Here is a 144,179-nt window from a genome sequence, read left to right as displayed (position 1 = left end):
GGTGTTTCTGCAGGTGTGGAGACAGAGGAGCAACATTTAGAGAACATATCCATGAGGCTGAGATTAAATTAATGCTAATGGGACTCTGATGAGCCTCCTGAGAGGGTGAAATGTTTGGTCCATGTGGACAGAAGCTGAGCAGCACAGCCTGGAGAGGGATTGTCATCATGCTACCACATTTTGGACTGGCACCCTCCAGGCACTGGGTGGTGGAGATTAGTTACTGGGGTGGTTTTCCCCTGGTAGAATGATCACAGAATCCTAGAATGGTTTGGGTTGGAAGGGAACTTAAAGACCATCTCATTCTACCCCCTGTCATAGGCAGGGACACCTTCCACTAGCTCCAACCTGGCCTTGGACACTCCCAGGGATGGGGCAGCCACAGCTTCTCTGGGCAACCTGTGCCAGGGCCTCCCCACCCTCACAGCCAGGAATTCCTTCCCAATATCTAATCTAAACCTGCTCTCTGTCATCTTAAAGCCGTTTCCCTTGTCCTGTCACTCCAGGCCCTTGTCAAAATTCCCTCTCCAGCTCTCTTGTAGCTCCATAACATGATGTTGGAGACCATCATTTCAACTTTGTTGCTCAGCAGTATGAGACAGACACATCCTCTGTGGTCAGGGTCTGATGAAAGCAGCAAAAAAACAAGCCCCAAAATACCCCAACCAGCACCACCATGGAAAAACAAGCCCATTTAGGATACTTTCCTTTCCCTAAGTACTGAGGTGGCTAGATACACAGATCATGACTGTGTCCATATGGGGCAGAGTGTGCAGGACACAAGTTTCTTTATGCCCTTCTCTCTCTCATGTGCTTTTGCCTACCTTGGCAAAATCAGGGTTGAGATGTAGGTTGTCATGGCTAAGTAAGTGTAAAAGTAAGTTTACAGGCTCCCTCTGTAAAAAATCTGAGGAACAAGCACTGTATGAACAGAATTTGCCCATTTGTTTCTTTTTTTTTTTAAAAGCCAACCCCATCTACCCTTTGGATCACTCACGGTGCAGCTTCAATCTGGTTTTCATCGAGTATTTTCAATGTCTGCTCTCGGTGCACATTTGAAAACAATTTGCTCTTTTTTCTCACTGTATCATTTAACTCCAACGTGGATGGAGGAGCTCCCAGTCCTCTGGCAGAAACAAAGCCTGGGGTCAAGGGTAGGTCTGCCTTAATGGGGAGCACAGACTGTAATCCCCGGTGACAAATGCATCTGAAAAGCAATTCCAGTGCGTTTGCAAGGACTGTGAGGGGGGTTTGCCTTGAGGAGGACAGGAGATGCACATGCACTGACAGGCACTGGCACAGCCTGACTAGAAAACGGGGTTAAACTGGGGGTTAGCACAGAGGGATGTGGATCAGGGAACACAAAAATGCTGCATTTCACAGAATAGGATGAGTTAGAAGGACCCACAAGGATCATGGAGTCCAATCCTTACCCCTGCACAGGCCCATCCCCAGAGGATCATCCAAACCCTCCTGGAGCTTTGGCAGCCTTGGGGCTGTGCCCACTGCCCTGGGGAGCCTGGTCAGTGCCCAACCACCCTCTGGGGGAAGAACCTTTTCCTGAGATCCAAAAATCCAGAGATTTCATTTCCATTTCATTCCCTGCAACCAAACTGGGATGAGGAATCACGACTCCGAACGGCCTCACCCCCAACAGCAACATCTCCTGGTTCTGATCCTCAGCCTCCCCCCGACAGCACAGGAGCTTCACAGGCAGGGAAAACTATCCCTGGGATCAGCACCATGTCCAACAAAGTCTCCCTTGCTCTCAGTGTGTCACACCAAGGGATTATTGAGCCCTTGGATGGGCACTGACCGTGCCATGGCCACATCCCTGACGCAGTTCCCTCGCCTCCAGCTGGAGCTGCTGGGAGTTGCCATCAATTCCAGTGACTGATGCTGATGCACACAAGAGAATTGGAGGGGAAGAGCATCCCTGCAATAATTCAATCTGCATAAAACTCCTTTCCTGGAAGGGCACTGTCCTCACTCCTAGTTAATTGTGACGTCTTCAGCAATTTCTCCATTGATTTGAAAAAGAGTATCATATATTTGGGGTTCTCAATCAATTGTTCTCCTTTCAGCACATTTAACTGCTGCAGAGTTTGCTCCAGCTATTTTGTTGTTCACAGAGAAAGGGTCCTTGAAAAACACCTCAGCCTCCAATTTATTTCCAGTCATTAAAGCAAAATCTTTCCAATGGACAATATGATTTATAAAGTGGGAGAGAGACTTTTCTGCGCTGCCTTATGAATTCTAAGCCTTCAATATTTGTTACAGCTCTTCATTCATTTCGTCTGAAAAGACAGAAAAAAAGCTCACCATGGAATAAAGAGGAAAATGGTACTCAGATTTCAAACAATAAGTACATCAAATTAAAAAATCATTTATTTCAATGCCTCTCCTGCTGCTTTGTCCCAACAGCACCCAGTTGTTGAGCCAGGCTTTGCAGCCCCTGCACAGATATTCTGGCTCTGTGAGGCACAAACTGGAAGTGAGGCAACTCTGAAAGAGCCAGGAGGAACCCACAGACTCTGAAGTGGGACTTGGACAGCAAACTTCATGTTTTAATTCACAGAATCACAGAATGGGTTGGGTTGGAAGGGACTTTAAAGCCAATCCAGTCCCACCCCATGCCATGGGCAGGGACACCTTCCACTAGCCCAGGTTGCTCCAAGCCCCATCCAACCTGACTTTGGACACTCCCAGGGATCCAGAGGCAGCCACAGCTTCTCTGGGCAACCTGTGCCAGGGCCTCCCCACCCTCACAGCCAAGAATTCCTTCCCAGTATCCCATCTAACCTTGCCCTGTGTCCTGTCCCTCCAGGCCCTCTCCCTCTTTCTAGTAGCCCTTTCAGGCACTGGAAGGCCACAATTAGCTCACCCTGAAACCTTCTCCTCTCCAGGTTGAACAATCCCAGCTCTCCCAGCCTTTCCTCCCAGCAGAGCTGCTCCAGCCCTCTGATCATCTTGGTGCCACCTCTGGACTCACTCCAACAGCTCCATGTCCTTCCTGTGCTGGGCACAGTCTCTTCATGACCCCTCTCAGATGAATTCAGCTGCTCTGAAGGACAGAAAATCTTTATCCACTTGGATAAACAAAATAAAGGAGCGAGTCCCACCCACATCCAAAGAGCTCCATCCCTCTGACAGCACAGCACCCATCAGCCCACGGATTTTAATGATGGATCCCAACCACCTAATTACACTGACAGTTCAACCCTCAGCCAGTCTGTCCTTCCCCAGGAGTATCTGCTGCTGGGAGGGATGATCCCAAGGCATGCACACATGGGAACAGCCCCAAGCCACCCTGTTCCAGAGCCTCGGAGCACAGGGAGAAACTTCAAAGGAGCCAAGATAAAAAGATGTTACCACTTGTCACTGTGTCACCGGTGGTTTCCCTACTGGAGGGGGCAAAATAATATAGAAAAGAAGGAAAATGAAAGGATGGAAAGGAACATTCAGCAAAAATACTGTGTAATCTCATAAATACAAGCTCTTTATTCAGTATCAACACCTTGGCTCTGGAGCCAAGGCGTTCAAACCTCTCCAAAAAGCTAAACTACCTCCACCTTCTGTGGGAAAGGGAGCAGAGCTGCACAGCATCCTTGGGTGTGCTCAAATTCATCTCTTTACAGACCCAACATCCCAATACTGCTTATCCCCAATCCAGAGGGTTCTTTGCCTCTCTCCTATTTCTCCTCTTTCATTTTTACTGGATAATTCTTATTCATCCTTTTCCATCCCTCCACAGTCATGACTTTTTCTAGTGTTCTCTATCTCAGCTCTTTTAATCTAATCTTTCCTGGGACTGCTGGCTCAGAATGATGGCTCTCCTTTCAGACCTCATTTATCATGTTACCACATGGCAGTTTTACTTGATTACTGGTAAGGATTCAAATTTTCTCTTTATTGTTATAAAAATCTATTATGAACCTCCTGCATTGTGCAAAGAAAAATAATTATGAAAAGTACCCACTCTCTTTAATACTAATAATTTGTCATCCACTGAGAATTTTTTTTCTAGGTATAATAGTAGTCTAACTCATTAGCTTTGCACTAAATACAGCAATTTTGCTGTCTCCAAGCCAAATATTTCTAATATTAATGATACAGCTTAGATAAAGTGATTTCAGAAGTTGTACATACAGCCTTTTCTATGTGCTTATGCAATGATAATTAATTACCTCGAAGATTTAACTCCAATCTTTCACTTCCAATTATACTTTAATATTTCTGATGATCACTCTGTAAGAGTTCTGCCTGAATTCCATAATCTAGTTTGACATTAAGCCACTCTTGACTGGCAGGGAGGAGAGAGGGGAGCACAGGCACCTCTCTGCAGACTGAAGCAGCAAGTTGGGATGTGGAAATGGGTTAAGAGCCTTCCCAGGGGGTGCCTGGAGAAAAATATGGGTTCTGTTTGTCCAACAGCTGCACTTCAGGGGATGACACAGAAGGAAAAAGTGATACAGCTGCACAGAAGCCCAGAAAAGTTGTTTCCTGCTGACCGCAAGGGCTGAGTGGGATGAGAACCATTCCCAGGCAGGGAATTGCCCTCTGGAGCGTCCCCACCCTGCACATCTCATCCTCTGAGCTGCACCAGCTCTTCTCCAATCTCTTACCTTCCTTTGCCAGGCAATGTTGGAGGTCTCTTGTTCTCCTGCATGTGTGAACTGGTCTTGTTTTAGTTCTTCCTCCCTCGCCAGCTCCCTGGAGTGTGGAGCTGGGAAAGCACCAGGAAAGCTCTGTCTGCTCTGTCCCTCCTCAGAGAGGCTGGGGACAAACTCGACAGCAGCAACACACCTTCCCCATCCTAATAAACTGCAGGGGTTTAGGATATTGCCTTCACAGTGTAACACATTAAACCCCATCCCTGGAAGTGTCCAAGGCCAGGTTGGATGAGGCTTGGAGCAACCTGGGCTAGTGGAAGGTGTCCCTGCCCATGGCAGGGGGTGGGACTGGAGGAGCTTTAATGTCCCTTCTAACCCAAACCATTCTGGGATTAGCAAGAAAACAAAAAAGACTTGGTGCTCATGGTCTGATTGAAACACAGCTGGAACAGGACATTCCCCTTTCTCCTCACTAAAAACTTGTCAGGAACCTCTGCAGCTCTTCCTCCTTTACCAAAGTGGTGTGAGCCCCCCTAGCAAAGAGGAGAGCAGGGTCTGGAGCTGCTTGTTGACATGAAGATGATGTTTAGGACACAAGCAGAAGTCACTGGACATGGTCATCCTCACCTCAGGCAGGAAAAACTGCTTTTACTTCTTTGTAAAATCTTCATGGCCACGAGCATCACAGATAACAATAAAAAAGTCTTCATAATCTTTGACAACTCTTTGTGCTTACCAAAAAAAAAAAAAAAATAAAATTTTAAAAAATTGTGTTAATATATAATTCTTAAATTTCCTGAAATGGTCTCAGAGCTTAGAAACACACCCCCACAAAATTAAAACCTTCCAGAGCAAATCAGCACAGACTAGAACTCCAAGCAGTGTCTGTCTCCAGGAGCTCTCCCACATGTATTCCCAATTGTTGAACAAAACCAGGACAATTGCACAATAGTCAGAACTTATTCTAGGCTTTACTCAGTGCTCAACAGGGCTGTGTGTATTTAAAGCACTGTGGATCCTTGTTAAAAGTTCTTGACAAAATAAGCCCATTTTGCATGTGAAGTAAAATTTAAAAAGCACTAATAGATGCAGATGAGGAGCACTAATCTTAGCCTTCAGCCTCAGCATCCCTGGAAGTCTTTCCCTCCTGCCTGAGCAGCACATGTTCGGAATAGATCCGATTTTTCCATCTTTTATTTGCACAGGTAGGGACAGTTTATTCAAGCCAATTATCTCAGCGTGATTCATCATCACGATGCTCCAAAATAAAAGCAATCACGTTAGATTGGTCCTCATTAAAAAGGTATTTTTACGTTTGGAGGGGAAAAAAATAAATTACCTGTTGAAGTGGGAACTTTTCTCCAAACGACATCAGGACACTTGGTGAACTGGTGGGAAACATTTTTTCCTCTCCCTGAAGCCCCTGCTCTATGTTTTCCTTTGGTTAAATATTAGTGAAAAATCAAGTGAAAGGCTTTGGTTCACCCACAAAGCCAATATAAAAGTTTATTGAGCTGTTTTAATCAATAAAAGCAAGCCTATTTTGCAGGCTCACAGAGCAGTGCTCACACACAGCCCTGCCAGGGAGGGAACTAAAGGAACTTCAGGGCTTCAGGGACCCATAAACCACTCCAGGGAAGGAAAAGGGAAAAGCTCTCAATCCATGAGATTTTTCCCAGAGCCTCCTTCAGTCATGCACTGCTAATTAAGTATTGTCTAATTGATACTTCCAGCTTCTCTGGGAAACTTGTCCCAGTGTTTCACCATCCTCTGAGTAAAGATTCCTTCCTAACATCTGATCTAAACCTGTCACCTCTCAGTTTAAAACCACTGTCCCTTGTCCTGTCACTATATAATAGCCCTTCTCCCCCCTTTTTTAGAGTCCTGAAAATTCAAATTTTGCACAAATAATCTCAAGATTTCACTGATTTCTACCAACATTCCATCACACTGTATAGAAATAATGATAAAGACAAAATAACCACAAAAGTCAACAACTTCTAGAGTTTATGGTCATTGCAATTCACCTCGTTTTTGCCCTTAGTGATGGGAGAGGGATTATATAAAATACAATATTTCAGGTGGGAGGGATCTACAACGATCTAATTCAGCTGCCTGTGCAGTTCAGGGTTGACCAAAAGTTAAAGTGTGTTGAGGGCATTGTCCAATTGACAGGTTTGGGGTATCCATCACTTCTCTGGGAATCCTGTTCCAGGGTTTATCCACCCTGTCAGAAAAGAAACACTTCTAATGTCCAGCCTAAACCTCCCAGCACAGCTCTGAACCATTCCTATACCTCCTACCCCTGGATCCCAGGGGAATAGATGACCTTAGGGGTATTTATACATATATAAATCCATACTCACCACGGGGAGTCCCTGTGGCTGCAGACACCTCTGCATCCTGCACTAAACAGACTTTGCAAGTGCAAAAGTCACAGAGAGGGCCAGAAACCTGAAGGTTGCAGTCAGAACAAGAAAATTCCTTCCTCCAATTTTCCCTTTGATTTCCAGTGAAAGCAATTTGTGGAGGCAGTGGGCAGAAGGAAATGCAGAGAGCACAAACTGAAACGGGAGCCGTGACTCCAGAGCAGCTCTTTGCAGCAGCTCCTCTAACATTTCCTGAGTGGCAAACACACTTATAGCCCAGACAGTGTGCTTCAAACAGGAATTGATGTTCTGGTTACAATGAAATGAGACTGTCTCCAAACCCAGCTCGAGCTGAGTCATCTTTAAATGCCTGCAATGGTCAGATATCTGACTTTTTTTAGGTGTCGCTCCACCTTTGATCTTGGCAGAACAGCAAACTCATTCTTCTTCCCACAACTGATTCGCTCTATTTGTTCCTTCTTTAAAAGTTCTGTTTCCTAAGAGAGTTGAAATTACTTTGAAAACAGGATAAAAACCAAAAGTTTGCAGGCTCCTGGATGCACACAAAGGGTGCTCCTCTGGAGTGCACTCTGATGCAGCACAGGGAGCACCCCTGGCACAGAGCCCTCTGTCCAAACTGCTGCTGCTGCTGCATCACACAAACACACTTTTCCTGCTAAACAAAAGAGTGTTTCAGCAGTGAGTTAATTAACAAAGCACTTCAGTCGTTCCTCATGGCATTCACCCAGTCTGGATCCTGGGTTTGTGTTTCTTTGCTCTTTTTTTTGACTGCACTGGGGGCAGAAAAAGGAATCAGGACATTTTCCCATGGCAGCTTGTGGCCCTCTGCCTGTGTCGACTCAGAGCTGGAAACATCATGGAGAATATCATAGAATCCTACAAGGTTTTGGGTTGGAAGGGACCTTAAAGATCATCAGATTCCAACCCCCTGCCATGAGCAGGGACACCTTCCCCTAGCCCAGGTTGCTCCAACCTTGGGCACTCCCAGGGATGGGGCAGCCACAGCTTCTCTGGGCAACCTGTGCCAGGGCCTCCCCACCCTCCCAGCCAAGAATTCCTTCCCAACATCTAATCTATCCCCACCCTCTGTGAGTTTGATGTCATTCCCCCTTGTCCTGTCCCTTCATCCCTTGTTCCCAGTCCCTCTCCAGCTCTCCTGGAGCCCCTTTAGGCCCTGCAAGGGGCTCTCAACTCTCCCTGGAGCCTTCTCTCCTCCAGGTGAAAATTCCCAGCTCTCCCAGCCTGGCTCCAGAGCAGAGTTGCTGAGCTGAGCTCAGGTCTGGAAGCCTCAGGGCCACAGGGGTTTAATCAGCACCCTCACACCCCACCTCTGAAGGTTTCTTTCTCCCACCACAACCCCACATTACCAGAAGAATCACCAGTATCTGAAAAAGGAGCAAATCCGGACCAAAACCATTGTTTAAAATTACAGGTTCATAATTAAAATACCCCACCTTTTTCTCCATGAGGATGCCCTAGGATTGCATATGAAAATCCAGTTATAATGTCCCTGTTTGCTATTTATATTATTTATACAGCCTCAAATTAAAAAAATAGACTAAATCCAAGGGAAACCAATGCCACAGGTAAGCTCTTTAAGTAGCAACTGAGGCAGAACTCTCTGGAGGGACAGGAGTCATTGGATTTTCTTACTTGGAAGTGTCAGGGGTGGGAAAAATAAGAAAATCCCTCAAAAGGTTCAGTTTTTTACTCTTGGACAAGGTCTAACTCAGAGACGTTTCTTGCTATAGGAGCTCAGGGTAAGCTGAACTGGATTTAACATCCTCCTCTGGAAAAGAACATCACATATGTCCCGAAAAACAAAGAATTTTTCCCTCTAAAGAGCCATGAAGGATTTCTCATGAAGATCCTGCTGCAGTCTGGGTGAGCCCTGACCTTCACTGTACAGGACCCCAAGCCAGCAGAAGCATCATCCCGTGGTTGGACTCTCTGGATTTCTCCTTCACCTCCCCCAGGCTGAGCAAGAGAAGAAAGAGCTTAAAAATTCATGTTCTTGCTTCCCCTCTCCCCCCTCTCCTTCCCTTGTTTGTTCTTTAGAGCTGGAGAGAAAACAAAACTGCTTCATTATTTACTGCCACCTTCAATTTTTGATAGCAGGCAAAGTCAGACACACACATTAAAGGGTCCCAGATTCCATGATCCAACAGGAAAGTTAACAGCAGGAACATCACAGTGTGTTGGATTCCCATGCAAACACATGGACACACTCGGGTTGCTGAGATGAATCCTCTGCCAGAGCAAAGGCTCAGCTTGTCACATGAATTATTGAGGCAGTAGCTGCAAATTAACACAAATTACACACTGGTATCAGAAGGAAAACTTCCATTTTTTCCCCTCCTCTCAAAGCTCCTGGAACAAAAGTGGGAAAAGCTTTGGAAATTGCACCTCCCGAGAAGGAAACGGCAGCACGAGCTCTTGCAAGCAGCGAGTTAAAAGACAGCTGAGGGAGCAAAACAAACTTCAAGGCTAAAATTAGCGAGTGGTTTTATCCAGGAGGGCTGATTCCTGCTGGGTTTTAGGGATCATGCTGTGCCCAGCTCAGGCACAGCTCCCCGCTCTCCTGGAAGTACAAAGGCAGCACTTTTTACAACAGAACTGCAGTTCTTGATGAGTGATGCCAATCCATCCCCACCCCCAGCTTTATCCGTGCTCACATTCCCTGTGGGGCCATCCCAGAACGTGGAGGAGTCGGAGCTGAGCTCCCAGAAAACAGGGATGTTTCCCAGACCCCACCTGGGAACGCGGGGCTGGATCTGCAGCTGAGCCACCACTGGTCCCTGTCTCTGCTTTTCTCTGAGCTCAGGAGGCTCATCCTGCCCGACTCCCACTTTCAAAAGAAGCACTGGAAATTTGTTAGTCAAGATTAAAGATGACACCAGTTTATTATGACTATTTTTCCTCTCCTGGAAGGCACAATTCCCCAAAGGTGCTCCTACTAACAGGCAAGAACCATCTGCTTCCCAAAGCACAAGTCGCTGCTAAATCAGGTTTACAAATAGAAGGTGCTTAGTAACAATTCCCTGTCATGAATTAAAATATAAATGCAATTTTGCCTGTCACCTGTGGCAAGCAGGGAACTTGTAGATACTTTTCCCTGGCAAGCAGGGAATTAGAGATATTTTTCCCATTAATGAATTCCCCCAGTTTTGGTAGAACAATCTCATCTCGTTGCTCCCTTTAGAGTCTCGTGAGAGAGAGTTTTCCATTCCAGCCTGAGAAATAATCTCTGATTTTTCGTTTATTCCCTCCAATGAAAGCTCATGTCTTTCTCACACCCCATCACAACCAATTTGCTCCACATCCCACTGGCCAGATGATTTTTTTTTTCCCCAGTTCCACTGGCACAAAACCCATGACCCCCTGAAGAAGTGGAAGGTTTTGCTCCCATCAGGGTGTTGTGGTTCATCCTTTCATCCACAGAAATTCCCTCCTCCAGGACATCTTTTCCAAGTCCATAGATCTCAAAGTTTGATGTGATTGACACAGACACCTCAGCCCTGGAATTGGAGTGATCACCATTTCTGCCACTGTATCTCCAGGGCTTCCATCATCTCACAGAGCTCTGGATGTTGGGAGTTGCAGGACTGCAAACAAAGAAAATAAAATATAAAATAAAAAAAAAGGAAAGGAATCTGAGCATCTCTAGGCACAGAGACTGTGTCTTATTGTGTTGAAAACACTTCAAGATCACTTTGAAATATTTAAGATTTTGGTAAAACCTCAAAAATAAGTTTCCTCTGTCCTTGTTTTCTTTGCAAAAAACCCACCAACTTTGCCTGGAAAATCAAGTTACAGCCTCAACAGCTCAAACCTTGCCGCTTTAACCCTACTTTCCACAACTGGGTTTTTCCCAATTGTTTTTCCTTGTCCCTGTGGATAATCAAGGATCACCAGAAATTATTAGATTTAGAAAGCAACATTTCTGCTGAAAACTTGAATAAAACAACCTCACCTCTGTGACAAAACCTGACAATGTCAGTTCTATTATAAAAAAGAAATATATACAGTGGAAGGTGTCCATGGCAGGGAGTTGGAACTGGATGATCTTTAAGGTCCTTTCCAACTCAAACCCTTCTGGGGTTCATGGTTTTCAAAAGGAAATCTTCTCACTCATAATGGTAAAGGATCTTGTGCAAAACTTGACCCAAAACCCTCACATTTTTTTTCCCCCTCTCATTTCTCAGTCTTTCCATGACTAGGAAGACACATTCCATCTTTTGTCACCTGTATATCCAACTCAAGAGCACCTCATTTAGAAGGGTCCTCATCTCCATGTTCTCACCCCTCCAGGTTGTCTCTTGCTTTCTCCAGTAGCACAACCTCAATTTAAAATCTTTAAAAAAATTAGGAGTTCCTTAAAATTCCCCTCACAGGTCTCTTAACTTCTTCTTTTTGCTTTTACAGTCATTTTAAATACAACAAGGGGACGCTTTTAAATCAATTTTTGTGGGATGAGACAGACCCAATGCCAAAAATCTTATTTACATATTATTTTATGGTCTTTTTTGCATTTTATTTTTAGTTTTCCTTGGATATAAATACAGCTTTTGTACCTTCTATTTAAGAATAAAATAGTTATATTTATATATTAAATAGAAAACCACCAACTTAATATTAATCAATTGAATTTAAAGCCTTTAATAAGGAAGGAAATCACTTCCTTCACGACTTTAGTGTAGCAAGGACTGGATAAACTTCTCCCAGTTTTTCAGTGGCTGCAAATATGGTCCTGCAATGGTTATTGCATTTATTGATTAGTTATTTATGGCTTCTTTATAGCAGAACTTAGTGAAAAGCACCAGTGCCTGGTAGACCATCTCTGCTCCAATAATGACAAATCACAGCAATTAGTCAGCCTGGAGCCCAGGAAAGCTTCCCAAGGTCATTAGTTTGCTTCAGGCAGTACCTGACCTCTGCTTTTCCACCCCCTGTTTCAGGAGAATTCCATTTAAAATCCTCATAATTGCCTGGACGTGCAGGATCTCATTTGAAATCAATTCAGTCGCTTTCCCCTTCCGTGTTTCTAATATTGTTTCTAAAGTATCACGACAATTTAAAGTAATTATGTTTTAATTAACGCTGATTTTCAGTGGAAGTCATGCACAGCCACTTAACAGTTTCCACATTAGTACCCAAATAAGTTCCCTGTGATTATCTGGGGACTCAAAAGCAGAAGTAATGAGACATTGGTATGATCTTTGTTGGGTTCTTCACAAAAAGATCTTTACTGGGCTCTGTGAGCAGCACTTGTCAGGGCCACAGAAAAAAGTACAGCAAAAGCCCCAAACATGCAAAGCAGAATTCACCTCAAAAGGCTGCTTTAAAATTTACTTTATCATTTTGAGTAGGAAATAACAGCACTTCATAGGATTTTAAGTTTGGGGGGGATTTGTGCACAGCAGGACATGAGCTTGAATTAGGACACAGAGTTCAAAAGGAGGAACGTACATTTTCCCAGAAAAGCTTTTTATTTGGGATACAATGCCACAAAACCCCATAGTTCAGTGGCAGAGGGACATTGCCAACCTACCCACACAGTTCTGTTGACATCCTGAATTATGGAAGTGCTTTTGTACCCAAAAGGAAGAACAGTCATGTTGCTGCTGCACCAAAACTGCCTGTGAGCAGGAAGTCCTACAGAAACAAAGCAGAGCTCTAGAGAGTGGGTTTTTAAGGGACATGGCATTATTCCTAGAGGGAATATCAGTGGCAACAGCATGCCAGTGTTTGGTAAGTGTTTGGCACAAAGAGACAGCATATGGTATTTAATGCAAGGAAATTAAAGAGCCCTATGCTAGTCAGCTGGAGACACATCCTGCTGCAGTAATCCTAAACCCTGAATCCTAGCCTAAATCCAGCCTGAATCCTAGCCTAAATCCAGCCTGAATCCTAGCCTAAATCATATCCTAAAATCCTCTCCCCCTCCAGATTTGCACCTGTATGAAACTGGTGGAACACCAGTGCGTGGTTCAAGCAATCTGCCTTGTTACATCTCATCCAGGCTTTCCAGGTGCTTATAAATGATGGATTCCAGATCAAATTTATACTGAAGTGCTTCAGTAATTCAGAGGTTCTCCATTTCTATTTCCCATTTCTGTTCCTGACCTCTGGAATCTCAGACTGGCCACCTGCACTTGTGGTCAACTGTCCATTTTTATTCTGTAATTTCAAGTCTCTCTCTTTCCACTAAAACACTTTATCCTGAAATTTTGAGGCCCTGCATTTCCTTCCTCTTGCTATTCCAACTCCACCTTGCTAAAAGCTCCCATGCAGCACAAATAACCCAAACTAAGTTTCCTGTGCAATGACATTATAATCACTGAATTTTCAGTTTCACCATGTTTATCAGATTTGGCTCCTTTTCCAGGATGAAACCCAAAAAAATCTCTGTGTTCCCATCGGCTGCTCAGTGGACTGTTCAGGGAGATAATTTTGTTTCACCTCTAGAAACACTTGAAGTGATTCTGAGTGTTCCTGCAGTCGCTGCCAGTGAAGTGAACCCCCCAAAAATCAATTCTAACACAAATTTCCAGCATCTCTATTGACCAACATTTTCTCTTTCCTTGCCCTATAAACATCTAACCCATTTCTATTACAACATTCCTTTTAACTCATCCTTGACAGAACAAGCTAAGTCACATATTCCAATTTGTAGAGAAGTTGCCTTTAATTACCCTGAATTAGAGACACATTTTGTTACTTTCCCATATTTCATCACGTGGGTTTTCCTATTGAAATGAAGGATTTATTTCCATGCTTCAGCATTGCTTCAAAAAGATGTTATAAAGTAGAGGCTCAGGATCGGTGACAAAATGTTTCAGCTATTTTCATGTTAAACATCATCTCTATGGAAACACCACAGTTAAATTTAATATGAATTATCATTGATTTTTCTAGCAATGCAGACCAGCTTTAGAGTCCAAGTTTAAAGGGAAAAAATTAAGATTTTAGGTGTCTGAACTGCCTTACTGGGTATTTTAACCATAACCAAGTTTTCCTTTGTGCACGGAAGTTGCTCTCAGTTCATCGAGGTGTGCAGCAGGATGGAGGAAACCCATTGAAACACCCTTAAAATTAAAATATCTGCTTGGAGTTGAAAAACTTCTTATTTCTGGCCCTTAATTTTACAGATTAATTCACATTTCAAGACTTTGAAAGCTCCTGTAGAGCTCAGGGTGGGCAGGTGAACCAGCAGCTCTGGCCCATCCTGAGAGAACTTCTATTTTTTCATTGTTATCAATGTCTTCCCTCCCTTGATTTAATCCATGAGCAGATTCTGCAGTGACAGTGTCAGAATTAACAGTAAATCAAATCAGCACTAGAACTGTGCTGAAGATTAGAGAGATCTCCCAGTTTTTTGCTGCCAAGATAAAAAATCCCAACGGTGACAGCAAAGGTGCTGCAAAGGCACCCTATCAGCAAGGGGAGTCCTGGGGAAGGGAATTAGCAAGACTTAAAAATTAAAAAAAAATATATAGAAAATGACTGAAGATTAGAAAGAGGAAAAAAAATAAATCTTGGTCTGCTAAGTTTTACATGTATTAATTATTCTGAAAATATAGGAGTAGGAGGTTGCAGGACAGGAAAGATGATTTCAGAGAACGAAACAACAGAACTAAATGATTCAATAAAAAAAAAATATAGATAACTTTTATACTGCCATGATGGTTGTTATTAGTTTATGAGCATTTCAAGAAAGCAGTGGCTCTACATAACGTTATCATATCACTGTATGGACCATCAGACTTTATACCCCGAGACAAAGAAAAAAAATTCAATATAGAAGAAGTTTTAACGTGATTTTTCCGTGCTAAGGAACAGTAAGTTCTCCAGAAACTCCCTTTCTATGGCAATAAATCATCTTAGTGGAAAAAACCTGAGAATCCCCATTGTCTACCTGAAAAAACTTTCTACTCTGTTACTCCTTGCCACTCAATAAATAACATTTCTATCGAGGATCAGCAATCTTGACAGAAACAGAGAAGCGCATTTTAAATCATCATTTAAACCGTAAAAACTGATTCCAAAACCTGCAGCTCTGCAGAACAACCTCGCCACGTGCTGAGCAAACCTGGAGCAGGGAGGGGAAAGCGGGGGATTTGTTTAATTTTGGAGCTATTTTAGGGTCAGGTTTTGTTTTTCCCGGTGTTTCGGCAGCGTTTCCTCGGGATCCGAGGCCTTTGATAGAAACCATCCATCAAGTTAATTACTGCAAGTACCTTGTTCTCAGGAGTTGGGAGGACCCCCAGGTGAGGGTGACACGGCCACAGTGGGAGCCTGAAGGAGCCCAGCAGGGCCTGTGACAAAGCTTCACCTTCAGTGGGGACTGGAGGGCACAGCACGTTCCCTCCCCTAAATCTGGAATTACTTACGTTTGCTGCTCTCACAAGATAAAAAAACAAACCCCACCACCAAACAGGTGGAAAAACACCACAGCTCACCCACAAATCTTGTACTTACAGGAACAGCAAATATTTTATGTAGTTTAGGGTTTTTGGCTTATGATAAAAAAAAGTAGATCTCCCTCCCTGCAGGAGGACTGCTCGCTGGAGGTGTTATTTTTAAGGGCTCTGTTACTATTCACCTCAGAAGACACCTACACACCCAGCTAATGCAAGAAGCCTGGTGACATAAGATTATAACATTAGCATACAAGGCTTCTCATGTATAATTTATATTTCTGTGGGTTTAGCTGCTTTTTTTTTTCTCCCCCCTCTCCTTGGATGCTCGGTGTTCAATTCCAGCTAATCCTTTCATCTTTTCCGATCTAGATTGTGAAGGTCAACCCAAATGCAATATTCCTTGTAGGACCCCAACCAAGGTCAGCCTTTGAATTTGATGAGCAAACTTTCCCTCAGGAGGATGAAGTAGGAGGTAGCAATCAGTTCACCTCCCTAATTACTGAGCCTTCCACACCGAAATGCCCACGTTGACAAAGAAAATAACACTTGTACTCTGTTTTTTACAGGCTCAAGGACAAAGCTGAGGTCCCACATGATGGGACCTTCCCTTAAATTGCACCCTGGATGACTTGAAACAGGGGCTGTATAAGCAATAAAATTACTCATCTTGCCTTTATTTGATTGCTTTTTTCCCCCAGAAAGGTGGATTGATGCACTTAGGGGCACAAATGGCAGCAGGACTTTGGGTATAAATTCAATATTAAAGATTTTGATGATTTCTTTAGAGAGAAGAACGTCCTCCCTGCTCAAGTTCTCTCGCTCAAAACAGACAAAGTTTGAGAGGTGAAGGATCAAAGTACTTAACATTTGAAAATCCCTCCAACTGCTTCCTTAAATTCACAGCCAGTGGCTACAGATGGACACAAAGGGGGTGGGAAGGAAGAAGCCCCTTCAGTTGGCTCATGTCCATCAACCCCAGCAGTGCCCAGACTGTGCAGCCAGGAGGTGAATGTGACATCCCATTTGTCCTACATCCACATTTATCATGGAATCTCACAATGGGTTGGGTTGGAAAGGACCTTAATGACCATCAAATTCCAACCCCCTGCCATGAACAGGGACACCTTCCACCAGCCCAGGTTGCTCCAAGCCCTGTCCAACTTGGCCTTGGACACTCCCAGGGATGGGGCAGCCACAGCTTCTCTGGGCAACCTGTGCCAGGGCCTCCCCACCCTCACAACCAACAATTCCTTCCCAATATCCCACCTATCCCTGCCCTCTGGCAGTGGGAAGCCATTCCCTGTGTTCTGTCCCTCCATCCCTTGTCCCAAATCCCTCTCCAGCTCTCCTGGAGCCCCTTTAGGCTGTGGAAGGGGTTCTCAGGTCCCTTGGCCTGCACCATTCTGTACTTCCATTTAAAGGATTTTCCAGCTACAATTTCTACGTGAGAACAGAAGGGTTTCCAGATGTTCCAAGTGCCCTCTCATCCTGGAGAGCAGTTCCTCAGCCATCCCCTGCACACTTGGCTTTGTCATGCCAACCATACCCTCTGATATCAAGGTTCTCCAAGCAGGGTTTACAAAGTACTGTCTGAAAATAAAAACCAGCACTGCTCAGAACTAGATTTCTTTTTCCTCTTAAAATACAACTTAAAGGAACAAGATTCAGCTATTTAGCATGGCCAGATCTGGGAGAGGCCTCAAAAGCCACATTTTCAGGCTTACTAGAGTTTAAGTCCCTTAAAAACTTCAGAATAGGAAAGTTTTTGCCAAGTTCTTTGCACAAAACATTTCAGATTTATAAATGAGAACAGAGAGAGTTTAGAGAAACCTTTGTCATTTCCAGTAAAGCTTTTTTTTTTGCAATTTTAGTTTATTTTTAACTTCTGTACAGGATAAATAATTTGTAAATGTCCCAACAACGTCCATAAAACAAAAGGGAAAAGAGTTTTTTTGTTTTATTTCTTTTTTTTTTTTTTAAAAAAAAGCAGGTGTTCTCAAGGGAGCATTTGTATAAACTGTTGTCAGACATGGTGGTGTAGGAGGACAGGAGGAACATTTCTATTTGGAAATACTCTTTGCATATCAGCAATGAATAAAACATAGGCCTTTGTGTGCACATTATATCATGGAGCATGACTAATCTTGGAATACTTTCTGGCTTTTTCTAAATTCCAAAAAAGAAAATATGAGGGGATTAGCTCAAGTTGCCATTAATAAAAGATCAACTGTCACCTTAAGACTCAGCTAAACAGAAATAAAACAACACAGAAGCTTCTGAAAACTATTCCTGTTGGTTGCCCAGCCCCTGCCAGGAATAATAACTTCTGGAAACTTGGTGGCTTTCTACTGGACTTTTTTTTATATATATATATTATCATTTACCATTGTCTTTGTTGGTAGTCTAAGAAAAAAGATAGTCAGTCTTTCTTGATCACTTTTTTCCAATTCCTTGAATAATAATACTACTGAGATAAAAGGATCTTCTGGATAAGGATCACTTTGAAAGGACAGAGCTCTAGATCTTTCTTTTCTGACTGGAAAGTAGGACAGGCTACAGTTTAAAGCCAAGTTGGATGGAGATTTGGGCAACCTGGGCTAGTGGAATGTGTCCCTGCCCATGGCAGGGGGTGGAACTGGATGAGCTTTAAGGTCCCTTCCAACCCAAACCATTCTGTGATTCCACAAGTCACAGACACAGCTCTGCCCTATCATCTCTAAAAGCTGAATATTTCACTGAAATTAGTTTGCAAAAGATGTGAGAAGGGACAGAAATTTGGTGAGCAGCTCACGTGCCCACCACAAGCCCTCCTGGTCCTCGGGGTCCAGGGCATGACAGCAACAGGCTCCAGGAGCAGCAGCGAGTCCTGGCACCCAGCACTGTGAGCAACAAATAAAAACAGGGAGCTCTGTGCTCTCCCTGGGAAACCACAGGCAGGTACCAGTGCAAATATTGCAGTTTAGTTGCCAAGCAACCTCCTTATCCTCCCAAATTCATGTTCAAGCAGCCACAGAATCGCTTGTTCGAAGGAACCGGAAAACAAAAACAAGTTGTGGCTGCATCAGCCTGGTTTGCTCAGCAAAGTGCAGGAGAAGCAAAAATCCAACCCCCAGCCAAGGCTTCTCTCAATGGAAACAAGTGGAAATCACAATATTAACTTCAAGATGCCAAATATGCATTTTCCTCCTCGCACAAACAAGTAAATGGAGCTCTGTTGGGATTAGTGTTCTCCAAAACACACCTTGGAAAGGGGACCTGCTCCCACTCAGCACTCAGGACGAGCCACCTCCTCTCCAGAGGACCAGGACACCTGGATGAGCTTCAAAATACTCTTTTACTTGAAACTGTGGGGCAGAAACTGTGGGAAATATTGGCTATAACGATCAAAACCAATTGACCTGCCCTGGCAAACAGTTAAATATCTTCAGAGGGGTTTGTAATCATAGAGTGACTTGGGCGGGAAGGACCTTGAAGATCATCTCAATCCACCTCCTACCATGGGCAGGGACACCTTCCACTAGCCCAGGTTGCTCCAAACTGGCCTTGGACACTTCCAGGGATCCAGGAGCAGCCACAGCTTCTCTGGGCAACCTGTGCCAGGGCCTCCCCACCCTCACAGCCAGGAATTCCTTCCCAATATCCCATCTAACCCTACTCCCTGTCACTTTGAAGCCATTCCTCCTTATCCTCTCACTCCATCCCTTCTAAACACTCTCTCTCCAGCTTTCCTGCCAGCCCCTTCAGGTCCTGCAAGGCCCCACTCTGGTCACCCCAAAGCTTCTCTGCTCCAGCCTCAACAATCCCAACAGTCAAACACCACACAGCCCAAAAACATCTTTGTGAGGAGGGGTCATTTTATTCTTTCATTACTCTAAGAAGTGAATAGAAGCAAATGGCATCAGTCCAAATCCAACCTGATGGGAAATCAAGAACTGGGGGTTTAATCCACTTGCTCACATTCCTTCATCCACCTGCCTGAGACCTGAACTGAACTGCCAGCCAAGGATTTTAGGCAGCTAATTGCACATTTCTCCTCTTTTCCCCACTGTTCTCTAGCATGTTTTCCACAAACACAAATCAACTTGGTGTGTCCATATACCTGTGCACAAATACACACATCTCCATGGGAATGTAGAGATGACAGAGTCAAGATTAACTGCTCGTAATACGTTCAAAATTCCAACATTTCATTTGAACATTGTGGACATTTTGGGATGGAAAGCTTTATGAGGAAAAAAAATTACATCTTTTCAGCCTGAATCAAGCCAAATGTTTAGCATTACCCAGTGTATTTAAATTTCAGTCAAGACAGATTTGGAAGAAAACTATTCAGAAAATAATTTGGAATTTCCTACTTCAGAAGAAACTAATTAAGAGGTTATTTTTAAAACTAATTAATGAAGTGGTAATAAATATTTTATTTCTTCATTTCTGGTTACTATATGAGGGTTAAAAAGGATCCAATAAAACTTTTAATAGTCTTCTCTTACCTGCAGTTGCCATGTTCTGCCATGTCCTTCCTTGAAGCCTTTGTCAGGAGTTTCCTCCTCCTCTTGTCCCCTCAAAATCTCCTTTGGGACAGCGAGAGCTGCAGTGGGTCAGTGTGGGAATCCTCTCCTCAAACACCATCCTGGAGACACAGTAAATAAAAACTGAGAAGAAAACCCCACACAACCAACCAAACCCATAAATAAAAAGGCAATTTTCTTACTAGGAAGACTTTTAACAAAATCAAATTACAGATTTCAAACAACACAGGAAGCACAAGAGCTTCAGAGAGTGGGTAAATAAATTATTGTATAATATTTCTGAAATGCTCTGATTGAAGGGCTTGATTTTTTCTTCTTTTTTCCCTCTTCACTTTTTAAGGACAGAATCTTTTAAACTCTAATCAGTCTCTGTCACTGGGCTGGTCCATAGTACTGTGTCTTTCACTAATCTTATTTTGCTGTCTCCCTCTTTTGCCTCGCTTTCGAAATGTTCTCTTCAATCCAGGATAATAAAGATCTGCCTCCTGAAGGTCTTTTGCCTCTTGTTTTTCAAGCAGATACTTTTTGAGCAAAGTTCTGGCACGGAGAAAGAATTGTGTGAGAGCGAGTTTGGGATGAAATGGCATCCAGAGAGCAGGAGACTGAGGGGACAGTTGGATGTGCCACATTCCTCCCCCCAGAGCCTCCCTGCCTGGGGAACTGCAGGAACAGGAGAAAATCATCATTCCAACCCACGAAATGCAAGCTGAGGGGAGTTAAATATTTACTGGGAAAGATCAAGAGACCTTGAGTTTCCCTGAGAAAATCCAGCCTGTGGGCTCAAGTTTGAGGAGCTGAACCTAAAATTAGCAACAAGTGCCCAAGTGCAGAGCAAAGGGTGGGGATGCTCTGACCCTCAGCAGGGCCCTGCCAGCTGAGGCCAGGCTGGCACATGTGCCCAAAGCCCTGGTCATTCACAATCTAGCTCAAAACCCATAAAAACATCTTCTGTGAGGCCTTCTTTGGATTTTTTTTTTTTTTGGAGGTGGTGGAAATCTTTGCAAGGCAAGAACAGAGCCCCAGGCTTTAGCTGGGGATTCAACAGGTCCTGAAGGATGATAATCAACAAAATCATACAGTTCACAAGAAATAAGGGTTTGAGATGGATCTATGGATAAAATAGTCCATGAGAAGACATGGAAAACTCCTGCATAAGTCCTTCTATTTTATATATACATGTATATTTATGTATATCATAGAATCAGGGAAAGGTTTGGGTTGGAAGGGACCTTAAAGATCCTTTAATTCCAACCCCCCTGCCATGGGCAGGACATTTATATAAGTCAAGAGTTATAGATAAGATATATTTATTTTATATATCTGAATTTTCTCATGGTTTCTGTTCTTAAATCCTTCCCATTGCAGAGTTCTTAAGAAATCAAGTCACACCAGTACAAACTTCTTCCTCTCCAGTTTCTCCTCTAAAGACAAATAATCAATAACATCACACTGATTTTAACTCAATACACTTTTAGACATGCAATCCATTCATGATAAGCATTTTACCTACTTAGTTTTACCAAAATGTTTCACTTATTTTAATTTGACACCTTTTTTCTACAAAAAAAAAAAAAAAAAAAAGGAGTCACAGATGTTATTGTCAAGTCCCATGAACTCAGAGCCTGAGAGGTGACAATCATTTCTATAAGTCCCTGTTTCTTTCCTTATATCATTTTTTAATATATTTTTTTTTATATTGTAACATTCAAAATACTTTTCCTGGCTAAAAAATTAAAGTCTAATCTTACAAACATTTAATACTAAATGTTTGTGTATGGGGAGGTTTCTCATAAGCTCATGTCTTTTGGGGGGTTCTCTGAGGTTTTGGGGGGAGTTGTTCGGGGTTTTTTCCCCAGATATGAGGTACCTGAACAGAGGTGAGAAGATCACAGGCTCCAAGGAGGCTCTAAAATTGGAAATTAGAAATAGTGATAACCCTCCAGCCCCACAGCACTGCCATAACTCAGACTCCCTGGATTATTCCTGCAAAGACATTATTCAGACTAATTAAATAATCCAGATAATATCTCAGGATGGGGAGATTATTAGTTTAAAAATTGCTCCAGGTGAGAAAACCACCTTCTCTGCCCCACAAACCGCCCTCAGCTCTGGCTGGGGGGGACAAAACACAGGGAATTGCTGCACATAACTCAGTTTGAGCCCATTATCACACTGTAACACTTCTCACAAGGTGCCTGTGTGTGTTCTCATTACATATTTACTCGTTATTCCCTGTAATAAAACAAGCAATTTTAAAAATGGCCCCATCAGCAGCGAGATGGAAGGAGAGCTCATTTACAGTAGGGCCATGTTCCTCTCAAGCACAATTGCCATTAGTGATCTATTATATTATTAATAAAAATCATTTTAGCCGCAGCACTCTGATGTTTAGCTCCAACATAAATATTATCAGCACTAAAATGATTGTTATGAGCCAGGAATGTTACAAACCAAGATAATTCCATCAAACAGCAGAGCCTGTCGTTAATGTGCACTGACAGGGTCTACCTCACACCAGGCTTTCAAATGCTCATTTTCCAAGGCAACTTCCACTTAGGGAAAGCTGGAAAACACAATTCATCATTTCTGCAATAAATGTAGAGGGGGGAAAATTATTTTTACGCTGCAGTAATGCATTATACAGAATATGGAGAGGAAAGGGACACCAGGATATCAGAGGGATGGAGCAGCTCTGCTGTGAGGAAAAGGTTGAGGGAGTTGGGATTGTTCAGCCTGGGAAAGAGAAAGGTAAATTTTGATTTAATTCAAGCTGGAAAGATTTATCGTTTTCCTCATAAAGTTTTCCATCCCAAAATGTCCACAATGTCCAAATGAAATGTTGGAATTTTGAACTTATTACTAGCAGTTAATCTTGACTCTCTCATCTCTACATTCCCATGGAGATGTGTGTATTTGTGCACAGATATATGGACAGACAAAGTTTATTTGTGTTTGTGGAAAACATGCTAGAGAACAGTGGAGAAAACAGAAGAAATGTGCAATTAGCTGCTTAAAACCCTTGGCTGGAAGTTCAGTTCAGGTCTCATGCAGGTGGATGAAGGAATGTGAGCAAGTGGATTAAACCCCCAGTTCTTGATTTCCCATCAGGTTGGATTTGGACTGATGCCATTTGCTTCTATTCACTTCCTAGAGTAATGAAAGAATAAAATGACCCCTCCTCACAAAGATGTTTTTGGGGTGTGTGGTGTTTGAGTGTTGGGATTGTTCAGGGTGGAGCAGAGAAGCTTTGGGGTGACCTGAGTGGGGCCTTGCAGGACCTGAAGGGGCTGGCAGGAAAGCTGGAGAGAGTGTTTAGAAGGGATGGAGTGACAGGATAAGGAGGAATGGTTTCAAACTGACAGAGAGTAGAGTTAGATGGGATATTGGGAAGGGATTCCTGGCTGTGAGGGTGGGGAGGCCCTGGCACAGGTTGCCCAGAGAAGCTGTGGCTGCCCCATCCCTGGGAGTGTCCAAGGCCAGGGAAACAGCAATGCAGGAAAAAAAAACAAACAACCAAACAACCTTTATATCTTCCATTAACACTTTGGGTTCATTTTCTTGCACCAAAACCCATGGACAAAGTACAACTTATTGCACATTCTTAACATTCTTATTCTAATTAAATAAAGTTTCCTTTTCCTCATGGGGGTTTATTACAAAAGCATCTAAGTGCCATCCAGTACCTAAAGATGATCTAGGAGGTGACTGGAGAGGGACTTTGGACAAGGTCTGGATTGCCAGGACAAGGGGGAATGGTTTCCCACTGCCACAGGGCAGGGTTCGGTGGGATATTGGGAAGGAATTCCTGGCTGGGAGGGTGGGGAGGTCCTGGCACAGTTTGCCCAGAGAAGCTGTGGCTGCTCCTGGATCCCTGGAAGTGTCCAAGGCCAGGTTGGAGCAACCTGGGCTAGTGGAAGGTGCCCCTGCCAATGGCAGAGGGTGGAACTGGGCGGGCTTTAAGTTCCCTCCCAACCCGACCCATTCCATGAAAGAATCACAAGTAGTTCTTCTTCCTTAATGTTTGAACAGCAGTTTTTCCATGGGGAAAAAAATATAGATGTTGCTATTTCTGTATCTGGGTGTTATCCTCCCAACTAACCCTCGTGTGACAGCAACAGGAACAAACATATGGGGAATATATTTGGCATTAACCTGCCTGTCCTTTATGGCAGAAGGTCACCACCACCATATGCTGGGAGCCAAACAGAAAACAGCGAGGATTTCAAACTCACAAACTTCTCCACAACGTTTAAAACCATATGGCACAATTATATTCCTTACCAGTTATTTACTCCAAGTGTCTCCAGCCTGACAATCAGCCTTGGAAAACACCGAGCAAAGCATATGTTGGATCACAGAGGAGCTGGACCACAACTGACATTTGCTTTGCAGAGATGTGACACATTATCATTATTATTGTCATCATTATTTCCAGTTTTTATCCACATTTCAAGGCGACTACGAAAAAGAAACCAGAGCAACAACACAAATCAGGAAAATAAAGTCCCCTTGGTAACTTAATGGGATGCCAGAATAACAAAGGATATCTTGTTATTTATTTGTTCAGATTCGGGACTTTAAAAAAAAAAAAAAGAGAGGTTGGGATGCAACCTTTTCATGGCAGCAATAAGGTTTTGAGGAAATAAATTAATCTTTACCCAATTCTATGTTAAAAACAAACAAACAATAAAACCTCATAAAAGCAAGTGATCTAAAAATCAATGGAAATTTGGTGCAGGGTTGAAAAATCTGCTTCTTTTTTTCACGTATTAATAAGGTCAGTTAACATATATTTCAGATTTGCTGATATTTTCAGGGGCATCCAAGCAACAACAATAATTCTGCTTTTGTTTTCACAAATTGCATCTCTCTGTGGCACCAATTTTATAAGTGAAGTGTGCACACACAGTAGTTGTTCAAATCCTGGGATAGGGATGCCAAAACACACCAGTTATTCAAATACTGGGATAAGGATTAAAAAAGCTCAAAATGAGAGGTAAAATAAAAAGAAGCAAACAATGACTCCAACTTATCAAAGCACTGAAGTTTTATAAGTCATCTTTCAAAAGTAAAGAACAGATCAAATAAATTCTTTAAGCAAATCTCCTTTAAACTGGGCTAAAATACCTCGGTCTACCGAAGCAATTTGGAGTCTTTTAGGTGCAGATCCACTCTGGGACAGGATTTTAGACAGAGAAGGAAAAGCAATACATGGAAATTCTCCAGGAGAACAAACAAACCTGCTCACTTCGCTGTCTGGATCCTTCATTCCTCATGGTCTAATCAAATGTTGATCTTGACATCACCTGGGAAAATTGAACTTAACCAAGCCCTAAACCAATTGAAATGTCAATTCCTTGGATTTAGCAGAGGGAGCAGAGCTGACAAATCCGAGACATGGCAGCCACTGCACCCCAGAGGCACAGAGAAACCACAGACATGACTTTACAGCTGTGCTTAGGAGCAAATACGAGGTTCAGGCCTCTGATGTTTGGTTTTGGAAGCATCCAAAGGAACCTGGGGGCACCAGCACCACCAGTGCCTCCCAGCTGGGCCAAGCAGGAAAATCCTGAGGGACACAAGAGACCACACCACCTGAGGTGGCTCATTAGCACTTAAAGCTCAGTCTTAGAAGACAATTCCAAAGGAAAATCTATTAAAAAAAAACCACAGCAAAGTGATTGGTGTGAGAAATTAAGCAAATTAACCCACAGATAGGAAAAGCCAGAAGGGATCATGCAATTATCATGAGGTTTTCAGCTCCTAAAGGATTGGGAAGGGGAGCAAACACTCCCCAGAGCAGCTCCTGCAGCAGCAGGTGGTTAACCCTGCTCCTGATTCCTGAAAAAGTGTCAAAGTTCATTCCAGAAGTTACTCTACACCTGTACTCAGATCCTGTTAAAACCCTACAGCAAATAAAATCATATAATTATTTGAATACACCAACTTGACTGAAGCAGTTCACAGCTTTATCATTCACACAGACTGTGCAGGAAGCAGGTGATCACCTTGGAATAAAGGTGATAAAAGAAATAACAAAATTCAAACAAGATAAATCCATCCCCAACCAACATTTAAAAATACCAATAGCAGCAATTTTAGCCACTCCCTGACCTAAATCATTTCAATGAAAGTTCACGGTGTGAAAAGAAAATGAGGTTTCACAGTCCCCCTGCTATTTGTAGTCTGTGTATACTCACTGAATGAAACCTGTAGCTGTGTTAAGAGGTCCTCTTTCAGGGATGTAAAGAATGTTTATTCATAGGAAAAAGAAAGGTGGATGGAGCCAGGAGGTACAGACTGGCATTTTTGGGAGCTGGACCAAAAGCGAGAGAGAGTTATAGAAGTTATCTGTGAGACAGAACTGCCACCTTGTGATTGAACACGGCAATTCAGGGGGGCTGGGGCACAAAACACTTGGATTAGAACTGTCTCCCCCACCCAAGGCATCTTCAACCTCTGGAGAAGAGATTTTGAGGCCAATCAGTGATTTTTTTTTCATAGATTTTCATGAGAAGGTGGCCCAGAGTCCCAGACCAAACTGAGAAACCCAGAAACATTCCTGGTCCTTAAGATTCCTGTGTTCAATCAACTCCTGAATGAGGAGAATGTGTTCTACTTCACTATTTCATTAATCACCAATTAACCATTAATTATCAACAGCACATTAAAAAATAACTAATGAAACAAAGAAAATATACCTTGAGAATATTCTTCTTAAACAATTTCTGTGATTATCCCCAAATATCCCATGATTATGTGTGGGAAGGAATAGTCCTTCCACTTACAAATAAGAGCATAGAGAGGATGTTGATGTGGTCAAATACAGAATTTAAAGAAGATTATACTCCCTATCACACATTGTGAAAAAATTCATTAAAAGTTTAGCAAAGTTCCACCTCTGTATTGGAAATTTCCTTTTGGACGTGCAGGCCATCAAAGCACAAACAGGCATTAAATTATTGTGAATGAAATCCTGAAGAATTTCTCACATAAACAATGTTTCTGCTACAGATTTAAGTGAGAACATGCTCAGTACATCTGGATTTCCCCTTTTTTCATAGACATATCAAGTCCACTGGTCCTCTTGTCCAAATCCAAGTATCTGGATGTGATTAATCAATACAAAAAGAGCCACAATATGGCAAGAGAAGGTAATTAGGATAAACAATAAAAAAGACAGGACAAAACAAAAACTATTAAAATTAGGTTCCTGTTTTTGAATGCAATTTCTCTGACACAAGAAACATTCAAGCATTAAGATTTTCATAATGAGATAATACTTTAAATTTACTCTTGTGTTAAGAGTACACTTAGTATAAGATTAAAATGGCAAAGAAGAAGGATAAAATAGTAAAAAGAAGAAGTAGAAAAAACTGCTATTAAAAATATAAGACAATTTTACTCCAGATGAACAAGATAAAAACCTTGAAGTCATCCTGCTCCTTGTTTCCAAGTTAGTGGTAACTCGTGTGGATGCTCCTCACTGGCAGCTTTTAAATAGGAAGATATTTAAGGTTATTTCTATCAAATAAGACATTGCTAATTTGATCCATCTGCTCTGCTGAATCCAAATTACATACCTGCACAAGCCCATGAAGATTCAAAGTAATGCAATTAGCATTTTAGGATTACATAGTCATTTTAGACTATATAAAGTCTCCCATCACCATGGCATTCGGATTTATCCTTTCATGTTCTTAGAATAGACACAATCCCCTCGTATGTGCATCAAAAAGTAACTTCTGCCCTTTGTCCACAAACCAGTTTTAAGTTTTCTGCCTGTAAATATATAATTATTTGTTTATTTTTATCTCAGGAAAAAGGAGTGCATTAAAATATTTATAAAGTTGCACATGTGGTTGTGTGTGTCTCACTGGCACTTGAATTTTTTAGTTATTTTAATTATTGTCTTATCCAAGGGTTAAAACAAACAAACAAACAAACAAACACAAGAAAAAAACCACACACACAAAAAAAAAAAAACCAAAACAAACAAATCCCAGCAGAATTAGAATTGCTTTTGAGGACTTTTATATATAATGAAGAAACAGGAATTACATGATTTGAGCCCTGCTTGGATCTCTGGAAGGACTATTCAGTGGCACATGGAATAAATCTTCCCTTTGTGTGGACAGCAATGGGATTCCATTAAAAAAATATTATCATTACAGACCAAAAAATCCACCAGTAGCATTTCCTTTTTACTTGGAAATTTAGGGACGACTCCAAACCCTGGTGTTCTGTGTAGGAGTCCTCAATAATTTCTTGAACAACCCAAACCCCTGTAAACAAAAAGAAAGGAATTCAATGGATTATTATAATTATTATCAGGGCTAGGAGCCTGGATCCCTGATAAAGGTCTGAGCATGAAATCCTGCTGCCAGTGAGAACTCCCCACACAGTTATTCTGTTCAAGGAAATGAGCAATAAGATTCCAAAATCTTCAGCTTTTAACTCCTATTGGGGCAAGATTTTTGCTGCTGATTTTCCCCATTTATGTTTCCTGTGCTGTCTGACCCTTCCCAACCTTCCCCCTTTCCCATCATCCAACTCCTTTCCCTCTGATTTAAGCTCAGCAGGCTCCCAAGTTTTCTGCTCTCCACATTTTGGAATTTGAACACGTTAAAATCACTGAGTGTTTGGGTTGGGAGGAACCTTAAAGATCATCTCCTTCCATCCCCTGCCAGGGGCAGGGACACCTCCCACTAGACCAGGTTGCTCCAACTTCTATCCAACCCACCCTTGGACACTTCCAGGGATGGAAAACACGTTGTTTTAATTCAAAGGCATCCTGAAAAACAAAAAGTGCAGAAGTTGTGCAAAGAATTTTAAGTAGTAAACACAATATACAGTTAACCAGGGTAGAGGAAAAAAAAACCATATTAATCCTCACCTTATCACACTCACCCACAATTATTGTCCTGAATCCCTGGACTAAAACAGAACAAGCTTCCATGCAGATATTCTGCTGCTAGGAATGATTCCCACCAGCAACACTCATAGATGCTATTCAAGCTACACAATTTGGGGTCAAAAAATTGCTGAGGATGAAGCCTCCGTGCAAGTTAACCCAAAGATCACAGGGATACAACTGGAAAAGAGAATTCCAAAGAGCAAGAGAGTTTTATTTGCTGATAAGACTGGAGCACGTGGATATAAAACTCTGCAGTTCTGGTCGCCTCTGTAGTGCAAAACCTGCATAATAAAAAGAGAGGTTTTTTTGGCAGAAGATGAGAAGAACCTTTCCCCATCCTGCAGAAATTTAATAAGCAAAACATTTCCCAAAATAGCCTCCTGTGAGTTTTGTCTGGTCTGTATTTCGTGACTGCAGTTGCAGCTCTGTGAGGTTCAACTGAGCACAGGTTCCATTTTTAACAGGAAAGTCCCAGCAAGCTTGACAAATACAGCCAATTTTTATTTTTACACCTGCTAAAGTTGAGGCTGTTTTATAACCACGTGTTTAAAAGGTACAAATGAGCAGTCCACGAGGAATGAGCTTTTAATTCAGCCTAGATCAATGTGATCCAGACAGCACCAGCACTACAGCTGCTATCAAGCTGGGCTTAAGAATAGATCAGTAACTCTTCTCAACCATCAGTATTTATTTGCAAAGCTTGCTGGAGTGTAAAATGGATAAAGCTGAAGCTCCCATAAAACTTGTGAGTTGAAGAAAGGAAGAATCAGAAAAATAATTGACTATAAATATGCCATATGGATTTGTCTCCTTTTTGGAGAGGTTTTTATGGGGTTGGTTGAGCTTGCCACATATAAAATTGAGAAATATTCCCTTTACACTTATTTCAAGGGGGGGAAAAAAAATAAAAATAAACCCAAAAATTGTTCAAGAAGTAAATAGAACCAATACCCAAAAGCCATAACAGAGGTATTGCTTAATAACCTACATGGATTTTAGATCTTTCCACATAACTTTGCCAGGCAGACAATCCCCAGCCTGGCAACAGTGCTGAGGTTTCAGGCTGCATCTCTTCAACCCCTTCAGAGCAAATTTTGGGGGCAGCTGGAGGTAAAAGTGGGTTTGAGGCCCAGTTTTGCAGTTTTAGGACTCATTGTCCCTCAGTGTTAATGATCCATCCTCGCCCTCAGCTCTCATCTGCTGCAGTGCAAAGGGAATTTAAACCCTTAATCCCCAAAAAACCTCGTTTTTAATTAGATATAACCCTGCTGATTCCAGTAATATGGGTTTGATTTAAACCTGGAAAATCCTTCAGCCTTCCAGCAGCAAAGCTGGAGGATTCACACCCCAAATTCTGCTGAGTCAGCACCACAGCTGGAGAGCACGTCATCATTTAAGGACTGTCATCAATTAAGCAAATTCCCAAAATCTTTCAGCTTTGTGCACTAGCCAATAAAGAATTATTAGAAAACACAGGGGACAGCACATAATAAACCCAGTATCTTGTTAACCATCTTTAATTAGCAGCCAGATTAATCTATATTTATTTATCCCAATTAAATCACGAGCTGAGCGTTCGTAAAGAACGTAAAACATTAAAATTTCTACAAGTCAGAGGGCAAAGCAAAAATGCTTGCAGTATTTCCAAGCCCCCAAAAAGAGACTAAAGATCTCTGACCACCAACTATCACCTTTTTTCTGAAATCCAAGAGCCAAGGCCTTGGGAGAAAGGATTGGTTTTGGTTTTCACTCATGTTCATTACCCATTCCCCTCAAAAATAAACCACAATGGGAAACACAACAAAGCTGTGTTGGAATAGCTGGAATTCAATCATAAATGTATAAATTCAAGAAATTCAATCAGAAAGTCATAAATATAAATAAAACAGTGAGTAAAGACCACCCTCAGGAGAAGTGAGGTCCATTAAAAACACGGAATTAAATGTACATTTAAAATGCCTGATGTTCTCATTTGCTGACCTGCCCAAGTGGAAATGCAGGAATTTAAATTAACTCCAATATTAAAAAAAAATAGAGGGAAGTTCATCCCAGTCTCAAACAGCTTCACTGGGGAAACTGGTGGAGACAAACACTGGCCTGGAGGATCATGGAATCCAAGGATGGTTTGGGTTGGAAGGGACTTTAAAGGTCACCTCATTCCAACTTTTCAGCATTTCACTGTCAATCCACAAAAATCTCTGCAAGAGTGGCCTGGAAATGGGCTGGAATATCAGCATGTTTTCACTAAAAAGAGTGAAAACACAGCAAAAATGAGCAAGAGCTAAAAAAAAAAACCATCAAATTATTTTATTTCAGAGTTTTCCACTTATCTTACAGTAAATGAAATGTTTTCACCCTCTGAGGTTGCAGTTTCAGCCACCTGGAGAGGAGCTGAAGCCTCCTAAACTCAACATCTTCCCACGTTGATAAAAGGAGTGACAACACTGCTTTTCTTACCTGGATCGTCTTTTTATTTTTTATTTTTTTTTTGGACTCAGAAAATTAAAATTTCATGAAGTTCCTCCTTACAGTTTGCCTGCTTTGTGCTTAACAAACAGTGAGAGAGCCTTTTGCTGGTGCTTTCAATAAATTAGAACGAGATGCTCGAGCCAATATTGAACTGACACAAATTAGATTTACCAAGCAAAATTTTCCCCCAATATCATCTTATCGAGCAAGGGCTGTATTTTGCACCTGTCAGAAAATGTTTATTGCTGTATTTCATTAGCATGGCCTGTCAACCTTTAATTTTAAATTGCCCAGCAGAAGAGAAAAGGCATTTTGCTAAGAGAGAACTCACTCTTCATGGTAAGAACCATCAGCTAATATGGAATGAAGCACCATATTAGCCACTTGAATCACAATTTTTTTCCCAGGTTATTGAAATAGTTAAAATAACAAACTTCCCTCTGTTTGTAACAGAACATTTCAAGCCTAAATAATTTTAATTAAAACAATAGTAACCTATTTAAAGATATATGGGGTTGTTTTTTTCAGTTCTTACTCTGTGCAAGATTAAATATCTTCCACCAAAAAACGTGGGGTTTGTAGCACCCCTTTATGGGGTTTTTAGCACCATAGTTTAAGGGAAAGCTCAAAAGAGAAGCATAAAACCATTTTTATATGCTGCTGTTACGGGAGATTTTTCATCTTAATGGATGAAATAAAATCCTTTTTAAAGCAATTAAAAGCAGCAGGTTTTTCTCCACACAAACTCTCACTGTGTCTGAGGGAGTTGTGTGAGTGCTGAGGGAACACCAAACCTGTTTAGGACACTCAACCTTCAGCAGATGCTCTGAAATCCACTTTTTACACGATTTTCAGTGTATCTTGCAAAAAAAAAATAAGACAAAAAGGACCATTTTGGGGAGCAGGTGAGAGGATCCCACCTGATCTCACCTCCTGGGAGCAGGAGCTTTCTCAAGCTTTGACATATTTGGGTGACTTTTGGCAGCACCAACACCTACAGAGCATTAAACTAGAGCCTAAAGTATCCTTTGGAAACCTTAGAGGTCTGAAAACTTCATTTTATTTTTAGGATTCTTGGTCAAGAGCTCCAACTCTCCCATAGAAGGGAAGTGCATCTCTCCAGCACAGTATCACTGACTTCAGTAATTTATATTGGTCAAAAATACAGTTCTTCTCTAATTGTAAAAATGGAAAAAAAATGGTTTTCATCAATAAAAATGTCTTTTAGGTTACCTGTGTATTTATTTTAGACCATCAATATCTCATTTCTGTGAATTGGTTTTGGGCAATCACTGAGAAATGAAAATCTGTTGTCCACGAACATTCCACTTGATGAAAATCCTGTCAAAAGCCACCCTTAGCTCCTGAGCTTTGGGTTTCACTGACAGCACCACATCAAGCCAGTTCCACTTTTTGCTGCTAAATTTTAATTACTGCCTCTTTGCATTTTGTTTAAAGCACAGCCAGATCTGCCTCAGACACAACATTCTCCAGGTTGTCACTCATTTCCTTGATCCTAAAGCTAATTGGCAGCACTTGCAGGAAAGAAATGCTCCTCAGAAATGCCCTTTGGACATATGTTCTGAAGGGCACACGACTAGTTTATACCCACCAACTACCGGATACGTTGGTAGGAATAAATTAAATTGCATCCCAAACAAGCTGCTGAGACACAGCAAGTCTCTCATGTGGAAAAATGAAATCATATTATCATTTTCCTATGTTTTCCAGCTTCAAAAACCCCAAATCTAAGTCAAGTTTTTCAGAAAAGAGAGTAGTGAGAGGGGGGAAAAAAAAAAAAAAAGATAAAAAATAAGAAGTGTCCCCTAGCTGGAGAAATATGTTCAAATGGCTTCTCCAAGATATTGTTACCCTTAGAAATCATTCCCACACAAACACCAATGCCCAAAATTAGGACCACTCCCAGTCTGTTACAGCTGATTATTATCTATCAGGAGCATTTCCCAATCTGTATTTTTGGATACTGCACATTTCAATGAGCCAACAGCAAGAACTTAAATAATGTCCATTTTTGTACACTTACGAAGCTTCAGAAAGTTTAATCAACCAACCAGCAATGACAAGGGAGAAAAAAAAATATTTTCTTTCTACTTCTAAAGCTTTGAGAAGCCCCAATTCCTGGTTTTGCCAGCCCTGACACGCATATTTTCATTTATTGCTTAAACTGAGATTTTCACGTGATCTCCTCCACACTGGGAGACAGGGCAGGGAAAAAGGAGCATTTTCAAGGAGTTCTAACATTTTATCACATTTTTTAATCCCGGTTTATGTATTAAACTGCAGTGCTGGGCTTGCCCTGCCGGGTGGTGTGAGGATGGAGGTTTTGGCGGCTGGAGCTCAGCGCTGGAGTCGATAAGGGAACCGTGGTGTTTAATCTCTATCTGATACTCACACAAGCAGCACATCTCCTCGTGGTGTCCAGGCTGATAAGGACTGAGGGTAAAACAAGGCTGTGCTGAGCCCAGAAGGATTTATTGGCTGTTGACTCCAAGCCATCATCGACTCCCCTCCCCGTTAACGCCGTCGGGCAGTGGCTGCCCCCAAGCCACCACCTTTCCAGGAGTGTATTTCTAGACCTGTGACACAGCTCTAATTCTACCTGAGTAAAGAATGTCCTCCCTGATTTGTCAATTTGCTGTTGATCCTCTTTTTCCCACGAGCTGGGTGATGGAGAGGAGAGCAAACAGGCAGAGAGAATGCAGCTCCCTCCAGAGGGAGCAGAAGACACACCGCCGGCTCTTCCCGGAGCTCTGGGGAGGAGGAGACGGCTTAATTTAATGTTCAAACACACAGATACAGCCCTGAAAGGGCTTCCTCGTGCTCGGATAATGCTTTCTCAGAAATTTAATTCCCTAATTTCATCAGCCGCCGCCGTTTTCCGGGGACGTATTTAGAGGGCGACTCGTTTGAGTGCAATTTTAGAGAAGCGGATTTGACACGGTGTCAATCTCCAGCCAGGCTGCACGGCATCTCCCAGGAAAACAATTAAATTTAGGGATGCAGCCCTGCTTGCTTTAATCTCCTCCATCTCGCTGGGCTAAAGGACTCTTTTGCATAAGCAGCAAATATATTCGATATTTGACGACGCGCGACTCGTCCTCCGCCAGGGAAAATAACTCCGAGCTTTTTAAAACACCAAGACTGGAAGTCGAACCATCCAGAATGAAAGGTCACAGCAGTCACTGCCATTCTAAATTTGATTTATCTCCCGGATTTTATAAAAACACTTAACTTCACGGAACGTTCTGGGGTAGGACAGAGACCTAAACAAAGATATTCCTTAAAGAAAGAAAAACCCTCACCTTGAGGTGCTTCACGCACAGGAAGGGTGGTGTGGGCCACCTTCTTTTCTGATGAGCTTGCAGGAGAGCAGGAGGACTTTAGTTAATGCTTCAGGATGCTTTCAGAGCAGAAATTAGCTGTTCAGTCTAGTTGGATGGATCAAAAAATTAAATTAAATCATTATACAGCTGCGAGGATTGACTGAAAGATCAGTGAGCCTCATTATTTTTTAGATGCATTTTTATACATATGTAAAAATGTGACTAATGAACAGGAAGGGTCCAGGCCTAAGAAAATGATATCATATGAGAACAATTGATTTCCAAACTTCCTCATGTGCAAACAGCTTGGGAATATTTATCTTGCATTATAATCATTGCACAGCCATGTCTTGTGCTGCAGCAAACCCCTCACCTGAATTCAGGAAGTAACTTCGTGGAAGGCGTAAAAATATCAGAATTTTTTCATTTTTCCAAGCTTGGTTGTTATATAAATAATAAAGCCTGACTTTACTAAAATAAATCATACATTTAGTAGGAAATTACTGTCTACACCATGAAAACCTTGTCTTTTGTCCTCTGTAAAGCTCATGGTCTGAGTAACCTGATGTGAAATGTTCAGACAGTGATGGGACAGTGTGGGCTCATCATGTCCAGGTCAAGGGACGTGTTGAAGTGCAGGTTTAGAGACAACTGACACTTGAAACTCCCAGCAGAGAGGCCACACAAAGTCCTGGGAGAGTCTGCCAAGAAGGTAAAACTCAGTTGACACCAAAAAAAAAAAAAAGCAGTTCCTAGTTTTAAATCACATCTCTCAGTGGTTCGACACCAACTCTCTGCAGATGTTCTGATTATCTCTGGATGAAATCTGAAATATTTCTCTGGAGAAATTGTCCTGGTGCAGGTTCAGGGGGATGATGATGGCACTGAGGAGGGTTTACAAGGAAGGACATCCCTTTGAGTGCATCTCAAAAGGCGCTGGGGTCCTGAACGCTGGTAAAACTGGGAGGTGAAAGGCAAAAATCACTGGAAGGCAATTGGTGCCTCCATGTTTCAGCACAGGGTTGGGTGCAGCGAGTCTGGAAAGCTGGGAAAAGTAATTTTTTTCATTTTTTTTTGAAGCTAACAAGGAGGCCAGTCACATTTAAATTCTGCTTCTGGCTCGTGGTGTGTCTGAACACAGAGAGGTCATGGCTTGATGCTGCTACTTTGATGATGGAAGAGAATTTTATATCTCTCTCATCCAAGTTTTACTCAATCTCCCGGCTCTGCAAATATATCAGTTTGTATTTCTAAGTGCACAAACACTCTATTAGTATCACTTTCTGTTCTCAGATATATTTGATCTGGCCAAAATAAGGAACAGAACACGAAGCACAGCACACAAGAACCTGCCTTAGAAGCTGGGTTTAAGGGAACAAAACCCTCACAACTGCCTCAGTGCCTTGGAAGGGTCACACAGAGCAAGGAGTGGCTGCAGAGGATGGATAAAGTCCTTGTCCACTTCTTCCTGCTTCCTGTGAGGCAAGTTGTCCAGCCCTCCGAGACTGAAGGTTCCACTTCAGCTGAACATTAAATTTAAGGTTGGATATCGAGGCAGTGGAATAAAGAGCAGTTAATCTTGTAATGATCTCTGTTACCAGCCCTGAGGGGTTAAGAGACAACATGAGTCCTCCTCAGACTCGATTTCTTCCTTGCTGCTCATGACCCTGCTCGTTGTTAATATGAACTGCTGGCTTATTTAGGAACTGTGACTCAGCCTTCCCTCGGCCAGCCAGGAATGACACACTGTCCCTGGGGCTGCTCATCGGCCCTGCCTTTCACATCCCGAGCCCAAGTGACAAAATCTTCACTTGGATGTGTGGACAAAGAGAATCATGAGCGTTTATCCACCACCAAGGGTGCAGGTTACCCCAAAGCCTTCCTTGGGGTGCAGCTGTGCCATCCACAACTCTGAATTCCCTCCCTGGAGGGGGCAGAGGAGTCCCTTATCCCGTAAAACGTCCCTGGAAGAGGCAGATGAGTCCTTTAACCTGTAAAATGTCCCTGGAAGTGGTAAAGGAGTCCCTTATCCCATAAAACGTCCCTGGAAGAGGCAGAGGAGTCTCTTATCCCATAAAACGTCCCTGGAAGAGGCAGAGGAGTCTCTTATCCCACAAAACGTCCCTGGAAGAGGCAGAGGAATACCTTATCGCATAAAACGTCCCTGGAAGAGGTAGAGGAGTCTCTTATCCCATAAAATGACCCTGGAAAAGGCATCTATGACCTTTCCTAAGTGTTGGAGAAGAGGCAACTAGAGCTTGTAGCACAGAGCTTCCCTCAGAATGACAGGGAACGACAGGCAGGTCTGGGATTTGGTCTGGGACAAAAGGGACAAGGCAGAACCATCTGTTCCAGCTCATCTTTTTGCTGTTTGAAATGGATGAGAGAAGATACAAATGCTGAGAGCCCTGGGAGATGGGGGTGCATCCCAAATCCCCACGACACAACACACATCACACATTGTTTCCAGCACTGTAATTATCTGATAAAGCCATTAACCATCCCCCCCGAGGTGCCATAAGGAATTCACACTTCCCACCAAAGTAGTCTGAAGCAGAGCCAGATATTAGTCAGCAACTGGATGCTGCTTTGGGAGAAGAAAAAAAACCAACAACTAAATCAGGAGAGTGATTTCCTTGTGTTTCTGAGAAACTTAAGGTTTGCACTTATTAAGTGAAAGATAACCAAGCTGCCATGGATTCATCCCAAAGTAAAGTTACAGAGTTATACAGAATATTCTGAGTTGGAAGGGAATAAATTCCATTTTTCTAAATTAAAAAAAAAAAAAAAAAAAATAAAAAATTAAGAGATTAGCTCAAGTTGCCATTAATAAAAGATCAACTGTCACCTTATGACTCAGTTAAACAGAAATAAAACAACACAGAGGCTTCTGAAGATTGTTCCTCGTGGTTGCCCAGCCCCTGTCAGGATTAATACCTTCTGGAAACTTGGTGGCTTCATTCTACTGGACTTTTTTTATAAAACATGATTATTTACCATTATCTTTGCTGGTAGTCTAAGAAAAAAAAAAGATAAAGGGATATTCAGGCCTTCTTGATCACTTTTTTTAAAATTCCTTAAATAATAATACTTCTGAGATAAAAGGATCTTCTGGACAAGGATGACTTTGAAAGGACAGAGCTCTAGATCTTTCTGTTCTGACTGGAAATTTGGACAGGCTGCATTTGAAGAGCAGGTTGGATGGAGCTTTGGTCTTGTGGAAGGTGGGGGTGGAATGAGATCTCCAAGGTCTTTCCCAAGCCAAATCAGTCTGGGATTCTATAATTAAAGAAGCCCAAGTGTAGACATAAGATCCCCATATCTCAATTACTTTGTTTAGATAAAAAATGGGAATGCTAATATTGACACAGCCACAAATCCACATTTCCTTCCTCACCTTCAGCAGGCAGCAAATTCCAAGGGTGACATTGAGCCTGGTTTACCAATTCCTATTCTCCTCTCAGCTCTTCTTTTATCTCACTTGCTTCCCTCACATTTAAATGTCCCCTCTCCTCTGGTATCACAACAGTATCCTAATGCAGAATTAACGTGCCATTAGGGGTTTTCACTCTGTAGGGGCCAAAAAAGCCAAAAAACCCTCAATCAACAGCCCCCAAAATGGAGCTGGGAGACTTACCAAGAGGTCACCCAGCCCACCTCCAGTCCCAAGGCAGGACTAACTCCACCTGTGCCTGTGGATACAACTTCCTTATGACCCGGAATGACTGAAAAGGAGCCTTGCCAAACATTCCTTTTGGAATAAAAAATCTGGATTTTATCTTCCCTTTTTATTTTATTTTTTTTTTGGAGGGGACCAGTTTTTATCTTCCCAGTCATCTCTGATTATTTTAAAGTGGTTTTTAAAGTGGTTCCTGGGCCCAGCCACTGCTCTGCCCCACCCACATCCAAGGCCAGCTTAACTGCTGGAAAACAGAACAGCAAAGCAGCAATAAAACACTCTGAGCTATAACATTTATACTTGGATTTTATCATTTCACATATGGAGATATCACCTAATTGCCAATAGACCAACAACAATTCTCATCTAGGGCCTCACCCAGAGCTCTTCAGAGTCAATGAGACCATTCTATTGCCTTCAAATGGTTTTGGATCACCCCCAAAAGGAAAAAAAAAGAAAAAAAACCACCAAGATAAATTGCAAATTATCTCATTAAGTTCTGCAAATGCCTTTTGAACCAAGTCCAGAAAAACAAATGAAGGGGAGAAAAAAAATAAAAAGGTATCCAAGCAGTCCAAGAACACGACTCAAGTAAAAGAAGAAATAAAAATAAAAATGCACCTCCCAGACTGGTTTCCAAGTGATACAAGATAAAATATAAAATTATATATATAAAATATAATCCCATCTTGCAACTGGCTCCTAAAAGCAGGGAGAACAACAAAGTCTGCCACGAGGCCACACCTCATCCCTCCCCTGTCCCATTTTCAGCCTCTCCTTGCTCTTCAGTTGTGTCACGTGGGAAGGATCCACACGACCCCTGGCAGAAACAACCACACTTTGCCCCATCTGCATTTGTTCCAAGCTGAGCAGGTTAAAAAAAAAAGCCAAAACCCAACAAATCCCACACTCCTGAGAAAACAGTTCCATCACTGGATGGGAATTCTGATTTAAACAGCCGTATTTCTTTCCTTAGAAATCTCTGTTGTTCTAAGAGCAGGTGGATTTGCATCAAGTTTTCTTCCACTCAAGTAGATCAAGAAATGCTTGCAAGCCAAATACATCAAAAAATCTGTAATAGGTGCCCAATTCCAGGTGTTTTCAGATGCAAGGAGTCTAAATATCTTTAAGAATCCTACCCCGAGCTTAGAAATCATCACCTGGGATGCAGCAAAAGCTTCTGTGCTCCAGCTGGGATTTTCACTTTATCCCATGACCATAATTGGTTAATTTGGACCTAACAAAGCAAAAAAAATATTAATGCCACTGTCCTGAATATTTCCTTCTCACTGCTGAAATAAAGGCCTCTGCTGGCTGGTGATTATGAAGCATGATTGCCCTTGTAATTCTAATATCTGCTCCCCTTCAGTTCCAACTCTCCCACCACATAAAAAGCAAGGAAGAGACAGAAGATTCGTTAGCATCGCAAAATTAAAATTATTAAAGTGATCCACGATGTCATCCTGCTGGGTTTGGCATCAAATAAAGCTTTGTTGTGCAGTTTTTCCCCCCTGTTTGAGAAGCAGATTGTGCTGCTCCCCAGTAGGGAAGTTCAGAGAGAGAGGATCAGTCTTCAATTGAGAGTTAAAGAGTTCTGGTAGAAAATCGAGCTACACCATTTTTTATGAGGGAGAGGCCACACAAATGTGACCAAAACCCAGCTATTATTAGTTTTCTATATTGTGAAGAGCCTGTGATCTTAAAAACAGGGCAGAACAAAAGGAGGGAATAGGAAATGCAGCTATTTAGGGAACACAGAGCAATTTCTTATCACTTGAATCCACCAACTCGAAACAAGATGCCACAGTGAGAAATCCCTCAGTTCAATCCCACATCCTGAGGTGATATCCCTGCATTTCCTGCTATGTCAGGTTGGATGATTTTATTCCATCTAGATAAGATCTGCAATGTAGTTTGAGTTTCCCAACAGATTCTTCTATTCTCTCCACATTATAGCCCAAAAACAGTCATTAAACACAGCGCTCAGTGTCAAATTCAAGCAGCAAAATTCACATCAAGCTGATCGTTTTTGAGGTGTTTTGGCAGAAATATTAAGTCAAAATATGTTTTGTTTTCGCTTCTTCAGATATTTATTCTGATGTCTATCACCTGGAAAAATCTACATCCAAAGTTTCACTCTGAAAACTATTCCGTAATCAAATAGATAAATAAAGAAACAGTTTTTCCATGATGCTTAATTCAAGTAGGAAAAGCCCCAGTCCCAGGAACACTCAGGTGCAGGTCGGAGTTGCATCCTCTTTGTGAAGGCTCAAGGCCATCAGACTTGACCTGATGCATTTCCAAAGGACACATTAAGCTCCTATTCCAAGATTTCTCACCAATCCAGATTTATCCTCGACAAACTTACAAATATAACTTATAAAAAAGACATTTCTAAAACTTAGAGAAGACTGCAGAGAACAATTCCAGCCATTATAGAATATAATTACTCCTTTTTTTTTTTTAAATCTTGTTCCTCGCATGGAGCTTGGCCACAGTCTGGAATGTATAAATTAAACATTCACAACCACCCTAGCTGCACAATAATAATAATTATTTATTTCTCCCAGCATGTTTCATCCTGAAAGGCCCCCTGAGGAGCAGCCAGCTGGCCCAGGGAAAGGCAACATGTGCTGCAGGATAAAGTGCCAGCAAGTCTTGGTGTCCATGTCATGGAATCACGGGATCACTGAGGTGGGAAAAGCCCCCTAAGATCGGAGTCCAACCATCCCCAGCACTGCCAAGGTCACCACTAACCCATGTCCCCAAGTGCCACATCCACAGGGCTTTTAAATCCCTCCAGGGATGGAGGTCCACCCCTGCCCTGGGCTGTTCTAAGTCTTAACAACCCTTTTGATCAGTAAAACTTGTAGCCAATCTCTACATTTGGCTTTGATTAAAGCTGAATCCATCAGGCACGTTTGGCACCTTTGCAAACCAGGTATTTTGTGTACCCTACAAGGGAATCTCCTCTGCCTTGTAAAAGAAGAAAGACTCAGCAATCCAGTAAATATAAATGACCAAATAAAAGAGGAAAACTCGGTAGCCTGCAGTGAACCACACTCCAGGGATCCTCTAACTGCTCCTCAGGAGAGCTGGGGAAGACATCTGTATGGATCATGTCCTGATGAATTACCAGCACTTTTTTATGAGTGTGTCACCCAATCCTAACATTTATTCACTTTATGTTACAGCTTCACTTTTAATTTGATCATACTCCCTGTTTTCTCCACATCCCAAACACCCCCGGGGCTCTTTAAAAAAACCACACGTATTCAAGCCCAATTCACATGAAAACACCACAGATAAATCCAGGCCAGCAATAAATAACGATTGGCTTCTCCCCCCACATGCTAGAACTGGATTTATCCAGCTCCAAAAAGTCCCAGGCTGCCTGTCCAATATCTCCATTTTCCACTCATCAGTCCCTGTGGCAACATTCCCTTCTAATGGGCTTTATTTTTGCACTAATTTTGCACTAAAACGGCTCGATTTGATGGCAGGATAATTTGTGCTTAATCAGGATCCCAAAGAACAGCATGTTAAATGAAAAAAAAAAAAAGGAAAAAAAATCAAATTCTTTGTGCCAACAACTGAAGAACAGATGACAGATGTTCTTGAAAACTTACATCAATGGTCTTGAAAACTTTTATATCAAACACGACTCCTGTTCTGAGCAACTGAGAGGAGTTCTGACAGAAAAACTTCTAAGTGAGGAAACAACACCAAACCCACCTTGAGCCCAGGCAGCAAATGTTCCAGCAGGATGAGACACAGCCCTGGGCCCTGCTGTAATGTCCAAGTCTGGCTTAGCAGGTCTGATCCTGGGCCACTTCAGATAAGAGCAACCTTTGATTTGAAGCTCAGTTCACTGTTTCTAGTTTACTGTGAGGGTGGGGAGGCCCTGGTACAGGTTGCCCAGAGAAGCTGTGGTTGTCCCATCCCTGGAAGTGTCCAAGGCCAGGTTGGACAGGGCTTGGAGCAACCTGGGCTGGTAGAAGGTGTCCCTACCCATGGCAGGAGGTGGGACTGGATGAGCTTCAAGTCCCTTCCAACCCAAACCATCCTGGGATTCTGACATTCCTTCATACAGATGAAGGAAAGAACCCCAAAAAGAGGCTTTATCCCTGCTGTGGGTCTGTATTAGGTCCAACAAGTTAATCCCCAATGAACCTGGGCTTGGCTGAGCTTGCTCCTGCTCACAGGTGGGAGTGTGGGAGTTGCACCCAGAAAATCTTGTTTCCAAACCAGACCACAGAAGGTTACACAGGATAAACACTGTCCATCTGGGCAGCTCCCAGGTCCTGGAATGGTCTGGGTGGAAGGGACCTTAAAGATCATCCAGTCCCACCCCCTGCCATGGGCAGGGACACCTTCCACCATCCCAGGTTGCTCCAAGCCCCTTCCAACCTGGCCTTGGACACTTCCAGGGATGGGGCAGCCACAGTTTCTCTGGGAAGTCCATGAGTTGGAAGGTTGTTTTCTGTTGTCTTCAGATATTTTAACTTCTCTTCATTGCTTGTTTAGAAGTGCTTTGATTTACCCCTTTCCCTGCCTCCTCTGCCTCCTGTGTCCCCCCAAAACTCCCCTTCTGCATTATTTAAGAACTCCTGACCTCCTTCTTTAACCAGACTGGGAATATGAATTGGGGTTTATTGCTGAAATGTGCCACTCTGGGCAACATGTGCCAGGGCCTCACTAACCCTAAATCCTGCAGTAATAAACCAGGTACCAGGGCTAAAGCAGAGCCCAGGATTAACACTGTCCATCTGTGCAGGTCCCAGGTCCCTCCTGTGCCCACACCACTCCCAGCACCAGGGCCAAGTGCCCATCAGTGCAGCACCCACCTCTCTGCAAACACAGGGTTTATCCATTTATCCTCCAGAGTTGGGCACTTTCTCCTGTCAAAGGGAGTTCAAGAGGCTGCATTTGATTTACGACCAAACAGTGGAAAGCTGTTTGCTGAAGGCTGACAGATGCAGGAGAGGCCACAGCTCAGCAGAGACAAGCCCAGGGCAGGATCTCCAGTGAATTTGGCCCAACACTTGATTTCATTTCCTATCCCAATTGAAAAAATTGGATTGTAAATTCAACAACAAGGCTCCGTTTCCTCCGAGTGACAGCAAGCGTTGTGTCCACCTGCCAGAGAAACCTGAGCTAAAAAAAACTCAGCAACAAAGTGAAGGGAGCTGGAGGATGGACAAGGAGGTGCCCTTGGAGCCCAGGATGGAGCAGGGGTGGGAACAGCAAGCTGAGCTGCTGGAATCACGGATGGGGAAGGAAAAATGATCATCAAGAGGCAGGAAAACCACATTTAGCCAAAACAGAGAAAAAAACCTCTCCCTCTGCCCCAGCTGGCAACAGTCACAGGCTGGCAGAAAGATTGAATTGGAGCAGTGAATAAGAATGGATATTTGATATTCCTAATGTCCAGTGTTCTGTTGATGTCATAAATATTAATATAGAGAATACTTATTGTGGACATATTGGCCATTTTTTCTGGGCTTTCTGTAAATTGGGATTGTTTAAAATCACTCCACTCATCAGGGGAAAAGAGGATTTTTAAAGGGGCTGATTATGACACAGAGATGGAAAAAGAACTCAAGGAGAGGGACAGTCTGATTGGGTTTTATCTTGAATTCACATCATTGCAGCTGACACTTGACTTTGAATGGGAATAAGTCCACTAATATAAGATCTAACAAAGTATTTCAGCTACATCAAATCCCAGAAATGCACACTGTATAAATGCAGAGAGTGAACACAGGGACATATTTACACTGCTCTTCTCTATAGATGAAATCTATATTTTAAAAAGTCTGTCTTTTCTGACTCCAGCTAAGCTCACATGTCAGCCCCATAAAAATATAGCACAAGTATATTAAACTCTCCCCATCAAAGTACTTCTTCACACAGAAAGCCCTTTGCAAAGTAATTGTTCCCAGGGAAGTCTGCCCACATAATTTTTGAAACCTTTTCTAGGGGTTTTATAGCTTGTCTGGGAGATTCAGAAGAGCTCTGCAGATCGAATGTCAAAGCCTTCTGCTGCAATTTTGAAATTTTACTGTTTAATTTTAATTTCTTACTCCCAGTAACCCAGTGCTCAGAACAGACCCTCCAGATACAACCACGGCACCTGCAATAAGGCAGGAATTAAAAATGTTATTACTGAAAAACGTGAGAAACTGGTTGGGAGATGACACATGATTTCTGCAAAGCCTCCACACAGCTCAGAGTTCAGCCAGAATTCTGCAATTCCAACATTTATGGACACTAATTGTTGTATTTGACTTTAACGTTGCTACACATCATCTACAGAACGTGCCACAGCACACTCTGCTCTTTGTCCCGGAATAAACCTGCTGAAATTATTAAAGTAAAAATTAATAATTCATTTTCCCCTCAAATTCCTCCTTATATGTGCCTGAATCAAAGATTCCATGATTGTGCCACGGCAGGTTTAGGATGTCAGGAGAAGGTTCTTCCCCCAGAGGGTGGTCGGGCACTGACCAGGCTCCCCAAGGCACTGGGCACAGCACCAAGGCTGCCAGAGCTCCAGATCTCAGAGCTCCACGTGGTGGGATTTGGGGATGGTCCTTTGCAGGGCCAGGGGGTGACTCAATGATCCCTCAGAGCTCAGGGTGTTCTGTGGTTTTATGATATCCCACCAGAAAAATAAAGGCTGGACACTGGGGCACAGCTGCACCTCCCTCAGCTCTCCTGCCTGCTTGGTTGCCTTGCCCCCCCCCCCCCCCCCCCCAGTGTTTGAGGCTGAGATGGCTCTTCTCAAATGTTTTTTCCAATATCTGGACTCCCATCCAAACCACAGTTAAGTTTAACTGATACCAGTGGCTTGGTCTCCACTCTCCCAGCAAGCCCAAGGAGAGCAATGACTGCAATTAAACCCCCCCAAATTTCTTCACATTGCCAAATTTCCCTTCATTTCTTACCCTAACAGATCAAAAGCTCAAGGCATGAAAAGCTCCTTAGCAATGCCCCACTCACCAGCCCATTTTCCAAGAGTTCAGCACGTTCCCAATCTAAAGATCATCCCTATAAATCAGATTTCCCTCTTTAATTGCAACATCTCGCCAGGGCCTTTCTAATAAATATTTTTAATTCATTAAACAGGTTCCATGAAAGCATCACCTCGGGCCTTGTAAACACTTCAGGGTTTAAAATGTGAGCCTGGCTTAGAGCTAAGAAGCCATTTGTGTTTTTCCTGCTGGGGTTTCTTAGCTGACACTGGAGACCTCGTTGGGTTTTATCGGCGTTTCATCGCTCCCGTCGTCAGGAGCTGGGGCTGAACAGCAGCAATTCCCATTTCTGACGGGAAAGGTAGGGAAAGAATGGATTACCTGTGGTTTCAAATCACCTCTGGATAACCTGGATGACTTTCCTGTCCGATAAACCGACAGGAAAATAAACTAATATCTCATGGAGGTTTATGCTCCATCACGATTGGGACAGGGCTGGTTGGAGATGGGGTTTTGCAAGGCTCACACTATTGGGATCAGAGACAGAAACAGCATCAAATAACTCCTTCAGACCCTCAGGATACACAAAACTCATTTTAAAAAGGTCAGGCTGATGATTTAGTAACTCCTGGTCTAAATCTTTTGTAAGAGAACAGAGCTCAGGGAGCAGAGCCACATGAAAAGATCATTTCTAGTGCAAAAAGTTCCTGTAAATACCTTAGCCAGGGCCTGGGACAATGAAACTGGAAAGACACTCCTCAAATTCAAACAGGAGGGGGAAATGGGACTCATCCCAGATTTTCTTCCTGCCTTCCCACAAAATCATTAGTTTTGAAGCATTCTGGCTTTAGTTTCTAGTAAAGTAGTTTAAAATGCAAGACCTCAAGAAAAAGGCATCAAATTTACTTTCTCCCTGTAATTTGTGGAAATTATCAGGTATATATTAATATCTTATCCATAAACTCCTGGACATGTTAAATCTTCTTTTTTTTTTCCCCCAAGTGTCTTTAGATTCTAATATACCACACTCACTAATCAGACTCTTACATTTTTGAATTTCTGGAGCCTTATTTTTTCCAGAACATTATGATAAAATAAGCACATTTAGAGAGGTTTTGTTTCACTGCCATTTTCACATAACAGCAAGAGTTTCCACACCTACCAGAAATAAGTTGGAATGGGGGAAGGGTTCCCTTTTCTTCCTCACAATCCTGTTTTTCACCTCAATTTTCCCTAAGATCTCATGCAGAAATATGGAGCAATCAAGCAGATACAACAGGTGTCCAATGGTCCTTCAAAATCCCATAAACACAGATCATGTATAAAAACTGAACTCAATAAACAACCCTGCAACAGGAACCTCTACAGTAGCTTAGAATTTTATTATTGAACTTATTTCATTAATTAAAATCAGAGCTGGGGAAGGGGGAAAAGCTTTATCCTCCTATCTTATTCATAAAAATTAAGTCAGCTGCAGCAGCTCAGTAAACATGGCTTAGACCCTGAAACTTTTCCAAAAACTGGGGAAAAAGGAATGTTGGTTGTTCTTTGCCAAAGTGAAACTTTATAAAAGTCTCCTGCTCTGTCTCTGAGGACCCTTTACTTGCAGTCAAGAAAAACACCTCAACAGAAATATCCTGAACCAGAGGATTTAACTGAAGGTCAGATAAATTTCTTTAACACGAGGATCCTGTGAGATAATGACAAGCAATTGAGGAAGATTTATATAAGTATTCAGTATAAATGGCTTGTCTGACCTTTACTGTTCCAACAGCTACTCCCTCAACAATATTTTTAAGGACAAAAAGCTATGTTTTAATTAAAAGAAAAAGTGCTTTGTATGGAGGGATTGGTATTTCTTAGCTGATTAAACCTATTTTTTAAAAGTGAGCTGCACTGGTCAGCTTTGTTTAGTTCCTAGTTCTGCTTATCATGGAATAGTTTAGGTTGGAAAAAGCCCTCTAAGATCAAGTCCAACCTTCCCCCAGCACTGCCAAGGCCACCACCAATCCATGTCCCCAAGTGCCACATCCAGACTTCATAAATCCCTTCAAGGATGGGGATCCATCACTGCCCTGGGCAGCTGTGCCAGGGCTGGACAACCCTTTCCAGGAAGGAATTTTTCCTGATATCCAACCTGGCCCTCCCCAGCACTCCTTCATGCATCTCATCCATATATATTTCAATTTTTGGAGATACACCTACAGCCTCAGCAGTCAAATCCCTCACAGAATTTGGCATGAAGAGCAACATAACTGAGGTACAGGGAGGAAGGCCACGGAGGAAAAAAAAAAAAAAAAATCAATAACTGGGTTTTATTGAAGTAAATGTTGAAGGAGCACTGGAATTATTTTGCTATTGCATCGTTTTTTAGAATCATGGAATCCCAGACTGGTTTGGGTTGGAAGGGACCTTAAAACTCATCCCATCCCACCCCTGCCATGGGCAGGGACACCTTCCACTAGCCCAGGTTGCTCCAATCCCCATCCAACCTGGCCTTGGACACTCCCAGGGATGAGGAACCCACAACCTCTCTGGGCAACTCTTTCTTCAATATGAGACTCTCACTTTGCCACTTCATGAGAGAAAACCTTTGCAATGACCACCTTGTTAAATAAATTGAGAATATATTCCCTTTCCTAAACCTCAGAATTCTTCCTGCAAGCTTTTCACTTCCAAGCCCATGAAATCTGTGATTCCCAGCTGGTTGGACTTCCCAACAAAAGACCCAGGAGGTTAAAAAAGAAGGAAAAAAAACCCTCAAAGCATCTACAGGCACTTAATAATTATAAGAAGATACATCCTTAATATTCCACCATGCTGATGAAGGTTGTTATCAGAAATCTGAGTCATATTCTCAGCATTTCCTTGGTCCAGCTGCAGCCACTGACACGGACAAATTATCATGGAGCTCACCAAGGAATTTTCCTCATAAATACAGAAATCAAATAGCAGGTTTAAGACTTTAAGGCCAATATTTACAAAGTACTTAATGCTCCTGGTTCTCCTCCTGTCCTACACAACAGGATGAGGGGTTGGGATTTTTTTTTTTTTTTTAGCAGGAAGAGAAAAATCAAATTAAAAATAAAAAAAAAAAGAAATCAAGCAAGACCAAAAATGTAGTGCCACCTTATTAAATATTCAGCCAGTCTGGACCAGCTGCATGTGTCTTACTCATTTTAGCAAGTTTACTCCTCTCTGCAGAAATACTTATTTTTGCATTAAACACACGTTCAAAAAATTAAGTTAAAGGGTTTGATGGGCAAGTTTGGGGAGTTTAACAGGGAATTTTGCCTCTGAAGTTTTTGCCACCTGACCACACGTCATGGGAATTTCTCCCCCATCCTCTCCAGAGGAATTTTTCCCCCCCTAAACTCCAGTACCCAGGAACAGAGGCAGCTGTTTTCCTTAAGCATTTCATTTCTCAGGGAATTGTTTGCAACAAACCTCTTGGATTAAAGCTTTTTTAGGATGATGAAAAGAGAAATCTGTATTTTAATGGATTCTTTCCCTTCAACAAGGCATGTAAAAATAGTTGCCTTGTGCATTAAGTGAGCTATAAAAGAACCTGCTATCATTTCATTTGCTTTTATAACCTTCCTCCACACATGATCTCACATTATGCACATTATAATGAAAGCTGATTACACTCAAAGTTGTCAGGCAGCTGGGGGGTGTTCTCAGAACAGGGATCACTCCACACTTTTCCAAACAGCCTCGTCTTCCTTGATTTCCCAAACACAGCAGAGGTTCAACAGCCTCATTACAAAAACCTTATTAACTGAGCAAGAACAATAGGAAAAGAATTTTTAAATAAAAAACTTCAGTACAAGTTGGGGCTTGGGTCTTATTCCTTGAGCATTTTAAAGAGGTTTTTTGAGATTCAGTTGTTTTGTGCCTTATTTTATTTTATTTTTTAATTTTATTTTATTTTAAATAGAGGATGGAGTGGAAAGTGCTGCAGGTAATTCATTTGTGCATCTATAACCACTTAGTTTCTCCACAAAAAAAAAAAAAAAAAACCAAAAAAAACCCACCAACAGGAAAAGAATTTTTAAATAAAAAATTCAGTACAGGTTGGGGTTTGGGGTCTTATTCCTTCAGTATTTTAAAGGGGTTTTTTGAGGTCGAGGTTTTTTGTGCCTTATTTTATTTTAGTTTTAGGGTTTTTTTAAATTATTTTAAATATAGAATGGGGTGGAAAGTGCTGCATATAATTCATTTGCACATCTATAATCACTTAGTTTCCCCCAAAAAAAAAACAACCAATAGGAAAACAATAGGAAAAGAATTTTTAAATAAAAAACTTCAGTACAGGTTGGGGTTTGGGGTCTTATTCCTTCAGTATTTAAAGGGGTGTTTTGTGCCTTATTTTATTTTATTTTTAATTTTTTTTATTTTATTTTAAATAGAGGATGGGGTGGAAAGTGCTGCAGGTAATTAATTTGTGCATCTACAACCACTTAGTTTTTTATTTAAAAATTCTTTTCCTATTGTTTTCCTATTTTTTTTTTTTTTTGGAGAAACTTCGATACAGGTTGGGGTTTGGGGTCTTATTCCTTGAGTATTTTAAATAGGGGGTTTTTTGAGGTTGAGTTTTTTTGTGCCTTATTTTATTTTAATTTTTTTTTAATTTATTTTACATATAGGATGGGGTGGAAAGTGCTGCATGTAATTCATTTGCACATCTATAACCACTTAGTTTCTCCAAAAAAAACCAAAAACCAATAGGAAAAGAATTTTTAAACAAAAAACTTCATTACAGGTTGGGGTTTGGGGTCTTATTCCTTCAGTATTTTAAAGGGGTTTTTTGAGGTTGAGGTTTTTTGTGCCTTATTTTATTTTAAATTTTTTTTTAAATATTTTACATATAGGATGGGGTGGAAAGTGCTGCATGTAATTCATTTGCACATCTATAACCACTTGGTTTCTCCAAAAAAACCACACCAAACCACCTCAAATTCAAACAGTACTATTAGATTAAGCCTTAATTGATGGTCAAAATCAGGTTACCTGGGTCCTTAGGGGTGGGCACGTCCCCATTCAACACCAACACCCCCTGTGACAGCCCTGACACCTCCCCAGCAGGGAAAGTGCTTCCCTTGGAATGTTTCCTGCCTGGGAAGTGGAGACTGGCAGATGTTCAGCCCTTCCCTTGCCAGGAAAAGGAGCACTTTGCCAACAGCTCTGCCCAGGGAGAGGAGCATCCCAGAGCTGCTGACAAAACACAGCCCAGCAGGACAATGGAAACAGGAGCTCCTCCAGCTCAATCTGTCAACAAAGTGCAAGCAAAGTTGTTACTCAAGACCTCAAAAGTGTGTAATTACACCCAATTTACCATCCACCCACAGCAGCTTCACCCAGACCACTCGTTAACAGACCTTCAGTGGGAGAAGTGCCTTTTTCTTTGGAAAAGCAGCAAATCCAGCAGGAAAGCCTTAGTGAAGACGTGCCCAGGAGTGTGTCACGTCCATCCCAGGGTTTGACTCCAGGGGAGCACTAAATGAGATCTCACCTTGCTGCCCATCCCTCTCACTTCATTCAGGAGAATCCTGATGTCATGGACTAACAACAGCTTTGCCATAGTTCCTGAGCGCTGGAAGTTGACCTGGCCCAAAAAGTCTGCTATAAATAACCTATTTATTTAATTTAATAGAAAGGCTTTAGGAAAAACCAGGAGAAAGGTGATCCAAACCACGCCATTCCTTAAAATTCTTTAGGGATCTTAAAGTGCCAGAACCAGAGGGTACTGCTCCTACATCAAATCCAAAGGGCAATGCATATTTAAAAGGAAAAAATCCACTGTAAACACTGTAAGGGCAGACTGGCAGTGAGTCAGGAGCTCTGCCTGGAGCAGAGAAACCAGGAGGAGTCTCATGGAGCCCGATGAACCCGAAGGAATCAGATGTGCCCTCAGGAAGGGAACACCAACATTAAATATTCCAGCTATAAATACACCTCCCTCTGGCAGTGACCTGGGACACGCACTTGGGATAAGCAGGACAAACATCTAAGGGCTTTTTGACCTCCCAACAAGACCCTGAGCACATTCCAGACAGCCAGCAGGGACATGGAGGAACAACAGCCACCATGAACTTCCCATGGACCAGGAGGGAACATCAACACTTCCCAGACCAATGGAGGAAAGGAAATGCCCTAAAAAACATCACCCCAGTGCTGCAGTAATAAGGGTGAAGGGCTGCAGGTCCATCAAAAAGGGTTGTGAGGTTTGGAGGAGATTAATATTTCTTTGTTGCACACAGGAGGGGAAAAAAAAATACAAGCTGACTCAGTTAGCATTTGCTTTGCACTTCCAGTAATAACTCACCTCACATTTCAATAACAATGTGGCTTGTACTTTAAAAGATGCTGCATTTTACTCCAGTAACTGGAATTTTCAGCATGACCTTCCAGAAATAGCAAACAGAAGCTCTGCACACCTTGAAGAAGTGGAGGAAATCACTTCTGGAAAACCAGATAGGCCAGAGGAACTTGTGTCTCAACACCACAGCTCCAAAACCCTTGAAAGCTCTTCCCAGAAGAAACTTATAAATTCACAAAAAATTGCTTTAGTATCACCACGAGGACTAACATGAGTTTTGTAAATTATTTACTCAGCCCTCACAGTGCAGGAGACAAGGGAGGGCTCGCAGCAACATCAATCCTTGACACATGAGTCAGTCTTTCACTCTGCTTTCATCAGCCTGCTCATGTGCTCTCAAGTTTGCTGACCCATATTCTGGAGCTCATTGAAAAGAGCACCAGTGAAAAGATGTGACAATCTTGTCCACGTTTAAACCAGAGCTGTAAAACTCAGATCTCTTTTTGCAACCTCTTCTCCTGTAGCCACCACAAAGGTGACTCAACAAAGAACATGCCAGATTTAATTCTGGATCTTCCACGGTCAAAGAGCTCTTAACTCATCGTAGTTATTGGCCACAAATAAATGCCACAGCTAAATGCATGTTTTAGTAGAATATTGGTGTCTTGTCAGTCTTTCCACTACAACATTTTTAATTTATCAATTTAATTTACCTGTTTCATCGAAGTTATTTTCAGGCAGAGAATGTAAGAACTCTGATCTCTTCAAAAAAGGCTTTGTCTATAAGTAAAGCAGCAAAACTCTTCCCTGCTCTCTCAGTAGGGAATGAATGGTCAAATGTCTTTGACTCTTCTCCATCTCTGTCACACAACAGGGAAGAGGCCACACGAGAGCCATGAAATCAGAAAAAGATGAGAACACACAATTTTTTCCATGATTTCCCTATTGAAAAATCCTCTTTCCCAGCATTTAAGAGTTTAGAAGGACAAGTAGCTGAATTTCCTTTGAGTTCCTCACCACCAACAGCCTTTTGCTTCTCTTGCCATCATTGAGGCAGCATCACATCACCACCCAATTCTGGGCCCTCACAGTAGGGCAGAGAATTCAAGGACTTTTCCTTTTCACTACTATTTTGATAGTTTTCCTTCCTGCCTTGAAATGCTCTTTGATGTCACCCCATTTTCCTTCATTGCTGATTATAATGGCTTTAGAGATGAAAAAAATAAAAACTTTCATTTCTGCAAAGACTTAAACAAGGCCCCTGCTCTTAAAATGGGGATGCTGCCACAGACCTATGGAAAAACACAGGATACTGTTGGAAACAGTCCAGAGGAGGCACCAAGATGATCAGAGGGCTGGAGCAGCTCTGCTGGGAGGAAAGGCTGGGAGAGTTGGGAAGAGAAGCCTGGGGAAGAGAAGCTCCAGGGTGATCTAATTGCGGCCTTCCAGGACCTGAAATGAGCCACAAGGAAGATGGAGAGAGACTGTTTAAAAGGGATGGACTGACAGGCCAAGGAGGAATGGCTTCAAACTGACAGAGGGGAGGTTTAGATTGGATGTTAGGAAGGAATTCCTAACTGTGAGGGTGGGGAGGCCCTGGCACAGGTTGCCCAGAGAAGCTGTGGCTGCCCCATCCCTGGAAGTGTCCAAGGCCAGGTTGGAGCAACCTGGGCTAGTGGAAGGTGTCCCTGCCCATGGCAGGAGGTGGCACTGGATGGTCTTTAAGGTCTCTTCCAACCCAAACCATTCCATGACATAAAGAAAAATAATGGAATCATGAAGTGTGGACACCATCTCCTTCCAGATCAGCCTGACTACAAATGGACTAACAGCCTAATTTGACCAAATTTGCTGGCCTAATTAGGAATTTTTACGTATATAGACAAACAAATGACAGTCAGATGTAGGAGACAGGAAAACAAAAACCATATTTTCCTTATGTCTTTATCGCTCTTTCCTGATTAAACCAAATTGTCAAACCCATCGGGGTTGAACAGTGACCACGGCCCTGGTTCAGAGGGAAAAACCCCCATGGAAAAAGGCTACTGGGAATGAGGAATTGGGCCCATTGATATTTCCTAGAGCAGTTACAGAAAGGAGCCTATTTCAGCATCCCTCAGGTCACCAGCAGACCTTACAATTCTGTGCCTCCCCACAATTGAGGCACAGATGGAGAAAGAACATTGAGCTTTGGGGGATAATCAGATTTATTTTTTTCAATAAGTAGAGCATATTATTTTCAAGTGGTTAACTGAGAATAACTCTTGCAGAAGTACTATATAACAGTAATTATTCCAAAATCAATGGCACAAAAGGGTTCATTTCAAATCATATTATGATTGCTGGATTAAAGTAGTTATTATATAATCGGGTAGCAATTACTCCACCTTAATAATTTCTGGGTTTCTGAGGGTGAAAGTGATAATACAAGCTACAGCAGGTGTCAAATTTTAGCTGTTGGGAAATGAATATTCCAAAGGCTGCAAAGAAACAAACATATTAGCATATAAAAACCACGAGCATGGAAAAATAGCTAAAAATATAAAACTCCTCCAAGCCTCTTGCCTTGAGCAGACGTTCAGCAGCAGCTCAGTCCTGACAAAGGACTTGCAACACGCAGTTTAAAAATCACAAGAAAGTTAAAGATTCTCATCTGCCCTTCTCTGAATAAATTCAATGGTTTCTTGTATAATCAACTTTATTGTCTGTGACTCTGTGGTGTCTTCACCAGGAAAGTGAGACGAGATTTCAGCTCACAAATTCGCAGGACAATGTGGAGGCTGTTCCATGTCTTTGTGGGTTTGCTCTGGTTCAAAGCTCTGCCAGCTTATTTAGAGACTCCAACTCACAGAGTCTCCCTCTCTGGGGATATTCCAGAACATTCTGGATGCAATCCTGTGCAATGTGTTCTAAGAAGACCCTGCTGGAGCAGGGATTTTGGACCAGATGACCCTGGTGGTCACTTCCCACCTGAACCATTCTGGGATTTATTGCAAAGTTCTTCCTGGGTTTCTGGCTTCTTTAGTTCACTTCTTTATAATCCAGATCTCCCTCCTTTTTCATTTAATTTCCCAGTGCAAACTGCCTTTTTATCCCAATAAAAGAGCAGCACTTCTCCAGATGCCACCCAAAACCCAGCTCAGAAGAGCTGGAAAGAACATAAAAGAGAAAAAACTCTCTTGGGAAACTTCTCCAATTCCCCTTTTCTTTGGTGTTTTTTTTTTAGTTCCCAGCTCCTGAAAGAATTCCATGCCAACAGACCAAAGCAATGGAGTTTTCACAGACCCAAAAGCCTGCCCATGAGGCCACAGGTAAGGAAATGAGGTTTTGTTCCTGGTTTCCTTATAGAAAAGAACTCATTTATACCTCAGTGGACACCATCAGCGCCTGAGAGCTGTGGCAAAAAGGTAGAACTAAATACACAACTGCCTTATTATTCCTTAAAATACAGCTCTCTTGGCATTACAAACTAAATGGCAAGTTCAAATGAAGTCCACCTTGTTTCTAAAGAACAAATATTTGAGGCATGTCATGGAATGCAGAGTCCATTTGGCAAGGGAAGCAGACCCTGAGGTTCAATATCAATATGTGCAAAGTTTAACACAGTTAAAGCAAAGAAAAAGGAAAGTCTCTTAAAGATACTTGTGCATTGATTGGAGATTCACCAGATGTAGTTCAACACACTAATTTTTGCATAACACTGTCAAAATTGGGAAATACTGAGGAAAAGCAGACCTTGAAACACAGTAATGTAAGAAGATGGATTTTTGTCATTGAATGTTTCTGTAAGATTGGTTTCATTCTGTGAGGATTTGCAGTAACCAAATTATTACAGTTGCTTCAAAAAAATCTACCCAGTTATGGAGTTTTGAAGTGAAAGCCATCAATGTAGGAAAGATTTGATTAAAATCTAAAGAGAAACATTTTAGAACCTTGCAATCACAGTCATCAAAATGGGAAAGAGGAATGTCACAAAAAAGAGTAGAAGAAAAAAAATTTATTCCATTTGGATTATCATCATCAATTAAATCCTCCCCAACTCTTACAGATCAAGTCCAGTCATCTGAGTTAAGGATGGGCAATCTCAAGAGAGTAAATCTGTACCCAGGGCAAACCCACTGGTCAGCTCAGAAAGAAAACTGCATAGTCCCCACCTTTGTACCAACAGCATTGATCCCCACCAGGGCCAAAACAGACACAGAATTCCAGAATCATTAAGGTTGGAAAAGAGCTCAAAGATCATCCAGTCCACCCTGTGCCCACCTTGTCCCCCAGCCCAGAGCACTGAGTGCCACGGCCAGGCCTTCCTTGGGCACCTCCAGGGGTGGGCACTCCAAACCTCCCTGGGCAGCCCCTTCCAATGCCTGACCACCATTTTAGGGAAGAAATTTTCCCTAATATCCAATCTAAACATTCTCCCGGTGCAATGTTCCCTCTCCTCCTGTCCCTTGTTCCCTGGCAGCAGAGCCCGACCCCCCCCAGCTCCCCCCTCCTGTCAGGGGGTTGCAGAGCCAGAAGGTCCCCCCTGAGCCTCCTTTTCTCCAGGCTGAGCCCCCCCAGCTCCCTCAGCTGCTCCTGCTGCTCCAGCCCCTTCCCAGCTCCGTTCCCTTCCCTGGAGTTTCTCCAGCAGCTCCGTGTCTTTCTTGCAACGAGGGGCCCAGGACTGGACACGGGACTTGAGGTGTGACCTCACAGTGCCCAGCACAGAGGGACAAAACCTTCCCTGGCCCTGCTGGCCACACTATTTTTCATTTGGCCGCCTGGGCACACGTTCAGCTGCTGCCAACCAGAACCACCCAAGTCCTTTTCCACTGTGCCCCTTTCCAACACCGACCAGGGCTGAGCAGAAGTGGTGCCAACGACCCTGCAGGCACAAGGCTGAGGGATTTTAGCACGAGCCCTGCAGTTCCCAGCCCATCCCACCTCCCAGCTACTCTCTGGGCAGCAGCTACAGCTGCACTCCTGCCAGCCAAGGGCCCTTCCCTCTCTGCCAGCCCTCGGTGCACCCCTGCACACGGGCGAGCAGGGAAGCAGCCAGCCATCCCCAAGCCCGTGATTAATTCATGACCCACAGTGTGAGACTTGCTTCTGCTCACTGGCATAATTAGAAGTGCTGTTCCTGGTGGGAAGAGCCAGGTTGGGATGCCAGGAATGCCCACAAGGCAAGACAGGGTTGCACAGACAGCACTGAATCACAGTTCCCCGAGCACGAGGCAACCTCACTGTCCCTCTCCTGCATGGCAAAAACCCCCGTGCTAAAAAGTGTTTCTGGTCAGGAGCAAGATATTAAACAGTAAAGCAGACACTGATGTTACAAAATATTCATGTGGCATAAATAAGCCCCTTATTTTCACAAGGGCACGTTAACCCTTCATCTCACCAACACTCTTCATTCTCATCTCTCTGCCTCCTTTCCACCACAGCTGCCGTGTCTAGCACAGGCTACCTAATCCCTCCTTGACTTCATGTTGAATTTACACTTGCTAAAACACTGAAAACATGGCATAGAGACCTCTTTGGAGACCTACAAAGTGTTAATCAAAGCTGGGAAGTGAACTGCATCACAGATTTTTTCCCTCGACCTAAACTGAGTTATGCAAGTAAAATATCTGCATATGAAAAAAAGGCAGAGTTGAAAGAATTCCAGACAAATATTTTTCCATCCCCATTATATATCATAACATATATAGTTATCAGACTACTGGTATAGAAATATCCACTCTGCTGAAATAGGTTCACAGGGAGGATTTTTTAGCAGGAATATCAATTCCCAAAGACCAAGGGCAGCAAGGTGCAGCAGCTCCTTGTTGCTGGTGACTTTTGAAACATTAAACCAAGAGCCTTAAATAAATCCTCAGAAGCTCAAAATACTAAGACTAATACTCTTTCACTAGAAAGACAAGAAAGACACAAAAATATAAAAATTGGTAATATATATAATATATAAATTGTTAATACTGCTGTTATTTAATCTCTTTATCCATCTCATTTAGAAGCTCTGAGAAGTGCTGCTGCACCAACAAAAGTTATGATTTCCCTGTTAACAGAGCTCTCATCCCAGCAATTGTGCTGACTCGCCTGTCACGCCCTGGGAGACGCAGAAATCAAAGTTATTATGGAAAGAAAGAGGTGCTGGGTGACCCCAATCCATGTGCAATTGGAAAACTAAAAATCCCCCGAGCCGGAGAAGTTGGCAGCTGGCACTTTGGGTTGGCAGCTGCCAAGGAACTGCATTGTTTTAGCTGTGGGAAGTGACTGATTGTGTAGCTGAGCTCCTGAGGGAGCTGAACAATTCCCTGACAACACAACCAGTGGTGGTGTCACTCATTCTCCTCCTGATCCGTGGTCGGATTGAGGGAATGGTCGTGTTTTTCCATGCAAAATTCCAGCGTCTGGGAGAACAGCTGCCCTGTCTCTGAAGTTCAGTGGTTGGTGTTGTACCCACAGGGACAGCTGTTGCCTGTCTTATCAGGGTTTTCTGGGGTGTCCACCCTTCAACCAAGGAAAGGAAAATTTGGTGGGAAACCATCCCAACATTTGAGGCACAAATGGGAAACCTCCTTCCCGCAGGAATGCTTCCCAAAGCACAGGGGAAGGCAAACAGCCAGCTCCCACCCTGGCACCAGCACTGTGCTCCCACCAGAGCCTGCTGGGTCTCCTGGCATAAACACAGATCCTGGGAATTCATATACCACTGGAAACAGCTGAATTTAGCAACCCTTGGGAGATCATCTCTCCCACAGCAGCCAAAAAACAGTAACATCCCAGAGGGAGTAAACTCATCCTCAGTCTCCTGCTCTGGGAGAGACTTTTACAACTTGGACTTCTTACCTTGAAAGCAGCAGTTTTCCCATTCCCAAGGACACCCAAATCTTCTGTTTGCTCCTTCCCACAGACTCCATAGCACTACCAAAGAGCTCTGCTCCTTCTTTCCCTACTTCCTGCCTTCCTTTCCTGATAAACCTCCTTCCCAGAGCCTACTCCTTCCCAAGGGGCTCTGCTGGCAACAGCTGTTCCTGCTCTGCAGCACAGATCTCCCACAGGTGGGGAATTCCTTCAGCTGGAGGGAATTCCAGACACCCACCTGCCAGGAACCCTCTGTGAAGGGCAGGGACCACCACCACACATCCCTCTGGACACTTTATTTAAAAATAAAAGGTTGGACTCTACCTGGGATAACAGGATATTCCACGGGATCTCAGGAGGTTTAACAAGACCAGGTGCAGACCAGGAGAAGTCATTCCACTGGGGGAAACACCCCTGAACAACACATTTCATGGCTGTCCAATTCCCTCCTCTTCAAAAAGCTCCCAGCTCTGGGTTCCCCAGCACAGGAAGGACATGGACCTGCTGGAGCAAGTCCAGAGGAGGGACACCAACGTTCCCACAATCTTACAGAATGTTCCAATATTCCAGGATGTCTTGGTTAAAAAAATTTGAGGGTTTTTTTTTCCTACTATTTTTTCTCCCTCTTTAAGTTTTGCTGTATTACAGCATGTTTTTAAAATTTTATTCTTTACTCTCCTTCCCCTTATGCTGAACACCTGATATTTGTCTTATTGATCCACTCTTCTGGGCAGCCTTCACTTTTCCCTCTGCAGTGAATATGTCTCATTTGCTGAGGTCTCCAGTTCAAAACCATTGCAAAACACACAACCAGAGACTTGATTGCTCAAATGACACCATTTCAGGGGGAAAAAAAAACAATAATTAACTCTTACAAAGCCCTTCTTGGAGGGCAGGTTGAGTCTTTTGTAGGATACATGATATGAGGTGTTGCCTGCAGGTTGCAAAGGTGAAGGGCTGATTTCTCCCCCAGACCAGGAGTAGACAGTGGTTATTGATAACTTTGACTGAGCCTGAGTTTGAAGGGGTGTTTTATCTCCCCTCAGATCCTCCCTTTTTCATTGCCATGCAGGGGACTCAAACTCCTGCGCTGTGAAATTGCCAAGTGTTTCCATGGAGATGATTAATATGTTCATAAATCCACAATAATTCATTCGCTGCAGGACCACAGAGGGCGAAACATTGATTGTGAAAAGAAGAAGAAGCCCTTAAACCGGATTTTTTTTCCCCTTTTAATAATAATCCAAATAAAGAAAACAATTAAAGGCAGTGAAAGGCAAATGAACGTGAATTTTAAATTATTGTGTCTCCTTATGGTGTTCAAGTCTTACCTCGACAACCCTCTTGATTTTTAGCCTTAGAAAATTGTAAAGAATATCTTGTCATCGAATATCTAAAAGTTTGTTCAATGATAATTAAGCTGTGTAGATGGTGCATTATTGTTTTTGACACAGTTCCATCACGTGAGAGGCATTTTTGAGCAGCTGCTTTGCAATAATCCCTGCTCAAGGTCACTGTTGTGCCTTAAATAACAGCACAGGTACCACAGGAATCATCTACTGCTCATGGAACTGCAGCATCTCCGAGGGCAACACGTGGCAGCTCTTGGCAAAGGCTCCCTTTTGATGGGCACCACTGCAGCCAATCCTGTCCTCAGCCAAGATCCAGCCTTTCCAAAGAGTTTCATGGAACTGGAGCAGCTGCCAATCATTGGGAACAGCCCTATTTTTAAATAAGTCGTGGCTTTACTTCAGACTCAAACAGCAAAACGTATGCAAAATTAAACATATTGAGTTTTCACTCACTGTCTGACCCAAAATTTATCAAAATCTACGACCAGGAATGTGTAGACAGCCAATGGCCATATTATCACTAATGAAGAAAGAGAAGTGTTCTGTGATCCCGAGAGCTTTCACACCTGTTTTACCTTTTTTATTTCATCTCCCCTTAGTGAATAATTTTCTGGTAACTCCATGTTTACAAAATCCAGCCAAACATCTTGGGATGTGACAGACAAGCAGAGCCTTTTCCACTTCCTTAATACATCCCTCTTAGCTGATGGCAGTGCTGTGAAAACTCACTTCAAAGCAAACGAGGGGAGATGAAGGGCTGGATGTGGGAGCTGAAAATACTCACCCCGGTCTAGACTCTCCAAAGAAGCAGAAGCAATTAATTTTAATTAGATTAATTAAAAGCAATTTGAAATTCAAAATTTTCGTGATGCACTTCTGACACCCTGATTTATCAGTCACCTCTTTTGACCCCAGGCAGCCTCAGGGTTTGGTGAAGGTACAAAATTTGGGATTAAAACAAGAGAAAATGAAGTAATTTCTTGTCTGATTTTCCACACAACAAACAGCATCACAGTGTGACCTCACAAAGGTCCATTTTCCAACCTGGGGCTGCAAAAAACATGTTGTGGGACACTCAGTTCAGCCCAGTATAAGGAAAATCCATTCCCCTATCAGAAGACCAGAACCATCAGTTCAGATCTCCTGGATCCAGCTGCTCAATCCTAATTTTTGCAAAGTCTGAAAGACTTTTGGAAAGGTCTGGTCATAGGAGAGCTGTGAAGATATGGTGAGTACACCAGAGGTGTGTTTTGCACATTATAATACACAGTTCTGGAAGTTTCAGGAGACAAAACCTACAGAATTTCTGCCCTTCGAGTTCTACGGGAAGCACCTCTTACAGAAAGTTCCAAATAATCTTGGCACTATTCAATATTCCTGCAGCAGTGCAGGATTTCACTCCTCTTTGATCAAATGGAGGTTTCTACAAAGGTAAAAAAGGTAAAAAAGGAGTTGTAGGTGCCCTTCCCCTAATAGTGTATATATAAATATTTTGCTACTATATGGGCAACGTAATCAAATTGAAATATATTCCTGTTTGACACTTTCATCTGTTTCTTCCTGTTCCTTTCTGCTGGAAAGGGACTTTTTGCAAGGGCACACAGTGACAGGACAAGGGGGAATGGCTCTGGGCTTAAGGAGTAGGTTAAAATGAGATATGGGGAAGAAATCCTTCCCTGGGAGGGTGGGGAGGCCCTGGCACAGGTTGCCCAGAGAAGCTGTGGCTGCCCCATCCCTGGAAGTGTCCAGGGCCAGGTTGGAGCAACCTGGGCTTGTGGAAGGTGTCCCTGCCCAAGGCAGGGGGTGGAATTCTGTGATTTTAAGGTCCCTTCCAACCCAAACCATTCCGTGATTCTTTCAAACAACTGATTCTGTGAGAGTTCAAGGCACACAAGCAGCAGAGTTTTCACCTGGCAAACTCGTTCCTAGCACTGAAAGGAGATTTCCTATTTCCAAATCCATTTTAGTGATCCTCTATAGCATTTGTAGCACTGCCTTTTAACACACAGACTGCAGAGGTTCAGGAATAGCTGGTGGAGAGAGGGATAAATGCAGCAGTGCCTCCGAGGCAGAGCTGGTGAGGGATGCTCTGGCTCCAGCACTGACCCTCCTGCAGTGGAGCAGTGCCAGGGACACTCCCACTCTGCTCCTGTGCCTCCAACCCTGAGGTCTGGATCTCCCCCAAAGCCCAGCTGCAGCTCCTGGCTGGGGGAGGGAGGGAAAAGCCAAGCCCTGGGCACCAGATGCCATCAGGGCTGTGCCATGACCCATCTGCAGGAGCAGGGGCAGCTCCAGCAGCAGCTCCAAAACACCCTCCAGAGGGGTTTGCAGCTGTGCCACGCTGGTTTGGGGCAGCCCATGGCACTGCACACCCAGGGAGCTCTGGGAGCACAGAATTGGAAAATCAGGTCCAGCACAGACAATTTCTTACATAGTCCAAATTTCTCTCTTTTTTAATTTCTCCACCTAGAACTTCAACCTCGGTTCAATCTGTATTTTTAAATTTTAAGTTTTTAAGTTACAAGATTTTCATTTTCCTATACCTAAAGATACAGGGAATCTACTCTTTATCTTAGGATCACATTCCCAAAATCTCACGTTTGGGTGGGACACTGTGCAATGAGCATATGAAATATATTCCTGTTTGATGTTTTCATCTGTTTCTTCCTGTTTCTTATCCTGAAAATAACCTTTCATTATTCACCAGAGCTTATTAAGAAACATTAAAGTTCTCCAGGCCCTTTTAATGCCCAGTTGGGATGACTCTGGGAAGTTCCTGGGTTGTTTTGTGACTTAAAGTCTTCATTTTATCTTTAAATGGCCCTCCCTCAGCACCAAGTGACTCCATTAAATATACTTCTTCTTGGGTAAATTGTCTCAGATCTCCTGGTTCTGCCTAAATCTGATTTCTATTGCTAAATAATTTTTTTATTTATTTGGTTTTGGGGCTTTTTTCCTGCCTGTACTAAAGACCAACATGCAGGAAACAAACAAACTCAGCTTTAAGGGCTTTCCACTTGGAAAAATCCAGGTGGTTCTTTCTGAAGGACTCTGAGCACGAGGTTTGTGTGGATCATACAGGGCTCAGTTCCCTCCCTAAATTTCTCAGCAAATCTTAATCAATCCCATGAGAGGGGGGAAAAAAAAAAAGAAGTTTTTTAGTATTAAAAATAAAGCAATAAATCTAATTCAGAGTCATTTTCCTCCTCCTCTCTAGTCCTGTTTCATTTAGGTCGATGGTATCTCCTGTAAAATAAAGCCCTTTTAGCAACTTACCAAATGAAAATCACACTTTTCTACTTGTATCTTCTATTTGTGAGCTGTGAGTTGTCATCAAGAGGGGGGATTTTAGGTCTAATTACCTGCACCAATGGGCCCATGGAGGTATAAACCAGAGCAAGTACATTTATTTGAACATTTATTATAGAATATGACCAGCACAATGAGATTTGGTGCTGAGATGACACAACATCATTTCAAACAGACTCGAAAAGACAAGTCTTATCAACCCACAGGCAGCTTTTAAAACATATTTACTGAGAGGGACAAACTGGAAAAAACAAGGAGCTCGGAGTCTGCTGCTTCTTACATATTTTATTTATAGACTCCCCAATTTGCCACTTAACCACACAATCTGTCTTGGAAATGGAGGCACTTTAATAAAACTGCTGCTCTCTCCTGGTTCATTTTGCTCCCTGAAATCCTTTGAATTGCTCACAGGTCCCTGCAGCTCCCAAAATTGGACACTTTGATGATTTATGATGACAGAGCTCGCCTCGAACGGGCAGAGAAAATAATTGTTCCTCATTTTTATGATTTCATTTATTTTGCCTCTCTTCAAGTACCATCTCCTAATGCCTTTTTAAAATAGGTGGGTTTAGGAACAGAAAGACTTATGATCTCCTGTGCAAGGGCTGATATCGAAATGGGCTTAATGTTCCCAAATTCCACAGAGAGCAAAGGGAATTAAGAGCGTCACCCTGATCCAGGGGCTGGGTCTGATGGAATTACCCTCTCTGATGGCTTTTAAAAGAGCAAATGAGGCTGCACCAAAAAAAAATTACAATCTTTTTAATCAATGTTTCTCAAGTTTTAATGCAGTTGTGCATTATCTCCCCCGTGCTGATAAGGAAGGGAATGGACCTGGACCTCCTGCATCTCCAGGAGTCATTAAGGTCCCACAGCTACTGCAGGGGATTAAATTAAATCAAAGGGAATTATTGACCTTTAAAATATAAACCAGATTCATTCTGCCGCCGGTGAGAGGACTGTGATTGCCAGGAGTGGGTTTCTGGTTGGTGCTCCCACCCCTCAAACTTTACAGGCTAATCCCAGACGTGGTGATTTCTTCCCTAAAAATTCCCAGCAACTGCACTGCTCTGCAAAAGGTGGAGGAGTTCCTTGTGCCAATTCCTGGATCAGCTTCCAAGAAAATTGTGTAAAAATCACCCTTTTTTTTTTTTTCCCCTCCAAATCTTAAAGAAGGGTTGGATTGGTACAAAAATCAGCAGTTGGAACAGAAAACCAAAATAGCACATGAGAGGCTAAATTGGGTCTCAAAGACCCCAGGCCAGAATCAAAATCTGATGGTTCCATCCTGCACTCCATGAAATGGCTACAGAGAAAACCATCACATAAATCTTCTGGATGTGATTTAGGATTATTTTGAAGGCTTTATTCAGACTGGCAAAGCCACCCTTTGCAGACAATGATATATTGAATTCTCCATCTGCAAAATATTCCGTGCCCAGGATTCCTGAAAAGAAATCTTAAATGTTGATAAAGAATGTCAATATCTGAGAGGACAAGATTTCAAATTTTGTTTGATGGTTTGGCATTTGAACTTGTCTCCTTATTGCACAGTGAATTTACTATTATGCCTCACAAACCTCCAATTTTCAATTGTTCTGATAATAATGGGAACTAAAATGATGGAGAGGAGGTAAGAACTTAATTTCATCAGTATAGAGAATGTATAAAAAATATCTATAAAATATAAACCTGAGACTATTCTGTCTTGGATAAAAGTGAGTTTGGAATACTCAAGATATTTTAATTACAACTAGAAAATAATGATACAGGGGAGGAGAGGAAGAGGAGAGGAAAGGGGAGAAGAAAGAGAGATGAAAGAGAGGAAAGGGGAGAAGAAATAGGAGAGGAAAAGGGAGAGGAAATGGGTGAGGAAAGGGGACAGTAGCTCAAAAAATAAGAGACTCTTTCAACAGGAAAGTATTAAAAAAAACCCAAACCTAAACTGACTCAATTAGTACTATCCCTGCCATTCATATTAATTAAAAAATGCTTATCACCAGATTATATTGCTTGTTTGCACTGTCCTTACTTCATTAGTGCTAATTGGAAGTAATTACGACTGATACGTGAAATATTTAATTAAAAGATTTATCTGCCCCTATTGTCGTGTTTCTGGACCATCTGCAGCATCTCCAGGACTGCCCTGGTACCTCTGCAGCTTCTCCAAGACTTCCCATTCCCTGTCTTTTCTCATTATGAGTCAGAGTCCCATCAGCCAGAAAGAAATCTAAATATTAGACTTTACCTTCCCCTCGAGAAATCAATACCCTGAGAGGAGACCTGATGTGTTTTTACCCTGGTTCCCGAGGAATTGAGGTACAGAGAGTCTCTCAGACATCCCTCTCCCCCTCCAGAAGCCTCCTCCCCTTCCCTTTGAAGTCTTTTTGACCCAGTTCAGCCAAATTTGACCAAAGATGTCCCTGTTTCCCCCCCCCAGGTTTCCTGACACCTCATGTTTGGTGTCCTCCCTCCTGAGGGCTCTTGGCAAAATAGATTTCTGCTTTTAATCTTCTGAATCCCCCAAGCCTGGAGGATTCCCCACAGCCTCACACAGGATCAGAGACAAAGAGGCCAAACCCCAAATTGCTCGATGGAAAAGCTCATTGTGGGTAAGAAACTGCTGTTTCCTGTACAAACACCCTGCAATTTATATTATTGTTCATTAAATGCAGCCTGGTGATTCCCCTCCCCGTGCTCCTGTCACCCTGTCCAATCACCAGCACTAGTTGTATTATAATACTTATATTATAATAGTTATATTTTGAAAGCTACACTGCGAAAAGATCCTTTTATTTGGCTTATAGCACCAGTGAGTTCTATAAAATTGTGTTGTTTTTTTTTTCAAACCACACCATGTAACTCGGTCACAAGACCCCACCAAGCCTCAGCATCTCCCTTTGCCTCAAAATGAATCCTCTGGATCATCAACTGCAGCTTGTCCAAACCCAGCTCTTCAGGCTGGTGAGAGTAAAGTGCCTTTTATAATCTCATAAAGCAGGGGGCTGAAATTATCACTGCAGTTGTCAAGGGGTTTATATAGATTAAATCTCCTCTGATAGACTGGGAGCAAAGCTGAGTGTTTGTTTATGAGAAAAAAGCAACCATAAAGGGAGAATTGGCTTCTCTTGCTCTGCCCAAACCTTGCTTGAAAACTTCCTGGCAGTCCTACAACAAAAAAAAAAAAACAACACAGGAACACCAAAAATGAAGAGTTTCTTCCTGATTCTGTCTGTCCTTATCAAATACCCTCCTACAGGAAGTACCATCTTCTGCAGATAATATGATTTCATTGGGGATTTGGAAGGTTTTTCAGGGAAAGAAGAGCAGAGAATATTATCTCAGACTTATATTTTATAAATTTTACTTTTATATATTTTATATACTGATGAAATTAAATTCTTGCCTCTTCTCCAGCTCTGTAGTTCCCACTATTAACAGAACAACTGAAAATTCAGAAGCAGAACAGTCCTGAGAAGAAATCTTTCCACTTTGGCTACAATTGCTTTGGGGGGGTGTCTCTTCAGCTGCCACATTTTTAAACAAAAAGCTCACTAGGAAATGAATTTTAGGGCAGAGAATATCGTTTGGATCACAGAACCCACAAGAATTAGGATTAGGGAAGAGGTTTGTGGTGTGGGCAGTAAAGGGTCAACCCCACAAGAGGTGCTGAAAGACCTGTTGGCCAAACTTTTGTTTTGATCCACCTCAATTTTGTTTTGATCCACTTAAATTACATTTATTTATTCAGATGATAAGTTAGGTAAGAGTTAGGAATTAGTTTTCTATCCCTATCTGAATAAATTCCTTGGAAATTTGGCCCAGCCTGGCACCCAGCCGAAGACAAGGGGCACTCTCCAGTTTTTCTCCACCAACATTTTGGAGATCAATAAAGGGGTTTACAACTAATTCAAGGTATTTAAACTAAATAAAATCCCTTCCCCAAACCCACAGGATGTTTTTAATGGGAAGCTGTGGTCAGGGATGTTTTGTTGAAGGACTGAGGCACAGCCAAGTAGCCCAGATCTGTATCCCTCAGAAATTATTTCATGGCAGATATTCCCAGCAGATGCTGAAAGCAGCTCCTCTGGATAACAAAAAAAAACTAATAAAAGCAAAACTTTAAACTTGAGACAAACAGACCTCCAAAAACTCCACTCTCAATATGATAAACTGAAATGTAACTTCTGGAAATCAAAGCAACGGAGACTTTTTTTGACAGCATTGACACCAGGCATCTGTAAACTCAGGCAAAAAAACAATAAAAAAAAGTCACTTTCCCCCAAAAGTTCACATTTGGATTACTTTGCCTTCATGTTAACTTTCAAATAAGCCTCACTCCTGCATCTGGAAGAAGCCTTTACTCTGACATTGCCTTGAGATGCTCTGGCTGTTAGTAATAATAAGGACAAGTGAGAAATTATTAAAAGAGATTTATTGAAAGCGACTGAATGCTCCAGGGGACCGGAGGAGGAGGAGGTTCGATCCTCTGAACAATTTTATGCAGCAGATTGAGGCTGTTCAGACTTTCAACTTAAAAAAATTTTAAAGTTTCTCCTGATTCAGAGCTACTTTGACACAACTTCAAAGCAGGAGCATCTCAAAGCAGTGTCGAAGGAAAAATGGAAGTATTTTACAATGACAGCTCTAATATCCCAGCTCAGCCTAAAAGCTGCCAAATAAATTAATAGTGATCTGGCAGCTCTGGTAGGGAACCTTCCAATGTACAAATGGCCTTGGGTTTTAGCCTACTTTTTTAGGACAGTGTATTTGTAGAGGAATTTAGGAAATTCTTATTTCTACTCCCAGTTTGGGTGGCACTTGAACATGACTAACCCATTGTTAACTAGAATGTTACCTGCTAAACCCATTTAAAAATGCAATCATCCAACTCAGCTGAGCAACCTGGTCTAGTGAAATATGTCGGGGTTGGGACAAGATGATCTTTAAAGTCCCTTCTATTTTGTGATTCTGTGATTATTTAATTTTCCCCAAAGGCAATGAGGTTGTGGCTAATTAGGATCTGTATTGTGCTTCTTTTGGGTTTATTTTCCCTTAAATGTTTGTGTTTTCTTCACAGAATCATTCCAGTTGGAAAAGACCTCCAAGATCACCAAGCCCAACCTACGACTGATGCCACCACGTCCCCTAAACCCTGGCACCAAGTGCCACATCTGCTGGGATTGGAACACTCCCAGGGATGGTGATCTGGCAACAAGAAGTTCCACCCATCACCACAGAAAATATAAATTCTATTTTACAAAGTTCCACCCATCCCTGTAGTAAAAATTAACTCTATTTTGCAAAGCTCCACCCATCACTATGGAAAAAAAATAAATTCTATTTTGCAAAGTTCCACCCATCACTATGGAAAAAAAATAAATTATATTTTGCAAACTCACTCAACTTCAGCAAACGAGGGTCTAAACAACTTCTTTTCCTTCTCAAAGTGTTTCTGGGTTCCCACTCTGAATTGATTTCTGTTAAAAAGACCACTCCTGTCTCACTTTTCTGCACGTAAATAGCGCTCTGCTCTACAGCTTCAATCATATTTGGGCAAAACATATCAATTCCTGCCTTTTTTACATCTAAATAAAATAAAACCAGACCTCCTAATCTCTGTCCTTTCATGGAAATAGCAGGGTAGAAAGAAAATAGTGTAGTTGGAGATTAAATCATATATTAAATCCATACATGGACAAAAAGAATCTTCTGTCAAAGTTAAAACTTTGAATTTTTATTGGGGGGAGGGCAGGTATTACCTTGTGTGGGGCTCCTGTGGGTCAGGGGCTGCTGCCTTGGTATAAAACCCAATTTGTGGTTTTGAAGAGCATCAAAGGAAGGTGCATCTGTACAACGTTACACCAGGTTAGAAACTTGCCTCCAGTCTAAGCAATTCTGTGTGTTATCTACCAGTTTGTATTTCCCAAGCTGGCTGTTCATTCCAGCAAGGAAAAACGTCAGGAAAAGCTGGTTTTGTTTGGATCTTAGTTGTCTAAGAGACCTTGTGCAGCCCAAATGCAGCCCCAACAGAGCTTGTGGTGGGAGGAATGTGCCTTCTGTGAAGGAAGGCTGAGCTTCTGGGAGACTCATGTCACAGAATCCCAGAATTACTCAGGTTGGAAAGGATCTCCAGGATCTCTGAGTCCACCCTGTGCACAATGCCCACCTTGTCCCCCAGCCCAGAGCACTGAGTGCCACAGCCAGTCCTTCCTTGGACACCTCCAGGGATGGGGACTCCAAACCTCCCTGGGCAGCCCCTTCCTGTGCCTGACAACCCCTTCCATAAGGAAATTTTCCTGATGTCCAACCTCATGTCCAAGTTTGTACCAATGGTTTGGCTGGGAATACTTTCAGAGTGGCAAAGAAACTTGGGTGTCCTCCTGGGTTTTTCTTGGCTCTCCTGTGGACTTTTAACTCCTGATCAAAGTTTACAACATTAAAGATGAAGGTAAAATGCATAAGGATGTGGGAAATGTCACAACACCCTCAGCGCTTCCTAGAATCCTCATAGAATGGTTTGGGATGGAAGGGGCCTTAAAGACCATCTAATTCCACCCCTGCCATGGGCAGGGACACCTTCCACTAGCCCAGGTTGCTCCAAGCCCCATCCAACCTGGCCTTGTACCCTTCCAGGGATGGGGCAGGCACTGCTTCTCCCTGCACTTATGAACAATCCCTTGTAAACACATCACAAATCTTAAAGTCCTCACCCATTTCCAAATTAGAAAACCAGAGATGCCAATTCAATTCCAAATTGTGCCATTTAAATGCCTTTTGTTGGAAATTGTGTAGTTGACTCTAAATTAGGTGAATTATTAACTGCTTTGCCTTTTTCTCTCCTCTGTCAGGGTTGGAAATGGTGAAATGCTAAACAGTGGCTACCCAACGTACTTTACGTGTGTATTAATTACCAAGGGGAAGTTCTAAATCAACTTGCACAGGGGAGAGATTAATTGAAACATTTGGAAAATTATCTCAAAAAGCCCTTTTACTTCCAAAGGAACAGGAGAAGAAACTCTTTGCAATTACAGACTGAACACTCAGCAGCAGAAAGTGCCTGTTCCTTGGATTTTTGTTCCAGGACTGCACTAGATTTAATGCAACTACAAATCAGTCGCTGGGCTTTGACATCCAATATAAATTTTGTTATATCAAGACTTTAGGGACTCTGCAGTGAGCCATTGTAAGAAGCTTTTAGGATTATTTGGACGTTTTGAAGTTTGTTCTTACCTTCCAACCGCGTTCGAGCGAAACGGGCCGAGGGAGACGGATTGTCGGAAGCTCCCGGTGTTTGTTGGGATCGTGGGGATGTTTTTCCAGCAGATAAAATTCTCCCAGTGCTTGTCACTCAAATCCCACGGCTCTGAGCTGCAAAACTGCTGAACCTCACAGGGGGAAGCTCAGTAAGTAAAACCAGAGCCAACAATTAATTTTCTTGGATGCAAATGTCTTCACGCTCAGGATCCTTCTCGCAGGAGCAGGAGCCGGATGGTTTCCTCTCGGAGCTCAGGTGGGATCTGGACCTCCCAGCTGCTGCTCTGCCAGACAGCCCAGCAGTCCAATAAATCCTAATCTGCCTCTGGGCACTCAGTTTCCTTAAGTTTTATGAGGATTTGGTTTATTGAATTTTGGTATTAGAAAAATTTAATGATTCGAAAGTGAAAACGTACAAAGTTGCTTGTAGCAAAAAGAGCCTCCATCCATGATAATAACTCATCCCTTTAGGGCTGGCTTTTCTTTGGACCTCCATGACCACACACCTTGGGAATGGAGGTGCTCCTGACCTTTAGCTTCACTTTTGTCACCTTTTCTTCCAAGCTTAATGCCTAAAAAAGTCAGAGTTCAGCACATGCCTGAGTCATGGTTTGGACAGTACCACCTCCCCCAAGGTACAACAATAACTCCTTTTCCAATAAAGCCTGTTGAGATAACACCTTGAAATGGACTTTAATGACACAAATGAAACCTCTTTGGGTTGTATTTTACCTCAGTTTAAAATAAAATTGTTCCCCAACAACTTACTGAGCTGAACCTCTGCAAACTGAAATAACTGCAGTTCATGATCTTTATAACAACAAGGTATAAAATTCAGTGTAGCTTAAAATTCATTTGAACAGCACGACCCTGTGTTAATAACAGGCTGTGAAACCAATGTTTTGGGACTCTCAGCAGGAAAATTACTTATTTATAAAGCACCTTTTCTCTCTTAACTGCCACTGAATCACTCCAGATCACAGGTAATTAAAGCACAAGAAATGAAGGATGGGATTTAAGAGCCAGAGTCCCTCCCTAGATGTGCTACCTGAACACTCCCTTACTCAGGAAAAAGTCCCACTGGCCACGGAGTCACAGAATCATTTAGGTTGGAAAAGACCTCTAAGATCCAGTCCAGCCTCATGAAAGGTCAAAATTTAATTAACTCTCTAAATACAGCAGGAAACAACCCACAATCACTGCAAAAAGCACAGGACTGGCTTATGTTTTAGAAACACTCTCTGAAAACTTCTTTTCTTTACCAAATGCACTCGGTTTTTTTTTCATTAGAGCATATAAATGAATAAACAAATGCTCCATAAATAAATACACACCGCTGAACATCCTGGGAGCACTGCAGCTCTACCGAGTCCTAACTACCAGTAAAAGGGAATTTTGATGTCTTATCTAGACATGCTTGTTATCATTGATCCTGCCAGTGCCAGAGCAGCACAGTCAGTGATCTTAAAATGAAGGAAAAAAAGCCCACACAGAACCCGAAGCGTTTTTCAGCTCTATTTGAAAAAGATGCAGACGATGACGGTTTTTTCCTCTACCTGGCGAGGGATTGTATTTCAACTATTTGATCTGGGGAAAGAATTCATCTGTCTGAAAATACAGGAGCCAAGCAAGCTTGTTATACAAGCAAAGGTTGTTTTCTGCAGTGATTTCGAGAGCAAACTTTCCCTGCCGAACGCTGATGACAAACAAGCTCCGTGCTTTGACATCTGCAGCAGGAGCTGAGCTTGCTAAATTGAATCCCCTTCTGCCTCCTCCAAACTGCCTTGATAGTCGAGCAAATGGGGAAAAGAGGCTCTTCTCTGACTGTTTCAAAGCTTTCCTGAAGAGAATCATAACTGACAGGAGCTGCAGTTTGCGAGTTAAAGAGGAAAAGCGGGAGCGGGGAATTAACGAGCTGGATTCGGGAGGCGAGCGCTCCTCTCTACAAACGCGTCTGTACAGATGGCACAGACCCATTCCCAGCTTTCTCAGCCTTCCCTCTTTGCTACATGAGAAAATAAACGAAATTAGGAGCCATGCTGCTCAGCTCCAGCAGCTTTGGAGGGGACAGGTGGTGGAGGAGTGAGGACGTCACGGGGAGGTCGCAGGTGAAGGAGCTCCCCCGCAGGAAGGACAGGCCGTGAGGTGTGATGCCATCTGCTCACTGCCACCACACAGGGAGGGTTGCTGTTGTTGTTGTCTAAGTGGCTTGGGTTGGGCTTTTTTCCCCTCCAAGGACTGCTCAGGGAGGTGGTGGAGTCCCCATCCTTGCTCACTGAACGTGGCTCTTGGTGCTCTGCTCTGGTTGAAAAGGGGGATGTTGGCCAAAGGTTGGACTCAACCACCTCAAAGTCTTTTCCAACCCAAATGATTCTGTAATTTCCTAACTTAGCTTTTGCCACTTTTCAGCTTTCAGGCTCAAATGTGCTCCCTATTTCCTTGCTGAAGACTTTCAGGACTTCAGGACTGCAGCAGTGTGGGTTCCACGAAATATTTTCCTTTTATTCTCTTCCCAGAGACCCCACACTGTCCCTGTGCGTTCTTTGTCAGCCTTGCCTGGCACTTTGGAGCTGCACTGCTATGATTTCCCCTTAGCCAGTTCTGGTAGGGCTTTGATTCATCATTTTTGTCAATCAGAAAGGATTGTGAAGGATTTCCTCCCCAGCTGGGGCAGGATCTGGAGCCCAGAAATCAGCCAAAGCCAGCTGGGTCATGGCAACAACCTCTTCATGCACATGGGAGTGAATCCCCTCAACTTGATTTTCAATTATTGGAAAAAATTGGTTTAAATACCAAACTGTGCTGAGGAGACAAGAAGCCTGAGATTGTATAAAAGGATCTGCTATTTTATCCCTTTGGTATCGCTCAGAGCTGCTGTTTAAGCTGATATTTGCTTTTCAATCACATCAGGTCACCCCAGGATATGTGATGTCCTACAGTCCTCAATCTGTGAGTGCTTTTAGGGATGCTGGGAGGGATGTTTTGTAGGGAAGCTCACAGGGAAAATCTTGTTTTTCAAGGGAAGGAATGATTCCTAACAGTTCTGGACCTCCAGACACCACTTAGGGGGAACGCAAAAAAATGTAAATTAATATTATAATATTATAATTACATTATAATACATACATAATATGTAACACAATATATATAATAATAATATAATATATTATAATACTATAATGATATTATAATAATATTGTATAATATTTTTATTGCTATATTATATATTATTATAATATTATAATAATATAATATAATAATATAAATTATTCCAAAATATGACTAATTTCAAGTGTGCGGGCAAAGTTTAACAGACAGTTTTTAAGGTGGTGTTAAAACTGGCCAGGAAAACCGGACTTTGTTAATTATTCTGCTAATATTATTGACTTCCAGTTAAATAGCTCTAACTAGACAAAAATCACTTGAAAATTCGTTGTCAAGTTCTGCTTTTCTGCCCAGGAGGAGGTTGTGCTTAATCACCACCGGCAGTATTAAAACAGATTTTTAAACTAAAAGAATCCAAACACCAGGAAGTCATCTGCAATACCCGTGGTTTTGGCTACATCATATATGAATTAAGAAGGAAAAGGGATGCATTTAGAACACAAATTAGTTCTTTGTAAAGAAGTGGCACTTGGAGCAAGCAAATTGAGCCACATTTTCACTCAAATGTCTTTCAGTGTTTTAGATGGACAATGTTTGCTTTGCAGGTTGAGACGTGTTTTCTCCAAAATGGATTTAATTGTTCCAAAAATTGAAAGCAGAATCAGAGACTGAAAGCATCTCTCAACATCTTCATCCTGAGCACCACCAGAGGCACTGCAGGGCTGAGGGACCTGCCTGGGTGGGGTGTGGTGGGATGGGATGTCCTGGAGACATCCCAATGAATCCACCCACCTTCTATCCTTGCTTCTGCTGACCTGATTATTCCATGTATTTCCTTCTGTTTAACTGCGTTTCTATCACAAATATTCACCCCCCACCATCCCTCTTTTGCTCCTTTCAATCCCTTCCCACAGTCACCCGTTGCTCTCCTGCTCATCTTTCAGCTCTTCCTGACCACTTGCATCACTTCCCATAATGTTTTCATCCACCAAACCATTAAAATAACCTATTAAAATGTTTAAATAATATGATAGCTTTCAATTCCAACCAGCTTTGCCATATTTTGGTGTCCCTTTCCCCTTTGTTAAATAAAATCACTGCCTTCTAGGTGTGCATCCCACCCTCCACCTGCACCAGCTTCTCCAACAGAGCCCCAAACATGGATTTCTCTTCCCTGTTCCACAAGCACTGGAAGGAGCAGCTGCCTCATATCGATGAGAAATCTCCACTTGCACCTTAGAATGTCAATTATTCAATATTTTAGTATTCAGTCTTAAGCTCTGCCAAAAGAGTTGCTTCCAGAAGTGACAGAATTTGGCTCTTCCCCAGCTCCACAAGAGGCAAACGCTGAGGACCACTTTCTGCTGATGCAGTTTGAAGGACTCTGAGCAGAATTAAAAAGCCCACGTGGCCAAAAGGATTTCAGAAACTTTGAAGGAACACTGCCAAGTCACGCCTAAGCATTGAGGGTAAAGATAATAAAAGCAAAACAATCCAAAAAAAAAATATAAGTCTGTGCTAAAAATAATACAGTCTTGTTCCCTATATACACATGTATGTTTATTTTAATTCTGGTTTTAGCAATAGCACAACTTTTGCTCCTCAAACACTCTATTGGGATGGATGACCCTGACCATGGGTTACTTGGAATCAGGTGGTTGCCCTTATACCAAGGCAGGGATTTAATATAATCTGGGGGTTTTTTTTATATTTTATTGGAACAGCCAAGGAGAGTTTATGTGCTCAGTTAACACCTCACAGGAATTTCCAATGAGGACTTTCAGCTTTCTGAGCCAGTCAGCTCCTGCCTGTGAGGGTGGGGCTGATTTGTCCTGAACATGGGAAAAGCAAACTCACATCAACTGCAAAGGAAACCATTTCTGAAAGTGCCATTCAGGGCCTTTTAGGCTCCATCTCTTGCTCTTTCCTTGTTTCCTGCAGGAAGGTGCAATATGCCTCCTTTCCAGCTCCACACAGCTCTGTTAGTGGGAAAACACCTCCTCAAGGTATTTAATAAGAACCTGTAGATTGATAATAAATATAAAATATTGAGATGGGCATTTGGCAGTGGAGTTGAACGGGGTCTGTGGTGGGACCAGACCTTGGTGTTGTGTTGGGGAGGAAAAACAACTGACACCACAATTGACAACCCCTTGTCTGTGGAGACGTGGACAGAGCTGGGATTATTCAGCCTGGAGAAGAGAAGGCTCCAGGGAGACCTGAGAGCCCCTTCCAGAGCCTAAAGGGGCTCCAGGAGAGCTGGAGAGGGACTTGGGACAAGGGATGGAGGGACAGGACACAGGGAATGGCTTCCCACTGCCAGAGGGCAGGGATAAATGGGATATTGGGAAGGAAATCCTGGCTGGGAGGGTGGGGAGGCCCTGGCACAGGTTGCCCAGAGAAACTGTGGCTGTTCCTGGATCCCTGGAAGTGTTCAAGGCCAGGCTGGACAGGGCTTGGAGCAACCTGGGCTAGTGGAAAGTGTCCCTGCCCATGGCAAGGGGTGGGATGAGATGGTCTTTCAGGCCCCTTCCAACCCAAACCATTATAGGATTCTACAGATCTGTTTTCCACTCACTTAGCAATACCAGGGTTTTATTTTTCTCCTTTTATACTGTTTTTAACAGTTTTTAACAGTTCAGTTTTTTAACTGATGCTGGAGGTTGGTCAGAGAAAAAATGATCCTGTTTTTTTCCCTATTATTTTTTTAGGGAGGAAAGCTGAGAGGGGAGCTGCTTCTGATGCTTTCAGAATCTAGTTGAGACAATAAAACTTGCAAAACTGCACCAACCTCACTCCCTGATGGAAAGCTCTTTGTACCACGATTGCTTCTCACCTTCCCCAGCAGGTGCACGAATCAAAACAAACACAAAACCCCAGGAAAATAAATCAGAAACAATCAAAAAGCAGAAAGTGGAAATGCAGGTTCTAGGTGTTGGTTGGGCACTGGTACAAACTGCACCTCACTGATTTGGGAAGCCACTGCTTGGCCACCTTAGGGGACAGAAGAGGCAGGAGCTTCACTGATTCCACATCCCTGTGGAAGCACTGAGGAGGAGACAACCAGCTCCTTGATTTATCTGAAGTCTTCCCAGCCTTGTATTCTGCCAAAGGCAATCAAGCAGGAGCAGGAGGATTAATGGCTCTGCACAGCAAAGCCTCTCCTTGGCACTTGTCAGCACCTCCCACCATCCCTCCTGCCACCCCAGTGCCAGTTCCCTGCCTCTCCCTGCCTCAGAATTCCCATGAAACACTGGGAGATCTTCACTGGAGTCACCTCCAGAGGGGATGACAAGTCTCAGGGGCTGCAGCTGGAGAGGCACTTTGGTCAGCTGTGCCCACTGAAAGGAAATCCCTGGAAAAGCAGCACTTCTGTGACCAGAAACCTTCACAACACCCAAAGATTTGCCACTAAAAAGTCCTCATTTATCCCAGGCTCCCAAAGGTGGTGCTGCAGTGAATATCAGAGGTATAATGTGTCTCTAACATAACAAATTCACTGTCATCCTCCTTTGATTGCAGCATTAACTCCAAAAAAGTATAATCAATTCCCCCTTCCATTTTTTAAGAAACTCAGGGTTTCTCTGCGTGGAACAGAAGGGCACTGCAGGATCTCAAACTCCTTTTGCATCAGCTGTAGGAATTCTGATTTTCCCTGGCAAATGCTGAATTGTTGGAGGCATCTTTTATTTTAGGAACTGGAAGCATCTCTCAGATGTTAATTCAGGAGAATTACCCTGAGAAAAGCAACACTGGCCCTTTTTTGAGGTGAGCCCCCGACACATTCAGTGCTCTGCTCGAGGCCAGGAGTGAGTCACTGGGAGAACCATCACCCACAGCACATCTCTCATGCTGCTGCCACCACCAGCTCTCAAAAAGAAAGGGAATAATTAATGGGAGCCTCAGAATTTATATCAGAATTTCAAGAGTTCGTGGTCTGAGCCCATTAGAATATGTAAGATCCCTCCAGCCATAATTTATGTGGATATTGTTCACTACACATTCTCACATGGCTACTTTTTTCTTTTGGGAAAGTCTCCAAAGGCTTCCACAAATACATTCTTTTTAATGCTAAAATAACTCCAGATTACACTAAAAGACAGTGGTGCTGAATTAGCTCAAAAACAAACCTAATGCCTTGAAAAATCCACTAAACCCCAAGTCTTCAGGACTTCCAGAGGTCGGGAGGTGCCACACCAGCCACTTCACCTCCCTAAAAAGCTGAAATTACTCACCAATGTGAAGAAGGGTCACGACTTTTCTGGAGCCCTCACCATGACTGGATTTGCTTTTCACTCTCCAAAATGAAAATTTTCAATGTACAGTTGTCATTTGCAGGGGATGTTTATGGATCAGTTACTAATAGTGTATGTTCTCTTCTCCTTTCAGCTCTAAAAAAAAGGAAATTGTTGGTTATGATTCATTGGTCAGACCAATGCAAATGCTGCCCTTTAAACACAGTGTGATTAATGTAACAGTTCACTTTGAAAATAAACAAATATTCAGTTCCAGAGGAATTTCCCCTTGTTTTTATAACACTTGCAGCAATATATAAACAAGTCAGAAGCATCTCAGAAACATTTTCAGCAGTAATTGCCATATGTCACTATTAAAAATTATCCTAATTCTTGCTCAATTGCAATAATATGAAATATTTTAACAGGACTAACACTGGAATGTCTGTCTGGTTGGTTCCCAGCCTCTGCATGTTGGGATTTTGAAAGGTTTTTAAATTATTTTAGAAAGGGTAGGCTAAAATATGGAAATAAGTCCAAGGCACATAAAGCAGCTCCATTAATTTTCCTGAGTTGCTGAATTGGAGGATTTTGAATAGAATTTGGTTGTAGGGGGAAAAGAAAAAAAGCAGCATCGCCCAAATCCATCAATCTTCACACATAGGACAAAATCACTCTGTTGTACCACCTCATATTCATCATCTATGTGGGGACAAGCAACTCATCACTCTCCTTGTTCAGGTACAAAATAATACCTGGACTCCTGAGCATGGTTTTGGGACACTTTGTAATGTTCCCAGGACAAGGATGGCAATTTTTTATGTGGAAATGCAATGTTAGTGACATTTGGAATGCACAATTAGCCAGGGCACTCTGCAATTTGGCTGCCAGTAGGGAGGAAGAGATCCCTTCTCCCAACACTGGGCCCCTCAGGACACTCCTGTGATGCTCTGAAAACGTCCCACAGTGCTGGTGCTGCAGGTGCTTGATGTGACAAACATTCTTTTGTCCTCACAACCCACCTGCAGCTCCAGTTTGGGCTTGATAATGGGCTTAATTTTTCAAAGGTGGCTCCACTAAACCAAACCCACTTCCAAAACTGCCTGGGGATGCCCAACCACATCTATCCCTGCAAACCTCTTGGAACAGTCTCTCTGTTTGGACAGGGAAGGGTTGGCTGAGCTTGCAGCCATTCCATCAGTAACTCCAAATGCCACAGGCAGCTCTTGGATGCCAGACCTGCAGGAGACACCAGAGACACCTCAATAAAGTCACAACAGACACCAGCCACCTCCTTTTTGCCGAGACCTCAAGTGCTGCAGGTGATGTCCTGCACCAATGGACATAACACATGGCTCACTCACTCCTTCACCATGGAAAACACCAGGAAAAGCCCAAAAAACGCTGGAGGTGCTGGGTCTACTTCTGCAGTTGGAGGAATCACTGCAGGAAAATTTAGACTGGCAAGATGCCATGAGCCCACAGTCACAGCTCTGGACAGAGGTCCAAGAAGAGGCCAAATAACATGTTTTCCATGCCAGGAAGATTCAGAGTGAACACATCAATCTTTAATGTTGGAGCACAGGGTAACATCTTCTTTGATTTATCAGCTTAGGTTGTTGCTTTTCATTTAAGGGGAGTTCAATTTAATCTTTTGAAGTGCAGGAAAAGGTACAGCAGCAGCCTAAAAAAATAAAAACTCTATGTGGTTTGACACCTCAGCACACGAGAGGATACAGAGAAACCTGCCTGCCCTTGCTGCAAATCTCCTGGAATATCTGAGGAAGAAAGGACAGAGCAGAAAACTGTCAAGACCCTGAACTTGTCTCAGTGCTGGAGGTCAGTGTTGTCACATTCATCCAAACCCAGACTGAGTGTCCTGCTCTCCCCAGTGACCTCAACATATGGTTTTGCTCAGGGAAGTCCCACTGCCTGAACATGAGGTTGCATTAATATTTCAAATCACAGTTAAGCTCTAGTCCTTCAAGAGAGTTTCCACTCACTTCTCTCTGTGTACTTGGAAAACCAGCATTAAACTGCTTTCTTACCCAGGCACAGGTGGAAATCATGGACTCACAGGATGTGCTGAGCTGGGAGGGACCCACAAGGATCATCAGTCCAACCCTCAGCCCTGCACAGGAACATCCCCAGAGTCACACCCTGTGTCCCAGAGGATCATCCAAACCCTCCTGGAGCTCTGGCAGCCTTGGGGCTGTGCCCACTGCCCTGGGGAGCCTGGTCAGTGCTCTGGGCTGGGGACAAGGAGGGCATCGGGCACAGGTTGAACTGGATGACCTTGGAGGTCTTTTCAGTTAAAAAATTAAACCAGCTGAATTTCCTAATGTAAATTATCCACCCTTTACCAATCACCTGAGCCCGTTGCCATCCTCCTTTCGACTCTTTTATCAGCACTATAACACAGCAGGGGAATAAAACATGTGAGGAGACACCAAATCAGGCCTCCAGTTGTCCCCAGCAATTATAGAAACTGCCCATTTCCTTAAATTAAAACTTCACAGCATTCTCTGAAGATCTGACCAATTTATATGATCAATTCATAGAGCACAAGCTAGAAATATGTATGTGGATGATCCCCATCTCCTAGTGCAGGCAGCTTTCCAAAAAACCTTTGCTATGAATTTCAACTAATTAAGTCATTTCCAAGATACAATATTGCCTGGAAGAAGAAGTTAATGAAATGAGTATATGATCCTTTAGCTAAATTCCATAGTTTAGGAAAGAATTTTAACCTGTCATCAGGTCAGTCTGAAATTATTCATGTTTAAGGCTAAAATCATTCTGAATTAGCCTTAGGTTAATAATATGGTGGATAAAGGTTTTTGTGTATCTTTTTGAGCATAAGAAGGAAATCCTAGAAAAACTGCTGTGGAATTTTCAGTTTAAGTTTTTTTGTGATGGCATTTCCTAGAGGAAAGACAAACCATCCAAACCCTGTCTTTGATCTGCTAAATTTCATATAGAAATATGTCATTAAACAGTCACAAAAATTAATCTTTTTTGCATCTAGAGTGATTTATGCCATGCAGGCTTATGAGATGGATATCTTGACACTATATACGATGCAGCAAAGTCAATTGGATCAACTAGATTTGTCATTCAGCAATTCTGATCAATTCTGAAGGTACTTTGCCCTCGACAATCCATTTTCATCTGAACTATTTCTTATAATCCACAGCTTTGTGCTTCCAGCAGCTGCACAAGAACAAAGGCCTGCTCAAGAAACATTTCCTTGCAGGACATGTAATTATTAAATTGGATTCTAATTACAGATCATAAATTACAGACACTTCTTTAGAGAGAAAATACCCAGAATGCTACAGAGAAATTCAATGCCTATTTTTAAAGTTAATCTAAGAGCATTTTGGTTAAAAAAAAAAAAAAGAAAAGAAAAGAAAAGGAGCAATTTTGGGATCAAATCATGAGTCCTGTATGAATTCCATGTGATTATGTTAGGCATTAGTGTACACAAATATTACTTCCTATTAAAATATATAGAAACATATGTCACTTGTGTGTGGCCCCAGCAGCCAGAGCTGTGCAGTTGGCCTTTCCTGGAGGAAGAGGAATGAAAGGTGCCTCTGGATATGTTGTTTCCATAGAAGGACAGACATCAGTGTGCAGCCAAAACCCTCCAGGAAAGCCTCAGCTCTAACACCAGCTCCCAAAAAGCAACTGTGAGCCAAGGAAAGATTAAAGAGATTAAAGCAACCAGCAGATCTTGGTGCTGGTTCCAGCTGAACCCACACCAAGAGGACCTGGATGGACAAGGAGTGGTCCACCGTGAGTGATCCCACCAAAGACAGACCATGCAGAGCACAACTGGTCCAGCCAAGCAACAGAAACCTGGTTGAGGCCTTCATCCACTTGTCCAAAAGCATCAGCTCCATGATGCCACCAGGAATTGCCCCGAGCAGGTGGATGGTTGTGGTCAGGGGGTCACCAGAGTGGAGCCCTCCCAGCTGCACCACTTGCCCCAGTCAGCTGGGAGGAGCCCACCAGCCCTGTGGGGCAGCAGAGCTTCCACGTGCTCCCAGAATCCCAGGATGGGGCAGGCTGGAAGGGCACACAGTGGGTCCCCTGGTCCCACCTGGTGCATCCCAGAGGACATGGCAGAGGGCTGTGTCCAGATGGTTCTGGAACACCCCCCCAAAGGGAGACTCCACCCCCTCTCTGGTCTGTTCCAGTGTGCAGTCACTGAACGGGAAAAGTTCTTCCTCGTGTCCAGGTGGAGCTCCTGGGCATCAGCTTCTGCCTGTTGCCTCTCATCCTGTTCTTGGCACCACTGGGAAGAGCCTGGCTGCAGGCTCGGGATATTTCTGGAATGTGCTTTTTGCAGTCAGCGTGAAGAGAGCCACTGTGAAAGCATCTCTGTAACAGCTGGGCTGGAAAATGAAAGAGGGGAGAGGATCCAGCCCACTGCATTCCATGGATCTCATCAGGCTTTGTCTGGGGTGGCTGAAGCAGGGAATGGAATCAGAGCTGGCTCCAGCAAACCCCTCACAGCATCTCCAACCCCTACGGATGGAAAGGGCTGAGGAGAGCCCGTGATACAGTTAATAAGATTTTGCTGCCATCTTCTGATCAAAACACATCACAAGGGGAGAAATGCAGCTGTTTGGGCAGCACCGTGTCCCCTGTGCCCGGGAATGCATATGTTCCATGGGAAAACAGGCTCCTTTGGCTCCCATTGGATAAATTATTGAAATTACTGCTCAAATTTCCTGCTCCAGACTTCAAACTCCCCAGGCAGAAAACATCCCTGTGTGTACTCTGGCATAGCCATCAGTGCTCAGCAGTTAAACACCATCATATTGTGCTTAATAATAAGTATTTTAATAATCAGAATTCCTCCCTCTTCAATATCCAAAGATCACTGGTCACCCTGAAGGGGTAACTTTAAATCTGAGGCATGATAGTTCACGAGTTTTCTTCAAATTTGTATTTGTTCTTCTCTGAAAAAGGGTTAAATATTTATTGTCTCACTTAATGGGACATTTTCCTGTTGGTAATTCTTGGGGGGAAAAAAAGAGAGACTTTATACAACATGCAGAAAAATCAACCTACCATTAAAATAAAGTTCTTGTGAGGGTAATGAGGAACAACCTACTTCTCTTTGGCATCACAGAGGCACAAACTTTGCTCCCTTCTCAAATGCACCACACACAACTTCAGCTAAAACTGACACAAAACAGCCCAACTGGAGCAAGAACTGTTCCCTTCCAGTGCCTGGATTTATCAGGGAAATTCAGGAATAACCCAGGCCCTTCCTCTTTTCAACAGTCTGAGTCATCAGCTGAACCTGCCCATGAAATGCTGCTTCCAGACACAGATCTCTCTGGGATTTTAAAAAGCCAAACCATTACCAGCATAATAAAATGTGTTTTATGACATATAGAAACAACATAATTAATTTAGGAGAGGCTGTTTGACTTTCCAGCTGGTTTCCCTTGTTAATTGGGATAAAGCCTTTGTGATTACGGCTCCTGACCCACAGACAGGCCAACACTGGACAGAGCTGTGAGAAACTCTCTGATTGCAGAGAGAGTTGAGAACATGAAGATTTACACCTCAATTGCAAATTTGAGCAAGAGAAAAGATCTCTTCCAGCCTTATTTCGTGAGTCTCTGGAGAAGAGCATTGCAAGGTGTGTGCATGTCAGATTGAATGAATACATGATGTACTCTGGGAGCTGGCACGAATTCCAGGTGTACTTCAGTCCATCACTTTGTTCCTACCAATAACACATCCAGTTCCTTCTGATTTCCTCACCAGATACCACCTAGAATGGACAGGTGGGGATTTGTCCTAAGCCAGGATAAACTCTCATGGAATAAAACACCATTTTCTCCTCAGTAATGAGCTGCACGACATCAGACTAAATTTAAATGATAGAAATAATCAGAAATCCATAATATCCCATGATTATTGCCAGGTTTTGTTTACTGCAACAAATCTAATGCCATCTGATTAAATTTTAGGATATTTACATATCATAGCATGTATTTCCTCAAACATCAAAATATGAGACGGACTCTCCAACAGAAAATGAGAAAGGAATGCAAATCCATTTTTTCCAAATGTAGCAGATTGCACTGTTTGCTGTGGATGTGGATCCCAAACACTGCCCTGGTCATAAAACACACCCAGTGTTAACTGGCTCACATCTCGAGATCTCAAGTGGTTTCATTTAATATATTTATTCTCATGCATCATTGATTAATATTTATTGCATAATTGCAATTTTTTTAAGAGTTTAATGCTTTTAATTCGTCTGTGCAGAATGGCTGGAGAATTTAGGCATAAAAAGTCATGGCCACACAGGCACAGGATTCCTCACCAGGGTTCAGACTCCAAACCCACCTTAGATGAATAAAGACCACAGCTGTCAATCTGCTCAAGAGCTCCAACATGACATGAACCAAAAATAAATTACCCCACAACTGTGCCCAAACCAGGATGACTTTGTTGAGTTCTATAGGCTAGACTTCTTATACTTTGATTAAACACAAACAAGTATATTAATAAATAACCCATGAGCCACCTCATCTGAACAAGCAGGATCACAAGAGTTCCTGGTCTGTCTGAAACCTTCTCCACTCATTCACAGAATCCCAGAATGGTCTGGGTTGGAAGGATCTTAATCCAGTTCCACCCCCTGCCATGGGTAGGGACAACTTCCACTATTCCAGGTTGCTCCAAGCCCCGTCCAACCTGGCCTGGGACACTTCCAGGGATGGGACATAAATAAGTCCATCCATCATTAATAGAACCAACAATCACAGTCAGTGTCTTTGAGCACTTGAGTAGTCAACCTGGTAGCTCTTGAATAGTTTATACCATAAATATTGCACTTCCCCATTTTTCACTCCCCAAAATCCCACATTGAGTAAAAGAGATTCACTTCCCATGACTGATGTTCATTCTTAACAAACCTGCTGAGAAAGCTGTCACATTTAGACAATGGCTTAATGTCACAACTTCAAAAATAAAAAAATAATTCCATGCAATCTCTCTCTGTCTGTGCTGTCTTTCAAGGTTACAAATAATCAGGAATACCGAGGTGTTCTCCTTAAGGAACATTTCCCTCGTCCTTGATCAAACGGCTGATAAACTTAGTTTTCCATCACAAGATATTTCAATCTCTGCCTGTGCTGTCTTAAAGCAGCCAGAAACTTCCGTCTTGTCTGCAAGGCTTCGAGAAAGGCAAATGAAAAATTCATGGAGAGTCGGAGACAACCCGCTTGGGGAACCACAAGACGCGGCACCACACAGGCTGTGTCTCAAAGCAGAAACACAGAGCAATGTGCTTCAAAAAACACCTAAATCAAGATTCCCTGAAAAACTGAGAGACAGCTGATCAAACCTCCTGCAATAAATGCTGAGGAACAAGGGATAAGTGAACTCTTTGCTTCATTCTCCGGAATAAGGCACAGAAACAAATCCACGGACTTTCAAGTTCCATGAGAAAACACGTGGTGTCAACCTCATAATGCAAATGGGCCCATATTTTGAAGCAATTAAAAGGTGGCATTGATAGCTCACAATTTATATAGAATTTGTCTATATTCACCTAAGGCTTTCCTTTTAAATTGATTTCTTCCTATTCTCTGTGTCACTCCTTAGCTGAATCCTGAAAAAGCTCTTTTTGCACAGCTGTGGTCAGGAGAATCACAGCACAGACATGGGTTTAGACATATTTAAGATATTTCTCTTAAGATATTTAATATATTTCTCTTGCTGATGCCCACAAATGAAAGTTTCTCTGGGATTTTTCCCACCCTTTGTCCTGGCAGCTGAAACGAGCCCAATCTGACAGCTCTGTCCCTAATCCATGACTTTTCCTATGATGCCTTCAGACCAACTCTGGGAGAAAATTCAGTGACACCAAATCACCATTTAGGGTTCCAGTAACATTAAATCATCATAAATACTTATTAATTAGCATTCCCTTAACAATGCTGAACAGTACCAACTACACACAACATGACAATGTTTCTCCTAAATTCATGATTAGCAACTATAACCTTTCTGCTCCTCAAAATACACTTGAAAAAGCCCCTTTTGCCCCGTTTTTTTTCCTAAATTCAGAAATGGAAGCCTTTCCTAAAATTGCAGTGATACTTCCACAGGGATTGTACCACAATAAATGAGCACGAGAGACAAAATAAACAGCAGCCAGAGGCTGAAGCTGAATTTATCAGGATCAGTCAGTGCTGCAGAGAGCCTGGAGCTGCAGCATTATCCCCTCATAGAGCAGATTCAGCATTTCAGGCAGAAATTAAGGAAATTATGGTTATAAAGAAAATTGACTCTATTGGAAGTTCACAAAAAGGTAGAAAAAATGGCAAGTTTGGGGAGAAATCATCTTGGTGACTGGCAGAAATGGGGATATTTATCCACACCATATTTAAGAGGTGCCCCAAAATGCTTGAACTTGGTCTTCTTTGCCCAGATTTCCTATCTCTGTGTCCCTGTTATCCCAAAAATGAGAGTTCTCACGTCCCACCCCGTTTGTGGAGTCATCTCAGGCAACACAAACCTGGTGGATTTAGTGCAGCTGATGCACATTATGCTGAAGGTCTGAGCCCCAAAATACCTTTTATCCCTAATTTTTGAAAAAATATTTATTAATATGTAGGAAATTAATGGTCTTATAATAGCACAGTTAATTACTAATATTTTTTCAAATTACTGAAATGTCATTAATGCTTCTCAACAACAGGCCAAGACAAATGGTAGGAGACATTATTAGATGTCTTGTCCAGAATGTTGTGAAGATAATGATGAATAGATGTTCTCAAGTGTGTAAAAGTATAAAAATCTCTTGGTTAGTCCTTAACTATAAGAAGAAAACAAACTTCTAATGGATTTTGACAGATAATGAAGTTGCAGACATGAGAAAAAATTGAGTGGTATTTGTCTTTGATGAATTGCTACTGGAGTGGTACCACAGCCTAATTTTGCTGGTGAAGTTCCTCCTTGATAAATCACTTTGTCATGACATATAAATGAAGGTAAAACGAAGAGGCTTAAAATTAAGAAGTCTTTATGAATATTTGGGTGTAGTAGATAAATGGATATATATCAACACAACTAAAATCAATAATTCCATTAAAATGTAAAAGCAAGGTCTTATTTTCTCCTCTACCCTGTGTTCGGTGGGCTGGAGGTTACTTCTGAAAATATAGAAATGTAATAAGTTGAGAAGATATTAGATATTAGAATTAGGGCACTAAAATTGTAATTATTTGGGTTTAGGACAGTTTTAATGAGCACTGCAGCCTAGCTGTTAGAATCTCAGCAATCCAGATAAAACAGTGCTGGTGTTATGCTGTCTAATGTTAAATCAATTCCCAAAAATGGGTTTGAAAATGAAACAAAACTCCACGGCGGAGCTGCAAGGACCGGAGCTGCAAAGCTAAAATCGATGGGATCAAGAGCTCTGGAGTTGGAACTGTGCCCAGCCCGGCTCCCCACCCCACAAATCACTCCTAAACCATCCCTGGTCACAGCAAAGGCTCCTGTTTTCCTCTGTGAGGAGCCACAGAAGTGACACATCCCCGAAAGCCCCGGGGAAAGTTCACTGGAGAGAAATGGGCATTAAAGGAACACGATGGGTATCACTCACACTTAAACGTGTGCAGGTGAAGTTTCCTTCTCTTCTTGTTTTTTTCCAGGGCTGTGGAGTCAGTATGCCAGAGAAAATCCTGGATATGTGCCCATTAGAGTGTGTTTTAACTCCCAAAATTGTAAGAAACACACTCAGCCCAAATGCCACAGGGTGAGAGATGTGGGGGGTGTTTCCACCCTCGACCCACGGTGGTTGGTGCCCCTGTGAGAGGCTGGAATGACCTTAACTGCAGCTTCATGGGGCATGAAGATCTTTATCCCAACCTGTGGATAAAGCCTGCCCATGACCTCCAGGTCAGTCCTGTAGGAGCAGCTAATCCTGAGCAAACAGCAAAGGACTGGGCAGTGGGGACAAAACTCACCTTACACTGGTTGCACTGGAGCACTTCCAGGAAAACAGCCACTTCCTTCGGGATATTTTAGCTCTGATTGCCACAAGGCTCCTTCTCCTCATTCTCCCTGTCTCCACACTGCTTCTCCCATCTCAAAGTCTTTGCCAGCTTCCTCCAGCCAGAGTTTCCCAGCAACTCCCTTCTCCCCTACAATTCCAAAGGCACAGAGTGACAGAACAAAGGGGAGTGGCTTTAAACTCACACAGGGCAGGGTTGGGTGGGATATTGGGATGAAATTCCACCCTGGGAGGGTGGGGAGGTCCTGGCACAGGTTGCAGCCAGCAAGGATCACACCTGCCACCATCATCCCACTGCTGTTGCAGCGACAAAATAACCATAAACTGGGCCCACATTTATGTCTTTATCCACCTCACAGCTAAGAGCAAAGTCCATAAATAAATGTTACTTTAAGTCCAAAGGCAGCCCGTTGGTTTCCATTTGGTTACACAAGTGTTGAATCCAACATTTTGGTCCTTCCAGTGGCCTCAGAAATCTTAAAACCTGCAGCTTTTAATGGGATTTCTCAGAGAACACCAACAGGGTCTCCCAGTGAACACCACACCCATGAATGAGACCTCAATCTGCACCTGATGCTTTGAGATGCTCAGGCATAATAATAATAAATACATAAATAAATAATGAAACATAAATAATCACAGCTGGGGCAGTGTTAAGATGAAACAACTGCTTTTCTCCATCCCAGACCTTCTATAGAACTGCTTTGTGTTACTGGTAAATACTCTCAGCAACAAGTTTCCTTATTTTTCCTGCTGATAAATTCTCTGAGCAGCAACTTCCTCGATTTTTCCTGCATTTGAGCACATAAGTTTTTTTTCTGTTTTAATTTTTGATAATGAAAAGAAGATTCCCTTTCTATTATTTAAGTGATTCTCAAAATAACTCCGTTTTTCAGAGATGTCTGGGAGACTTTGTATATGAACTTCCCAGCCACCAGTGAAACCATGAAAGGGAAAGTTCAGCTGCTGATGATACAAATTCAAATGGTTTCCTCCATTTGAAAGGATGTGGAATTTTATACAAGATTGAATTTGACAGTGTATCACTAAAGTGAATATAATTCACTGTGATCTTATTGCCATTTAGAGCCAATGGCCCACTCATGTGTAAATGCACAGTTAAAGGGGGGAAAAAAGTACTGCAAAGACAGACCATAATGTCATCTGTATTTAAGCAATCACTCTCATTGTGTTCCTGGGATAAAAGGAGAGGTAAATATTAAAAAGGATTATGGTTTTAGCCTCATTCAGGAATGCACATTTTATTACAAAACACGTTCACTTACTGTACTTCTGTCTATCAATCCATATCTTGAATAGATTACAAAGGCAAACCCTTAATACCGAGTCACACCTACTCTGCAGACAGAAATCAAACATCCCTGTAAGGAAAAGTTTTAGATCATTTCACATATCTGCCACAAAAAGATCCCAGAGCAGGATCCCTTAGATGGGAGTGTGAGCAACACTGAATATCACAGTGAAACAGCATCATCAGCTGGGAATTCCAGGGGAATTCTGAGCACAGGAGCATGGAAAAGGCTTGAAAGGAGTTTCCTTCTGTATTTATTAAACCATAACACAACCTGAGGGTTAATGAGTCCTGCAACACTAAGGGAATGAGAAGAGATTGACATATATAAAGAGTAGGTTTGGAATAAAGTCTGAAAAAATAAAGGCCAGTCCTCAAACAAAATAAGCATCATGAGAGAGGGCCCAAATAAGCAAAAGCAGAAGCCCCCTGCTGCCATAATTCTGGTGTATTAGACACTGAGTTGTTTATATATCCAAATCCAAAGGTTTTTAGATCCCACAGTCCCAGTGTGAGGAACCCTGAGGCTCCTCCTGCAACGCAAAACCTTCCCCAACGTTGCTTTGGTTTGAGAACTAAACAAGCCAAAGGATCACTAAAATGAGCTGTAAATAATCTTTCCCTTGTTTCAGGGGTCTTTAGATGAGATTCCAAGAGCTTTATCCTGCAAATCCTTTCCAAATCCCTTCCAAACTAGGAAAGCTCATGAAGGGGCTGGGTGGGCTTTTCCACAGCACTTTTTACTGGGAAAAAAGAAATAGTCTGAACTCATATAAGGCTGTTTATAATCACCACTTCCCTGTCACCATTTCTAATCTAGATCTGATTTTATAGAAAATTCTACACTCTCTAAAATGTGTAAAATGGGTGAATTCACTGCTGGAGGTTTTTAGTCCTGCCTGGGTAGGATTGTTGCTCACTTTGTACAGTTGTAGATGATTACAAGAGTCATTAAGCAGCACAGAAAATCATGCACACTGGCTAATTAATGTGGAATTGATTCTCCTTCTAGTTTCATTTTTTATGCCTGTTGAACTCCACTGGAATCAATAAAGGCAAGATCAGTAAAGTCTGAGTAAAACCCATGGAAGCGAAGGACGTCGGGCTCGGAGTTTAATGAGGAATAAAGCTCACAGAAACAGAAAATCAAACTTCCAGCTGCATCTGTGTGTTTGTTGTAATTGTACATGATCAGGATAATTCAGGACATTTTCCTCAACATTTGCATTCAAGCGATGCATTGAAAAATTTGGAGGTTCAGTAGAAAAGCAACAGAAGTGTCCAGAGTGATGTTAAAGGGGATGGAATTCCCAAAGGCTTCAGGCTGAGGCTCCTGGGGTTTCTGTTCTTTACTCCCACCACAAAACCACTCCAGATTTACACAGGATCTTCCCAAATGTTCCTCCCACCTGCCAAGGGTTTGCATCTCCATCTCCTTTCATTCCCCATTCAAATGAACTATGAAGGCTGGAATTCTGTCCTGACAGATCTCAAGGTTGAATTAGGAAGCCACAAACCAATTTAAAAACTAAAAACAGTTTTAAAAAGAAAAAAAAAAATTCAAGTCTTCATCCTGATATTAAAATTTCCTTCCCACGATATTTCCTTGGTTTCCTTTCTTTCCCCTTCATCCCACACCCTTCCCTGCTGCCTCTCCCAAACCAGTGTTTCCCAAACTTTGTTTAAATGGGATGTTTTCCAGCTGGCCCAGGAGAGCTGTGCCATGTGAAGCTGAGCTGTCACATCCCATTGTGTGATCTGACATGACACAGTTTGATGGGCAAACCTCACATGACACCACAACTCCAAGAGAGTCACTTCTCTTCACCCAGGAGCTCGTGTCACACAATCTGGGAGAGATACACATCAAAAAATTCACCATCCAGCTATTTTTTTCAGCTGTACACTCAGCCCTTGACCTTTCAGTGATGGCTTGAAGTGACCAGACTCACCTGCCATGATCTCCTCGAATGTTTTGACAACAATTTTGCTGATGGCAGGAACAAGCTGCTGCTGAAAACCAACCTGCTCTTCACAGAGATGGAGAGTTTGCCTCACAAATGGGTGTATTTTGCAGCCTGAATGAAATTAGAGCATGGCTTTCATCCCCAGTCTTTCATAATCTGGAGGAAACAAATATAAAAATAAAAAAGTCGAAAAAAACAAGTCTAATTTCCCAAAGATGTATCTAGGTTTCTGTATTTAGTTGGTTTTTATTTTTTACCCAAGAAGGTATTTTCTATGGATATATTCCGAGTAGTTTGAGCTCAGATCTCCATCAAAAGGTAGCCCCAGCAATTAGGCAGAGCTACAGGAATATTCCTGTCAGACATTTTGTGAGATAACCACAGCAACACATCGAGTCAAACCCTCCTCGGGGCACAGATATTTTTTAAATGGAAATACACCCAGAATGAGCTGCACCATTTTATTCAGCCTCCCAGCCCAGCTGAAACGTAGGAAGGGTTTTTATCCAGCCTCTCCACGTGCTCCTATATTATAGCTCCATAAACTATATTTTTGCTAAGGAGTCATCTGGAATTTATTACAGGCTGAAAATGGAGCCTGGGTAATTGGTCTAAAGAGGGTTCTTATTTCTTCTCCCCATTTCTATGTTTATTATGAATTATCTAACTTTAATCTCTCCAAATTGCACAGGGGATGTTTAAAAATCAATTTTTTTCCTTCGTTCTTCTCCATCCCCAGTAATCAATGTTATTATTTTACCTTAGATGGCAATTTTGTCAGTGAAACATGATGGATCCCTGCTTGTTCCTTAAGACAAATGGATGAATTCATCTCACTGTAACATCTGCAGCATCGAGCAGGATCTAAAACCCTCTACCAAGGTGTGGTGAACACCCTTAATTCTGCAGTAGGATCTTATGAGGAGCCTTATTCCCCAGGATATATCCATTGTCCTCATTGTAAGCAAGCAGGATTTTCATCAAACAGAACAACATTAGGTTGTTTGACACTCTCCTGGTGACTGGAGACATGGCTCAGATCAATTTGAGAGTATTGCCAAAAATCCCCAAAGTTTGTCTCATGTCTTTGGCTTTAGATTTTATTACCTACGGACAGATGACCAGAATCAATTGTAATGTGTTTTTTTTAAAATCAGAATCTAAGTCAGTATTCAAAGGAAATTCTCAGAGGGTTTTTTTCCTCCCCGGGAGCAGTTTCTGACTCGCTTCCTACTAGTTATTAGTTGTTAAATTTATGACAATAATAAAATGTTTAAGTCAACCTGACTTGCAGACTGCAGCTTAGGCTGGAGAGTGTGCATCTAAATCCAGGGAAGTGACACAGGGCTGGTTATTCTGTAATGATTCCCACTATTAATCACGAACCAAATCATGTCCCTGCTGTCTGCCTTTATTTCTCTTTGCAGAGCTGAAGTAACAGACATCAGTCCCAGAATTAAATCCCTTTGGGTTTGGGTTCATCTGCATTTCTGGTATGTGCTGAGGGGAATAACAAACTCAGCAGATGCACCAGACTGCTCAGAAAAGGGTCATGGAATCCCAGAGTTGGAAGGGACCCACAAGGATCACCCAGTCCAACCCTCAGCCCTGCACAGACCCATCCCCAGAGTCCCACCCTGTGTCCCAGAGGATCAGCCAAACCCTCCTGGAGCTCTGGCAGCCTTGGGGCTGTGCCCACTGCCCTGGGGAGCCTGGGCAGTGCCAACCACCCTCTGGGGGAAGAACCTTTGCCTGAGATCCAACCTGACCCTGCCCTGACACAGCTCCAGCCATTCCCTGGGTGCTGTCCCTCCTGTCCCCTCCCCAGGGAGTTGGAACTGCAGTGAGGTCTCCCCTCAGTCTCCTCTTCTCCAGCTGAACACACCAAGTGCCCTCAGCAGCCACTCTGCCTTCACATCCCCTCCTGTCTCTGATCAGATGGATTCACACTCATTGCATTGTTTATCAGGTAAAAAGGGGACCAGGTTGTGAGCTGAACAAATATAGTCATAAAGGTAATAAAACCTCTACACTCATAGGGTGGAGCACCAAGTACCAGGTTTAACCCTGCAAAGAAAATTAAAATTGAATAACAACCCTTTGGTAAGAGTTTTAGATTAGGTATTAGGAAGAAATTCTTCCTCGTGAGCCTTTGGCAAAGGAAAGGTGGAGAGAATTGGGATTGTTCAGCCTGGAGAAGAGAAGCCTTGGGGCAACCTAAAGACCTTCAGGGCCTTCCAGTGCCTGAAGGAGCTACAAGAAAGATGGAGAGAGACTATTTCCAAGGGCATGGAGTGACAGGACAAGGGGGAATGGCTTCACACTGAGAGAGAGCAGGGTTAGATGGGATATTGGGAAGAAACTCTTCCCTGTGAAGGGGGTGAGACACTGGCACAAGTTGCCCAGAGAAGCTGTGGCTGCCCCATCCCTGGAAGTGTCCAAGGCCAGGTTGGAGCAACCAGGGCTAGTGGAAGGATCCCTGTCCATGGCAGGAGGTGGAACAAGTTAGTCTTTACAGTCTCTTCTAACTCAAACCATTCCAGTGCCCACTCACACCCCACTCCAGGGATGTGCTGTTTATGGCCAGGTTGTGAAGGAGGCAAAGGGAGGAGGGAGAGTCTGATGGAAACAAGTGGCCAGTTAATCCTGGATGCCTTCCCTGCCTTGTTGGATGGGTCAAATATCCCACAGCAACTCTGAGAATCTGAGTCGTCCCAAATGCATCACACCCCTGATGTGGCCTGCAAGAACCACCTCACATATGATGGAAATTTTACTTCACTAAGCAACCTACACTCCATAATTAGTCATGTTTTATTCTATACATCAGCACTCTCCTGGTCACCTGATGCTCTGCAAAGCCTCTAAAAATCCAAGGAATTCTATCCTCCTGAAACAAACATCACAGGCTTGTTTTTAATGCCCAAAGTGGTGTATTTCTGCAGGAGTGGGATATCATTTAGGTGTTTAATTAACTCAGTTACTTTTCAGACTGTTTAGTTGGTCTTGGAGGAATTTTCAGCGCTGAGAAATTCTCCAAAGCACCAACAACAGGAAAAGTGTTATTTCTATTTTAGGCAGGCAATCCCCAGGTGTGCAGGAAACTGCCTAAATGTTCTTAACTTAATGAGGACACATCCATCATGTGCAGGAGCTGAGGCAAAAGAGTTCTGTGTTCTCACAGAACAGGCTGCCCAGGGCAGGGGGGAAGTCAACATTCCTGGAGGAATTCAAAAGCCACATGGATGTGGCACTTGGGGACATGGGGTAGTGATGAAGATGGCAGTGCTGGGGGATGGTTGGAGTCGATCTCAGAGGGCTTTTCCAACCTGAACAATTCCAAAATTCATAGAATCATAGAATCAGCTGGGTTGGAAGGGACCTCTGAGATCATCAAGTCCAACCCTTGATCCAACCCCGCTGTGGTTCCCAGCCCATGGCACTGATGCCACATCCAGTCTGTCCTTAAACACCTCCAGGGATGGAGAATCCACCCCTTCCCTGCGCAGCCCATTCCAATGGCTGAGCACCCTCTCTGCAAAGAAATTCTTCCTAATCTCCAACCTAAACCTCCCCTGGCACAGCTGAAGACCCAGCCCTCTTGTCTTGCTGATGGTTGCCTGGAAAAGAGACCAACCCCCCCCGGCTCCCCCCTCCTGTCAGGGAGTTGCAGAGAGTGAGGAGGTCTCCCCTGAGCCTCCTCTTCTCCAGGCTGAGCCCCCCCAGCTCCCTCAGCCTCTCCTCACAGCACTTGTGCTCCAGTCCCTTCCCCAGCCTCGTTGCTCTCCTCTGGACCTGCTCCAGCCCCTCCATGTCCTTCCTGAGCTGAGGGCCCAGAACTGGACACAGCACTCCAGGGGTGGCCTCACCAGTGCTGAGTCCAGGGGCAGAATCACTTCCCTGGACCTGTTGGCCACCCTGTTCCTGAGCCAGGCCAGGATCCATTGGCCCTCTTGTCCCCCTGGGCACACTCTGGCTCCTGTTCAGCTCCCTGTCCATCCCCACTCCCAGCTCCCTTCCTGCCTGGCTGCTCTCCAGCCCCTCTGGCCCAGCCTGGAGCTGCTGGGGGTTGTTGTGGCCAAAGGGCAGGACCCGGCCCTTGGCCTGGTTGAACCTCATCCCCTTGGAATCAGCCCATGGATCCACCCTGCCCAGGTCCCTCTGCAGAGCCCTCCTGCCTTCCAGCTGATCAACACTCCCCCCAGCTTAGTGTCAGCTGCAAATCCGTGATTCCCCTGCCCCGAGGCCACCAGAGCTGGGTTGCAGGACACACCACGCCATGAAACACATCCCAAGGAGTTTCTGCTCCCCAATCCCAGCCCTGGGTTCCCCTGGGATACTGGGAGCATTAACCCAGATCCACAATGCTGGTTTTTCTCTGCCTTTCACTGCCTGCAACTGTTGATATTAGTCTAATGATCTTGTTTATATATTTATAAACCATTAATAAATCATTAAGTGCTAATTATATTTCCTTTCTCTCTCCTTCCATTAGAACTGCTCCTCTTGCTAGTCTTTATCAACATGAATATTTCCAACCCATGAGTGCATTCCAAAGATCTATTCACTAAAGACTGTTGTCTAAATCATTTACAACTAATAAATGCTCTCAGCTATCTTAGCAGACTGTTTATTTAAATGATATAAAAGGACTCATTAATCTGGAATACACAATAACAGGTTCAACTTGTGGCATGTCACAGGTCAAAAAATGCTATTTACACCCTTGAAAAGGAGCAAGCAGGAGATCATATCACAGCATCACAGAATTCTGTGCTATTAAGTATTTACAGATAACATAAATAAAAAAAATCTATATAAAATCTATATAAATATAGGTGTACAGATAGCCAGAGAAATGGGATCTTCCATGTTTTTACTGATTTCTACAGATGTATTTTTTTTAAAACATTGAAAACGCTTGTAGTTGACTTGTGGCTTCAGAAAAATTGTCACACTCCTGTTACCAGAGGATTGTTGCACCAGCATTTGCTCCCAGCAGCTTTGTTTTGCCTCGGCACTGAAAGCCCTGGAAACACAAGGCTGCCAGAATAAAACCTGGAAGAAAATGCCAGCTTTGGGAGTTGGTGATAAAGGTTTGATTCCTTTTTTTCTGAAGGGTTGGAAAAAGTTGGTTTTGACCCCAGACTCTCCACTGACCAAGGTTCCCTCGCATTTAAGAGTCACAAACCCGTGACCCAATGCCAACCCATTGGCAGTAACAGAATAAGATTTTTGCCTAATGGAGGCAAAATGATGCTGTAATTTATTTTGGCTGCTGCTTGGCCCGATGAAAACATTGTTTTCAAGCTGATTTTTTTTTTGCAAGAACAGTGTTCCCTGCTATTGTGCAGCTGAGCTCATTCTAACCTTTCTTAGCAGAGGAATCTAAGAAGGAAAAATGGTTCTGTGCTGCTCCATTTTTAAAGAGCTAATAAACCTCTCAGATATTGGATTTCAGACATTAGAAAATTCCATTTGCTCTCAGGAAAACATAAAGGCAGAAGGTTTTAACAATTTGAAACGTGTACATACCAACTACATCGTGACTTCATGGCTGAAATGAGGACACTTTTTTTCTCCTCAAGCTTCAGAATTTGTGTGACTATTTCTTTAGTTGATAGAGAAGTTCCTGGGAGGGCCAAAATACTTGGTGGTTTGTTGGGACTTTGCACAGGACCCCCAATTTCCAGCCATTCAAAACCAGATCAGATGAGACTTGATGTTTACATCATCGTCTAAAACAAATCTACATTCCTCCATATCCACTCCCTGAAAGTTGGGTGTATCTGTACTCATTGCAAGTCTTCACATGCAAATTAAAAATATTACTTCCCTAAAAACACCAGCTCCTCCTTCTGTATCCTCCATTTCTTTCTGTATTAACCAACCACGACATCACAATATTTAATGAAATATTATTGAACATTATTGGAGCAGAGCACAGACACTGCAGCAATGCTTTTCCCACTCCCACCAGGTGTTTCTTACTTTAAGAAAAGAGGACAAAGATAATTTACTCCGTGGAAGAAGCTCCTGCTGCCCTTTGGTTGATGCCCCACACTTTGTGTTGAGCAGGCTGTGGTTCCATCACCTGCCTCACATGTTTTCAGCACAGCTCAACCAAAGCCTTAAGTCCTAAAGTAACCTGGAAGATTTCCTGAGTGGATAAGGATGTCAGGAAAATCCCACTGCAGGGCAGTTATTTTTTTTTACTTCCTTTTGATGTTACTCAGAGCTGCAGGTACCTCAGTGTCCCTTCATGGAGTGGCTCAAAAACCTTAACCCGGTGACCCTCACACCAACTTCACGTGTCCCCACTGGACACAGAAGACTCAGAGCAAGTCCAGGTCCTTTTGGGAATCCCACCTTCCTTGCCCTCAAAGTCACAACCATTGTTCTCAGGTTCAGCTTTTGTGGTTTATACCACAAATAAAAACTGAGACAGGTGAAAGAACTCAGCTGCTTGAGATCTCCATCCTTGATTTGTCTTACCCTGAGCACAGGTACAGCTAAAATAAAGTGAGCAATTTAGCTCTGCTTTGAGCATCCATTTCCCAGAGTAATGTTTTAATTAACCACAGCTCCAAGTTAGAAACTGGTTGAACCTCATCCCATTGGAATCAGTCCAACCTTCCAACCTATCCAGGTCCCTCTGCAGAGCCCTCCTGCCTTCCAGCTGATGGACACTCCCCCCAGCTTAGTGTCAGCTGCAAATTTTCATCCCAAAACACTGTTTCCTGCTCGTGGAGATCCCACCTTTAATTGCCAGCTGCTGCAAACGATCTCCTCGTGATCCTTACCTGTCAAACCCTGAGACAGCACCTCTCTCATTGCCCTCGATGTTCCAATACTCCACCTTGCTAATTAAGCCAAGTCCCTGAGCCTGCCTGCAGAGAGGCTGCTCAGCTCCCACCCTGCAGCTGCTGAACAGCTCCCATCGTGTGAACCAACAAGATATTTGATTATTAAATGATATCAACTCTCCCTGCTACGAAGGAGAGAGTGCCTGAAGTAGGAGATGCTAAAAACAAAGTGCTTTTAACGAGGTAACAGCCCAGCCACTGCTAATGATGATCACTGGTATTATCCCTGCAATCATTTTTAATCAATGTTCACTAGTGCAGACTCTTCACCAGCTCCACTTGCCTGAGATCATCTCATCAAAATAATAAGCAGGATTTAGTAAATCCCCCTGACCTCACTCAGCCTCATCTTCAGGATTATTTATTGCAGCTACTAAAATGTGATTTTTTTCAGCCTTTGATGCCATTTCACACTAAAACATTCCATTCTTTTGGGTGCATATATATATATATATATACACACATTATTTTTCTTCTATTATCCCAGAGTATAAGGAGGCTTTGCTAATGGTTTATAACATCAGTTAAGCAGGAACTAAGAAGTATTTAATGCCTACAGCCTTTCAGGGCGATCTGCTCCCATCCAAGTGCTCCTGTGGCACCAACCCCAGTTGCAGGGGAACAACAGGGAAACATCCAGACTCAAAACTGACTTATAGATATTAAAAAGTGTCTTTACAGCTATTTTAGCAGTGATATAAACCAGAGCTTCATGATTGGTCTTTTTGTGATGTCTGCAAATCTTCTGATAACATTAAGTATTGGGAAGAGAGAATATAAGCTCTGTTTATCCAGGTTTTCCTTCATACATAAGAAACCCACACTAGTTTAACTCTCTTTTCATCATATGTAAAAAAAAAAAGTTTGTAAAAAGAAAAAAAACCAAAGAGTCTGTAAACAACAAATTTTCAGTTTAAATGTCTTGACAGCAACTCAAACTTGTTTGAGTGAGCCTTGTAGAGATTAATTACCCCAAGTTCATCAAAAGACAGTGGAATTCCTGTACATAATGCAATATATTGTATTTCTGAACCCAGGAGGTTAAGAATTTGGGGCTGTAATTAGACTATAATTAGAATATAGGCATTAACAATATCAGTACAGAAAAGCAGCAAAGAACTCGTGGAAATATCATCTGTAGAAGTCTAAATACAGGACTTTGTGCCTCCCTGCTTTGAGCTGTTCGAATGCCTCCCAAATGAGCAGGATTTCACAACGAGCTGTTTAACATGGAGATTACTCTGCAGTGAAACATAAAACATTTCACACCTTTCAGAGCTGCTGATTGCAGAGAGCAAAACAAAAATCCTGCAAAGGAAACAAGCTCGTGTCCTGCTCAGCTGGGGCTCTGCAGCATCTTCAGTTCCAAACGAAATCCACGCCCAGCAAAAGGACAGAAACTGGAACTTATAGTTCTATACATAATTGAGAGCAACCTTAAGGCGTTTGCAACATCTCAAATTAAACAGGAAATTAAATGATTCCCTGAAGGTGTCAGGGTTGAGGCGAGAAATGCGTTTAAAAATAAGCACACAAATAGTTGTTGTGGGGATTACTCAGCAGATCCTGTTCCTGCTGCCCTGACACTGCTCAAAATATTCCCTGGAGCATCCTGAGCTTAAAACTGCCTTCATGCCTCCAGCACCCTCCCAGCTCCCCCTTCCAGGGGCATCCTCAGAGTGGCAAATTGCTTTTTCTCCTGTTGGGAATCTGTAAAAAAACTCACCAGAGCTTTCCAAGTGTTGAAGGGCAGGTTAAAGTGGGGGCTCTCTCTCTTTTTCGGAGGGTTTAAATTAGTGCAGAGATTAAACCAGCTCCCAATGTAGAGTTTAAATGAAGATATTCCCTTTTACATTGAGTCCTGCCTCAGGTAACCCTCAGACTTTTAGGAAATGTGCTGATGCTCTCAAATCTCAGCCTGAACTAAGAAAAACATGTAAAATATAAAACCCAGGGAACAGGGGAAACTTGGAGTCGTGAAGCTGCTGTCAGGAAAGCAATGGGCACCTGCAGATCCCACACCCTTCTCCAGGGACACAGGGAAAGCCTCAGCTTTGGGCTGGAAAATGCTTTTGGCCCCCCAAAAAGTTAGAAAAGATGGGAATTCAAGAAGTAGAAATAATTCCTGGCCAGTTATCATGGAAAGTGTGGACAATCTTAGTAGAAGAGTGTTATACCAGCCCCATAATTTATGAGCCTTTCCTTCCTGCTGAAGTCAACAGACATTTTAGCAGGGCTGCATTTATTTAAATACCACACTGGCAAGCAAATAATATTTGATTCCATAAAGATTATTGGCAGTTTTGATATAACATCTCACGAGTCACTCTGTGGATTTACTCATTGCTCAGGAACAAGTTTTGATCGTGACGAGAGCCTGTATTGACACAGAGAAATTAAATGGGAATTTTATTATCATAAAGTATCAATACTGAACTAATCACACCACAGGCATCAGTGACATAGAGAGAGATTTATCAAAGAGCAAAATTCCAAGGCCAAGGAGCAGAGTTGGGTTTCTTTTCAGTATCATTTCGATATCAGGCTCTTGTCTAATCTATCTCAATATCACATTCTCAGTTGCAGTATTTAACAGCTGACTGGGAGAATTCAGTTTCATGAGAATATAAAGCCATTAATCATTAATTAGAAAGCTAACCGAAGAGCCAATAACATTACACTGTTAGAAGAGTGGGGAAACCACGACATGCACAACAAGTGAACCTGATTATTTAAAAAGTTGCTTGATGGGACGGTTTATTTATTCAGACAAAACCATCTGAGTTGGATTTGAGAGGCTGATTTGAAACAAATTGGGGCAGAGGAGGGTTTGAAGGAGCTGGGGACAGGTGGGAGGTAAGAAAGGAGAGCAGATCAAACCCTGAGATTTCAGAGCCACTGAATCCCAGCAGGGTTTGGGTTGGAAGGGACCTTCAAGATCATTTGGTTCCGTGGGCAGGGACACCTTCCACTGGCCCAGGTTGCTCCAAACCCTGTCCAACCTGGCCTTGGACACTTCCAGGGATCCAGGGGCAGCCACAGCTTCTCTGGGCAACCTGTGCCAGGGCCTCCCCACCCTCCCAGCCAAGAATTCCTTCCCCATATCCCACCTAAACCTCCTCCCTGTCAGTTCAAATCATTCCCCCTCGACCTGAGTGACCCAAAACAACAACCACAACTTCCCTCACTGCCAACACTTTCCTGCCATGGTACCACTTGTTTTTATAACACACAATGTGTCTGGTGTAAAAAACAAAACCAAAAAAAAACCACCAAAAAAAACCCAAACCAAACAAAAAAAACAAAGCCAAAAAAAAAAAACAAAACCAAAAAAAAGAAAAAAAACAAAACAAAACAAACAAAAACCCCAAAACAAAACAAAAACCAAACAAACAAAAAAGCCAAAAAAATACAAAAAAAAAAAAAAAAACAAAACAAAAACAAAAACAAAATCAGCCTCAGACAGGAGAAATCTCTCAGTGCTCTGGAAACAGAATTTAAAGACTTCCTCTATCTGGGGGTTTTGTTTGTCTCTCCCAGAGTCTCACTTCGTTCTTCCCTGATTTGTTTTTTCGAACTTTTTCAATTATCTCAGGGGGGCATCAATTTGTTTTCAAAGTCAGGCATTAATTTTCAAACACCACTTTCAGCAATCCTACTTTGTTTCTTTCTGAAGGTCTTTTTAATGGCAGCTGCATCTGCATAGCCCATCAATCTTCCCCCTCTGATATCTTGAGAGCCATCTCTGCTGCTATACAAGGGCTGCTTCCCGAGCATTTATTAATTCCAAAAGATTCAGATATCTCATTATGCCTCACCTGGAGAGCCTCTTGCTGGCTGGGGACACGCAGTTAAAGTTTGGCTGCAAAACATCTCCAACTTGACTTTTCTCCTCGCTCAAAAACACCCCTCAAAAATTGCACAGGTCAGAAACCCTCGGGTAGAACGTCAATAATTTAAATAATGCTGATTATCAGTAATGTCATTTGTGGGAAAGGTAGGAGAGAGGACTGTGTAGAGTTGGGCTCATGTGTCTCACTTTTGGATATGGAAAAGAGTTTCTTTGCCTCCTTGTCCTTTGAAATATTAATAAATTCACATATTAATTGAGATTATCCAGATAATTCTCTAGATTGGCATTAACTGCTTGTAACTGAGCAAAGATTTGTTGGGATGAGTGGGAAAGTTTTGTCACAATGAGTGGGAAAAGGAGATGAACAGCTCTCAGCCCTCATGGATATTGTTGCTGTTCTCTCATTCCATTCTCTCCACCCAGAAAAAAAAAAAAATCAGATATTTGCAGACAACCTCTCTGTCCTTGTTAACAAAATGATAAAAATAATAGAAATTTAAGAATTGAGACTAAAAATCAGCAGGGAAATAGCAGCCCAAGCAAGCCAAAAAATTAAAAATGCTGCCAGGGAGATTATTTTTTTTCCCTGAAAACATCCAGGTTCCTGCTGCAGGTGACAAAACCCATTTCACCTGCTCTTCCAGAGGCTCCCCCTGCCCTGGGCAGCCCCAAATCCCACACCAATCCCACCAGGTCTCTGAAACTCCTCCTTTCCACCATCCTCAGGCTGGGCTATCCTGCAGGAGAGACCCTCAGGAGAGGGAATAATTCCATTGGAAATTACAACCAGGAGCCTTAAAAGATTACATCTAACTTCTTCCCAAGGGAAGCAGATGTGCTGAGTAACCACTGCAGAGATGACAGACACAAACACCCATTTTGGGAGCAGCTTCAGCACCATCTGGATTTCCAAACTATTTACCCTTCCCTCTAGTTGTTCTTAACACAACCAAAAACTGAGTGTTGGTAAAAATCCAAAAGGGTGGATTTTTGGGGGTTTTGTTTTCATTTTTTCTATAATTTATTCTTTAAGTTTGTAAATATTCATGAGCTCACACAAGTTCCCTCATTGGATGCTTGGGATGTTTCTGCAGCAAATCTCTCCCAGAAATTACAGCCCACTCCTTCAAATTATTGGGAATAAACACTCCCAGAGCTTGCACAGCCCCTCCAACCACATCATCTCCTCAATCAATGCATTAAACAGCTCGTTACTAATTACAACATCTCAGTGAGATTTACCAGCTACAGCATTAAAGAAATGGAACAACAGGATGAGAAAGAGGAGAGCAAATTATTTCCACCACCCACTGATTAAAGTTTCTCCTGAAATACTCCACATGTTATTATTAAAATACAACAAAAATGTTAAAGGTCATACCTGAGAAAGAAATATAGAAGTATTGTACTTTAAAAAAACTCAAAGTGTTAAGCAGCTGATGTAGGAGATGAGTCAAGTACTCAGAAATCTGAATAAAATTGTATATTGGAAGGGAAATTCCCCATTTTTATGCTCAACTGAACTTTGTGATTATTCTCTAAATTTGGGGTCTTTACTTTAGAATAAAAATACTGAAACACTACATTTTCCATGGTAATTATGCAGAGAGTATTGTCAATAACCAGTAAATTAAAGAGACATTTCCTGGTTGGTTTCCCACATTGGATCGTCTGGAAAAGTCAATGAGTGAACTCCAAACTGAAAATTAACCTTCCAAATTTGTTTACAATGGTATTTTACTTAAGGCCAGCAGGTTGCAGATGACTAAATGTAGTCAATCCCAATTTGGGATTCCAAGGAAAACCCGGCTGATAAAAATAAGGGAGTTTTGCATTTTTCAAAAAAGATTCCAGATATTTTTTTTTAAATTAGGTCCAGAGTAAGACCCCAATTTTTTGACCTTACCATGAAGATCTCTGAGCAGATCCCCACTGTTAATAAGGCAGCAGATTTGGGATATATTTATTAGAAAGACAACCTGGCTTGTATAAAAATTATAACTTTTAAAGATGAGACATTTAAATAAATAGTTGAAGCCAAAAACATGTTCCTTAAATCAACCCTTAGCTGCTACAGCAACACAGTGTCACTTGGAGAGGTGCTTGTAAAATAAGCACATTATTGTTATTATTAAAACACAATAAAAATGTAAAAGGTCACATCTGAGAAAGAAATATAGAATTGTACTTTAAAAAAAAAAAAACAGAAAATATGAAGCAGCTGATGTAGGAGATGAGTCAGGTAGTCAGAAATCTGAATAAAATTTTATATTGGAAGGGCAATTCCCCCACTCTTGAGTTTAATTGAGCTAAATATGACTTTATCATATTATAGTGTAAAAGCACTGAAAGATTATTACAACTTACCTTCCTGCACCAGGCAAAAGTTGCTATTTGCTGTGGGTGAAATGCACCCCAAACTCCTCAGATCACTCTATTTTTCCAATCCTAGAACACCAGCTGAGAGCAGGAGCTGGAAGCACAAAACCCTTCCTACCTTTCCTTCAAACTTCCCCTCATCTTAAACACCAGTTATGAGGTTTCCCCTTAATTTTGGGCTGCATTAGACACATTTAATTAGGCCAAAAGTGAAAGCAGCTGAAAATGCAGAGCCTTCCTTTCCCTCCATTAATTCCCAGATTTCTTGCATTAGTGACTGATTCCCAACCAAGCTGCATTTTATGGGGTAAATCATCACAGCCAATCAGTGACATTACCCCAGATTAATTGCAGCTAATTTGGGGCCAAATTCTGCTTCTTGTGACACGTTGGGGAGCTGAAGGAACCCCCCAAAGAGCACAAAGTTGCTCTGGATGATTCTGGCCCAGCAGAAACAGGAATCCTGCTCTTACTAAAGTGCAGCTGGGAAACCCAGAGCAGATTAAAGGGTCTCAGCCTTCCCCACAGAGGAAAATTGCTGGAGAATTATCATTTTTGAGGCCTTTTCCAAAGCAGAGTCCTGTGGTTTGCTGCCAGACTAATTCTGTTTGCGATGGGGACGACTCTTGGAACGTCATAATTTTAATTTATTTGAAAGTTGCCTCTCACCTGGAGAGGAGAAAATAAAGCCGTGCAGAGGTTACATTTGAATTGTCTAAACATTTCCAGCCAGTGCCACTTAAAGAAGTGTTTTTTAGCAGGAGTTGGGCTCCTGCCCAGAATATGGTGGTGCAGAAATCAGACAAATCATTGTCAAGTGTGTGCTTTTGTTCTGGGGAGAGAGTTTGGAATTAAACCCAGGGCTGAATAAGGAGGAACCTCCTCCATCATTGCCTTGCACTCGTGCAGCTCAGTGTCCATCAGCTTCGTATTTCCAGCCTCTTCCCTTCAGGTTGTTTTATTTTCTAATCAAAATGCTGGAGGGCTGGGCTGCAGTTGGGAAAAGGATGTAATTATTGGGATGCATTTTTGGGTATCTCAGGAAAAGAAATCCAGGAGCACTTTCATTCCCGCTCCTGCCTGGGGGATTTCTCAGAGCTGTGTGAGTTGTTTCTCTCTTTTTGGGGAAAGTATTCACGTTTCTGATAATGAATTTAAATCAAATCATCAGCATCTCAGAAAAAATCATTTATTAAATATGCAAAGGGGAAAAAAAAAAACATGATGAGGTTAATCAAAGCATTTGTTCTGATCATTTGGAAAGAGGCCTTTTCCTTTGCTTTTTTTTGCAACAATTACACTTCCAAAGGAAATTATTACAGCTCCAAGGAGTGGGATTGTCAAAGCCAGCTTTAAATTGAATATTAGGAAGGAATGCTTCCCTGGGAGGGTGGGGAGGCCCTGGCACAGGTTGCCCAGAGAAGCTGTGGCTGCCCCTGGATCCCTGGGATGTCCAAGGCCAGGTTGGACAGGGCTTGGAGAAACTTGGGCTAGTGGAAGGTGTTCCTGGGGCTGGGATATGATGACCTGTAAGGTCCCTTCCAACCCAAACCATCCTATGATCCTATAAAATGTAGAGATACTGGGAAAGGCATGAACTCTGCCTTTGTAGAAACCAACATAATAAGCAATTTTATGCTTATTTGTCTTTATCTGAGCATATGAATGACTTCAGAAGGTAATTACTTTATGGAATAAAGCAAACCATGAGATCCTATGGCATTAAGAAACACCATCACAATGATAAGAAGAGAAAAAAATTTTTTTTTCCTGTTAAAATATGGGTGCAATTTTAAATTTTCTTGTAACTGAAGCCTGAGAGTCCATTTCCTAAGAATATCTTTTATTCCATTAAAGATTCCCATATCCTTGGGCACGCTGATGCATGAAAGCAGAGGTCTGGGATGTTATTACCTCTCAACAGCTGTTTGCTGCTTTTCATTAAAAAGGGACAGAAAGTGGAAATAATACTTTTAGGGAGGGGAAAAAAACCCCTAAACCTGGAGGATATTTTAATAACCACGTTTATCAGGTGTTTTGCTTCTGGAAATGGAAGGGTTTTGACAAAGCACCACACCTATGGAATCTGAGACATGGGAATTTTTCCCTTTGCCCAGTTCTTTGTCACCATTGTAGCCACCCACTGTGACAGTAAATGTGGGAGCAATGGATTTGAGGGAGGGAATGTAACAACACACCTGAAAAGAGGAATTATAAGATCATCCTCATGGGATGCAGCTCAGAGTCTTGGGAAATTCGATTTTGGCTGTGCAGGTGGGTTGGGAAAAACCCCAAGCTCAGCTGCTCCAGTTTTCCAAGATATTGGGAATTACCTGAAGTTAGGCATGGAGAGCTTTGCATCTTCCCAGGTCCCAGTGCAGTGGCCAAAGACAAGGTTACAGTCGGGAAAAATACACCCAGATCGTTTTCTAAATCAGTCAGATTTGGAAAGAGGGACAGACAATTCCAAATCTGGATCAGGACTGTTTTCAGAGAGAGGAAGTTTGAAAGTTTCCCAGCAATAAGGTTATAAAAAGGAATGGCTTAACAAGAACATTTCATGGCGGAGAGCAACAGATCAACCAACCCAAGAGCCCACAGCCAGCTTTCTCCCTGTTCTGTGCACACAAATTGGGCTCTGTGATTGTGACATTTGATTAAAACAGGCCAGTTTTGTCCATGTGGTCCTTTAATGAATTTGAACCACGGTGGAGGATCCCTCCTGTACCACGACAAACGGAGCAAACGGGGCTGGCCGAGGGCTCTGCGTTGGAATAAATGTATTTTTACCCTGCTCTTGGCTCAGGCTCAGGCTCTGCCATCTGTAGCAGGGAATATTTCATGTGAAGTGGGCTCTTGACTGCGCTCAGATAATAAAGGATTAGGCTGAAAAGGTTTGTCAGCAAATCTCTGCTCTGCTCTCCCAGCAGCCTGGGAGGTGAGGACTTCACAGGAGAGGGGCCAGGGGGCTGCAACCCCCCCTGGATCCCACAATCTGCCAGGGATGCCCGTGGATAAGGAGAGGAAGAAGTGCTAATATTTAAGCTAAACTTGTTGTTTTTTTTTAAACCAAGCCTGTGATTGGAAGAACAGCCCGTAATAGTCCCGATAATATCGGTGGCATCCAGCTCCGGGTTGGAATAAAAGAACTGCAGTTTGCTCAGTGAGGGGCCTGTTTAGCATTCCCTGCTGCCAGAAAAGTCCTATTGTCTCCAGCAGGAGCTTTGCCTGACTGAAACAAAAGGAATTCTGAATAGGGACAGAAATAACCCAGCACAGTCCCCAGGCCTCCTCACCCAGAGCTGTGGACACACACTGCCCTGTTCCTGGGAATTCCTGCCTGGATCCCAAGCATTGCAACCACCATCACCTGCAGCTCCATGCAGGGAGTGCTCAGTTTGGGCATTAATGGGTGCAGCTGCCTGCCTGCAAATCATTATTTTTGTTATTTTGTGGACTATAATAATATAATATTACTATTTAAGTGTCCAAGGCCAGGTTGGACAAGGCTTGGAGCAATCTGGGGTAGTGGAAGGTGTCCCTTCCTGGAACTGGATGAGCTTTGAGGTTCACTCCAACCCAAGCCATTCCATGATTCTGTGATTCCATGAAATATAACAATGGGAACACATTCCCATGGGTTTAAGGCTGGTGAGGACAAAAAGCTGGAGCGAATTAAAAAAAGGGAAGGGAATTAAAAAAAAAAAACAAAAACAAACCCAAAATTGATAGAAATAAGATCATAATCTGGAAACATCTCACAGCTGGGAATAATCCATAGAAATGGGATATTTAATCAGGCACACAAAAAACCCTTTCAAAAATAACTTACCAGGGTTTTTTAAAGTCATTTTATGACTTAGAAATTCCACATTCAATAAAAAGTCAGTTCTATGACTCTTTATTCTATTTTTTTAAGCCATTCTATCTCAAAAGACCATTTTCATAAAAACCAAGTGTTCAAGTTTCAATTCAAAGGCCCATAAAAAAAGTGTGGCTCTTTTTTTCTTTTTAAAGAGGAGAGTGGAAAGGAAGGAAAGGAAGGAAAGGAGGGAAGGAATCACAAGGATTTCTGGAGGGTCAGCAGCTCCTCAGGTGCTTTGGGGTTTATTTTAATACAATGGACAGAAATTAGATAAGTGGTTTGTCATTAACTATCTATAAAATTCGATAAAAATCATATTTTTTCGATTAAAAAAAAAAGCCAAAACCTTCCAGAAAACCTCCCCCAGCACTGGAGCCTCTCCTGTCTCATTTTGCTCCATGGAATGTGCCCGAGTTTTTGGATGGGAGCTGCTGTTCCATCCATCTGGCTCCACAGAAAAGCTTAATTGCTCCGTGTGGCTCTGGGAGCTGAGAGGCAGCTGGAGCAGCCAGAGAAGGATTCCCTACATCCAAATTCCAGGAGCAATAGGGATTATTTACATCTATGGAAAACCTCCAGATGACTGGCAGGCACATTCCAGCGGGAAAAGAGACAGGGATACCTGTCAGGATGAACTGCTTTTCAGTCCCTAAAAGAGGTGATGGCACAAATCCCTCAGATTTGGGGTGAAAATCTTGGGAATTTCCAAATTTACACTTTGGATAGCTGGAATTTTGCACTTGTCGTTAGGAAACGTCCACGTAAATTTTTGAAGTTAATTTTCATTGTTTCGTGGATGAATTTAACAAATCCAGGCTGCTAAGAACAGTCTCATTATATATATATAAATATATATATATATATCATATACATTAGGTTTATGTATAATGTAAATAATATTATAAAATTATGATATATAATACATAATTTTATATTATGTATTATATTATATATTATACACTAAATATTATATATTATATATCATACACTAAATATTATACATTATATATATTTCTATATATTATATATATATATTTATATATATATATAACCCTCACTCATCCTTCAGGCAGCAATTTTGGGGTGATTCTAGGCAATAAACATTCACAGCTCGTGTGTGGTTACTCACAGTTTGCAAAGGGGGAGTTGATACCTCCAAGACTCCAAATCCTCACCAGGCAAAGCCAAGGAGATGTTGATCCACCCCACATCTCTACTTGTGTGGAAAACTTGTTCCTCTTGCCTCCCAGCCTAAAAAAGTATGAATATTCATCAGAACTGCCACACTTGTCTACTGACATTAATCAGGACATCACAATTAGCCAGGGCTTTCACTTTTTAGCACACATTTTAATAATTCACACGGAGTGACCTGAAGAATTTTGAAGCCTCCAAAAGGAAGATACCAAAGGCTGTGTCCTAAGTGTGACCTGCTGGCATGGAGAGGCAGAGGAGTCCAAAATGGGAATTCCTGCAGGCCCTGCCTTTCACAGGCTCCCCAGAGGGAGCCCTGGGGGTCCCCCCTGCTCAGCCAGAGCCACCCAGTCTGGGCTGCCCAGGCCCTTGTCCAGGTGGCTTTTGAACATCTCCATGGATGGAGACACCACAGGAAATTTATTCAGGGAAAACAGTAAAAAATTGAAAGACTTCTCCAGGTGTGGTCCCTGCTGGTGTTTGCTATGGAATCATAGATTCATTAAAGTTGGAAAAGACCTCCAAGATAAGCCCAACCTTCAGCTGGATACCACCAAGTCCACTAAAATATATCATGAAGTTCCTTAGTCAAAGAGAACTGTTTTACCACACAAAACCATTCCAACTTATTTTCCTCTCACAGCATTTATCCCCCCCATGGAATTTTTCCATTTGCACCAGACTTGCAAATCTCCAGGGAATTTGGCACCAGACGAATCTGTCCCAGATTTCCCGAGGCAGCACCTCTGACCAGCACCCCCAGTGATAAATGATGCCCCTGGAGTTCTGCTGGAGCATCCAAATGCCAATTCCCTGCTGCCCCAGGGCAGGGCCATCCCTGCTCCACGCTGTGCCAGCTCTAATGAGCTCACTTGGCTCTGGATTTACCCCCCTGGACACACTCCACAGCACAGAAATGCCAATTTGCTGCTCCTAAACCTTCCAGCTGGATCCTTCTGGAAAATGGCAGCAAGGGGAGGCTCACTACCAAGGATTTTCTCCCTGTCTGCCCTTTCCCTGTTTTCCCATCCTTACTGCTGCTTTCAAAGAAGGAAAACTGATTCTTTCTGCTCTGGCTGAGGTTTGATTCAGGGGATTGGACTTCTCCTGGTGCTGGGTGTGGCAGAAGTGGAGCAAATTAATGGGTAATTCCCATTATTCGGCTCTAAACTGATTCTGGAACGAGAAATAGAGAAGCTGATGATTGGAATGATGAGCAGACAGGCTGAGGCAATGGTTTGCAATCAAGGAAATTTTCTTGGTGAACAAATATTCCCCAAGGGAAAGTGAGGACTGGATTTTCCTGTCCTGGTCAACACAGGACTCGTCTGCACACTTATTGTGAATATTACAGCCTTCATTAGCTGGTTTTTGCCCCAATATTGTGAATATTGCAGCTTTTATTAGCTGGTTTTGCCCCAAAGATTGTAGGGGGAAGACAGACTGTACCAATGGAGCTGGGAACTCCAAAATATCAATTCTGTCAGACATTTCACCGCCCAAAAACTACGTTATCTCCCCAATATTCATGGAGCTTTCCTTACTGATGCTGTCTGAGGATCTTGCCCTGGGAGGCTGAAATGTATAGGATCATATTCCTGCAAGGAAGCACAAAATGTGATTGGTTGGAGAGTCAGGGCTGGGAACATTTTTATTCCTTCATCTCTGCAAATCCCCAGCACTTATTTTTCAAAAGGGAGAAAAACAATCTTGACTTATCATTCCTGATTGGAAAACCTCACTCTGATAACTTCCCATGTCAGCCCTTCATCTCTTCCCTTGCAAACCAGCTCTACTTTTGCTCACCTGTAGGTGGATTAACGTTTTCAATGTGTCCATCCCTCAGGAGTTTTCAAATTTGGGGGTTGAAATCCTACAACAGCACAAAAGTGAGATTTAAAACCATCCCATAAATTTGGAGGAAGAACCGGGCACTCCAGAAAACTTTCTTCTTTCCCTTTGAGGCTCTTCTTTTCCAGCTGTTTGGAGTAATCTTGTTTTTTCCTTTGGGAAGATCAGATTCCCTCTGATAGAGGGTTGCTCCGGGTAGTTTGGGATGCAGAAACAGGTCAGTTGTGAGGGCAAAGGATGCTCAGCCCTCCCTTGACATGACTGTACAATAATGACAAGTTTTGGCACTTGTGACAGGTGAAGTATTTCATTAAAACAACATTGAAATTCAAGGCACCTCGACCCTTAAATTCAGTGTATTATTTCCCTCCCAGTTGGAGCTGACACAGAGCTCAGCGAGTCGGGTGTTGCTGCATCATTTGGCAATTATTCCTCCTGACAGGCTCAAGGTGCCTCATGCATGAGAAACATTTAGGGGCTGGGGTTTTTTTCTCTTTTCATTTGATTACATGATTATTCTGCTTGATGGAGAGACTGATCCCTATCAACAGCCACACCATCACTCTTTGGACTCAGTTACCACAGAGAGGTTTGGGGAAAGAACAAGGGCTCTCCCTGGATAAAACAAGCTGCTTTGTTTATTTTTTTAATTATTTTATCCAACTTACTCTTGAATATTTTTGGATTTATTTTTTTAATTATTTTATCCAAATTACTCTTGAATATTTTTGGATTTATTTTTTTAATTATTTTGTCCAAATTACTCTTAAATATTTTTTTATTTTTTTTTATATTTGGATATTTTTAATGAAAAAAAAATATATTTTATCCAGCACCCTTAGAAGCCCAAAACTAGGAGAGGAAATGACTGTGACTCCCATTTTTAAGGATATTCCACTGAACAACAGGCTCGTACAGACAGCAGATCAATTCCTGCTTCAAATTGGTGTAAATTTAGAGAAAATCCCTTTTAATTTGTGCATGTTCTGGATCTGCCAAAGGATAAAGGAGTGAATAAAGTCTGACCCACCATAAGAGGTTTAATTTGTCCCAGTGGTTGCTCCTGAGGCCTGAGCAGTTCCCTCCAGGAAGGTCTTCTCCTCATGCTTGTCTCATCCCAGAATTTGGCAGGATCCTGCTGAGGAGGCACCTCATTCCCAGGAATCATCACACCCTGGGCTGCACTTTTTTTCCCAAAGGCCTGGGAAAGGTTACCCAGCCTCTGGCTCCTTCCCTGAGAGGGGAAGGAGACACTGCACAGCCTCTGTAAATCCCATTTCCATCCCAGTGCCTCCAGTGGGATGCAGGAATGGCTGTGCTGGCCATCACCATCCTCATCCCTCCACCAAGAAAATGCCTCTCAGGATAATTAGAGTTGCCTGAAAATTTTAGTTTTCCAGGCAGGAATCAGAGGGATGCAAAAGGACTTGAAAATTATAGGTTTGCAGAGAAAAATTCTGGGTTTCTAACAATGAACTGCTCAGGAATTAAAATCAAGTTTCCTGGAAAGGCACAGCTGAGATAAATTAAAAAGCTGGGAAAGCTGAAGGGTTCATCTTGAGATGTTCATAAAAGTTTATAAGGAGATTTTCAATCTTCAATAATCGAGCTAAATTTTAAAAGAAAATAAAAAAGACAGAAAACTAAAGCAGAGTTTGGTTTTTTACTGAGGATTAAAGCAAATGTTTCCCAAAGGCCCAGGAAAGGTTACCCAGCCTCTGGCTCCTTCCCTGAGAGTGTGGTAAATCTCTGCAGGAAAATAATCCACTATTAAACATGGTATGAATTAAGTGAGGGGTGATCATTGCTTTCTCTGATGTGGAGAACTCTGAACATCTCAACCATATGTTTGGGCTTCCCTCTCTCCCATAACTCAACAGTAAAACCTTCCCTAATTTACAGGGACTAATAAAAACACATGATTGTTGTTCATAATTGTCGGGAAGTTACAGCCCAATCAAATTTACAGCACAATCGGATCACTGAGGAGCAATTTTTTGGGGCTGGCATTTCCACTTTTAAAGTTCCATTTCCCATCCCTGCTTGTGTTTCGATTGTAATGGATGAGCCTGTCATAACTCACTGGAATGGGAAATCACTCCCCTTCTTGTTTCCTCTATTTCCGAGTTAAATTTTTGTTTGAGATCAAATCACGACTCTATTATTCGAAGCCTGATTTATTTAAAGCAGGCAGAGGTGAATGTCTGGCTTTTTTTATCCTGCATTTTGAGGGAAATTGAGTTGTTTTTCGTGTCACCTTCCCACAGCACGAGGCAGAGTTTTTGCCTCCTTTTTCTCAAGAGGAGAGATTTTGAACTTACCTTTTAAAAACCATCTGTAGCTGCATTTCCCCCTTCCAAGTACGTTTAGTTTCCAGCTCACACGAGTTCTGTAGCTTTACATTAAGGACAAGAGGGGAATGGGAGACCTGCCCCTTCCCAGGAGCATTTCTGTGAACAAATACTTGATTTCTCTGCCCTTCCCCAGCCCAGGGACCAGCTCAGAGCTGAGATAGGAACAGGACAAGATAACAAGGAAAATAATGGACAAGACAATATGGACAAGATAATAGAGGAAAATTCAGATTACAAACGTGTATTAATGGCAAAATAAACCACAGAAACTTGCAGGAATGTTAGAACTGGGTAGCATTCTGGTCTTAGGTATGTTTTGTGTCCTGGGATGGATTTTTGTCCCCTGTAGGGACACCCCACCTGCGGTTCTGTCTCCAGCTCTGGGGTTCCCTTTCCCTTCATGTGGTTTCTCCTACTTTTCTAATGAAATCCTTCCCTGAACTGCAGGGAACGTCCAGGCTGGGCTCCTGCCCCGTCCATGGGATCCAAGTGCCATCTTGTGTTCACAAAATGCATTTCAGGGAGCTTTTCCCTCCGGCATCCATCGAAACTGCAGCTCCTACATTCCATGGAAACGCTCGGAGAGGTGTTCGGGTCTTTTAACACTGAATTAATCGCATATTAAAATGCCAGTAAAGCTATTTAATAATAATACAGCTAAAGCTTTACAAACGTGACTTTTTACACAATAAATTCTCTGTGCTTACCCTGCACAGCGTCTGTAAATCCCATTTCCATCCCAGTGCCTCCAGTGGGATGCAGGAATGGCTGTGCTGGCCATCACCATCCTCATCCCTCCACCAAGAAAATGCCTCTCAGGATAATTAGAGTTGCCTGAAAATTTTAGTTTTCCAGGCAGGAATCAGAGGGATGCAAAAGGACTTGAAAATTATAGGTTTGCAGAGAAAAATTCTGGGTTTCTAACAATGAACTGCTCAGGAATTAAAATCAAGTTTCCTGGAAAGGCAGAGCTGAGATAAATTAAAAAGCTGGGAAAGCTGAAGGGTTCATCTTGAGACGTTCATAAAATTTTACAAGGAGATTTTCAATCTTCAATAATCGAGCTAAATTTTAAAAGAAAAAAAAAAGACAGAAAACTAAAGCAGAGTTTGGTTTTTTAGTGAGGATTAAAGCAAATGTTTCAGTGACCACCAAACCAATATATTTCTGGTTTTTTTTTCATGGTAGACCTACGTCTAGCCTGGAAGAATATTTTATTTCCTTCAGTGTGGACACCAAACCTCAAAATGCTGTTGGTTTTTCCACCTCTCCTGGGGCCTGTTTTACCCTTAGACAGCAAAAAAAATCATATAAAAAACCTCAAAAGTTTAAAAAAAAATGAGGAGGAAATTAAAATATTTGGGCCAACTTTACATCACTTTGATTTTTCCCTGCTCTTCAATCCATCTCTTGGGAATTTTTCCTTTTTGGTGATGGAAATGGAAGGTGTTTTCCCAGGACATGATGCTGCTTGGGACTTCAGGCCAGAGATTATCCCTCTGGAAAAAAAAAGGGAATAATTCCCATATTTAAGTCTCTTTTCAGCCCAGAGAGAAGCAGCACATGAATAACTGACCAGTTGGGAACCTGCCAAGTTTCCTGTGCTTTTTTACTATCAGTGTAAAAGTGATTTATCCCAACACAAACGGAAAAGTGGGAAATTTATTCCGACGACTTTCGCCACCATAAAGTTTGGGATGGAACAGCTTGCCTGGGAAAAGAAGAACCTCTGAGTGGTGCTGCTCATTCCTCAAGCTCACCCTGAGCCAAACCCTTTTTTTTTTTTAAGGTCCAGAAAAGTCCGAGAAAGTGGTTATTTTTTATTTTTCCTGCAACTTTACACTTCGAGGGTCTGGCTGAGATCAGATGATACCTTAAAGAAAGCTGAGTTCAAAATTTGCAAAAGGCACGACTTGGGGTTTCTTGCTGAAAAAAAATGTACAATATTTTTAGTTTTGACTCACCATCGAATTCCATGGATGTGCATCTTCACTGGAGCTGGACTTTAGGAATCCATCCCTGGAGGAAAATCAAATACAGGCAGATACTTCTGTCACCACTCTGGTGACACAAGAAGGATTTTTCATGCCTTTGAACATTTACAAGCCTAGAACAGCCCAGGATCTTGGAAGATCATCTGGTCCAACCTTACCTGGGATATTTTTGTTGCAGGAGGAATAAGGCATAAGATTCCCTCCTGCTATAAAACTAGTTTCACAAGCTTGATAATTAATTTTTAACTGTTGAAATGACACTTTCTTTCTTAATTGGAACTTTATAAAGTAGAAAACTTGAGAGTGTTTAAGTGTAGAAACCTCATTCTGTATTAAATTCCACGATTTGGATGAGGCTGAGTTTAGATTTGAGTTTAAGAAACACCTCATAATGATTTCTAATAGAAAAACTGAAATATATCTGGGTTTTTTCACTGAAAACACTGTACATCCTACATTTCAGGGGTTCAAAAAAGGATGCATCACAAGTGAGATTTGGACTGTGTTCAGTCCCATGGATTGTTATTCTTTGTTTTTCACTGTTATCCTTTGTCAAAACCATGGTCATAACTCCCTTTGATGAGTTTTCTGTGCTCTCTCCCATTCTCCAACCCAGCTTCTAATGGGTTGTGTCAGTCAATTCATGCTCAAGTTTAAAAGCCAGTTTCTGTAGCCAAAGCACAACAAAAAAACATTCCCATGCTGAGCCGAACACAAGAAAAACACAGCCCAAGGAACTTTAACAGAGAGCTGTGCTCCAAAATCCTTATTTTTATATTTAACTAGGCCTCCCTAATGCCATTAAAAATTTAGGTCAAGCACATGATGTCCAAAGGTTCTCAAGTAACACAAGGATAAAATTATCTGCCAGGAATTGATGTCCACCAGTGGGTAGCAGCAGGTAGCAGATAATTGAAAAGTGGCTTATCTCTAATTACTCTGCTAGATCCTCCTTACAGCCACATTAGGGGGAGTACACAAGGGCCACACTTAAATACTGGTGAGCCTGATGTAAAAAGGAACATTTGGAAACGGTGATACTCTTATTTTTAATCCGTGTTTTGCAGAAGCAGCTCTGCAAAATCCTGTTTTTTATGCTGCATCCGTGATGTTCTCAGAGCCACACACAGCTCTGCACGTTCCCTGATGTTGCTGCCTCAAATACAGACTTGAATTCAACTTCATCTTTTCTCTTTTTTTTTTCTTTTCTACTTTCTGAGTTGGAGTCTTTCTATTTTTCCTGCAAATCAAAGCGGGTTTATGGCTTGAGGTATTGGTTATGAGTAACCCCGAGATGCTCTAAAACTCCAAAAAAAAACTATTCTGGGCCTTTCAGTGAATGTCTTTGGAGCTGAGGACATTCTGATCCATCAGCAGCAGATGGCCCTTAGCTACAGAAGTGATTCCAACACACGGTTTCACATTTCATTATTGCAAAGTTCAAGTCTAAGAAATTGCTTTTTTCCTTGTTAGGCAGAGCTATAACTTCTCCTTAACCACTGTAGCCCCAAGACCAACAATATATCACTTCATTACAGCTGCTCCTTCCTTCCCCAGCTTTCCAGAACACTCTGCCCACGACAACAGCAGCATTTTAATGTTGTTGTGACTTTTCTGTGATGGGGAGAAGTTGGGGGCAGCTTCTGTTTGCCCAAAAAAACACGCCAAGATCACGGAATCACTGAAAGGTTTGGGTTTACTTTGCAGCCTTTCCTCCACTTCCTTTGACCAGGCTTTTAGTTCTGACTTCAGGGTCCTAGACTTTTATCCATACTAATGATTCACTAGGAAAAAGTGGGTTTTAAACATTATCATTGGTCACCATTTCGTTAAGGCCTGAGGTTTTTGTTAAATTTTGATAAGTGATAAAAATCACAGAATTACAAAATGGTTTGGGTTGGAAGGACCTTAAAGCCCATCCAGTGCCACTCCCTGCCATGGGCAGGGACACCTCCCACTAGCCCAGGTTGCTCCAAGCCCTGTCTGGCCTTGGACACTCCCAGGAATGGGGCAGCCACAGATTTTCTGGGAAGACGTGTAAGATGATGTGGGACATCCATCAGGAAAATGCCTTGTGAGCAGCACACAGAGCCCTTCACACCCTGCAAATGCTTCAAAAGAAAATAACTTTCAGACTGCTGCAATGAGCTGTATAGCTTTTTGGGGGGGAAAAAAAAAAAAAAAGGAAAGAATCAGCCAAATCACCAGCAAACAAAAGGTCAGCACAGAAAACCCCCATTAAGGCAGCTCTGCTGTTCCCACACCAGTTTTTTGGGTGTTACATCTTGTCCTATGAGCTGGAGGAGAGAAACTGCCTCACTTAGAGCACATCCCTCCTTCCTTCAGCATCTCCCAGACCATCCTCCAGCCAGGCCTTCCCCAGGAAGCTCCTTGGAGACTTCCCACCCTCTGGAGCAGCCCTGACTCAGCTCCTCTGCCCTCCTTGGTGCCAGCACTGGGTGTCCCCCCCTCTGCCCCTGATGCTGCAGCAAAGGCAGAGATTTCCCTTCCCTCACCAAGGGAGAGCTCCCAGGAGAGGAGAATCCCAATTAAACGTGGCTTTTCTGCAGTGGAGCAGTTTGAACATAACCTTTTCCAGCTCAGCAGGAGCTCAGCAGAGGTGCCTTTTCTCAGGCTGCAAAATGAGGACAAACTTTCCCTTTGACACTTGCTGAGCAGAGACAAGAGAAGGGCTGGAAACCCTTTTGGGGTTTTGATTAATATTTTCCTCCAGAACTTCATTTTATGGCAGCCCCATTGCCTTGTGCTTCTGTTGATCACATCTGGTAGCATAAATAAACAGATTTTTCCCATCTAGCTTTACATAAATAAGTTCTTAAGTCAGTATCTCTTGATTTATATTGTGATATGGATTTAAAACTGACCCAAGTGAAGGTATAAAAGAGCCTCAGCAGTTTTAAGTGCTGTTTTCTGAGCTAAAAAGGGATTAGCCATGGGTCAGAACAGCATTCCCATATGGACACTCTGCTTTCCTTTAACTAAGTACTAATAGTTACAGAAATATGATTTATACAGATCCCAAAAAGTAACACCAACGTGAGAAAAGGACTGTGCAGGTGTGACAGATACAAAACATTCCCAGCCTCAAACAGGCTTCAGCAGAACATGATTTTCCTTGGAAGTGTCCCAGGCCAGGTTGGAGCACTCTGGGATGGTGGAAGGGGTTCCTGCCCACGGCAGGGGGTGGAACTGGATGAGCTTTGAGGTCCCTTCATTCTGGATCTTCTAATTTTCCCTGTGGTCCCCATTCCAAAGAGACTTCAGAGCCCCCTTCCTGGGCCCACCCCAGGAATAATTTTGTGATAGTTGATGAATTCTGGAGTTCAGTGGAAGTTGGGCCTGTGGAGAGAAGAAGGGAGGAATGAAACCCTATTTTAACCCAGGGATAATTCAGCTCTGCTTCAACCCAACTTTGTGGCAGTGACAGAGAGGGAAAACTCAGAGAGTGGAAAACAAGCTCATAGAACGATGCTGAGTTAGCAGGAGCATAAAGCAAAACAAGATAACTGATTTTCCAATTGCATTTCATTTGGGGAGTTTAAGACTTAAGTAAAGAGAAAATCGTGGAAACTTATTGGAGCCAGAACCCATTAGGAGGCTCTAACACTATATTAGTTTAAAGGGATTCTGTCAAGTGCATTTTGAGAGTTTTAAATTTTTTCCCATGTAATTAATGTCCCTGCAACATTAGTTCCACTGTCTTTGAAGCTGGAAAATAGTGTTTTGCTTTCTTATCTTCGCCCCCATTGAACCTTCCTCGTGTCTCCTCTGGAGATATCACACTGTGGGCTCATTTCAGTGCTTTATTTGCTTACTGGGCACCAGTGTGTCCAAGGATATTCCTTATTCCCATTTCCCATGGATGTGTGTGATGCTTTATAACCCTCCCCTGGCTTTTAAACACTGACAGGCAGCAAACAAAAATTAATCTGGTACTTTTAGAAACATGAAACAACAGTTTGGGTTCTGTTTGTGTGAAATCTCTTTTAGTCCTATTGGAAAAGTGTTAATACCAATAAATTTTGCCTGTGGTAAATGGAAAATATGGATTGATTAATTTATCCTTGTTTTCCTTTTATTAAGCAAACCATCAGTGCAGTTGTGGATGGGATACAGAGAATTAAGGAGCAGCTTAAGGAGCCTGATTGCAATAAATTCCCATGCAAAATTCCTTCATCTGGGGAAATTGTGACTTATTAAATACCTGCCCCACACACCGGAAAGCTGCTCATTCCCAACTGATGGACTCAGATGTGTCCAAGCAGCGACCCAGGGGATTCCAGCCAGTTTTCCAGAGGCAGGGACCAAGCCTTGGAGTTAAACAAAGGTACAAAGAAGTTTTGCAGTATTTAGCATTCCAAATGGCAGGTGGAATTGCTGCCTGGAACATCGTGTTATCACTCTGCTGGTTTGAACGTTGCTTCAGGGAAAAATAAACACCTCCTTCTAGAAGACTGCAGTGTGGAGACTAAGTTTGATTCCCTCATTTTTGCCACGGATTTGGAGGTCCCTCCAGTGCCTGATTTACCTGAGTAAGTGCAAAGTTCCTTTGACAGAAGTTTTCCTTCCCTCGCCATCCTCCCACCAGGGATATTTCATTTCTTGTCCTGCAAGGAGCACACTGGGAGTCTCTGGGATCACTGTGGATTCCTGCTGCCCTGACACACCAGAATAACCTGTGTTTACAGCACCAGATTGAATTATTCAGACAGCAAAACAATCTAGAATATCTGGAATATCCCAGTGCTCATCCACTGTGAGATGAAGCAGAAAAGCCACTGGTGCTTTGTGTGCTCATTCCTGGGCCCACTGGAACAGAGGATCCAGGAAAATTCTAATCCTATTCATGCTTAGGATGCTTTTATGGTACTTAAAGAATTTAAAAAAAAATTGCTATGCCAGAAGTTCCTACAATTTATCTTCAGTAGATTTTTATATCATTTATTTTATAACATCAATTCCTACAGACATGGCTCTCCAGCAAAATCGCTTCGGGTGATTTTAAACCTCTTTATTCTTCTGGTGATCGTTTGTTATCCACTGCACATTTTTAGAAAGCCCTCTCAATTAGAGCTTCTTTTATGCTCTACCTGCAATACTTTAAAATGTTGTTGGTGCCCAAAAGATCTGAGAGGTTCCTTCAAGCAGCATATTCCTGAGATATCATCCCCAATTTTGGCCAGTTTATTGTCTGTTTGAACCACTGGAGTCAACTGGGCTCCATGTGGGCTCCCTGCCTAAATCCATCCCCATGGATTCCATTCCCTGGGCTAATTCTAATTATTTTTGAAAGCCAGTTTGTAAACACTGGCATCTTAAGGAGCATTTTAAGGAACATTTTCCACAGGGTCATACGTGGCCTCAGCGTTTGCTTTAAGCTAAAAAAATGAGATGTCTTCACCAGAGAATATTTTTTCCCAGCTTCCTCCTTCCTCTGCTCTTCAGAACTGATGTTGTCAGCTTTGTGCTTTAAGTAAGAGGCAGAGTTTATTAGTTCAAGGGACTTCAAAAAGACTGGAGGAGCGTCTTTAATAACACGCAAAAATTACAAGTTCTCCCAGAAATGACAGGCTCAGATTTTTCAGCCACACAGATGAAAATTCTGTTTCTGCTTCAGCTGCTTTTATTCCTTCCTGAGCCTTAACACTACCTAAATTCACCAAAAATCAACCATCATCTTCCAAACCTGAGGCCAAAAACCTCCCTGCCCGAAAGAATGAGAAGCCTGGGGGCAATTTGACCCTGGAGATTGTGAATATGCAGGTGAGGAAAAGACACGAGCCTCTCTTTTCAAAAATTTCTATTTTTCCACCTTAGAATTCAGCCATTTTAAGAAATTTAAAGACAATTGGATCTATACAGGTGTTTTCAATGCAACACATCATAAACTTACCTTTGTTTTGTCCCATCTCGAGGCTGTAAGTCCTCACAGAGCTTCCTGGGGATGGTGACATGAAAATTGGGTTGTGCTGTTTAATTACCACACCTTTAGCACCTGAAAACCTGGATAAAGGAACAGAATTCAGGATTTAAGTATGACTTGTACTTTGAAGGGAATTTATCCCTTGCTTTCCTTATGAAAAACCTATTTATGTGGAATTAAACACCTACCTCCCACCAAAAGGTAACAGCTTTTGGATAATTGGAGATTATCCAAAATATCCAGGATTATTGGAAAAGACCTCTGAGAGGATCAAGTCGAGTTATCAAAAGTTCAGCTCCCATTTGTGTCTCTGGAAATCTCCCACTTTTCACCTTTTTTTTGCGTGGGGACCTCTACAAGACACTACTCTTGGGTGTCACAGGATTCATATTTTGGACCTTGTTGATATTGCAGTGCTTGAACACACTGAGATCAGTGTTATCCCAGCCCCTTCTGCTCCTTTTGTGCTCCAGGAAAATCTGCCAACACATCAGGATTGCTCAAGTCATCCGGGTCACAGGCTTGGCTGAGGAAAACAACTTATTTATTGGCTTTGCAAAGCCCAGGGGGCACTAAACCCAATTTCAGAGAGGAAAACACCCTTTTGCTTTTTAATCTAACCCCAAACAACACCACCATCATATTAATAACAACAATAATAATAAATAGTGACTTGTTTATGCCTGCAATTGTCATCCATCACCTCAAGCTCCCCATGGCAAAGGGATCTCAACCTCACTGGAGGCTGTAGGGAACCAGGATAAGAGCTGATGGAAGGTTGGAGTGATAAACTCACCTCAAGTGTAACCAGAACCCTTGGAAAGCTTTTATTAAATTTTATTTTAAAGACAGGGTTAAAAAGAGGGAGGCTGAGAGCAGCTGTCAAGCCCTGCCTGTGCAAAGACAGAGTTTCACCCCCAACCTTCCATCCCTGACACTAGAAAGGGTAGAAAGTCTGTTTAATCAGCAAAGAAAGAACTCCACAGAAGAAAAAAATCCATGTTAAGTTATCCAGCTATAATTATATGGGTTATAAATCCTGCCTTTTCATAGAAAATTTAAAGTAGTTCAGCATCTTTGCAGGAGGAGAAATTTTCAAGGTGATTTGAGTCAGAAGGGCAGAACCCAGCAGGGAACAAGAGACACAAAAGGGGAAAAAACCATAAAGGAATTCTTGTGTCTGGTGATCCTCTCTGCAACAGTTCTCTGCATTTATTCCCCACTAATACCCAGGTGCCATTCCACACACGCAGGTATGATTCCATAACTTCAAAATTTTTCCTAACACAACTAATTCTATGTTATACTGGGAATTATAGAAATATCTGGAGAGGAACTGAGAGGCAGCTCCACTTCTCAAACAGAGCAAGGGCTGATTCCTGCCTTCAAGAGTTTATTTACACAGCCTTTTATGAATTATCCTGCAAACAGCCCCACTCTCATCAACTTCCCTCGTTAATCCTGGCTTGTTAATTAATTCCCCTGTTCCTCAGGGTAAAAGTTATCCAATCTATTGGCTTTGGGAGATGGTTTTCCTTCTGGAACCTGCCCTTGGCTCCTGATTTGGGTCCTGGAAGTGTCCAAGGCCAGGTTGGACAGGGCTTGGAGCAACCTGGGAGAGTGGAAGGTGTCTCTGCCCATGGGATGAGCTTTGAGGTCCCTTCCAACCCAAACCATTCTATAAGTTTTATCCCTTATCAAAACTTAACAAAACCTCAGGCTTTAGCAAAATGGTGAAGAATTATTACTGTTTAAAAACCGTTTTTTACCAGTAAATCATTAGCATGGATAAAAGTCATCGGGATGTTAAGTCAGAACTAAAAGCCTGGTAAAGGGAGGTGGAGGAAAAGCGGAAAAGTAAAGCAAAAAACCAAAATATTCCACTTGGGTGTCTGGCAAAAGCCAGCAAAATATAACCAGGTATCTCAGAGCATCCTGTACAAAGTAAAACACAACCCAAAAAAACACTTCTGAGCCGTGATTTTATTGGAAAAATCTTCAGGAAAGTTTGGTACTCTCAGCTCAGCTGCTGCTCTGCTGGAGGTGCCAACAGGAGCCACCACAACCCTCTGGGGAGACCAAATCCTCCCTGAAATGCTCATCCAGGAAAACAAAGAGCCCGGGCCAGGTGTTAATTACAGATCCCAGGGCACATCCCAGGGATTGTAAAACACAGGAACAGCCGATTTCAGTGTCAGTGGGAAGCCAACAAAGAGCAGCTCCAAAGATAGAGCGGAGATAAAAGTCCCCAGAGGATTCAAAAATCAGGGTGTATCAGACCTTTGGCAAAGAGAAGACAGCAAGTCCCACCTACCTCTAAGAAAAAGGGCTGTTCCCAAGCTTTTTAATTACTCCAATGATCATCTTAATGCAAATTCACCTGCTGCCAAGCTGTTCTGTGCCAGCCATTGAAGACACATTTAAAAGTGAGCTGCAGTTTATTTCTTAGACTTACAGAAAGTAACTAAGTTGTTGGTCTGGTAAACATTCAAACAAAAATTGAAAAAAAAAAAAAAAAAAAACCACATAAAAAGCAGATTGCAATTTGTTCTTAAAGTTGCAGCAGAATTCAACCCCCCCAGGGACTGTTCAAAGCCTGGCAACTCCAGGGCAGCCTCGAGCCTGGCTGGGCATTAAAAGAAGTGGCTGGAAAAGTTTGAAGGAGGTAAACAATTTTTACAAAAACAGCTGCTTTGTCATTTCTCTCAAGTCTTTGGGAAGCACAGAAGAGCTGAATCACCAGGTGCCAAACTCCAGAGCTGAGCCTGGCACAGCAGATTGCAAATACCCAACTATTTGCTTTTTCTGCACCGTTGCCACCTAAGCTGATCACGAGAAAGGATTAATAATTAAGGGTAATTATCTGACTGAACACTTTTTAATATGCTGAAGTCAGGCTGGTGTTGTTCATGAATAGCTTGTGGCTCTTCCTTTCTGGATTGTGCTGTGGGAAGGCGGGGAAAGGGGGGAGGAGGGAATGGCCCGTGCCAACCTTATCATTTGGACTTGTTTTGACTGGACACTTCATCTTACCTCTCCTGAATGCCACATTCTTCTTCTCCATGTGCCTCTTCCCCTTGGCTGCTCACCAGCCCTGAATGCCAGGGATTACAGGCATGGAAAAAACACATAATTCCTAATTAAAGAGTCATTTGGCAACACGTGCTATAATTTCGCTGCCTCGGTTCTCTCCTTCCTATACACTGGCAAGGAGTTTTGCTAAATAAAATCTCCACCAAGGAATGACAAACCTGCTAAAATAAAGCTTTGACTTGTGGCCTTTGTGTTAAAAAGATTCCCTCTCTTTCCAGGTTTGGTGTTTTGTGAAAGGCTGATTGGAAATGGACACCTGGAATAGAGAAATATCTTAGAATATATCCAGTGAGGATCAAAGAGTGGGGAGTTGGGACCAGGTGGAGGGTTTTTCAGCAACCCTGAATGGAATGGAATGGAATCATGGAATCATTTAGGTTGGAAAAGTCCTCTGAGATCATCAAATGCAATTGTTTCACCAGCACTGCCAAGGCCACCACTGGCCCATGTCCCCAAGTGCCACATCCACAGGGCTTTTAAATCCCTCCAGGGATGGGGATCCACCCCTGCCCTGGGCAGCTGTGCCAGGGCTGGATAACATTTTCCACGAAGAATTTTTCTTTCTTTTCCAGCCTGACCCTCCCCTGGCACAGCCTGAGGCCGTTCCCTCTCCTCCTGTCCCCTGTTCCCTGGGAGCAGAGCCCGACCCCCCCGGGTCCCCCCTCCTGTCAGGGGGTTGCAGAGCCAGAAGGTCCCCCCTGAGCCTCCTTTTCCCCAGGCTGAGCCCCCCCAGCTCCCTCAGCTGCTCCTGCTGCTCCAGCCCCTTCCCAGCTCCGTTCCCTTCCCAGGACAGGCTCCAGCCCCTCCATGTCCTTGTTGTGAGGGTCCCAAAACTGCCCCCAGGACTGGAGGTGCCCCAGGAGTGCCCAGGGTGACAATCACTGTCCTGGCCCTGCTGCCACACCAGTGCTGACACAAATATCTTGGCAAATAGGTTTGTCTAAAGCACTTCACTTCCCAGATCCTGAATTCCTGATGTTATTCCTGCTGGATGTTTGAGCTTTGAGCTGCTGTGACACTCTCAGGCCTGTGCTGTGACTCCTGGGGATGGTCCTGAGCAGGGATAAGGGTTGGACTGGATGATCCTTGTGGGTCCCTTCCAGCTGGGCAGATTCTGTGACTTTGAGTTTGTCTCTGTTAAAAATTTCAACTTTCCCTTTTTTCCTGAGTTCTCACACACCTCTGGCAGACTCAGTGACTTTGCCACTGCCTTTTAGGGCAGACTTTCCTCCTCATAAACCACAAACCCTCCCGAAATACCTGAGTGCACAGTTTCAGCAGCTCTAACACGAATTATTTGTCCCAGAAACAACAAGCTGCAGCTGCATTTGTGGTCAAATCTCTGTGTGCACTCAGAGAACAGGCTGGAGGTGTGAATGTTTTACAGCTGAGCTCTTACAAAACATTTACCACCCAGCAGTGTGTGATCGAGGTCCCTTCTGCTGTCTTCCATCACCTTCCTGCTAAATTTTGTTCTCATTGTGTCCTGTAGGTGGGTTTAATCCACTTAAATGTGTTACTTAAATCCATTTCCCAGCAGCCTGTTAAAGGAGTCATAGACTTCACAATAAGGTCAGTTATTATTTCAAAAGTACCTTTAAACACGTGTAATATAATAAAAACCATGATATTGCTATCCCAGTTTACTTCCACCTTCTTTACTCACACAGAAGTCATTTATACCCTCTATTAAATGCTAAACACTTTTAGATAAGGGGGGGAAAAAACAACTGAGGGAAAAACAAGTAACTTCTGCTCCTTATGCCACTGTACTTTGCTTTCTTGCCCGGAGAATTTCCAATATCCAAGCAATAATTTCAACCCAAATTGGCCCAGTGGGGTCACCAATCCTCTTTAAGAGGCACCTTTCCCCAGGAGGGGGGCAGGAGGTTTTATTGCTCTCTGTCTCTGGCTGAGCCTTGTGTAAATTATGGGATAAAAGCAGATGGCAGAACTCTTTCTAGATATGGTTGAAAAAATTGGACTTGCTTAGAATAGTCCCTGGGGCCCTTTCTCAGAGCATTCCTCTGCAAGGAGAAACAATTATTTTACTTTTGGCTCCTGTTGTCTCCTGCTGAGGGAATTGGAGTGCAGCAATGATGAACTCTGTGAAGGGTGAAAGGGATGGTGCTGCTGGTTCAGGATATTCAGCAGGGAAGAGTTTTGGCTCCCATGGACCTGGCAGGGCTTTTCAGGCTGGAATCACACACTGCCTTGGGTTTGCTTAAAAGTGATGTTTTATGGTGTCACCTGGTGGAACCAGGGCAAAGAGCTGCTGGGTGATGATGTAGGTTGTTCTACATCACCCCAGGGACACTCACAATTCATTTTCTACCCCTTATTACCAAATTGTTTTTGCTGGTGCTCAGTTCTGGACCACCAGGCCCTACTAATTCAGTTTAGCACCACATCTGCCCAATCCACTCCTGGATTTGCCCACTTTCCAAGCCAAACAGGAGCTATTTTACCTCTGCCCTCAACATCCACGGGCCAGCATAATAGCCCAAAAGTGTTCCCTGCATGGTTTAACCCACAGAAACGAGAATTCTTTCTAACTTCTCTGGTGGGAGCTGGGTCTGTTCCCAAATCCATGTGTCCATCAAGGAAAGAGATGCACAGAGGTGCTCCTTGGCTTTGGGTGAGATCACAGAATCAACTAGTTTGGAAAAGACCTCTGAGATCATCAAGTCCAACTTCTGAGCTCACAGCACCTTCCCTACTAGACCATGGCATCGAGTTAACCAGTCTCTTCCTAAACACCTCAAACTAAAGCCCCAGATTTTAACCAAATGAAGACAAATTGCAGCAAATCCAGGCAGTGATGGAAGACAAGCAGCCCCCAAGTAGTGCAGGAACTGGCAGCAGCTCTGCTTTCAATAACTGTGCTTCTGGGTCCAGCAGAAGGAGGAGTTGTGTTCCCCTTAGACTTACCAAACCTGGTTTAGTAAAGCAAGATCAAGAGACTGGGTGTGACCTCAAACCCACCAGTGGCTAAAGGCCAGGACTTTTCCATGGATTTGCTTTGGAAACAGAGCCATTGTGTTGCTAACTTGGTTATTTTGACATTTTTCCTGCTCTCAGATTATTTCTGAGCACTCCCAGCCATGCCATCTCAACAGCACCTCGTCTGTTCCTATTCCATAAAAAGCAGCCCTCATATAATTGAAGATTCTTATAATAACCTACCTCAGGCTTTAAGATTGTTCTAATATTCTGTTTCAGACTTCTCTTCTTTCCCAGCAGCCTCAAGTCACTTAAACTTTTAATCACTGCTCATGTTTTCCAGGGCTTGATCATTCCTGGGCCTCCCTCCTGGACTCTCAGTTCATGCTCTGATTTATTAAACAAGATATTCCAACCTGATGGAAGATGTTTAACACTCCCCTCCCCAGTGCCAGCTGAGCCTCTCTGAGTGTTGAACTCTTTTTTCCTGAAAAACTGCTGGAAAGTTGCCCCTTTTTCCTGATTTGGAGGTATTTAGAAGGTCAAATTGCAAGTTTGCAAGCAAAGAATGTTTAGGCAAGAGTGACTCATCCTAAAGAAAGTCACTGATTTGAGGGAATGAGGCTATTTAATGATAATGATTTATTATTATTATTGGATTAACATGATTAAACTTTAAATTATTACCATTAAAGCAGCACATGAAGAAATATTGCAATTTTAGCTCGCTACGTTCAACACGCACAGATTTAACAGAGCAATGCAAAACTCAGCTAGACATTTTGTAGAGTTTCCAAAAAGCTGCCATTTAGCCTGAAGGTCTCATCCAACTTCATTTTATTGATTAAAAATCATAGGAAAAAAAATCCCAGAACGGTTTGGGTTGGAAGGGACCTTAAAGATCATCTCATTCCATCCCCCTGCCATGGGCAGGGACACCTTCCACTGGCCCAGATTGCTCCAACCTGGCCTTGGACACTCCCAGGGATACTGGGGCAGCCACAGCTTCTCTGGGCAGCCTGTGCCAGGGCCTCCCCATCCTCACAGCCAAGAATTCCTTCCTAATATCCAAGATTTTTAGCTCTGTCTTCTGGACTGGTGTGTTACCAGCTTGCCACAATTTTTACTACCATCAAACTTTTATAAATTATAAAACAATTCACTAGTTTCATACATTTAATGTCAGAAAAAATAAGAAATCTTACCTGGAAATCAGTTTTTGGATTTTCTGTCCCCCATGATAGAGAAGCTTCTCCAGTGCACACACATTTCCTTTTAAGTGCAATTAATTCTGCTCAGGAATGCCCTGTTTTCTGTGCTCCTGGGTGCTGATTAGAAAGAAGAGTCATCTGTTTAAATTGAAGTGTTCAGGTTCCATGACCCCATTTCATGCCATTCATCACATGAGGAAAGGAAAGGAGAATGGAACAGGATCACTGAGTGAAGCAGGCACTGCTCTGAAACACTTCCCTTCTCTCTGAGATGCTGCTAATCCACCACCTAAACAATCAGTCAGATTGTTTTCTTGCCTGTATTTCTTTTACTGAGATAGAAGTCATGGCATTTAATAAGGATAAAATTACAATAACTTTGGAGGGAGAAGAGCAGTTACCCAAAACATCGAAATTAAGGGTGTGAAGCTTGAAAATGTCCGTAGTTTCTTCATTATCCTTGAAAATATCTTTAGTTTCTTCATTATTATCCTTGAAATCTGGTGTAAGCCCCAGGATTTGTTGTGTTACCTGCATTAAGCACAGAGATACCAGGGAAAGGTTGGCACCAAACCTCAGCTAAAGACTCCATCCCATCCCCCAAAAAACCTGGAAACCGCTATTCCATTGCACCAGCAGGCACTGAGGGTGATCATCTCCCAAAAATAACCCCACTCAGCTTCCTGGGAATGCAAAAAAAATAAGGCTTGGATCTCTAAGAACCTGCTTGAGCTCTTTTCCTGCTTGCCATGATCTCAATTCCCAGGAAAACAAATCCTTTCTGAGCCCTTTGCCTTCACTCACAATCTCAGTGATTTAATTGAGGAGGAAAAGTTTCCCTCCCCAGCCAGGAGGCACCGAAGGTTTTGGACACAAGAAGAGCAAAACAGCTCAAGGGTGATGTTGTTAAAACATCTAGGGAAGAGAAAATGTTAATAATTTAACAACTTGGGCTAAAAGGAGACCACAAACTCTGAATTTTAAACCGAGTCCAGACCACAAACTGCTTTCCTTGAGTTCAACCCGTGCTGCAGAGACTCTTCTTGCCACAGCTGGAAGCACCACCTCCAAAATTGTAACAGCATTTGCAACATCCACGTCTCCAAAACATGCATTATTCTTGGGGAAAAGAGTCAGTTCTTCTGGGATCCACTATTTATTTATTTTTTATTAAATAAGCCTTTAAAATCCAGGAAGGGAAGGGGCAGGTTTGTAACAGTTCAAGTGCAGCAATGAGTTACTCATCTATTTTAAAAATTAATAGATAAGAAGTTGGATTATTTGTCCATGCAAAGGGAGAATGGGAGTAAAAATGGTCCCTTCAAACAGTGCTTTTACAAAGGCTTTATTTTTGGTAAAACACCATTTTTTTAAATACCAGTGCAATGACAGACAGGCCTTGCTCACACTCACTTTGCACCTTTATAACTTACATTTTTAGTGTGTTCATTCCTCTTTGCACCTTAGTGGATGCCATAAGAATCCTCTTTTCTGGCACAAATCCTGCCTTTTCTGTCCTGAGAAAAAAAACACCCAAAGTTAGATTATTTTTTTAATGTCATTTTTATTCATCATTCCACAACGGCAACAAAAGCCAGAACGCTGAAGAATTGCACTTTTAAAGAGGAGTTTCTATCAAGCAGCTATTCTTGTCCTAATGTAATATCTCATTTTCTCAGCAGTTGATTAAAATCCATTCTGTTACACTGGGATACACCCAGTGACACTCCCCTGATACAGAGAGATACAGAAGAGATAAAAGAAAATAATATATCACTGGCAGGGCTGAGAACATTGTTAAAAGCATATATTCAGTGCCTACTTATCTTTTATGTACACAGATATCTGTGGTGACAAATAGCCTATTATTGTATATGATTGACTGAAAACAGAAAGCAGGAACTGGGAAAGAATTCTGAATAACTGAGGGCCATTTACTGCTCATATTTTATATCAGGGACTCCACATTTCCCACAGGAAAAGAAAGAAAGGGAAGAAAACAACGTGGAGTTAATTATGGATTCCTCCTGTAATTAATCCCATAAACAACAGGATTTGGGTTTGCCACTGGATGAGATGGATTCCAGAAGCACCTTTAGGTCCTTCTCCAGCAGTTCCAGGAGGTCTCCACACTCCAGGGGTCATCAGGAGAGAGGGTGAGGACTCCAGGAAAACTCATTAAGTCGTTAAAGAAATCATTAATTAGTCCCAGGCTTCTCTCTGCTCTCTGAGCTCGAGGACACTTGTGCCCAACACCTTCAGGAAAATTCTCGTGGCTGGGAGGGAGAAATCCTTGAGCTCCTTCTTGGATTCCTATTCCAGAAATTCTGTCCTAATTCTATTTCAATTCTGGTTTTCTGTGAGCAAATTCCCCCTGATTTTCAGTGCAGTGCAACCCTCAGTGATGTCACCGATGGAATTTTGAGGTGGAATTCCAAGGAAATGCCACAATTTAGTGACAGCCTGCAAAGAAACTGAAAGCCTGGCATCCAAAATCTGTCCAGGTGTGAGTCTCAAACAATGGCTGTGGTTTCACCTGGAATCCTGTGTCTTCTGGACTATTTTACAGCCAATTTTCAGCAGCTGCAATCCCAAATATGTTATAAACCCAATATATAAATATATACCTGTCATAAAACATTCCTGTTAAACCTGTGCTGCTGGAGAATTAACCAAGGATTCTGTGGCCATGCAGGTTATTGAGTTTTTTTAAGAGTTACTTTTGTCCTAATTACTTTCCACCTTCCCAGACTTCAGACAACAATATAAACTTTTCTCCTTAGACACATAAATCTCTAATTATCCAACTGAGTTTTCTTGGCCCTATTTTTTTTTTTTATGAGCATCAGCTCCCCCATTGCCAAAAGGGAGATACTGGTCCCACACTTCTGATCTAACCCCAAATCACCATTCCTGCTACCCAGCAGACAATTCCTTTCATCCACTTCATTTGTTCCACCCAATCCGTCATCAGATCCAAAAAGCTCCCTGGATGTTTTGTATCCATCATTTCCAGGGGCAAGCAATGCATATTAACTCCCTTCATAATTTTTCATACATCAAGCCATCAATCTCTCCAGTCCCTTCATCATTTTTGTTGCTCTTCTGTGAATTCCTTCTGGCTTTCCCAAATCTTCCCAGAACTGAAGTGCTCAGCTGAGAATGCACCATTTCTCCTGCTCTCTCAGAGGAGTTAAATAGATAAAAATTAACTCCTTCTTCACCAGGCATCCAAAACCATAATTATTTTGTTTTCCAGTTAAAGCCACTTCTTTTATTCCAAATATTAAGTCTGCAGTGGTGGCACATAAAGTCTGACAATCCCTGAATCAGCTTTGCTAATTTTCTTCTCAATTCATTTCTAACATTTTGCTGGGCAAAAAAACGACTGAAAACCCCAAAACTCAACTTCAGTGAGTTTGCAGCACCTCACCTCAAAAAAGTTGGCAAAAGCAACTTGATTTCCATGCAAACGACAGAAATCATGATTTGTTCTCTGATCCTCGTTCCATATTTTTCACTCAGCTCTCTGAATTTCTCCTTTCATCCCAAGGATTCCTCATGGGAATGTTGCAGACCTCGGGCTGTGATGGATCCACGGCAGGTTTCTCGTGGCATGTTGGACACGAGGTGATTTAGGCTCGTTTGAAGCCTTGAAAAACATTTTTGGAGAGAAGCTTTTTAACTCCCCTCTGTCTTTTTGGTGCTCCTGAACCTTTGTCCTTGTCAGGAGGGAAGTTTTCCAAGGACACAGAGAGTTCTGAGGTGAAAAGTCGCCTCTAAATGGCCCACGAGGTGCACACAGGCAGGGGAGCTGCTTTTCAAGCTGCATAAATATCAACAACATATAGAAACCCAACCTGAGGCAGCACAAGATGAAGTTCATGAGCCTCACCTTGAACTCTGCACTCATTTCGAGCTTTCCCAAGTTACCTCATCCTTTCCACTCCATAAATTTTGTGATTTATTACAAAAAGGTGAAAGGTCCTCCCTCCCATTCCCAATTACCTGAGCCACTCAGGCCTCTTTGATGTATCTTTGCATGAATAAGTTTGTTTCCAGACTTTTTGGTCCTCCTTTAACTTAAAATATTCGTCAAACAAGAGCAATTTTCTCCTTAAGTAAGGAGGCAGTTAATTAGTACAGAGCCTGTCACTTTGTCACATCCTGACAAACAATATAGGAGATTAAAGAGTTGCTAATTGGCTGCTACTGTTAACAGCAATTTCATAGTGTTAATGCACCAAGAAAACATTCAAAAGTTGTTTTGATCAGACTATGGAAAAATTGAACAAAATTAAAAGGCTTGTCCCACAGGAGAAATCCCAAATGCAGGCAACACTTCCAATATGGGATTCAGGAACATTATATGTGTTGTGGAAATGTTCTGCCAACAGAAGAAAGTTTCTCAGAAGTCATTCTGAAATCTGAGCATCAGAAATGAAAAATAGTGGGGAAAAAACCGTGAAAATATCATTAAAACACAAATTATGAGCAACTTTAAGGCTGTGGATACAAGAGCCTCTTGTAGGAGTAGTAAGATCCAGTAGTTGTAGCAAGGTCATGGAATCATGGAATGGTTTGGGTTGGAAGGGACCTTAAAGATCATCCAGTTCCACCCCTACCATGGGCAGGGACACCTTCCACTGGCCCAGGTTGTTCCAACCTGGCCTTGGACACTCCCAGGGATGGGGCAGCCACAGCTTCTCTGGGCAACCTGTGCCAGGGCCTCCCCACCCTCACAGCCAGGAATTTCTTCCTAATATCCCATAAAAATCTACTCCTTTTGAGTTTGAAGTCATTCCCCCTTGTCCTGTCACTCCATGTTCTTATAAACAGTCTCTCTCCAAGGAACTCCAAACTGCTCCATCATTAAAACTCGTGACCAGAAAATTGCCAAGATCACCCCAAACCAACTGAAAACATGACCAATCTCTCTCCAGCCACTGAAGATGAGTTAGAAAAGCTTGGGATAGGATACAGGGTGCCTTTCAGTTCCAATCAATTAAGCAGCAAAAGACAAGATAATCAGGGTAATTAACAACCCTTGGACTAAGCCAGGATTATAAAAATTAACAGCACTAATTTTGTTGCTCTTAGTTAATGCACACTTGGACAGATTTGAAAGGGGTGGGGAGCAGGGAGGTCAGTGATCAGTGTGACATCCCCAAACCCACGAAACCAGGGAGAAATAAAACTTGAGAGGCAGGAAACACATCAGGGAATTGTTCTGAGAAGCACAGGAACACTCATTTTTTCTGGGGAGAAAAATGAAACAGAAAGACAGAAACATTTAGAAATGTATAAATAATACTCACAGAATGGAGAATATGGGGAGACAACAGCCTGGATGAGCTTCAATCCTCTTTTTCAAGTGCCAAGGCCTCACTAAATGTTCATATTTCTTAACAAAGGCTGGAACAAGGGATGGTAAATCACCACGCTTGGGAAGGTGGTGTCTCCTGCTGCATCTCCATCGGTTCAGTGAATGAGTCAGAGCTGTCCTTTCACTTCAGCTGCTTTCACTTGGAATTCTCTGGTTCCTTCAGGGAGAACAAGAAAGGAAACAAAGCATGAAAGGAACTCAAACCATGTCCATGATAACCAGGGCACAAAGGCTGAGGCAGAGCACACCAATCCCCTGGGACTGGAAAACTGAGAGCTGGTTTTTTAGACAGTTTAAAGTGCTCAGGTGTGGATCTTCCATCCTCTGAAAGAGTATTTTGAGTTGTAAAAACATAGGGCAACAGGACAAGTGAGCACGGAATTGGGCAAGTCCATGGGGGGGTCAAATCTAATGGGAAACCCCCCCAGTCCCAGTTACTCCATGTGGGAGCTCATTTTTAATCGACAGAAACGTCAAGAGGCAAATAAAAGCCAAAGAGGGAAAGAAAGAATTTTGTTTTCTGGTTTCCTGCTGCAAGTTCTCTCCTTTAGGAGCCACTCAAACCTCCCACATCCCAATAAAATATGGCAGGCGGCTGGAAAGGTGGTGGATCTGGAGCCCCACCTGCTTGGCACAGCCACACTCTGCATTTTGGGATGATCAGCAGGGACAGGACTCCTTGGCAAGAGAAAAGAACAAATTAATGAAGTGTCTGCTCTCAAGGAACTGCTCCTTAGCACCTTCAAATGGAGTCCAAGCCACTGCTGCCTTTTTTCCCTTCTCAAAACCCAGAATCTTCTCCTGAGGGGCTCTAGGGGGAAAAAAAATGATATTTATGTATTTGGAGGGATCCAAATGTCACCATTCTGCAATTTTCTTGATTGAGTTTAACACATTAATGGCTGACACACTATTTTTACTCACTAGAGGAATTGATGTCTAAAATGATGAGCAAGGAAAAGAATCATACTGAACAAATTTCAGCTCCAAGGAAAGCTCCTGACTTCCCTCCAGCTACTTCCCAATTTAAACCACTAATTGAAATCAGTCTTCTCCTTGCATCAACAAATGAAGGGTAATTATGTTGTTCTCTCAACCTTGTGTTCAGAGATTGCATTGATCTTCATTATATTAATAAGTCAAATTATTCCTTCATTTCTGCTGGCTCTGTAAGCAGAGAATTACCCAGGAAGGAATGAACTGGGATGCTGTGCATTGAATATATCCATTTTTTCCCTCTAGCTTGTTTACCATTAATGGTTATACTTCATCTGCTGCTTAACAACATTAGTGCTTAAATGGTGTGATATTAGTTCACAGAGTGATTAGAGACTGAGATGCAGCTCTTAAGACAAAAATACAGGAATGGCTGCAGATTTTTTTTTTCCAGGTTTCCAGAGGATAAACAACTAATTCCTGCAGGTTTAGCTCATTGAAACGAGGCAGCTGCACCTGCACAGGCCCAAACCTTCCAGGGAAGGAACCTATAGGAACACCATAAATATTCATAATTCTCTTGTTGAGTGAAGCATCTGAGAATTACCCAAGCATCACCATTTCTTGGTTAAATCACCCTGTGTACTTGATCTCCCTGCATGAACAATCTGTTTAGAAAATAACACAATACTTCAGGAAGATTTACTGCACATGTTTAACTCATTGTCCTCTCGACCTTTGATCAGCTCCTGGAATTCATTGCTTTATTTTTACCCTCCTCCTTGTCCCACAGATTTCAAGGAGAGAGACCAGAGAGCTCCAAAATATGAAGGGAAGAAGTGAGGGAGCAGTGGGAGAGAAAGGAACTCCCTCTTTACCCAGGAGGGATTGTGAGGAGCTCTTCTGGCAGAGTGGGGGGGTCTCAAAAGGCATTTTCTGAACAAGCTGCAGGGAAAGTTTTGTTAACAAACAGGTTTTTTGGGCTTGATGTTCACGTTACCTAAATCAATCCTTTAATCAGAGTGGTTTGGGTTGGAAGGGACCTTAAAGACCATCTCATTTCACCCCCTGCCATGGGCAGGGACAACTTCCACTAGCCCAGGTTGCTCCAAGCCCAGTCCAACCTGGCCTTGGACACTTCCAGGGCTGGGGCAGCCACAGCTTCTCTGGGCAACCTGTGCCAGGGCCTCCCCACCCTCCCAGGTGGGGTTAATGCACAGCAATGAAATTCTATGGGTTTTTTTCATTTACACCAAATACTCCTAAGTAGCTTTACCAGAATTGAATCACACATTTAAAAATCACCTTTGTTTTCAGAAGGAAAATGATAATTCCTCGTTTTCCTGGATGCCACATCAGAGAGATGGACATGGCCAAACCCATTCCTTCTTCATCTCCTCCCCTCTTTACTGCTTAAAGGAACTTTCTAACTTTCATTTAATCCAAGTTAACACAAACCTTTCTCTTTGGTTGCTCACCTCATTTTTAGGAATGGCTGAGACCGTGGGTCAAGGACCAGCTCTGCATTCGTGGACCACGAGGATAATTGGCTTTATGCTGAATAAATTGGTCTCAGAGATGGCTGGATTTCAATCTCTACCTGAAAAACCACCAAAAAAACCCACAAACTCTGCATCAAAAGAGAAAAGGAGGCTCAGGAGGGACCTCATTGCTCTCTACAATCACCTGAAAGGAGGTTGTAGCACAATGGGATCAGTTTTTCTCGCAGCTAACAAGTGACAGGACAAGGGGAAGCGGCCTCAGGTTGTGCCAGGGGAGGTTTGGGTTGAATATTAGGGAAAAATTCTTCATGGAGAGGGTGGTCAGGCATTGGAAGGGGCTGCCCAGGGCAGTGGTGGAGTCCCCATCCCTGGAGGGATTTAAAAGTCCTGTAGGTGTGGCACTTCAGGACGTGGTTTAGGGGTGGGATTGGCAGTGCTGCTTCAACCCCATGACCTTAGAGACCCTTTCCAACCGAAACGAGTCTGTTATTCCATGAAAAATTGTTCACTGTCACTAATTCCAAGGGAAAGGAAGGTGCTGCATCTCAGCTTGGCTTCCACCAGAGTGCCTGACCTTGCAGGCTACAAACTAAAAAAACCCCTGTGAGTGTGTTGGTGAATAAACTGATTGGGGCTGACACGGTGGGGATGGGAGAAGGGAGACACACACGACATCCAGCTGCCATTTCTACAAAATGAGGCTTTTTTAAACCAGCAGCACTTTAGAAAGTGCCTTAAAACACAGCAATCTTTCAGCCAATTTTCTTATGCTGCAACATCAAAAAGGAGAAGGACGAAGCCCTTATTCGAGTGCTAAAGGACAAAAAAAGGGCATTTGGAAAATCTTCGGCTCTATAATTACAAACCTGCTCATAAAAGCCTGGAAACAAAGAAATATGAAACTTGTAATGAGCTTCATGAATGTTTACTGCATTTAAACATCCCCATTTCACTTGGAGCAGCTTCAGTTCAGTTACAGCCAGGCTTTGCTCATTTTAAACAACCTTTAAAGCAAAATTTGATATAACAGCAGCATTAAGCACTGGAAATACTTGAGCAAGTGAGAATTCTTCTTATCAGAGAATGATGGAATGGTTTGGGTTGGAAAGGATCTTAAACTCATCCAGTTCCACACCTGCCATGGGCAGGGACACCTTCCACTAGCCCAGGTTGCTCCAACCTGGCCTTGGACACTTCCAGGGATCCAGGGGCAGCCACAGCTTCTCTGGGCAACCTGTGCCAGGGCCTCCCCACCCTCACAGAGAAGAATTTCTTCCCAATATCCCATCTAAACCTACTCCTTTTGAGTCTGAAGCCATTCCCCCTTGTCCTGTCACTCCAGGCCCTTGTTAGTTTATGGTTACAGGCTGGCTGAAAAAAATTTACTGAGGTTTTATCAGGCAGAATTCAGTCAGTGAATATCTTGGACAAGTTATTTTAATGGAAGATGAAAGCAACTAAAACCCTCCTTTTAGCATTATTTTATGCCAATTTACTTGCAGCTTGTGCTGGTTACTCCAGCCACTGCATCTGATAATGTAGGAAACAATAATGAGCAAACACATTAATATATTAATACATATTCACACTTTTTTTAAAGCTTTATCACCCAATTTTTTCTTGCTCCCTGATTCTCCTACAATGATTTTATATTTCTGAATTTAAAATGTTGTTAACCCATAACGAAAGCATAATAACAATGGTGGAAAAGCAAACAGATTTCAAGACATATGCTTAAAAAGCAAAGGCTTTCAAATGTCCAGAGGGCCTGTCTGGTCAATGCTTCTGTTCCTCTTTATCACAAACCAGCAAGGAACAAACCCCTGTCACTGTGATTTTTCACACATTTTGTGTCTCATGCACTGGCCCAGAGCAATCCTGGGTGTTACTGATACAGAACAAGCAAGAATACATGGATTAAAAGACAAATTCATGGAAAACAGCAAACCACTCCCATGGACAAGCATCCCACAGGCTTTGGTTGCTCCACAAAACCACCCAAAAGTGGGTTGGAGGTGGGGTTTTTCTCCCACATGCTCTGCTGATCCTCCCCCTGAGGAATCTCACCTTCCCCTTTTCCTTTTCCTCCCAGAGCAAAGACCAAAATGATTCTGAAAAGGCAGAAATGGTTTGAGGACCTAAATGTGCAGTTGGAAAAGAGACCTGAAAAATAAAGCCACTGAGTAGAGAACCTGAGTACAGCAGGGTTTGCTCTTGATTTTGGAGGCAGGGAGGATGGAGGGAAAGGGAAAGAAAAGGGGAGAGAGAAGAGAAAAGGGGAGAGAGAAAAGGGGAGAGAGAAAAGGGGAGAGAGAAAAGGGGAGAGAGAAAAGGGGAGAGAGAAAAGGGGAGAGAGAAAAGGGGAGAGAGAAAAGGGGAGAGAGAAAAGGGGAGAGAGAAAAGGGGAGAGAGAAAAGGGGAGAGAGAAAAGGGGAGAGAGAAAAGGGGAGAGAGAAAAGGGGAGAGAGAAAAGGGGAGAGAGAAAAGGGGAGAGAGAAAAGGGGAGAGAGAAAAGGGGAGAGAGAAAAGGGGAGAGAGAAAAGGGGAGAGAGAAAAGGGGAGAGAGAAAAGGGGAGAGAGAAAAGGGGAGAGAGAAAAGGGGAGGAAAAAAAGGGACAGAGAAGGGGACGAGGGTATTTGGTTCTTGATTTTTAGCCCAGACTAGAAACTGGCACCTCCCACCCTCCAAATCTTACATGAAGAAGGCAGGAATTTCAGTCCAAGAAGGAGCATCCATGGGTTTGCTGGATGGTAGCAAAAAAGAAGCTTTGAAGATGGAATTAAAGAATGGATTGACACCTGCAACGTCTTCTTTGTGCCTCTAAAGCGCATTTTTTTTTTCCACTTAATTTTGTTTCCATTCCAGACTTGGAGGATATGAGGAATATCCAGACAGTCTAATTCCAGCTCCTGGGCACCCAGAATTGCTTCCAACAGCCTTCCAGATACAACTCCCTCTCTGTAAGAGAAGTTTGGAGTCCTGAATTCACTCCTTTAAATTGTACTTTAAATTTCCTCCATTTTTTACCATTTGCAAAAACCCTTTTCCCTCCTTTTTTAAAGGCTCTTATTGGAACTGACCTCACATGGCACTGAAAGTTGTAGCACTAATTGATCCATTCCCCTAAAGTTTGGGGGCTAATGTTTATTATGGTAGTGGAGCCAGGCACGTAATACATCTGAAAGCAGTTAATCCAATTCTCTTTCCCTCAAAGGTTAAATATTCCCAGAACGTTTTTGGAGCTGGAGAATCACTGAGCAGTGAGCTGCATACACATCATCCTCCTCCCAGCATCCCTGGAGATCACATTTCCCTTTACAGGAAACCACCAGGGGACAAAGTCTTGTTGAAGGACTCGAAAAAAAGAACAGAATCTGAAGGTTTTGGGGATGTCTCCCCCAAATGTTGTTAAAGGAAGCGATCTCTCCAGACTAAACCACTTTAAATACCAAAACCTCAATTATTTGCAGCATCACTTCAGGCCATTTCCGCCTTTGGGGAACAGCTCAGGGAATGTGGGAGCAGGACAACACTTTGCACACCAGGAATGTGCCACCTTTTCCAGCTGAAGCATCAGATCTGGTTTGCCAGTGGCAACTCATCTAAACCAAGTCATTTCATACCACCAAAATAACAAAATAAAACGGGAGTTTGACCCAATTTCACATTCCCTCGGTGGATTTTCAAGGGTGAAAACAAAGTAACTTCTGCTAAGTTAAAAAACAAGGCATAAAGTTAACAGGAAATGTTTAAATTCGAGTGGAATTAAATGGAAGATTTGGAACTATGCAAAAAAGCAGCTCAGCTCTTTAGTGTAATGTTGAAACATCGGCCCTCCAGGTGCTCTTAAAGGAATAAAGGCAGTAATGGTGCCAATGAATCACCCACTAAAACATCTCAGCTCCAGAGCAGGTACAGAGGGGAGGGAAAAGCAGCCAAATTCCAAGATCTTAATCGTGCTCTGGCTTTATATTTATCAAAGTTGTGAAAAACAGAGGTAACTTTTCACCAAAGAAACTTCTGCTGTGTCTGTCGGACTTTGCCCTGCGTGGTCCAAACTGTGCCTGGCAGAAGGCAGAGTCCTGAGATCCAGGAGCTGCCAAAAAGTGGGAGACAAGGGAAGGAGGGGAGGAGGAAGAGAGAAAGAAAGGAAATGGCATCATTAAAATTAATTCATTTCTGTTAATTGTTTTGTTTTTAAAAGGCACAGGTGACAAAGGAAGGTCCTGCTCGTAGTCATGGAAGTGTCCCTGGAAGTGTCCAAGGCCACGTTGGATGGGCTTGGAACAACCTGGGCTAGTGGAAGGTGTCCCTGGGGTGGAACTGGATGGACTTTAAGGTCCCTTCCAACCCAAACCAGCCTGGGATTCCATGATTCTCATCTGTAAACACTGAGGAATGGATAACATGAAATGCCGCTTCCTTCCTCCAGGAGCTCGGATCCTTTCCACATTTAAACACCACAGGGAGAAAAAAACAAAACAAAACAAAACAAAATGCTTCTCTTCCCAGGGGGCTTTTCCATTTTTCCAGAACAGAAAGCTTCCAAACTATGAGCTGCCCTTGAGAGCTTTGCAAACCCATCTCATTCCCAAAGAATCTTCATAGGAAATGCAGCTTGAGAAGTCTCCAAGCAGAGCTGCCCAGGGTGTGAAGAAGCAGAGCAGCTGAACACCAGGGATCTCCAAAACATCCCTCAAGTGTCCTTCTGGTTCTGAAAACCTCTTCAGCTCACAAAAAAAAAAAAAAAGTGCTGGTAAGAATCAGGGCATGGTTTGGGTTGGAAGGGACATAAAGCTCATCTCATTCCACCCCCTGCCATGGACAGGGACACCTTCCATAGATCAGGTTGCTTGGGATGCACCTCCCAGCTCATCCCATGTAATTCTGGAGATAATAAACTTGATAAATATTCAAAACACACTGAAAAATACCCAGGACTTGACTAAACCAGCATCTACATATTCCCTGGGGATCCTGTTCCAAGTTTTCCACCACACTCATGTTTTTTGGGCAGGGATCCCTTGACTGCAGCTCCCAGCAGTTCTGCCTTCCCCCACCTGCACCCAGAACGTTCCTGCCTGCATTGAAATGCAGATTTCCAGGTAAATGGCAATGCCAGGCAAGGAGCTGCCAATGAAAAAGTAGCCTGGGAGAGCTACTTAAAGAGATTAACTTTCTTATTATTGTCACTGCACACTGTAATTCAAGCAGCTGGGAGCCTCATTTCTGTAACTACACAAAATTAAACTGGGAGAGAAAGCTCCTTTTTGTGCTCTTGTTTTCGTGCCTCCAAAGCTTGGTTATGTGCCTCCAGTGCCCCTGCTCCTGAACAGGAGGATCAGCAATTAGAGGGCAAGAACAGGGTTGGTTTTGTTTTTTTCCCCTGTAAAATTTGCTTTTCTTTAATTTGTTAGAAAAGTAGTCCTGTAAAAGTCTTAACATTATCTGAACTCATTTGCAGCAGCAGTGAGAACAGCTCACCTTTCCCTTACACAACAAGGGGAGGCAATAAATGTAGAAAAAATAAGGTTTGGGGGCGTTTTTTAATATGTTTTTCACTGTAGGTTGCTAATTTTTACAAGAATATATTTCTATTTCATGAAGACATATATAAATCACCACTGTACACATTATGAAAAGCAAGAGTAACTTCCTTTGGTGACAGTGGGCTGATACAAACCTGTGCCACTGGAATTTTGTGCAGCATTATTTTCAGCTTTACCAATGCTGAAGAACGACAGAGTCATTTAGGTTGGAAAAGAGCTGCAAGATCATGGAGTCCAACATTTATTGGTGGGTTAAATCTCTTTCCCAGGAGCAAAACTATAAAGAAAATGAAAACTTTTTAACCTCCGTTCAAAAAAAAATCATGTTTAACTCTTCAAACTCTACTGCCAAATCAGCTACTGTGGGTTAAATGAGCCTGAGGGACAGGCAATTTATGGAGAGAAAACAGTTTCCATGTAGAATTCAGGAATGTTTAAAAGCCTGGGCAGAGTATCTTTTGCTCATGTTCAAATTAACAACATGGATTGGAGAAACTCAGCTTTGGAATTAGTTTCCTTTGAAAGCCTGAGCAATTTGTGTGCTTTCCCCTTCCAGATGGGATCCACCAGCCTTTTATTGAAGTAACAGCCAGAGAAAGGTAATTACTGCAGAAAAACATAAAAGAACTTAGGTTATGTAAAAAAATCTTAGTTTTATCATTTTATCATTTCTAAGGGCGATTTTTCCCATCAACCACAGCCAAAATTCAAAGGGTTTTCCTTGACTGCTGGGTGAGTTTGACTTGTGGGAGATGGAGCAAGGGGTGGCTCAAGCAAAGAGAAGCCATAGGAGAGAGAAAAACAAATTAAACCTAGAAAATATGACCTAAAGAAATGGAGAGAACTGGGGATGTGTGGTTTGGAGTTGCCCAAGGAGAGGGGTGATAACATTCTGACAGTGTGTTAAAGGTAAATAAGTCAGGAATTGAGTCTTCTCCATGATCCCTACAGAGAAACTACAAGTGATGAGCTGAAATCCCAGCCAGGGGAAATCAGGTTGTGCACCAAGGGAGATTCCAAAGGGTGAGGAGAGTTGGGCATAGGCACAGATTGCCCAGGGAGGGTGTGGACTGTCCAGCAGCAGAAAACCTGGTAATAGGCACCACAAATATGTTGAGAACAATTTTGATGCAGTGGTGTTGCTGCAGTGGAATTAATTGATTTTCCACCCCTATTTTCCACCTGTAAATCAAGCTGCTCTATTCCCAGAGTTCTCCCTTCCAGCATGGCCACTGGAACCACTGTATCCCCTTTGTGGTAGCTGGACAATGGCCTCACATGGAAAGAAGTATCTCCTCCAAGCACAAATGACCCTTCTCCCCTCAGGAAGGCACCAATCACCCACTGGCTTCCACTGCAGAAGGGAAATCCCACATGAAAGTGAGATCCTTCCCTGTAATTCCCCATGTTTTCTGCATCAGCCTCATCTTAGAGCATTTCTAAGCTCAGTGCAGGAGTTTTTCTCTTGTCAATAGTATGGTGATTTGGAGCAAAATCTGCCAGAGCAGAAAATACCTCGGACTGCAGAAAATGCAAATTAATTTATTTGTACCTGTTTGACTCAGAGCTGTAGCTCTACATTGGCAATGACATGAGAGGCTAAAACTAATTTTAAACCTACAAAATAATGACCTGATGCTGAAATCAGCCCTATGAATATTTAGGAGTGGTAAATTCCTTTAGAATGCAGGAGTGAAGACCATTTACTATTGGAAAAGGGAAATCTGCACAAACAGCTTGTGTTTCATATAATCATGGAATGGGTTGGGTTGGAAGGGATCTAAAAGACCATCTAGTTCCAATCCCACCACCATGGGAGATTTTCCACTATCCCAGGTTGCTCCAAGCTCCATCCAGCCTGGCCTTGGACACTTCCAGGGATGGGGCAGCCACAGCTTCTCTGGAAAAGCTGTTCCCAGGAGCTATTTCTTGTCTTTCCCCAGTCACTAGTGTAAGTTAAACAACTCCTTGAACCCTCTGTAAACATCAAATCTCATTTCTCTCATGTTATAAATCCTACAAGTTTTCTGGAGCTGGAACAATCTCTTCATATGATCTGTCCAATACCCAGCCCAGTGGATATTTCAGATGCATAGTTCAAAACACTTAATATTAGTGATTGTGAAATAAAAAACTGTTTTATTTCAGGGTC

The 144,179-nt window shown here is 42.6% G+C and overlaps 2 long non-coding RNA genes across 2 annotated transcripts; both read right to left on the bottom strand.

Annotated features, from left to right (window-relative positions):
- Positions 1-9,930: 9,930 nt before the first annotated feature.
- LOC127468600 (uncharacterized) lies at positions 9,931-22,521 on the bottom strand. Its single transcript, XR_007903604.1, has 3 exons — positions 22,407-22,521; positions 19,917-20,056; positions 9,931-10,608 (listed from the first exon to the last, which is right to left on the bottom strand). It is a non-coding gene; the product is annotated as an uncharacterized LOC127468600 (long non-coding RNA).
- Positions 22,522-28,444: 5,923 nt separating this feature from the next.
- LOC127468595 (uncharacterized) lies at positions 28,445-129,523 on the bottom strand. Its single transcript, XR_007903599.1, has 15 exons — positions 129,377-129,523; positions 129,055-129,184; positions 128,648-128,770; positions 124,440-124,500; positions 121,377-121,486; positions 119,688-119,793; positions 118,520-118,822; positions 112,145-115,487; positions 111,070-111,136; positions 110,808-110,861; positions 109,199-109,320; positions 91,092-91,262; positions 77,768-77,923; positions 34,665-34,790; positions 28,445-29,153 (listed from the first exon to the last, which is right to left on the bottom strand). It is a non-coding gene; the product is annotated as an uncharacterized LOC127468595 (long non-coding RNA).
- Positions 129,524-144,179: the final 14,656 nt, after the last annotated feature.

This window comes from Manacus candei, unplaced genomic scaffold (assembly GCF_025592945.1).
Source record: "Manacus candei isolate 608988 ecotype Guabito, Panama unplaced genomic scaffold, ASM2559294v1 h1tg000015l, whole genome shotgun sequence".
NCBI classification, from domain to species: Eukaryota; Metazoa; Chordata; class Aves; order Passeriformes; family Pipridae; genus Manacus; species Manacus candei.
Note: the sequence above shows the minus strand (reverse complement) of the source record. Positions and strands in the feature narration are given on the sequence as shown.